General features: G+C 46.0%; 1 protein-coding gene across 1 annotated transcript; it reads left to right on the forward strand.

The window, feature by feature from the left end:
- The first annotated feature begins 1,017 nt into the window (after positions 1-1,017).
- Positions 1,018-56,740, forward strand: LRRC63 (leucine rich repeat containing 63). The gene is made up of 9 exons (XM_065399081.1): positions 1,018-1,105; positions 7,662-8,414; positions 16,670-16,807; positions 17,647-17,807; positions 20,470-20,568; positions 34,670-34,806; positions 51,900-51,983; positions 55,452-55,691; positions 56,575-56,740. Exons 1-9 carry the CDS (start codon positions 1,018-1,020, stop codon positions 56,738-56,740), a joined length of 1,866 nt encoding a protein of 621 aa, XP_065255153.1.
- Positions 56,741-144,179: the final 87,439 nt, after the last annotated feature.

The raw sequence follows: 144,179 nt of genomic DNA on the forward strand, positions 1-144,179 counted from the left end.
GTGCTCATAGGAGGGGGCAGAGTTGGGGCAGGGACTTTGGGGAAAGGGTTGGAATGGGGGTGGGGAAGGGGCGGAGTTGGGTGGGGCCGGGGGCGGGGAAGGGGTGGAGTTGGGGCTGGGCTGGGGGCAGGACCGGGGCCCCGTGGAGTGTCCTCTTTTTTAAATGTTTGAATATGGTAACCCTACTAAAGAGTGAGTTTATAAATTACAAACAAAAAAATAAAATCATCCTCACCAATATGTTGCATCTCCAAAAATCTACAGGATAGACACATTTCTTAGGACAGAGGCTATCTCTGTTTTCATGTACTGTACACCACCACATACATATTTTATAATAGCAATTTACGGTGCCCTTAAAACAGATTAAAATTAAACTTTTATAAATTAAAATCCATGGTCTTGAAAACATGCTGAAGCAGATGAGAAGCCAATTTGAAGCATGGAACACAAGTATAATATGCTTATGCCCAGCTGCTTCACTAAATCAGAAGAATTAACTGTTACCCACAGCATTAAGAAATACCAATTTAAAATTGAATTTTTATTATTAACTATACATCTGTTTATCCATGTTTAGAAATGCTGCTTTTTGTGAACTTTCAAAAAGTTTCATGCAGCGAAAATTAGGTTTCCTTTTTTTCACCCTTTGCTTCTTAGAGACAGAACCAACCACTGCCTCACTTTTATAACAACGGTGTCATACGTCATTCTCTAATATGAGTATTCCAAACCTAAATTAACAGAACAGCTAGATTATTTTTTAATAATGTCACCTTTTAGCTTCCAAAAACACTGCTGATAATTAGCAAATTGTCAAATTAGTTACTAAGTAAACAGAGTACCATTTTCATCCATTTATACTGGTGTTTTCTAACAGCGACTATATCTGGGCAGACATTTACAAGTCAATACATAAATCCAGAGATGATTTTTCTTTTGTTTGCCTTATATCTAGAATTTTCAAACTTTTGAATCCTCCTCAGTTGTCCAGCAAGAATAATTATTAGGCTGAAAATGCTTGAGCAATCAAAACTACTTCGTAGGCCTCTGCCTCCAAAGCTGCTACCTGAACTGCCTATGCCAAGGGAGAACACCTATAAACGTAAGCAGTACTAATAACAGATAGTCTTCACAATGCATAGTTCCAAGATTTACATATTCTTTGCAGACAATATTGAAAGAATGTGTATTAATCAATTTAAGCATTCATTTAAACACTATATTGTTGCTATCATTATTCAGCAAATAATAAATCAAACCGGAATAATTCCTCAATGAGACTGCACTGTGACAACAAAGATTGGAGCTGGAGGTGTAATGCTGTGTGAATATGACTGGAAGATGATCGTTGCATGTGTTCACAACCCAAAGGAACGCCAGCACTTGATAAAATTTGAGATTGCTATCCTGGCTTTTGAATGAGAGTGTGGGATTAAGTATGAAGAAGACCCATACAGTCTCTTGTCCCACTGAACTGACTTCAAGATGCAGCTGTACAAAAAGTTTACTAACTACTTAACTTGCAGAATAGAGTATTGATTAATTAGCACCCCGTGCAGCAGCATAAAGAGAACAAGAGAAGATCGCATCGGGGCCCTACCTTAGGCCTCAATTCAGGAAGGTACTAAGCACATGCTTACCTCCATTTCTATTAAGGAAAGAACTTAAAAGCATGTTCTTATGTCCCATTGACTTCAGTGAGACTTAAATTACCCACTTAAAATTAAGCGTGGGCTCAAATGCCCTTCCTGAATATGGGTGCTTCCCGGAATCAGGGCTTTAAATTGGTAGCCATTTTAAGATAAAGTTAAAGAGATAGTAGCTCAGATTCCTTTTTCTTTCAACTGCTTTTCACTGCTCAGGCAGTGCGGAACAGTCAGAAAGCTGCCCCTGAGTATTCCAATTTGTTGGGAAGTTGCCACATGCCAGGTGGCATAAAGCCAATGTAGCTGGCTCTATGCCACTTGCTTCAGGCGTCCCATGACACAGACAATGGGGAGGGTTTAAAAGAACTGGAGCAGGCAGGACCAGAGCATGCTGTGTTTCAGCTGTCCTTTATGAAATGGGCTCTTGGGGGCATTAAATGCGGGTGCAAGTTAGAGCAGTTCCTAGGCTGCTCCAATTTGTGCTGAAGCTTGTTTGGCCCTATAGTCACCATTAGCATCAGGGTGGGGAATGGAAACTGCTCCAGTGCTGTTGTGGATTTAACTAAAAACACTTGCTGATGGTTTCATACATTCAACATATCATAAGTTCATACATTAACTGAAATGACCCAAAACTACAGTTAGTGCTGAGATAACTTGTTAAAAAATCTTTAATCTGTGACAAAATAAATGCTTGGTTTCACATGGTCTCCCCTCTAATCCCAGAACAAACCAATGTTATTAAAAATAAATTTATAATTAGAATTCAGGATATATAAGGCTCTTTCTTGCATGCATTGAAGTTAATGGCAAAACTCTGGGATCAGGAATAGACCACAAGTATCCATTATCAGACACCAGGCTATAACTAATTTCCCTAACACCATGATGAAGGCTTATGTTATGATCCAACCAAGGCCTGTCACTATGAGGGTCAGTTACCAAATGACAAAGAAAAAGGTGTAGCAAGAGATAAAGAAGGTGCTGAGAGAGATTAGAGAGGATGGAGTCAGGAACAAAGGTAAAGATACAGGGAGGTACAATTGTGATTCAGATTAACGCCATTTGCAGATGGTCCCATCCCTCCTGGTGTACAGCTGCATAAGTAAGCACTTGCATATATACATGTAGGGTCATGTTGCCTTTGAAGACAATGGGGAGTTCTGCTTAAAAACTGATATAACTGATGATACAATACAGTTCAGAAATGTCTGTACATTTCGCATGCTATATGTGACCTAGAAGATGCAAAAATGCGCTTCGCCATTTATTTAGCAATAGCTAGTAACTAGGGCTGTCAAGCGATTTAAAAAACTTAATTGCGATTAATCGCACGATTAAAAAAATTAATCGTGATTAATCGCACTATTAAACAATAATAGAATACCATTTAAATATTTTTGGATGTTTTCTACATTTCCAAATATATTGATTTCAGTTACAACACAGAATACAAAGTGTACAGTGCTCACTTTATATTTATTTTTTATTACAAATATTTGCACTGTAAAAAACAAAATAAATAGTATATTTCAACTCATCTAATACAAATACTGTAGTAAGAGGAGGCCCTGAGATATATAAACCTTGGTATCAGAGGCCCGGTGTGAGGCCTAAGGCCTGAACTAAAGTAATGGTCAGGGCTTTGCTAACATAAAGCAAAGTTAAGCTGTGAGCCAGAGGCAAGCCCTGCTCACAGAAGCTGGCAGGGAAAGGGCTGATGCTGCAAAAAGAGACATACCTAAAAGGTACTGAACACCAGATATCAGAACACATACTATACTGGAACATTCCACAGATAACATGGAACAGGCCGACCCATCCCAATGACAGGGGCAAAAGGGTAAAATGATGGATAGAGTTGTTTCGATCGAACCAACATGTACAAGGTGAGAGGTGGCACCTTACTACGTAGAGGGGTTGTACCTTGCTGCGTAGAGGGGTTGCACCTCAATACGTCAGGAGTGATGTGTAACTTGTGTATACCTGTGTATAAAAATGTATCCCTGGGGTGGTGTCTGGGTCCGGCCGAGGGGGCAGTGGAAAGTCCCACCACTGAGCTGAGTCCATTGCCGAGCGGCACTTTCTAGCAGTATGCCCGGTAGACTAAGTAATCTACGGGGAACTGAAATTGTGTCAGGGTCGCAATAAACCTGGCCGAGGTGCCTTTGTACCTTACTAGACTTTGTGGTTATTGGGGGTTCTCGTCGGGTTTGCTGTGTCAGCTATCTGCAGAGCTGGGACCGCACACAGAGGGAACACACGCACGCAGCCGAGTGATATCAACACAGGAGAAAGCAGAGCACCACACCGGTAGCATCTGACAACAAATACCATAGTGCAATCTCTTTATCATGAAAGTTGAACTTACAAATGTAGACTTATGTACAAAAAAGAATTTATTCAAAAATAAAACAATGTAAAACTTTAGAATCTACAAGTCCACTCAGTCCTACTTCAGCCAATCGCTCAGACAAACAAGTTTGGTTACAATTTGCAGGAGATAATGCTGCCCACATCATGTTTACAATGTCACCTGAAAGTGAGAACAGGCATTCGCATGGCACTGTTGTAGCCAGCATCGCAAGATATTTATGTGCCAGACCCACTAAAGATTCATATGTCCCTCAATGCTTCAACCACCATTCCAGAGGACATGCTTCCATGCTAATGATGGGTTCTGCTCGATAACGATCCAAAGCAGAGAGGACCTATGCATGATCATTTTCATCATCTGAGTCAGATGCCACCAGCAGAAGGTTGATTTTCTTTTTTGGTGGTTCGGGTTCTGTAGTTTCCGCATCAGAGTATTGTTCTTTTAAGACATCTGAAAGCATTCTCCACACCTCATCCCTCTCAGATTTTGGAATGCACTTCAGATTCTTAAACCTTGGGTCGAGTGCTGTATCTATCTTTAGAAATCTCACATTGGTACCTTCTTTGCGTTTTGTCAAATCTGCTGTGAAAGTGTTCTTAAAACGAACATATGCTGGGTCATCATCTGAGACTGCTATAACATGAAATATATGGCAGAATGCAGGTCAAACAGAACAGGAGACATACAATTCTCCCCCAAGGAGTTCAGTCACAAATTTAATTGACACATTATTTTTTTAACAAGCGTCATCAGCATGGAAGCTTGTCCTCTGGAATGGTGGCCGAAGCATGAAGGGGCATATGAATGTTTAGCATATCTGGCACGTAAATACCTTGCAACGCCGGCTACAAAGGTGCCATGAGAATGCCTGCCTGTTCTCACTTTCAGGTGACAATGTAAATAAGAAGCAGGCAGCAGTATCTCCCGTAAATGTAAACAAACTTGTTTGTCTTAGCAATTGGCTGAACAAGAAGTAGGACTGAGTGGACTTGTAGGCTCTACAGTTTTACAGTTTTGGTTTTGAGTACAGTTATGTAACAAAAAAAAACATTTGTAAGTTACACTTTCACGATAAAGAGAGTGCACTTCAGTAGTTGTCTGAGGTGAACTGAAAAATACTATTTCTTTTGTTTATCATTTTTACAGTGCAAATATTTGTAATCAAAAATAATAAGATAAAGTGAGAACTGTACACTTTGTATTCTGTGTTGTAATAGAAATCAATATATTTGAAAATGTAGAAAAACATCCAAAATATTTAATATATTTCAATTGGTATGCTATTGTTTAACAATGTGATTAATCTTTTTAATCACAGCTAATTTTAATCGCGTGAGTTAACTGCGATTAATCGACAGCCCTACTAGTAACTAATAATTAAATACTAACTTTAAAGATAGAGTTAACAGCCAATAACAATTAATAGTAGGAATATTTTATGTAACTAATAGTTCAAAGAAAGAGCTGAAAACTCCACTGCTTGAGACTTTTTAAAAACTAGGTCCTGATCCTACAACTGAGTCTTGCAGAAGGGCTCTTACTCCTGAACAGTCCCATTGACTTCAGTCAAACTTGTGCTCCCACAAGAGTCTGCTGTGCAGATTCTGATATAGGATCAGTACTTTACACTGGACAATATGTTAAAATAAACTAGCACTCTAAAAGAACAATCCTGCCTTGGCAGGGACATGGAAAAGATGTCCTACTAGGTCTTTTCTGTCTCTAACTGCTGCGACACTATGACCTATGTAAAACTACTTAAATAGATAAAACTATTAAATCTGAACATAATCAATAAGTAAACTAAAGGAAAAAGTTCTGAAAACAATTTTTTCATAGTATTTGATATGCATAACTAATTTGAAGTTTCTTAACATTAATATTATGATATTGTTTTATTAATATAGTGTCACTTGTAGTGTGTTTGTTATCATACTAATTCCAGTTATCATTTATTATTTCACTAATTGATAAAGAATACTCATAACATTATAATGGTATGGTAAAAAATAAGTAAGAAGGGAAATCTCAGTGAGTGAAGTAAGAAGCTGCAGTTCTTGTTCTCTTGATATTATTAAGTCCATTAGCGGATTAGTTAAAGTTGTTGGTGAAATTTTCCATCTATGTCTGTACAACACATTTCCAGTCTGGCACCATCCAAAATGTATCTAAATATTTCTGGCTCAATACCAGAGCTCTGCTCCACTGATTTAAAACTATTTAAAAATGATAAACCTTTTATCCAGAGACAATGTTCTGTTGCAATGGCTTTTTTCTATTATAACATATGATTAGTGATGAATGCTATTTAGAACGTATAGATTTATACAGTACCCTGACAAGAATCAAAGTGCTGCACAATAAAGTACATTCAAGGATCACTTCACGCACCACAAAATGCAGCCATTACATTTGATGGATGTTTATAAAGTGGAGTGACCATTGATCAGAATCCAGCTTTTCAGTAATGGTAATATGATCACCTTGGAGAACACACTAGTTCTGTGTTTCATCAAGTATGAGACCAGTTCACTCCTTAAGAATAAGATGAACCTATTCCCAGGAAGGTGGGGCACTAATCCAGACAATACACAGGGAATCCTATGTGACTGCTCTTCTAGCTGGTGGCCTGGAAAAAAGGCTGCAGCTCCTCTGCAGCCCTTCTGTGGAGATTTTTGGCACTGGACCCTATATTCACCATTTAAGTGTCTTCTCACAGGCTTATCATGCTGATCTCATCTGCATCATCCTAGTTGAAGCCGGCACAGAGCCCACATCACGGTGTTTAGGGGATGTGGAAGCCCCCTGAATGGTTGCTTCTGCCTGAGCCTCCACTCCCCACTATCATGGGGCCTAGATGGTATAGAGAGCCTTATGTGGGTCCTTCATAATGGGATGGATGTTAGTCCAAGTGACCATTATTAGAAACTAAATATGTCAGTTTATGACTGGCTAATAGTTTGAAATTATTTGTTGGTAAATTAACAAATCAGCCATTTGGTAATTTAACCAGTGGATATTAATTTAATTTGCTTCTTCTTGTTCAAGGTGGTATATATTGTTCTTTGGAGCAACAAGGTTCATAAAGAATTAAATTGTGGCTCTCAGTCACAGCCCCATGGTAGGGTTCTGTGGAGGAACACTGCCCCAGAGAGAGTCCCTGCAAGCTTCTTGCAGCAAGGACTGCCTTTTTGTTATGTGTGTCCAGTGCCTCACACAGTGGGACCCTAATCTTTGATTCAGCACTCTCAGAACTATCACAATAATCAAGTTTTATGTGCAGTAGAACCTCAGTAATTAGTTTTTCACTAATCTGTGTGGCTCATCGTAAGCATTCTAAATATAGATGTCTAACACTTACTCACATGTTTACAAAATTACTACAGATCATTCGGTGTTGTTTACGTTGTTTAAAATTAAATTATACTTGTCAAATAAATGTACAAAGTAAAACATTGTGTGATGCAGTAGGGTTGATTTTTTTAAATTATTATTTTTGTGTGTTTACTCAGTTTAGGGGAAATTCTCTCTGAAGCATCCAGTTTGAGTCAATCACAATATTTTCTTGGAAAAGGTGTGAAATGTATGCCTAGTTATAAATGTATCCTCACTTTTCTTTCTTTTGTGTTCTCCAGACAGGATTCCTGGAAAAGACCGACCTGGAGTGATAAGAAGCACAAATGAGGAAGACAGTAATATTTTTTCCAGTAGTTATTTCAGTGGTCAAACACAAGTCCATCCCAAAGATACACACGTCCTTCTTGATCAAAATCTAAAAAAGGAGTTGACTCTTACTGCTCCTTATTTTTGTACACCTGCTGGCTGCCCATCGCAGAAAGATGGTAGATCCTCTGACATGGAGGTTCTAGCTCCCCCCGAGGAGAGTGACTCTGTTTATTGGTCTTTACCAAACATTGCTGCTGCAGCAAGCACAACTGACAAGGATAGAATTACTCTTTCTGGCTATTATTCAAGCAGTCGAACATCAGTCCAACTCAAAGTCCAAAATCTTTTTCCTGATCAAATTCTTAAAAAAGATATTATTATAGCTCCAACTCCCAGTGGTCCCTCCAGCTTCCCATTACACAAACGTCATAAATCCTTTCGCATGCAGCTTCTTGGTTTACCGAAGGATGAGCCTGCTTATTTTACTTTACCAGAGTTTACCTTTGGGAGCTTAGCTGCAGTGTCCTCTTCTCACCCATCACCTGTGATGGCAACCTTTAGAAAGCCAGTTGTTTCTCGCTGTAACTATCAAAAACTCAGTACCCAGTTGACCAGTAAAGTGAGAAAGAGCATACAGACTGAAGTTAACACAATGGTATTGTCCAATAATGAGGAGTTCCCAGTAATTTCACGAAGAAAGCCTGAGAGACAGAGTATCATAGGTACTGTATTTTACATTGTCAAGTGTTCTAATTCACTTTTGTCTGTGCATGATTTTTACTGAAAGCATTTCCAAAATAGGCCTCCTTTACAGGAAAAAAACTTTGCCATTTGTCTGTTTGTGAGAATTTTACATCATCATTTAAGAACTAGAAAGTGCAAAATTGTAGCTAGTAATAACTAAACTAACTTTATTTTTAAAAACGTTAACAACAGGTAACAATTTATACTAAGAATATCTTAAAATACTTAATAATATAAGGAAAGTGTTTAAAGCCCTGTTGCTTGAGACTTTGAAAACTGGCCCCTAATCCTGCAACAGGATCCATGAAAGATGGTCCTAACACCTGCACAGAGTCCTTCTAGGCCCAGTTCATTGTAGCCCTGCATCTTGTGTAGTCATTTAAATGAGTGTAAAATGCTAATATTCTGGTTTACTATCATTTTGCAATCATTTGTACTAGTGTAAGGCCCAGATTTTTAAAGGTATTTAGGTGTTGCTGAGTTCAGTGTTGCATTCCCTAATTGATATAGGAGCCTTAATCTTATTTTCAGAAGTGATTTAGGCACTGAAGAGCCTAAATCCCATTGCCAGTAAGTAGGATTTTGGCTCTTAAGTGAGAATAAGATTTAGGCTCCTGAGTACAGCAGCATCTAAATACCTTTAAGAATCTAGGTCTAAATGACTACATAAGGTGCAGGACAACAGTGAATTGGGCCCACTGGCTTCAGTAGGACTCTGATGGTATTTCTGGATAAAGAATGGATTGGGCTTTCTAACCATAGTGGTTTTTGCTTATGTGCACAGGGTTGAACAGGTTGACAAATCAAGGCAACAATATGGGGTCATTCCTGCAAAGGCTTGTTGCCATGCAAGTAGTCTTTATTCATGTAGATGGCCCCATTGACTACACACGGGAGAGTAATGGTTTGCAGGATCAGGCCCCATGTTACCAGGGATCTTGGGTTGTTATGGCTTTCCTCCAAGTCTAAAGCACTAAGCAGAGATCTTTGATTAGGAGAAGATGAGTGTATCCCCCACAATCAACTTCCTTTGCTCCCAGGAGAGACACGCACTAGAGAACCATATTTCTTCCAATTTTCTACCTCTAAGTAAATAATGTTTGATAAAATTATGGTGCAGCAGGGCCTGTGCTACAGTTAAGATTGTGTTACAGCATAACTTTTAACCTTTTATATATATATAAATATATATATATATATATATATAAAATATGTCATTGAATAGGCAAAAACCAAAACATAGAATATAAACTTTGAGCATTGTTTGAATTTTTCATGATGGTGTGATGAAAAATGAATTGATAGAGAATAATAATAAAATTACCCTTTCTTATGATTCCTTCTTCCACTGCCTCCCTGGATTGCCTCACTCTTCTTTGCATCCCTTTTGCAAAAACTCTGCAACTCTCTGGGACCTATCTTTTGTCCAGATTGTTAATCCTCACGTGCTGATTCCTAGAATATCAGTTATACATCGGTATTGTTCATCTATATTTTATACCTCTTCAGCTGTAACAGAAAATGTGTGCCAAAGCAAACCCACTGAATTTTAATTCAACGATAAATAACATGCCAAGAGATAGGGCTTACTGTGAAATCACTGGTGGCCTAAAAGCCAGGTTTATGGCATACACAATCCCAAATTTAGTCACTGTGCTATGACCTTTTAGAGCAACTAACCTAGTTTTGGTTAGCCTATCTTTCACCACTGTAAACTGCACTCCTCTCCCAGAGCCAGGGATAGAATCAACTAGTGATTCCCACTCACCAATTTTATATTAACTACTAAATAGGTGGGTAACTCACTGTGAAAGTGTGTCTAGTCTCCTTTGATGCCTGGTCTAGAAAGGGGTGAGCAATTATTCCTGTAGCTAAATTAGTAGTGATTCACAAAGGGGAAGTAAGCAAGCCTTAACTGTCACTAAATGTAATTTTTGTTTGCTAATGAAAATGTAAGAATCTGACCTGATTCTAGGACTGGTCAGACAGTCCAGTTCTGTTATTTCTCTGTGCTAATTTACAGGCTTGGCTTTTTATGACCTGAAATATTGTAAACATTTTTAATGTATTTTTTCTGGAGAAGGGTGATGAGTAGAAAAAAGTTGAGTAGGCAATATTCACTCATTATTTTCTTAAAATATTTCTTAGAGAGACACTTATTTCAAGGGTTGCATGGAACGTTAAAATGAATACACACTATAACCAGATAGTTATGGCATTTTGTTGTTAAATTGATTGCACAATCTATAGTTCAGAACTGTCAATATTAATATATATCTCCGCCCTCATCCTGAACAAATAGGCACTCAACTCTCACTGTAAATACAACACACCAGCCGACACACGTGCATATTTCAATTCTGTTATTTTTACATTAAAATTGATTCCAAATTTGGGCCCATCACCAACCAGATAAATCACCCATTTATATAACATTTCCTGAATGTTACATAAAAACATAGTTTGCAGCCACCATTTGCAATCTTACCCTCTATCTCTTTTACACACCCCAGTACAAAACTATGTATAGAATTCTGTAAAATGGAACATGAAACCACACCAACTCTATATTTAATCATATGAACACAACCATTCATGTGGTTGTGGTGTTGAGGCTGCACATTGGTTGTTCAAAATGGGTGGAGATAAGTGAATTGTGGTTGGTGGAAGGGCGGGAGCTGAGGTTGAGAAAGGGAACTGATGAGTGGAGTGCAGATGGGCTGTTGATGACATAGATGCATATTTCCTTTCTTCTTATGGTTTGCATTGGCTGGAAATACAGTGCATCAGTCTTAACTCTAAGGCCTGGTCTACACTAGGCGTTTATGTCGAATTTAGCGCCGTTAAATCGAATTAACCCTGCACCCGTCCACACCACGAGGCTATTTAGATCGACATAGAGGGCTCTTAAATTCGACTTCTGTACTCCTCCCCAACGAGGGGAGTAGCGCTAAATTCGACATGGCCATATCGAATTAGGCTTGGTGTGGATGGAAATCGACGGTAATAGCTCCGGGAGCTATCCCACAGTGCACCACTCTGTTGACGCTCTGGACAGCAGTCCGAGCTCGGATGCTCTGACCAGCCACACAGGAAAAGCCCCGGGAAAATTTGAATTCCTTTTCCTGTCTGGGCAGTTTGAATCTCATTTCCTGTTTGGACAGCGTGGCGAGCTCAGCAGCACTGGCAACGATGCAGAGCTCTCCAGCAGAGATGGCCGTGCAATCCCAGAATAGAAAGAGGGCCCCAGCATGAACTGATCGGGAAGTCTTGGATCGGATCGCTGTGTGGGGCGAGGAGTCCGTGCTTTCCGAGCTGCGCTCCAAAAGACGGAATGCAAAGATCTATGAGAAGATCTCTAAAGCCATGGCAGAGAGAGGATACAGCCGGGATGCAACGCAGTGCCGCGTGAAAATCAAGGAGCTGAGACAAGGCTACCAGAAGACCAAAGAGGCAAACGGATGCTCCGGATCCCAGCCCCACACATCCCGTTTATACGAGGCACTGCATTCCATCCTTGGTGCGGCCGCCACCACTACCCCACCACTGACCGTGGACTCTGAGGATGGGATATTGTCCACGGCCAGTTCCTCGGACATGTTTGCGGACGGGGAAGATGAGGAAGGAGATGAGGAGGACGAGGCAGTCGACAGCGCTTACCAAGCTGATTTCCCCGACAGCCAGGAGCTCTTCATCACCCTTACAGAGATCCCCTACCAACCCTCCCCAGCATTTAACCCGGACACAGATTCAGGGGAAGGATCAAGCGGTAAGTGCTTTAAACATATAAACCTTTATTTTTTACTAAACTTGAATATTAAGACTAAGAACAATCTGTGATTCATGATTTCTTCCCCCTGGGCGCTTAAGTAATCAGTAACAACTATTTAAAAAAAATCAAACAGTGTCCGGTTGTGCATGATTGTGCTGCCCAAGCTGCTCCACTCTTTAGTCCCTGCTACTGCAGCTATATGAAAATCCGGTCTATATGTCCGGGGATAGAGCAATAGTCCTCCACGGACATCTCCACAAAGCTCTCCTGCAGGTAATGGGATAGCCTGTTCATCAGGTTCCTGGGGAGAGCGGCTTTACTTGGTCCTCCGAAGTACGAGACGTTCCCGCGCCAGGAGACAAGCAGGTACTCTGGTATCATTGCCTTGCATAGCATGGCGGCATAGGGCCCCGGTCTCTGCAGGCTTTCTCGAAGCATCCGTTGGATCTCGGTGTCCGGGATCCTCATGAGAGTAATGTCGCTCATGATGACCTGCTTTGAATTAGGTAGGGGACTGTTAGTATTGGGACTGCTTGCAACAAGTTCCTTTACAGAACTGTGACCGCTGGTTTACAGCCACGCGGTGGGGGCGGGAGAGGGGCAGCATACAGGGATCTTTCCCTGGCACATCCGTGAGGGGGTGGGACAGGGCCAGAGTTCCTGCTTGGCCGATTGCTGGCAGCACAGACTGGCAGTGCTTTCAATGTGAAAGGAGGCCAGTGGTACTCCTAAAGTTTTAAGCAGCCACAAGTCTACGGCTTACCATGTTTGCCTGCTACAGAGAGTACCATGTCCTGCCCCGCTTCCCAGATCGGCAGTGCAAAAGCCCAGGCACTGAAGGCGAGGTTCGAAAATTCGACCTTGTCCTGAGTGCGCATGTGATAGGTGTGGTTCATGGTCTTGTTCACAGAGAAAGACTATGTTCTTGATTCACAACTACATTTATCTTTCGGAGGAATTCACTGCCTTTTCCTCATTCCCACAGCCCCATCTGCAACTGTCTCCCAACCCAGCCTGGCATCACACTCCCAGAGGCTAGCGCACATTAGGCGGAGGAAGAAGAAGACGCGAGAGGACATGTTCTCAGAACTAATGGGCTGCTCCCGAGCCCAGGCAGCACAGCAGAACCAGTGGAGGGAGAATTTGTCCCAAATGCACCGGACACACATGGAACGTGAGGAGAGGTGGCGGCAGGAAGACCAGCAGGCGACTCAAACGCTGCTTGGACTTCTGAGGGAGCAAACGGACACGCTCCGGCGCCTTGTTGATGTTCTGCAGGAACGGAGGCAGGAGGACAGAGCCCCACTGCAATCTATCAGTAACCGCCCTCCCCCGCCACCAAGTCCCATACCCCCCTCGCCCAAAGTCCAAAGAAGGAGGGGCGACAGAGTCCGTGAAAACTCTCACTCCACCCCTGCAGACTGCTCAAGCACCAGAAGGCTGTCATTCCCCAAAATTTGAAAAGTCCTTTCCTGGCCGCCTCACCCAAGCCCCCGTCCAAGTTTCACCCCCCAGTTTCATGTGTGGTTGTTAATAAAAAATAGGTTTCTGTTCATTACTGTTTCAGTCAGGCTCTTTTGAGGGAGAGTCTGTCTGAAGGGGGGGAAGGGGCTTGGTAATTGGACAGGACAGTCACCTTTAGCAGGCTACAGAGGCGGGGGCAGGTCCAGCAGCAGGGCACATACACAGTGCAGTGACTAGTTACCCTGGTCAGTCTGGGAGGTGGTTTTCATGTTCTGTGGGGGGCGGGGGGGGGGGTTAGTTGCTCTGTGACTTTGTGGCGGGGGAGGGCAGTTACAGATCTTATGCAGCAGTCCTTGTCCTGGATCACAGAGCCACGCAGCAGGGGATCTGTAACCCTCCTCCCCCTGCCATAAAGTCACATAGCCCCCACATACACACAGTCCCACTCAGGAGGGCTGGCAGGCTCCGTTGAAACAACCAGTCCGCCACTGTGAATCCTGTCATTCCTGGAGTTTAGAAGGATCATTTGCATCAGTACACTACACCCGCTCCCCACCACAGTCTGCGTCCCCGGTTTCAAAGATTCCCGCGAAAACAGTACTAAAGACAACGGTGTTCAATAACAAAAGTAAAACTGATTTTATTTTTTTGGAAGGGGGTGGAGGGGGTCTGTAACTGGAGAGGATAGTCATCCTTAACTGGGTAAAGAAACGGGGGCAGGTTCAGTTTCTCTGTACAGAAACTTAAAAGTCACTGGTTACCCTGCTCACTGTGGAACCTGGCTTTCAAAGCCTCCCGGATGCACAGCGCGTCCCGCTGGGCTCTTCTAATCGCCCGGCTGTCTGGCTGGGCGTAATCAGATGCCAGGCTATTTGCCTCAACCTCCCACCCCGCCATAAAGGTCTCCCCCTTGCTCTCACACAGATTGTGGAGCACACAGCAAGCAGCTATAACAATGGGGATATTGGTTTCGCTGAGATCACAGCGAGTGAGTAAGCTTCTCCATCTCCCCTTGAGACGTCCAAAAGCACACTCCACCACCATTCTGCACTTGCTCAGCTGGTAGTTGAACAGTTCTTTTTCAGTGTCCAGGGTCCCAGTGTAGGGCTTCATGAGCCAGGGCATTAGCGGGTAGGCTGGGTCCCCAAGGATCACTGTAGGCATCTCCACATCCCCAAGAGTTATTTTGTGGTCCGGGAAGTAAATACCTTCCTGTAGCCGTCTAAACAGACCAGAGTTCCTGAAGACGCGAGCATCATGAACCTTGCCCGGCCATCCAACGTTGATGTTGGTAAAACGTCCCCTGTGGTCCACCAGTGCTTGCAGCACCATTGAAAAGTAGCCCTTTCGGTTGATGTACTGGCTGGCCTGGTGGTCCGGTCCCAGGATAGGGATGTGAGTTCCATCTATAGCCCCACCGCAGTTTGGGAATCCCATCGCGGCGAAGCCATCTATGATGACCTCCACGTTTCCCAGGGTCACTACCTTTGAGAGCAGTACCTTGACGATTGCGTTGGCTACTTGCATCACAACAACCCCCACGGTAGATTTGCCCACGCCAAACTGGTTCGCGACAGACCGGTAGCTGTCCGGCGTTGCAAGCTTCCAGAGGGCTATGGCCACTCGCTTCTGGACAGTCAGGGATGCTCGCATCCGGGTGTCATTGCGCTTCAGGCCAGGGGACAGCAACTCACAAAGTTCCATGAAAGTCCCCTTCCGCATGCGAAAGTTTCGCAGCCACTGGGATTCGTCCCAGACCTGCAGCACTATGCGGTCCCACCAGTCCGTGCTTGTTTCCCGTGCCCAGAATCGCCGTTCCACAACATCCACATGACCCATTGTCACCGTGATGTCCTCGGAGCTGGGTCCCGTGCTTTGTGAGAGGTCTGTGCCTCTCAGAGTTCAGGCCCTCACCGCGGTGCCGTAGCCTCCTCGCCTGGTTTATCTGCATCTGCCTCTGGGAAAGGTGGATGATAACCTGCGAGGCGTTGACAAGTGCCACAACTGCAGCGATGGTCGCAGCGGGATCCATGCTCGCAGTGCTGTGGCGTCCGCGCTGTCACTGACCCGAAAAGTGCATGAACTGATTTCCCGCCGGCGCTTTCAGGGAGGGAGGGAGGGCGGTAGTGACAGACGGATGACGACAATTACCCAAAAGCACCCTCGACCCTTTTTTTTTTACCCAGAAGGCATTGGCGGCTCGACCCAGAATTCCAATGGGCAGCAGGGACTGCGGGAACTGTGGGATAGCTGCCCACAGTGCACCGCTTCCAATGTCGACGCTTTCCCCGTTAGTGTGGACTCACAAAGTCGAATTACTGTCCTTAGTGTGGACACACAAGTTCGACTTTGCAATATCGATTCCACATATTCGATTTAAGTGAAATCGAAATACCCTCGTAGTGTAGACATACCCTAAGATTAGCCTACAGTGCATTTTAGTGGGAATATAGGCAGGGCCGGCTCCAGGCATCAGCTTGCCAAGCAGGTGCTTGGGGCGGCCACTCCAGAGAGGGGCGGCACGTCCAGCTATTCGGCAGCAATTCGGCGGACGGTCCCTCACTCCTGCTTGGAGCGAAGGACCTTCCGCCGAATTGCCGCCGCAGATCGCAATCGCGGATTTTTTTTTTTTTTTTGCGCTGCTTGGGGCGGCAAAAACCCTGGAGCCATCCCTGAATATAGGTTTGGGGTTTTTTTTAAATGACTGCTAGGAATACTAGCGAAATAGTGCATCAGGAATTGCAGATAGCTGTCCTATGACACATGCAAGCTTCTCTATGATAAGAAATTCCGTTCCCTAGTGGTCATTTACACTATGTCCCTTTATGCTGCTCTGGTAATGTAAAGGGGCCTTAAAAGTAAACACTGACTTGCTGGTCCGTTTATGCTGCCAGAGCTGTGTAAATGGTGCTTTGTGTAAATGAGAAATGGGGTAATCTGACTAAGTTAATACATTTCTCACATACCTCTTCTACCACCACTCCCAACTTTTTTCAGAAATGGCTTTGGAGGAGAAAATGAGAAAATCTAACTCATTGGAACAGATTTTAGAAGAAGGTGATGAAGGAAAAGGATCTTTTATGGACAATATAAAGCTGTACACTCATGGACAGAGCAAAAAAGAGTCTTATTCAGGTAGGGGCAAGATATATACATTACGTGTATGAAATAAACTATGTACAGCACTGTAGTGGCAGTTTTGTAATGGCAATATAAAAGATGAAGAGCAGTCCTACTATCAACTCCCAATACTGCATGCCATTTTTAAGGGGAGAATGAAATGGACATTATAATAATAAATAATAGAAATGTACAATTACAATAAAACCAAGACAGGAAGGAAATTCAGAGACAAAGCTTTTCACTCTGTTGGGCTTTTGGATTGTAAGGTCTTAAACTACTGAGTGAGGAATCCATTTGGGCGGTTAACAGTAAGAGTGGTAGAAAGCTTTTGTAACCAAACCTGAAATTCATCCCAAGGCTAAGCTTGTGCCATGGTTTGAGCTTCCCAGAATTAAAACCCTCAGAATCAATTGCCACTTCTGAAAATGTAGGCTTTAATGGTTTATCTAAACAGAATCAAAATCTTCAATCTCTTTAACATCATCTGTTGTGGGTTGAAGCTACAGATGGACCTGAACAAAATGCTCCCAAACTTTAGGAAAGTTCTGCTCCAAATCCAAAGTCACTGCTCAGGCCCTTTTATCAATAGCTGAAACCCATTCTGCTGCTCACCCTTCAAAAAAAAAAAGTTGAATAAATTTGAATGCTTTTAAAGGGTCAAATTCTGGAGTCTTTACCCAGGCATTGCTAAGATACTGATTTGTATCAGGGAATTTTGCCTGAGTAAGGCCTGACAGTGCATGGAAGGATTTGGCTATAAATTTGGGATCTACATAATGAAGCTTTAGTTCTTTATTTCCTAATCTCGATGTTTATTTCCGTATTTGACTACATATATTTTTTACTTGCAGAACCTGATCGTACCCTTGATGATGATACTATAAAGGGTATCCAGGGATTTGGGTACCAGAATTTGTTAAATGAGCAGGATGAACAAGAACAACTGATGGCCAGGGCCAGAATGGCAGTTTTATATTGCATAATGCATAGCAGAACTGAACTTAATCTTAAGGTATACCTTTTAAAAATTACAACTGCACCCACTCTCCATATCGCTATTCTTAATGGTCAACTGCTGCTTTAATTAGAAACACCGTTTCCCTGGGATTCATAACTTGGCTTTCTTAACTTAATCCACCTAGAACCTGGTATTAAAATTCTCAGTATATGGCCACTTTTTAAAAATTAAAAATGGCTACAATCATTTAAGATTTGTTTAGTAATTTTAGAGCAGTCTTAAGCTTGGTTGTTCTAGATTCGCCTTTTTAATTCTCTTGCCTCACCTTGGCCTCCCTCTATTATCTATTTCCTCCCCTTTTTCACCCTCACTCTTCTTCCGTTATGTTGTGTGTCTCTCCTCATTTTCACATAAATCACCTCATGATTTATGTGACATCTGCTGGCTCCCAGCACCTCCTGCAGTAGTGGACTGAGTTTGAACACACTGCTGCTTCTTCTCCTCCTGTAGTGCCATCAGATTGCTTCAGCACCATGCAAGTAGGAGTGGCAAGATCCTGAAGGTGGGAAAAGGTGCCCAACCCTCTTTCTAGAAGGCCAGAGACATCACAGTCTAAAGTTTCTAGAACCTTGCCTGGCATCAATTCGGCCCTGTTATGTACTTGCTGTTTTTAATTATTTCTGTTTCCATGTAATGTATGGATCTGTTGAGTCAAAGCATTGACAATTGATCTGTCAGTATAATAATGCTTAATATTTATTCAACTATTTATTATTGCTCCCAGTTTGTATTCAGTCTGTAGTATCTGCTAGGTAGGTATGGTTTACTATGTAACTTTCATAGAAATGACTCATGAATTCTAGCTTACAAGGAAATAGTTACTGCACATAAATAGATGTAAGGTTGTAGAGAAAAGTATATTAATGTATTGAGATTATAATATATGATGTAATTAAATACTGTATCAAACTATTTATACCAAGGGTGTAGACAAAGATTGTGCATGCAACCGTAACTTAATTTCCTGATTTGAGTCAAAATCATTAATTCATATTTTTTTACCATAGATTTTTGTATGGGGTTCCCTAGCTTTGAAAGAAAGGGCTTTTAAAAAATGAAAAGAAGAAGCTTCACTTTCTAGGACTCTGGAGCTCTGAGTTGCAAACATCATGTGTACATCCCAGAACCTATTTAGCTAGACAGACCCAGAGTACTCATTCCATGCACCTTAGGAAGATCACAGGAAAGAGCCCAGTATATTTTGTACAAAGAGGGCATAATAAGAGATAAAAGTAGGAACTAGGCCATGCAGAGCATAGAAAGTGGGAACAAGTAGCTTAAATTTGATGCAAGAGGGAAGGGGAGATCAATGAAGTGGGAGCTGAGAGGCAAGGCAGACAGAGTTTTGAGTTGCCAATGTGGCCCTCAGCTAGGCAAATCTTTTGATGCTCCCTGTATAATGATTTGATACTGTCTCATAGGACCTTTTTATAAACAAACTAGGGAAATACAACCTAGACGGAGCTGTTATAAGGTAGGTGCATAACTGGCTGGAAAACCATTCCCAGAGAGTAGTTAGTGGATCAGAGTCAAGCTGGAAGGGCATATCAAGTGGGGACTCACAGGGATTGGTACTGGGTCTGGCTCTGTTCAGCATCTTCATCAGTGATTTAGAAAGTGTCATAAAGAGTATACTTATAAAGTTTGAAGACGATACCAAGCTGGGAGGGTTGGTTGCAAGTGCATTGGAAGATAGGATTAAAATTCAAAATGATCTGGACAAACTGGAGAAATGGCCTGAAGTAAATAGGGTGAAATTCAATGAGGACAAATGCAAAGTACTCCACTTACGGAGGAACAATCAGTTGTACACACACAAAATGGGAAATGACTGCATAGAAAGGAGAACTATGGAAAGGGATCTGGGGTTTAGAGTCACAAGCTAAATATGAGTCAACAGTGTAAAACTGTTGCAAAAAAGCAAACATAATTCTGGGATATATTAGCCGGAATATTGTAAGCAAGACACGCTGATAAGGCATCAGCTGGAGTATTGTGTCCAGTTCTGGGCATCACATTTCAGGAGAGATGTGGACAAATTAGAGGAAGTGCAGAGGAGAGCAACAATAATGAGTAAAGTTCTAGAAAAATGATCTATGCAGAAAGATTGAAAAAAATGGGGTTTGTTTAGTCTGGAGAAGAGAAGGCTGAGAGGGGACATGATAACAGTTTTCAAGTACATAAAAGGTTACTAGAAGGAGGAGATAGAAAAATTGTTCTTGTTAACCTCTCAAGATAGGACAAGAAGCAATGGGCTTAAATTGCAGTAAGGGAGGTTTAGGTTGGACATTAGGAAAAACTTCCTAACTGTCAGGATAGTTAAACACTGGAATAAATTGCCTAGGGAGGTTGTGGAATCTCCGTCATTGAAGGTTTTTAAGAACAGGTTAGACAAACACCTGTCAGGAATAGTCTAGTCCTGCCTTGAGTACAGGAAATTGGACTAGATAACCTAAAGTCCCTTCCAGTCCTACACTTCTATGATTCTATGTATCTATCAATGGAGTCATGTTGCTGATTTGTCTATTTTTTTAATGATAAATCTTTTAAATTAAGTCCTGGTGGAGCCTGTTCTTAGCTCGTTTTTTTCCCTCTTGATAAAAAAAGTTGATTTTTATTTAGTTAATATATCTTTTCTACTGCTTATGTCTTCTAGGCCTATTTCCTGACTCTCCTTCCAGACTTTACACCTTTAGTCGACACTTTGGTGTATCTTAACCTGTCATTCAATGACTTACACTTCTTTCCCAGGGAGGTATGTACCAGTTATTTTCCTTATTGTTATTGAGAGTAAAACTGTAAGACAGCCTGAATTTTTACAGTTTAATATTAAACTAAACATAAAAAAATGTAACTTTCAAACAACAATGATTTAATAAGAGATGCAAATTGCATAGCTCAGATATTGGAAAAACATCATTCCTTTACTTTTCTGGTTATTATTTATGGGATAGTAAGAATCAATGTGAGCCTGGAAAGATTCCAACAAGATTTAGAAATATCTCTGCATCTGTGTCTGAAGATCTCATTCCGATCTTGCTTTATACTAGTGTCACTCAGTTGACTTCAATGGGAAGTTATTCCTGTTTTAAACTTATCCTCATTTATAGGGCACCAATCTATGGCTTGATACTAATGTTACACACAAAAAATACTCTGAAAGAACCTTAATTCAGTTGCAAAGTTAGGAAATTCCAGAATTAAAGTTGCCTGTGCAATCTTAATTCAACTCCCTTGTGCATATGCTATGATCCAGTCCTCAATTACATGATCACATACTACTTTTTCCCCAGAATCTATGCCTCGTTCAGTGCACAAGATGGACAGTACTCAACTAATAAGCAGCTAGTCAATATTTTTTTCTCCTCATTGTTCAGTGTGTGGCTGTAGGCTTTACTTACTGCACATTATTCAAATCCTACTCTGAAGTCAGAAGTATTACATTTCTCAGGGGCTTTGTATAACACTCAGAACTATAGCATCTGAGTGTTTCACAAGCATTGGTGACTTGATTTTTCACCACACTTCTGTGAGATGAGTGGGTATTTATTATCCCTCTTCTGCAGATGGAGAGCTGAGGCACAAAGAGATTAAAGTCAAAACTATCCACTAATTTTGGGAGCCCAGTTTGTGATCCTGGGACCTGATTTGTCAGAGTACTTACCATTATATAGCACAGTATATGTATGTTTAGGGCCCTACCAAATTCAGGGTCCATTTTGGTCAATTTCATGGTCATAGGATTTTAAAAATCGTAAATTTCATGATTTCAGCTATTTAAATCAGAAATGTCATGGTATTGTTATTGTAGGGATTCCGACCCAAGAAGGAGTTGTGGGGAGGTCACAAGGTTATTGTAGGAGGGGTTGCGGTACTGCTACCCTTACTTCTGCACTGCTGCTGGCGGTGGTGCTGCCTTCAGAGCTGGGCAGCTGGAGAGCGGTGGATGCTGGTTGGGACCCCATCTCTGAAGGCAAAGCCGCCTCCAGCAGCAGCATAGAAGTAAGGATGGCATGGTATGGTATTGCCACCTTTACTTCTGTGCTGCTGCCTGCACAGCTGGGCCCTCAGTCAGCAGCCGCCACTCTCCAGCTGCCCAGCTCTGAAAGCAGCAGCGCAGAAGTAAGGGTGGCATGGTATGGTTTTGCCACCCTTACTTCTGTGCTGCTGCTGGCGGGGAGCTACCTTCAGAAATGGGCACCTGGCCAACAGTCGCCACTCTCTGGTCACCCAGCTCTGAAGGCAGCACAAAAGTAAGGGTGGTAATACCGTGACCCCCCCTATAACTCCCTTTTGGGTCAGGACCCCCAGTTTGTTAAATGCTGGTCTCCCCCCCCCCCAGTGAAATCAGTATAGTGTAGGGTAAAAGCACACAAAAGACCAGATTTCACGGGGGGGGGTCCAGATTTCATGCTCTGTGATGCATTTTTCATGGCCATGAATTTGGTAGGGCCCTATGTATGTTCAAAGCACAGCTTCCATTGACTTCAGTTGCAGCTGTGAGTGCTCAGCACTTCTGCACATAAAGCCCCAGGGTCTCACTCTGGGCACCCATAAAATGAGGAACACACAATTAGTGACCACCTGGTAAAAGTTTGGTTTAAGTGATTTGCCCAGTATCACATAGGAACTCTATGGCAGAGGTAGGAGTAGAATCAAATTCTCCAGGGCAGCATTCAGTTTCCTTAACCACTTCCACTCTACTCTGTGCTGATAAGGCCTCAGCTGGAGTATTGTGTCCAGTTCTGGGTGCCATGTTTCAGGAAAGATGTGGACAAATTGGAGAAAGTCCAGAGAAGAGCAACAATAATGATTAAAGTTCTAAAAAATATGATCTATGAGGAAAGATTGAAAAATGGGGTTTGTTTAGTCTGGAGAAAAGAAGACTGAGTGGGGGCATGATAACTGTTTTCAAGTACATAAAATATGGTTATAAGGAGGAGGGAGAAAAATTGTTCTTCTTCGAGTGCTTGCTCATATCGATTCCAATTAGGTATGCGCGCGCCGCGTGCACGATCGTCAGAGAATTTTCTACCCTAGCAACACCCGGTGGGTCGGCTGTGGATCCCCCTGGAGTGGCGCCTTCATGGCGCTGGATATATACTCCAGCCGACCCAGCGCCCCCTCAGTTCCTTCTTACCGCCCGTGACGGTCGTTGGAACTGTGGAGCATAGCTGTTCTCCACTCTCCCTAGCTTTACTCGTTAGTTCTTGTAGATAGTTGTTGGTTATATTCTTTAGATTAGTAGTTTGTTGTTATTAGTTTGTAGAGTTGTTGTAAATAGTTAGCGGGGGTTAAGGGGGCTATTATCCCCCCTTTTCCCCCCAGCGCGCAGCTGGGCTCATGCCCAAGGCTCCTGGCTTTAAGCCGTGCGCGACCTGTGCTAAGCCTATGCCAACGGGAGACCCTCACGACTCTTGTCTGAAGTGTTTAGGGGAGTCTCACCAGACAGACAAGTGTAAGATCTGCAAGGCTTTCAGGCCCAGGACCAAAAAGGAGCGGGACTTTAGACTTAAACAGCTCCTTATGGAGGCGGCACTTAGCCCAGATCCTCCTTCGGCGCGCCAAGTTCCGGCACCGAGCGCCTCGGTGCGCAGCGCCCCAGCGGCACCCTCCGGTACTGCACCGCGAGCAGACGCGGATAAGGCCCCACGGCACCGTCCTCCTTCGGCACCGCGTCCGCCGCAAGCCCCTCGGCGCCGTTCCCTGTCTCCGGGACATAAAAGACCCCGCAAGACCCAGGACGCTGCCGTCCAGCAAGCACCGGCTCCCCCCGCACCGGTGGTAGAGCCGCGTCCGGCTTCGGAGCGCCATAAGGTACAGGCATCGTCAACACCGTTGACTCCGGCACCGGGTGTAGGGCCGTTGAGTCCGGTGCGGACTGGCTCACCGCCTCGTCCGGTGGTTGAGCCTTGTCTCCCTTCTACACCGGAGACCTTTGCAACGGCGAAAGACCTCATCGCCCTCACGGAGCTGGCTCCGTCTCAGCCTGCGGCACCGCATCCCCTTCGCACGGTGCAATCCAGGGGCAAGCCTGCCCTGATACGCCCGCCATCTCCGAGCGTGGACTCGCGGCACCGCTCCCGGTCTCGGAGCAGGTCTCGACGCCGCTCGCAGTCCCGGCACCGATCTTCATCTCGGCGCCGGTCGTACTCGCGGCCCAGATCTTCCTCCCGGCACCGGTCTACTTCTCGGCACCGACCTGAGCATCAGTACCGGTCAGAGTCCAGACGCAAATCCCGGCACCGGTATGAGCGCCGCTCCCGTTCGCGAGGCCGCTCCCGGCACCGAGTCTACAGACGGTCTTCGTCTTCGCGATCCAGATCTGGATAACGGTAACGGCATGGCCATCGGCACCGTTCTCGATCCCGGTACCGCTCACCGGCACCGCGCAGAGACCGCTCCCCTGTGGACCGGCACTGCTCGGCACCGTACCAGGACGAGCCCCTGCAACCAGGCTCGGCACTGCCCTGGCCCTCAAGATTGGCGTCTCGCTCATCAGAAGGAGCTTCCCGATCAGCATACCCTGCTCAGGGTCAGGCGGCAGACGACTTGGGTCATTGGCAGGAGGGGGCAGAGGACCCTAGACAGGACCCTGCACATTGGTCTTTCTGGACCCCATGGGCGTATCACCAAGCTCAAGGGGCTCCACCAGCGGTCTCTTGCTCGGCACACTCTGAGCCCAGGGTTCCTGAGGCCACCATCTCCCGTCCTCCCCCAGGGGGCATGGAGGCTCCAGTGCCGACTCCCACGCAGGCCCCAGGCCCCAGTGCAGGGGATCCTGCACATCAGGGACCCTTGGAGCTGGACCCTCATATTGATCCTTTACCCCCTGAGGTGTCCTCCTCATCCTCCCCAGATGAGGCGGTGGCAGGTACAACATCCTCAGGCCCACCTCCAATAGACCTCCGTGCCCACCAAGACTTGTTGCGTAGGGTGGCACGGAACATGGACCTACAGGCTGAGGAGATTGTGGAGGTGGAGGACCCGGTGGTGAGCATCCTGTCAGCTGATGCCCCAACCAGGGTAGTGTTGCCCATCATTTGTACGATCCAGGCTAACGCTAATGCCATATGGCAAACCCCGGCCTCCATCCCTCCCACTGCCAGAGGTATAGAGAGGAAGTACTTTGTCCCCTCTAAAGACCATGAGTACCTCTATACACACCCTCCGCCGTGTTCACTGGTAGTCTCCTCAGTGAACGCAAGAGAGCGTCATGGTCAGCAGGCTGCAGCGCCCAAATCGAAGGACGCCAAACGCTTCGATTTGTTTGGACGCAAGGTTTACTCAGCGGGGGGTCTGCAGCTCAGAGCCGCGAACCAACAGGCGCTCTTGAGTCGGTGCAGTTACAACTCATGGAATTCCATGGGTAAATTTAAAGTGTTGGTCCCCCAGGACTCGAGGGAAGAGTTCGGGGCCCTTGTGGAGGAAGGTAAAAAGGTGGCTAGGACCTCCTTACAGGCCTCCCTGGACATAGCGGACTCTGCCGCCAGGACACTAGCGTCTGGGATAGCCATGAGACGCGTCTCCTGGCTCCAGGTTTCGGGGTTACCGCCAGAACTGCAGCAGACCCTGCAAGATCTGCCGTTCGAGGGCCAGGGGTTGTTCTCGGACAAGACGGACTCTCGGTTGCAGAGCCTCAAGGACTCCAGAACCATCATGCGCTCCCTGGGGATGCATGTCCCAGGACCCCAGCGCAGGCCCTTTAGGCCCCAGCCACAAAGGTTCTACCCTCCTCCTCCTCGTCCGAGACAGGACTTCCCCAGAAGGCGGGGACGAGGTGGTAGACGGAGGTCGACCGGCCCCCAACCCGGTCAGAACCAAGGCCCTCCTAGACCACCTTCAGGACCTAGGCAAAATTTTTGAAGGTGCGCTCGAGGACGGCGTGCCAGCCACTACCCAGGATCCATTTCCTTTCTTTCGAGATCGCCTCTCCCATTTCCACCGTGCTTGGTCCCTTATAACCTCGGACCGTTGGGTCCTTCGCACGGTGGAGAGGGGATACGCTCTCCAGTTTTCTTGGTTCCCCCCCACACCCCTCCTCCCCGTCCCTCTTCAGGGACCCTTCTCATGAGCATCTCCTTACACAGGAGGTTTTTGGGCTCCTCTCTATGGGGGCCATAGAGCAGGTTCCCCCAGAGTTAAGGGGCAGGGGGTTTTACTCCCGCTACTTCCTGATCCCCAAAGCAAAAGGGGTTCTGCGACCCATTTTAGACTTAAGCAGACTCAACAAATTCATAGTAAAGTTGAAGTTCCGCATGGTCTCCTTGGGGACCATCATCCCTTCCCTAGATCCTGGAGACTGGTACGCCGCCCTCGACTTGAAGGACGCATATTTTCATATAGCAATCTACCCGCCACACAGGCGCTTCCTTCGATTTGTATTAAACAATGTGCACTACCAATTTGCCGTCCTTCCCTTCGGCTTGTCCGCGGCTCCGAGAGTGTTCACCAAATGTATGGCTGTCGTGGCAGCATACCTTCGTCGACAAAGGATACAGGTGTCCCCGTATCTAGATGACTGGCTGGTGCGCGGCCGCACCAGGGAGCAAGTTCAAGCGCACATCCAGATAATACTACAAACATTCCACGAGTTAGGCATTCTACTCAACAAAGAAAAGTCCACTCTGGAGCCAACCCAGAGAATAGAGTTTATCGGGGCAGTCTTAGACTCCAGACTTGCCCGAGCTCTTCTGCCAGACACTCGGTTTTACACCATCACAAACATCATCCAAGGGCTCCAGGTCTTTCCGATCACCACAATAAGGACGTGCCTCGGCCTGTTGGGACACATGGCCTCTTGCACTTACGTAACCAGGCATGCCAGACTTCGGCTTCGCCCACTTCAGGCTTGGGTATCGTCGGTGTACCGTCCTTATCGGGACAACCTGAACATGGTGGTCACGGTTCCGAACTCGGTCTTGACCTCTCTCACCTGGTGGCTGGATCACAAGGCGGTTTGCGCAGGAGTGCCGTTTCACGCCCCACAACCCTCCCTGCACCTGGTCACAGACGCTTCATCTCTAGGTTGGGGCGCTCACCTCGGGGAGCACCATACCCAGGGCCTGTGGACCGCATCCCAACTAGCTCTGCACATCAATGTTCGAGAGCTGATGGCGGTGCGCCTAGCCTGTCAGGCATTTCTCGGTCTCCTACATGGCCGTTGCGTGTCAGTCCTCACAGACAACACCACGGCCATATTATACATCAACAAGCAAGGAGGAGCCCGGTCGTCTCTCTTATGCCAAGAGGCCATTCGCCTGTGGGAGTTCTGCATTGCCCACTCAATACATCTCATGGCATCATTCCTCCCTGGAGTCCAGAACATTCTAGCGGACCGTCTCACCAGATCCTTCCAGACGCACGAGTGGTCAATTCGCCCAGATATCATCCACTCCATCTTTCAGAGGTGGGGATTTCCCCAGGTCAACCTGTTCGCCTCACGAGCCAACAGGAAATACCACGTGTTCTGCTCCCTCCAAGGGCGATCTCCGGGCTCCCTGTCGGACGCTTTCCTCCTATCGTGGAGAGACCAGCTGTTCTACGCTTTCCCTCCATTCCCACTGGTCCACGGGGTGCTGCTCAAGCTACGCAGAGACAAGGCACGTATGATTCTAGTCGCTCCAGCTTGGCCAAGACAACACTGGTACACCACGCTTCTGGAGCTATCGGTACAAACTCCGATCACGCTTCCCTTATGCCCAGACTTGATCTCTCAGGACCACGGCCGACTCTGTCACCCCGACCTGCAATCGCTCCACCTTACAGCGTGGATGCTCCATGGCTGAATCGGACGGAGCTACGATGTTCACATCCCGTGCAACAGATTCTGCTGGGAAGTAGAAAGCCCTCTACACGGACCACTTACTTAGCCAAGTGGAAACGTTTCTCCTGTTGGTGCGAGCAGCGGGCCACGCCCCCCTTGCAGGCATCTATTCCTCTTATACTTGAATATCTCCTATCCCTAAAACAGCAGGGCTTGGCGATATCTTCAGTCAGGGTTCACCTGGCCGCTATATCGGCGTTCCACCCAGGAGAACACGCTTCCTCGGTCTTCTCTAACCCGATGGTCGTCAGATTCCTCAAGGGCTTAGACCGGCTATACCCACACCAATGCCAACCTATTCCGGCTTGGGATCTTAACCTGGTTCTCTCCAAGCTCACAGGGCCCCCGTTCAAGCCATTGGCTACCTGCTCACTCCTTTACCTATCTTGGAAGACAGCCTTCCTTGTAGCCATCACTTCAGCAAGGTGTGTTTCTGAAATCAGGGCGCTCACGTCTGAGCCTCCATACACAGTCTTCCATAAAGACAAGGTGCAGCTTCGCCCCCACCCTGCCTTTCTTCCCAAGGTGGTATCAGCTTTTCATGTGAACCAAGATATATTTCTCCCGGTCTTCCATCCTAAGCCACACGCCACCCGTCAAGACCAGCGTATGCACTCCTTGGATGTACGCAGGGCCCTTGCTTTCTATATTGAGCGTATGAAACCGTTTAGGAAGACGACGCAACTCTTCGTTGCAGTGGCCGACCGGATGAAAGTCTTACCGGTCTCCTCGCAACGCCTCTCCTCTTGGATCACGTCCTGCATTCATGCTTGCTACGACCTGGCTGGTGCCCCAACGCCACGCCTCACCGCCCACTCCACGAGGGCCCAAGCCTCCTCAACTGCCTTCCTGGCTCACGTCCCGATCCTGGACATTTGTAGAGCGGCGGTTTGGTCATCGGTCCACACCTTCGCCGCTCACTATGCACTTGTACAGCAGTCCAGAGACGATGCTGCATTCGGATCAGCGGTTTTGCACGCAGCGATGTCTCACTCTGACCCCACCGCCGAGGTAAGGCTTGGTAGTCACCTAATTGGAATCGATATGAGCAAGCACTCGAAGAAGAAAAAATGGTTACTCACCTTTGTAACTGTTGTTCTTCGAGATGTCTTGCTCATATCCATTCCAAACCCGCCCCCCTTCCCCACTGTCGGAGTAGCCGGCAAGAAGGAACTGAGGGGGCGCTGGGTCGGCTGGGGTATATATCCAGTGCCATGAAGGCGCCACTCCAGGGGGCTCCACAGCCGACCCACGGGGTGTTGCTAGGGTAGAAAATTCTCCAACGATCGTGCACGCGGCGCGCGCACACCTAATTGGAATGGATATGAGCAACACATCTCGAAGAACAACAGTTACAAAGGTGAGTAACCCTTTTTTCTTGTTAACCTCTCAGGATAGGCTTAAATTGCAGAAAGGGAGATTTAGTTTGGACATTAGGAAAAGCTTTCTAACTGTCAGGGTAATTAAGCACTGGAACAAATTGCTTAGGGAGGTTGTGGAAGCTTCATCATTGGAGGTTTTAAGAACAGGTTGTACAAACACCTGTCAGGAATGGTCTAGTTATTACATAGTCCTTCCCTGAGTGCAGGGGATTGGATTGGATGACCTCTCGAGGTCCCTTCCCATCCTACACTGCTATGATTCTATGAGACAATCATTCCCCTTCCTACAATCCCCTGTCTCATTCACCACACACCTTCCAACTGCAATAAATGAAGCAGGGTGCCTGCAGACAACAGCCTCCTGTATTACACAACCTGTAATTAGACTGTATCATAATACATACATATAAAGGCCAAATTAAGGTTGCCCTGGCAACCTTAATTTTGGCATTTCCAAATTTTGAGTGTTTGACTTTGCAAGCCTAATAATGTTTGCTTAACATAGTTTTTGTGTAATTTCCTAGGTTTTTGAAAAAGCAAACTGAAAAACATTGTACTGAGGCCCACATGGGTCATCAGCAGGGTTGGAATCTTTGGATCCATCACAAAGACCTCTGCCATTTGAACTAACAGAGTAACTGATAGATGATAACATACTACTGCTGTGGAGCAGTACTCGAGGGGGCCAGCACACTTTGCCACTGGGTTACACCAATACTTATTCACAGGAGAGGAATGGTGAGACTCTGGAGTATTTGTTTCTATTCCAGACTGGTCTGTCCCTTTCCCCCAAGCGTGATCTGTAGTACCTCATCTCTCCCACTAGCAGGGCCAGCTCCAGGGTTTTGACCGCCCCAAGCAGCCAAAAAAAAAAAAAAAAAAAGCCGTGACCGCGATCTGGATCTGCGGCAGCAATTCGGCGGGAGGTCCTTCGCTCCGAGCAGGAGTGAGGGACCGTCCACCGAATTGCCGCCGAACAGCTGGACGTGCCACCCCTCTCCGAAGTGGCCGCCCCAAGCACCTGCTTGATAAGCTGGTGCCTGGAGCCGGCCCTGCCCACTGGTCCTTGTCCCAGTCCTGCCTCTTCCCCACCCCTGGCTTCTCATCTTAGTCTCAGGCTACATCTACACTACGGGGGGGGGGGGGGGGGGTCGATTTACGATACGCAAATTCAGCTACGCGAATAGCGTAGCTGAATTTGACGTATCGCAGCCGACTTACCCCGCTGTGAGGACGGTGGCAAAATCGACCTCCGCGGCTTCCCGTCGACGGCTCTTACTCCCACCTTCGCTGGTGGAGTAAGAGCGTCGATTCGGGGATCGATTGTCGCGTCCTGACGGGACGCGATAAATCGATCCCCGAGAGGTCGATTTCTACCCGCCGATTCAGGCAGGTAGTGTAGACCAGGCCTCATTCTCCTTATCTAGCCACTCCCAGTCTCTACTTCTCAGGCTTTTCATCTAGTCTCAGAATCCTTGTCCAGCAAGCCCTACCTCACCCCTCGGGGCTCCCTGTTCTAGTCTCCTTGCCCAGACATTTCCAGTCCACCCCAGATCTTCATCTAAGCTGTCTCTCTCCCCCAGACTGGCCTCCAGTCTCGTCTCATCATCCACATTCCCCATCCCCACTGGCTCTCAGTCCAGTTCCAATTTCTCTCCCCAGGCTCCTTGTCCAATCTCAGTGTTGTTATTCACTCCCCCTCCCCACACACACACACAGCAGGTTCTTATCTTAGTCTCTTTACCTAGTCAGTCCCGCATTCCGCACAGCTCCTCATGCAATCTCTGTCTCTCCCATCTCCCACCTACTGAGCTTAAACTCAAAAAGGAAGCTTTACAAGAAGTGGAAATTTGGACAGATGATACGGGAGGAGTATAAAAATATTGCTAGAGCATGCAGGTGTGTAATCAGGAAGGCCAAGGCACAATTGGAGTTGCAGCTAGCAAGGGATGTGAAGGGTAACAAGAAGGGTTTCTACAGATATGTTAGCAACAAGAAGAAGGTCAGGGAAAGTTTGGGACGCTTACTGAATGGGGGAGGCAACATAGTGACAGATGATGTGGGAAAAGCTGAAATACTCAATGCTTTCCCCCCCTCAGTCTTCACAGGCAAGGGCAGCTCCCAGACTGCTGCACTGGGCAACACAGCATGGGGAGTAGGTGAGCAGCCCTTAGTGGTGAAAGAACAGGTTAAGGACTATTTAGAAAAGCGGGACATGCACAAGTCCATGGGTCGAGATCTAATGCATCCAAGGGTGCTGAGGGAGTTGGCTGATGTGATGGCAGAGCCATTGGCCATTATCTTTGAAAATTCGTGGCGATCGGGAGAGGTCCGGGATGATTGGAAAAAGGCAAATATAGTGCCTATATTTTTAAAAGGGAAAAAAGAGAACCCGGGGAACTACAGACCAGTCAGCTTCACTTCAGTCCCCGGCAAAATCATGGAGCAGGTCCTCAAGGAATCCATTTTGAAGCACTTGGAGGAGAGGAAGGTGATCAGGAACAGTCAACATGGATTCGCCAAGGGCAAGTCATGCCTGACCAACCTGATTGCCCTCTATGATGAGATAACTGGCTCTGTGGATATGGGGAAAGCAGTGGATGTGATATATCTTGACTTTAGCAAAGCTTTTGATACGGTCTCCCGCAGATGGCACTAAACTGGGAGGAGTGGTAGATACGCTGGAGGGTAGGGATAGGATACAGAGGGACCTAGACAAATTAGAGGATTGGGCCAAAAGAAACCTGATGAGGTTCAACAAGGACAAGTGCAGAGTCCTGCACTTAGGACGGAAGAATCCTATTCACTGTTACAGACTAGGGACTGAATGGCTAGGCAGCAGTTCTGCAGAAAAGGACCTAGGGGTTACAGTGGACGAGAAGCTGGATATGAGTCAACAGTGTGCCCTTGTTGCCAAGAAGGCCAGAGGCGTCGCGAGCGCCCTTCGTACCCTCCGACCGGAGGGGGCCCCGCAAGGAAGGGGGCCCCTAAAAGTGGCAAAATAAATACCGCATTCCAGTTTCTGCATTGTAAGGGGCCCCGCCAGGACATATGTTCGTAGGGGGCCACCGTTCGTAGGGGGCCACGTTCTTTGTTGCTACGGCCCTGAAGAAGGCTAACGGCATTTTGGGCTATATAAGTAGGGGCATTGCCAGCAGATCGAGGGACGTGATCATTCCCCTCTATTCGACATTGGTGAGGCCTCATCTGGAGTACTGTGTCCAGTTTTGGACCCCACACTACAAGAAGGATGTGGAAAAATTGGAAAGAGTCCAGCGGAGGGCAGCAAAAATGATTAGGGGGCTGGAGCACATGACTTATGAGGAGAGGCTGAGGGAACTGGGATTGTTTAGTCTGCAGAAGAGAAGAATGAGGGGAGATTTGATAGCTGCTTTCAACTACCTGAAATGGGGTTCCAAAGAGGATGGATCTAGACGGTTCTCAGTGGTACCAGATGACAGAACAAGGAGTAATGGTCTCAAGTTGCAGTGGGGGAGGTTTAGGTTGGATATTAGGAAAAACTTTTTCACTAGGAGAGTGGTGAAGCACTGGAATGGGTTGTCTAGGGAGGTGGTGGAATCTCCTTCCTTAGAGGTTTTGAAGGTCAGGCTTGACAAAGCCCTAGCTGGGATGATTTAGTTGGGAATTGGTCCTGCTTTGAGCAGGGGGTTGGACTAGATGACCTCCTGAGGTCTCTTCCAACCCTAATATTCTATGATTCCATGATTCTATTCTATGATACTGGTTCCCCATTCCCATTGTCCCCTCCTGTCTCCTAGTCTCCTTCCAACCAGTCTCAGATTCTGTACCCAGCCAGTCCCCAAACTCCCTCCTGACTCCCAGTCTCTGACTCCTCCATACTGCATGGGCCAAGCGGGGGGGGGGGGTGTGTCATTAGCTCACCCGTGTTCTCAATCTCTCAATTAATGTGCTTGGACCCAGATATGGTATGGGCTGCAGCAGCCCATAGCTGCCATCATTGGGAAAGTCCTGCTCTGACCTGTCTGTGCATACTTAGTGCAGACAGAATCTTTAGGGAAATTAGCTGCCAAAATCTAAAGAAGTCTCTACTGATCATATGTGAACTGTGATTTTTCAAAGGCTTATAACTTGGCCAAATTTGGGCTGATTTTCATAGGGACAGCAAAAGTCACACCCGTGACACAAACAGTAGCGTAGCTATGGGGGATTCAGGGGAAGCAGCCGCTTCCCCTCAGTACATTTTTCAAAAGTGGCGCCTGCCGGGCCGCCGCTGGGGTCCTGCAGGCAAGTGGGGGGGCAGCATGGTCGGACTCCGGAGGAGCCATTGGGGGGGGCGGCGGGCGCGGCCAGAGGAGCGAAGGGGCCGGGCTCCTCAGCCATCCCGCCCCACGCTCAGCACGGCCCCAACATCGCCGCCGCGGCCGCCTCCTGCGGCGGCTCAGGGCTCGGCGGCCGAGCGCTCTGCAGCTGGCGGGCAGATCCCCTCTCCCTGGCAGCTTCCTGCTTCCGGGCTGAGGGAAGCAGGAAGCTGCCGGGGAGAGGGGATCTGCCCGCCAGCTGCGGAGCGCTCGGCCGCCGAGCCCTGAGCCGCCGCAGGAGGCGGCCGCGCTGAGCGTGGGGCACGATGGCTGAGGAGCCCAGCAGCTTTGCTCCTCCGGCCGCGCCCGCCACCCTCCCAAATGGCTCCTCCGGAGTCCGGCAGTGCTGCCCCCCCCCTTGCCTGCAGGAGCCCAGCAGCGGCCCGGCAGGCTCCGCTTTTGAAAAAAATGCTGGGCTGCCTGGGCGAGGGAACCAGGAAGCTGCCGGGGAGAAGGGATCTGCCCGCCAGCTGCTGCCCGCCCCACTGCTCCGCTCCCCCCAACCCCCGGGAGAAGCGAGCAGCGCCCGCCCACCACCCCTTCCCCTGTGCCCTGCCCCCCCCTCCACCGAGCCCCTCCGAGGGGGGGCGCAGCATGGCCGCAGCGTGGCCGGAGGAGCCAAGGGGGGGGCGCGGAGCGGCCGGAGGAGGAGCCAAGGAGGGGCGTGGCCAGAGGAGGAGCCAAGGGGGGGGCGCCTTTTTTATGGTTGCTCCCCCTGCACTGAGAAGCTGGCTACGCCACTGGACACAAAGGCCACCCCTCTGCCACATTTTAAATCCCAAAGTATGGGAGTGCTAGAACTTTAAAAAAAGATTTTAATCAGATTTTTAACATAGTCAAAATAATGTATTTTTCCCTAGACTCATTCTTCAAAATGGCTGACTGTTTTGGCTGAAATTTTCCAAAAAGATTCATCCTGTGGCAGACATCCAGCATGGAAAATTTCAGCCAAAACAGTTAGTTTGGTTAAGTTATAAGCAACTGAAAACATGTTTTTGTAATGGAAAGTGTAGGGCAACCTTAATAGTAGACGTGCTACCAGCCCAACCTATAATACGATAGGAGTATAAGTGAGATCAGGATCAGGCCCAGAAACCACATGATAAGGTACTTTAACTAAAATAACATTACTAATTAGCTACTGCTATACATTATATACAAGATTCATACAATATTAGGACAGTTTCTTTGTTTCTAGTTCTTACAGTGTCACTTACTAATGTTAGAAATGTAGAAACTCTTGCCATAACAGGAATCAGACTGTCTTTGTGGTAATAACTTTTTTTCCATTACCTCTTCCCCCCTAAGGTATATAATATTAAAAACTTAGAAGTACTGAAGCTCCGAAACAACCCCATCAAAGAGATCCCTGATGATGTCCACAAACTCAAGACACTTAGGATCCTTAACATGTCCTTCAATTTACTATCTGTCCTTCCCACTGGGTAAGGTGTTTACTATTAATTAATAGATTAGATTGCACTATTTCTATGCTCAAACAAGGATTCAGGTTTTTGTGTGACCTACATTATATTCATTCATTAATTCATTTCCATACTGGCTTTGTAAATTACACCTACAAAAAAGGCTTTCTAGGAATGTATATATAGTAGGGCTGTCAAGCGATTTAAAAAATTAATCACGATTAATCGCACTGTTAAACAACAATAGAATACCATTTATTTTAAATATTTTTGGATGTTTACTACATTTTCAAATATATTAATTTCAATTACAACACAGAATACAAAGTGTACAGTGCTCACTTTATATTTATTTTTGATTACAAATATTTGCACTGTAAAAAAAATACTGTATTTTTCAATTCACCTCATACACGTACTGTAGTGCAACCTCTTTATCATGAAAGTTGAACTTACAAATGTAAAATTATGTACAAAAAAACCTGCATTCAAAAATAAAACAATGTAAAACTATAGAGCCTACAAGTCCACTCAGTCCTACTTCTCGGTCAGCCAATCACTCAGACAGACAAGCTTGGTTACAAATTACAGGAGACAATGCTGCCCGCTTCTTCTTTAAAATGTCACCTGAAAGTGAGAACAAGCGTTCGCATGGCACGGTTGTAGCTGGCAGTGCAAGATATTTACGTGCCAGATGTGCTAAAGAGTCATATGTTCCTTCATGCTTCAACCACCATTCCAGAGGACATGCGTCCATGCTGATGATGGGTTCTGCTCAATAATGACCCAAAGCAGTGCGGACCAACGCATGTTCATTTTTCTCATCTGGTCAGATGCCACCAGCAGAAGGTTGATTTTCTTTTTTGGTGGTTTGGGTTCTGTATTTTCCGCATCAGAGTGGTGCTCTTTTAAGACTTCTAAAACCATGTGCCACACCTCGTCCCTCTCAGATTTTGGAAGGCATTTCAGATTCTTAAACCTGGGGTCGAGTGCTGTAGTTATTTTTAGAAATCTCACATTGGTACCTTCTTTGCGTTTTGTCAAATCTGCTGTGAAAGTGTTCTTAAAACGAACATGTGCTGGTCATCATCCGAGACTGCTATAACATGAAATATATGGCAGAATGCGGGTAAAACAGAGCAGGAGGCATACAATTCTTCCCCCAAGGAGTACAGTCACAAATTTAATTGACGCATTATTTTTGTAACGATCATCATCAGCATGGAAGCATGTCCTCTGGAATGGTGGCCGAAGCATGAAGGGGCATACGAATGTTTAGCATATCTGGCATATAAATACCTTGCAATGCTGGCTACAAAAGTGCCATGTGAACACCTGTTCTCACTTTCAGGTGACATTGTAAATAAGAAGCAGGCAGCAGTATCTGCCGTCAATGTAAACAAACTTGTTTGTCTTAGCAATTGGTAGAATAAGAAGTAGGACTGAGTGGACTTGTAGCCTTTAAAGTTTTACACTGTTTTGTTTTTGAGTGCAGTTATGTAACCAAAAAAAAATCTGCATTTGTAAGTTATACTTTCATGATAAAGAGATTGCACTACAGTACTTGTATGAGGTGAATTAAAAAATTCTATTTCTTTTGTTTATCATTTTTACAGTGCATATATTCGTAATCAAAAATAATAATATAAAGTGAGCACTGTGCACTTTGTATTCTGTGTTGTAATTGAAATCAATATTTAAAATGTGGAAAAACATCCCAAAATATTTAATAAATTTCAATTGGTATTCTATTGTTATAAATGCAATTAATCGTGATCAATTTTTTTAATCACGATTAATTTTTTTGAGTTAATCACGTGAGTTAACTGCGATTAATTGACAGCCCTAATATATAGCTACAGATATGCATAAGCAAATATTCATCAACATCAGTAGTAGTACACACAGGCCCTATCTGTGATCAGAGCCACATTGTACTAGGAGCTTTGTATACACATAGTTACTGTTTAGGCAGCTCCTATCTGAAAAAGCCGCTAATCTAAATAGGTACAACAGGAGGGAGAGGGGAAGTGTTGTTATGCCCAATTTAAAAATGGAGAAGAAAGGCACAGAGAGACGAAGGGACTTGCCCAAGCAGATTGTGTAGAGCCAGGAATTGAACCCAAATCTTAAGTATCCCACTCCACATACCTTAATCACAGGATCATCCTTCCATCTAATGGTTTAAATTGAAAGTTTGTTTACTAAAAGTGAGCTAAGGTTGATATATACTAGTAGCCGAAAGCTCACTCTATTGCATGGGTGTAATTTGTAAAGTCATTTGTAAAAGCACTGAAAACAATGGAAAACTTAAAAATTGGATAATAACAGACAGAATCCCAGTGATGATTGAACCATTGGTATTCTAAACCTAAAGAACTCTCAACCCTGCTTGTAGCCGTTTCCATCACTCACACTGACTCAACAGATATTCTAGGCTTCAGAGTGATGTTTGGGGTTATTGTGTGTGCTGATTGTATTGCCTTGTGTTGATTTGCATGTGGGATGTGTTGTGCAGGGGGAGTTGTGTGGTTAGTGAATGAGGGGGGTGTACTGTGGTGAGGGGCTCTGTGTGTTTGGGGTTATTGTGTGTGCTGGTTGTGTTGTTTGGATAGTTGTGTTGATTTGTGCCTAGGAGGTTTTTGCCTGGAGATTTGTGTGGATTTGTGCAAGTGGCAAATAAAGGGTGTGGCACTCTGTACCTCAAAATAGCACCCTGGAACCCCCATATTCACCACTGTGATATGATTATAATGTTTTGTCCAATGCATGGCTTGTGAGGGATCATTTAAAAAATCTTGATCTGTTGAACATTAATATCCTGTTGAATTGTGTGTTCTATCATTGTATGTGAAGTTATGAAGTATTGCTATATGTTTGTTACTGAAATACGTGGTAAGTGGGAAACGCCCACAGCTAGCCTTTCAGTGATAACAAAGGAGCAACTAACAGTGGCCAGACAGGCATTGATGGCCCATTAAGGAGAATCTACCCTCCCAAGTGGCCCTCCCAGAGACTCCTCAGAGGGCACATACACAATGGGGTCCACCTAACCCCCACGTCACAGCAAGAATCTTTCTAGCACCTGGAGAGAAAGTATAAACAAGGGTTGATGACATCACCACTTGGCCTCTCTCCTCCCCCACCTACTCTGAAGGCAACAAGAAATTTGGAAGACAAAAACTTTGAACTGTGGAGATTGGTCCCAGGGTAAGAAGGAAATTCAGTCTGTGTAATAAGAACTGTAAACTGCTGGAACATCTAGAGGGGCAAGAAACTGCTTGATTCAAATCTTGCTTTGTCTGTAGAATTTAGGCTGAAATTTTATTTATATTTCTTATATAACCAACTTTGATCTCTGTGCCTACCTCTTATAATTACTCAAAATCTAGCCTTCTGTAGTTAATAAATCTCTTTTATATTTTATCTAAAACAGTGTGTTTTGGGTTGAAGTGCTTGGGGAATCTGCTTAGATTACAAAGATTGGTGCATGTTCACTTTCCTTTGACGAAGTGGCAAACTAATTAATGAGCTTGCACTGTCTAGGGAGTCTTGAGCAGTGTAAGCTGGCACATTACTGGAGTGCAAGGCTTGGGGCTGGGGACATTTGCTGGTGTCTCTTTATACAGTTCATGAGTGGCTTAGAGAGCATTCATACAGCTCAGCTGGGTGTGTGTAGCTACATATTGATGGGTGAGTGATCATAGCATCTGGAGAGATTTATTGCTTGTCACTAGCATAGCATTGTGAGAGACAGCCCAGGCTGGAGAATGTAATGGGACTCAGTGGTCTCACAGTCTAGGGCCTTGGCTACACTCGCGGATTCACAGCGCTGCCACGGCAGCGCTGTGAAGCGCGAGTGTAGTCGCGCCGCCAGCGCTGCGAGAGCTCTCTCGCAGCGCTGCAAGTACTCCACCTCTCCGAGGGGAATAGCTTGCAGCGCTGCGAGGGAGCGTGCAGCGCTGCAGGCGCTGATTACACTGGCGCTTTACAGCGCTGCACTCGCTGCGCTCAGGGGGGGTGTTTTTTCACACCCCTGAGCGCAGCAAGTGCAGCGCTGTGAATTGCCAGTGTAGCCAAGGCCTAGGTTGTATGCTGGGGACATGTCATAGTGGTGCAGCGAGCAGACTGAAATGCACAGCTTGTTGTTCTGAGTGAGATTTGCACTTCATACACTGGTGCCGAGATTTTAGGTGGGTTGGCTGAATACAGTAAAAAAAAGTTACACTTCTGTTATTTTCTGTTTGCTTATTTTGGGAAAGGGAAATAGGAGCAGAAAGGCATAAAAATGGATGAGAGTGATGCAGTTGCAAAGTTAGAGCTGTACAGACTGCAGGTAGCAGAAGGAGGGTACGTCTTCACTTACATCCGGGTCCGGATGTAAGCAATCGATTTTCTGAGTTCGATTTATCGCGTCTGGTTAAGACGCGATAAATCGATCCCGGATCGATCCCGGAAGTGCCCCGGATCGATCCCGGAAGTGCTCGCCTTCGACGCTGGTACTCCAGCTCGGCGAGCGGAGTACGCAGCATCGACGGGGGAGCCTTCCTGCCGCGTCTGGACCGCGGTAACGTCGGACTAAGGTACTTCGAATTCAGCTACGTTATTAACGTAGCTGAATTTGCGTACCTTAGTCCGAAGTGGGGGGGTTAGTGTAGACCAGCCCAAAGAGAGAGACTGTGAGCATCAGTTGAGAATGAAAATATCCCCATTGACATGCTTATTGGGAATGATTTTTTCCATGGAGCTCTGCAAGAAGGAATATTATGCTGGGACCCCAGAGGAAAAGGGTAAAGTCCCAGGAATTGCTGAAGGAAAGGGAGAAAGTCTCTTTGATTCCTCTGCAGCAAAGTGAAGCAGCATGCTTCCAGGTGTGGGTGGAGTTGAGACTGTCTCTTGCACTGCAGTTGAAGGCAGCACCTCATCAGGAAGGGAGGGGGGTGGAGTGCCTGTCACTGACAGAACTGTTCCAGCTGTTAGCTGCAAGCCCTTTGCAGCTGAACAAAGGCAGGATCCCGCTGTAGTGAGCATAGTAGTGCTCACTACTGTAGTGTGTCCTAGAGGGAGGCCCAGAGAAGGGAAATAAGGAAAAGATTTCTGTAGGAAATAAGCAACTTCGTAAGCATAGTGTGTCAATGCACAATGCAGTGCACCATAGCTAGGTGTCCCAGGGTGCAACCCACCACCATCCTGTGCACTGTCTTTGGGGAAGTTTTGGCAATGCGTGGTGAGGGAAAAAATGAGTCATGGGGGTAACAGGTAGCAAGGGGTCAACTTTCCAGTGTGCAACTTTCTCCATCCCATAATGTCATGCATAGCCCATAATTTTCACAGCTTTTTAAAAAATCCCATGAATCTGCACAGCCCTCCTCACTGTCCACCATCTCTGACAGAAGCATGGAACCTGCACAGCTCTGCACTATTGTTGTAAGTGTTGCAATCACAGAACACACGCCGAGACTCCAGTATTTGCAGAGCCGCAAGAAGAACGGAATCAGCAGGGAACATCACAATTTTATGGAGGACAGATTGCTGTGGGACATAGCAAGAATCAGTTCAAGTATTTTGGTGACATTCATGGAGCAGTTGCAGATGGCGGAGCACTGCTTCTGGGCCCGAGAAACAAGCACTGACTGGTGGGATCGCATCGTAATTCAGGCTGATGGTGAGCAGTGGCTGCAGAACTTTCGGATGTACCAAGCCACGTTTCTGGATCTGTGTGCTGAGCTTGCTCCAGCCCTCCAGCGCAGGGACACCACAATGAGTGCTGCACTGAGAGCGAAGAAGCAAGTGGCGGTCTCAAACACCAGATTGCTACCAGTCAGTGGGTAATCATTTTGGAGTTAGAAAATCGACTGTCGGGGCAATTGTCATGCAAGTGTGCAGGGCCATTAATTACCTCCTGCTATGCAGGATTGTGACTCTCAGCAATGTGCAGGACATAGTGGATGGATTTACAGCAACGGGGTTCCTGAACTGCGGTGGGGCAATAGACATGTATCCTATTTTGGCACCAGACCACCTTGCCACTCAACTGAAAGGACTACTTTTTTCTGGTTATGCAAGTATTGGTGGATTACTGGGGAAGTTTCACCAACATCAATGTTGGCTGGTCAGGAAAGAGTATGATTCTCATATCTTTAAGAACATAGGATTGTTCATAAAGCTACAAGCAGGGACTTTCTTTTAGCACCAGCTGATTACCATTAGCAATATTGAAACGCCAATAGTGATCCTGGGCGACCCAGCCTATGCCTTGCTCCTCTGGACATGAAACCATACACCGGCCACCTCGACAGCACCAAGGAAAGATTCAGCTACTGACTCAGCAAGTGCAAAATGACAGTTGAATATGTTTTCGGTAGATTGAATGGATGCTGGCAGTGCTTACTCACAAGATTGGATTTCAGTGAAAAAAATATCCTAGTGGTTACAGCTGCCTGCTGTGTCCTGCATAATCTCTGTGAAGCAAAGGTGGGAAAGTTGTCATTGGGGTGGAGGGCAGAGGTAGAGCAGCTGTCTGCTGAGTTTGAACAGTCAAGCACAAGGGTGATTACAAGAGCTCAGCATGGAGCTATATGGCTCAGGGTGGCTTTGAAAGAGCACTTTAACTGTGAGCCATAGTCATGCACTGTGATGTACTGTAGTCTGCCTGGCTCTGCAGTGTGGGGGCCTGTTAGGAAATGTGTGGTGCTTGCTGTACATTTATTGACACTTCTGCTTCGGAGTGCTTGTGCATGGCACCACTCACAGCACCAAACATGGTGAGCATGGCCCACCACAGGTGAGGGAAATGAGACAGGAATTGCTCAGTTGTATAAAACCATGAGTATATGGCAATGGCACTGAATAATGGCATCATTGTCCACAGGTGGTAGTGATTTTAGCAGATATCTCACTCCTGAGAGTAACAAAGGCACAGAGAGCACAGCTGCTGCTGACTGCCCAAAGCTGCTCAGGCCCATATGGTGCTGGCCTGTTAACATGGGCTGGCACCACTGCAGTAATCACCGACTGGCATGGGAAAACATCCTACCTCAGAGGAAGAAATAAGGAGGGGATTGCAGAGTACCTCCATGAAAGTTTCATCAAGATCTCTCTGGAGGATTCAAGGGACACCCCTGTGTACATAAACAAACTGCTTCACATGGTCCACCCTGCCTAACTGTACAGGGAAATGAAAAGCACATAAACAACTCTACTTCTCTTTGTAGTATGAGTAAATTTAATGACACGTCGATAGCTGTGTCCTGTTAAGTTGGGGGCTTCATTAGTACATCACCGTAATGGGAAATACATTTACACATTTATCCAAGGTTCCTTCCCCTGCATTGGGCTTACCCTGCTCAACTGCCAGGATTCACTGGTCTGCAAGCAAATCTCAAACAGGCTCTGGATTGCGGCATAGCTGCACCCCACAGCTACATATCTCTCTTTCTCCTCTTCCTCGCTGTTCACGCCAGGGACCTCTGACGGGCTCCTCAAAGGTATCCAAGGTTGTCTGTGAGTGATGGGGTGTCCACCAAGTATGGCATGCAGGTCTTTATAAAAGCGGCAGGTCTGAGGCTTGGCACTGGATCAACTGTTGGCCTCCCTGGCCTTATGGTATTCCTGCCACACTTTGCTTTCATGCAGCACTGCTGCTGATCCCTGCCATACCACTTCTCCTGCATCCCCTGTGCAATCTGCTCGTAGGTGTCCACATTTTTATGGCTAGTCTGTAGCTGCGCCTGCACAGCCTCTTCTCCCCACAGGCCCAGGAGATCCAATACCTCCTGTCTACTCCAAGCCAGAGCATCTCTGGGCGTGTAGCTGGCATGGTCAGCTAGGCAGTTGCATACAACAATGGAGAGCTGGAAGGTGTGCTTACCAAGCTGGACAATCATGAAAAGGTATTTCAAAAACTCCCAGGACTTTAGAGGGGCGGGAGGCCTTCAGGTCTCCAGACCCCTGGGCAATAGAGTTCACAATTGTGACCAGAGTGGTCAGTGTCAGGCATTATGGGACAGCTGCAGGAGGACTGATAGGGTCGACATAAGTAATGCAGTGTCTACGCTTGTGGTTCCTCAACCCCAGTACGTTACCATGGCTCACCGCTGCTTGGGTAAGTGGTGTTACTGCATCTCTGTAATGGGGCACTTACATTCGGTGGGAGACAAATTTAAGTGTAGGTCGATGCAAGGCAAGGTTGACCTAACTTTGTAGGGTAGATCAGACCACAACCAGGTGACAATCCTGAAATTTTATTATATATCTACATATAACCTCTTTTCTCTTGGCACTGCCTCTTTAAGTGTTCTGTAGATCTTCCTTCTTTGGTATTGTCCTTGTTAGTTATGGATATATCATAAAGAATTCTGTAACTCAACTACTACTCTTCTGGCAAATTTATTTATTGGGTTTAATTGAGAAGACAGTGCACAGAAAGTGAAAGAAAGACACACAACTAATTTCCACTCATCAACAATCGTCAAAAATAATGCTCTTCTCTACTCCTGAAATGATTGCCTTGTAAACCATTTAACATTAAGTTCCCTAAAACACAGCTTACAGGTGGCTGGGAAAGGAAAGAACATTTGATATCTTGCAAAACAAATGATTCATTACAATATGGGAAGAACTGCTGTAGAAGTGAAACCAAGCAACCTAATTGCCTAACAAGAAGCTGGAAAATTTTAATAATATATTAACTGGATGCAAAGTAGTGGTGTGCATTCATTGAAATTGGCAGGATGCATTGTTATATTTATGCCATGTAAAGATATGTAAAAAGCCGTGGATCTTCGGTGTAAGGAAGGCTCATTGTATAATTCCAACCCTCTGTACTCCTAACTCTCTTTTCCTGCCTCCCACCTCAGTACTTTTATTCCTTTTCCTTCACCCATGCTTTCCTCAACTCATCCACTCCACCATCCTTGGGCCGTTTCCCAGAAGATAGTCGATAAAACAAACTTCAGATCATGGCTTTCCCAACCTTTCCCTGATCGCTTTGCTTTTTAATTGTAGGTACCCCTTTTCCTCTACCCTTCATCTTTCATATCTAGTTTGTAAGCTCTAGCTCTTACTGTGTAGTTGCACAGTGCCTGACCTTGACTGAGTCTTCAGTGCTATTTTAGTATTCGTGTCACGCTGGCGGGAGTGGCTCCTGACCAAAAGTGGCACCTCAGGGCAGACTGTTAAAAAGCAGGGCAGACGCCCCAAACTGGTTGTTCTATAATTACATTTCACCAACCCAGTAACAAGTGTGAACTCCTAAAGCACTATAACAGTCTTACCATGGAGTCAAAGACGGTCGCCTTGAGCATTCCAATCTAGCTTGCCACGCAGGCAAGCTGGACTATGTGACAGATGGTCACTTTACACCAAAAATCACAACAATATTCAGGTTACTTCCAGTCTCAAAGGACCAGTCTCTTACCCCAGGTCAGTTGTACTCCGATCTCAAATCAAGGCAATAGCCAATTGTGTAATAAAACAAAGTTTTATTAACTAAAAAAAAAGAGTTATTTACAAGGTTAAAGCAAGAAACATACAGACACAAATGAGTTACAGTCTTGGATTTAAAAAGGTAATATAAGCTTCTATAATAAGCAGCTCTATATGTGCTTTAGGACTGACCCATGCCAAGCAGCATGGGGATCGCTTGCTTATGTTTAGGAATCCTTGCCTCTCAGAGTCCAGATGTATAAAGATCCAGTTTCTCCTTGTCAGGGATTTTTATCCCCTTCTCCCCAGAGTCCACACTGACGGAACAAGTGTCGGCTCCTGATTCCTCTTCATCTGAGTGGGGAGGTGTCATGTTATTGATTTGAACTGGGACCATATAGAACATGGTTGCAACCAAAGTCCTGTAGTGGCACCAAATCTTGTATAAAGGGGGTCAAATGAGGTGTCTAAGACAAGGTTATGGTTTGCTGGTTATGATTATGTTGTCTATATGTGTGTATCAGTTTTGTAGTTGAAGTTATAAATATTGGCTCTATACTGTCTGTATTTCAAACTTAAGCTATGCTTCTGGGAGACATCCCAGACAAGTTGGTGTTAGCTCTGCCTAGCCTGCTTGATGGCCCATTAAGGACCATCAGCTATACAATTGACCCATTGAGAGAAGGCAGATACGCCTTGTAACTCAGCAAAGTATGCAGGAACTTGCCCATGTGACTCCAGACTCCATTTAGCTGTAATTTTCCACAGTAAGAACAAAAAGGTGTTCTTACACCTGGAAAAGACTATAAAAGGCTGATGCCTCATCTCCATCTTGTCTTCAATCCTGCTTCTTACCTCTGGAGGGACTTTGCTACAAACTGAAGCTCTGAACAAAGGACTGAATGACCCATCCCAGCAGGGGATGTATTCCAGAGACTTGATTTAAACCTGCAGTTTATTTCATCACTGCTACAAGCCTGAACCAAGAACTTTGCCATTACTGTATGTAATTGATTCCATTTAACCAATTCTAACTCTCATCTCTAACTTTTTCCTTTTATGAATAAACCTTTAGATTTTAGATTCTAAAGGATTGGCAACAACGTGATTTGTGGGTAAGTTCTGATTTGTATATTGACCTGGGTCTGGGGCTTGGTCCTTCGGGATCGAGAGAACCTTTTTTCTTTTATTGGGGTATTGGTTTTCATAACCATTTGTCCCCATAACGAGTGGCACTGGTGGTGATACTGGGAAACTGGAGTGTCTAAGGCAATTGCTTGTGTGACTTGTGGTTAGCCAGTGGGGTAAGACCAAAGTCTTCTTTGTCTGGCTGGTTTGGTTTGCCTTAGAGGTGGAAAAACCCCAGCCTTGGGCTGTGACTGCCCTGTTTTAGCAATTTGTCCTGAATTGGCACTCTCAGTTGGGTCCCGCCAGAACCAGCATCGTTACAGGAGGGCAATCAACAGTCTTTGTCCTTTTGATGTCTTACAATGGCTCATTTGGTTTCAAAGGCTCTCTTGTCTGAAGGACTAGCACTTTACATTAATTAATACTTATTTTCCTGTTTGAGGCCAGTTCTACACTACAGACCTACGTCCATATAACTGCACTACTCAGGAATGTGAAAAATCCACACCCCTGAGTGACATATTATATTGACCTTAACCCCTGTGTAGAGAGCACTATGTCAACTGGAGAGCTTAGCGGGGAGATGTATTAACTATGCCAACGGGAGAGCTCTCTTCCATCAGTGTAGGGGAGTCTTCATTTAAGTGCTACAGCGGCATAGTTGCATCGGTGCAGCTACACCAATGCAGTGTAGACCTGCCCTGAGTTACACAATAGCAGATGTTTACAATGCAAACACTCAATATAACTTTATACCATGGGCTACAGAGGTTATAAGTGAGATCAATACACGTGTTATGCTTATAAGAAGCACACGGAATCTTTTTCAAGGGGATAAGGCAATACGCTGTGTTTATTGAGAATACAATTTAAACATCAAAATCAGCATATGCTTACACACACACACACACACACACACACACACACACACACGGTTCTGCAGCTGGATCTTATAGTTACCAGTCCTTTGTCAAGTATCAGAGGGGTAGCCGTGTTAGTCTGGATCTGTAAAAAGCAAGAGAGTCCTGTGGCACCTTTGTGTTGCTCGGTCAGTTCCAGAGGCCAGCTGAAATTGCACACAAGGGAGGGGAGCTGGGTCTCTGTCGAACGCGTCCGAAGCTCCGATGTTGATGCAGAATGAACCCAAAGTCCCATGGCAATACACTCTTCTTTTATAGTAATAAGTTCCCATACAAGTCTGTGGACTTTGCTGTGGCACACCGGAGCTGTTAATCACGAGATATTCAAGGTTGCTCTTAATCAGCATTATTTTGAGTTGTTACCAGGAGGATCCGCAGCTGTTTCTTATCTGACTGAACTGCTTAGCTTGTCCTTGGGGTGTATGCCTTTGCTTTAGGGTCGTCAATCTGCCATCAGAGTGATTCTGATAATAAAGTTGGTGCCTCTCAACTCCTTCACTCCCCTCTCAACCATCCAGCCCATTAGTACTGGCGCCTCCTGTCTCTTCTCTGTTAATCAGTATGCCATACATTCTTCACTCACACACAAAACAGTAAATGATTTCAAAGGCAAGAATTATAGCCATAAAACTTCTATCCTTCTAAAAACAATCATTGACATAATCAGCAAAGAATAAACTCAGAACAATTTATTCTTACTAATTCAAGGCTGCAATTTCTTCTTACTAATTCAAAGCTAGCAAAATGGAGTACAAAGCAAAATAAGCAAAATGGAGTACAATTTACGCAAGACAATTTTTACCCATTAGGCTTTTGGCCTACATTGTCCCCCCTTTTGACCCATTAATATCAATATATTAAATGGGTCACATCTCGTGTAATTGCTTTAAGGCAACATATTGCAAAGCAATTTGGGCTTGTGGTTTTAATCTGAGGTACATTCTTTTCATCCAACAGCACATAATGCACATTATGACAAATATTGTTCCAATTACTACAAAGAAAACAATTATGAGATGAATCATAATATTTAAAACTGATGTCCATGAGGGGGACCAGCCTCTAAAAATGCCATACCAATGGTGCACCATCATTTGTTGAGCTTGTGTGGATACTTTCAGAATTTCAGTTCCTTGGTGCAAAATAGCCAGACTTCGTGTTAGTACTTTTGTCCGGGTTGCTGCAGTTAATTGACTAATCTGCTTATTCCCTGCTAGCCATTGGTATGAGGTGGTCCAATTAACCCCCAAAGAAAAATTAAAACTCAGGGCATATTAATGGTATCTACTAGGTTAACATCCTTATTTTTATGAACTGGAAAATAGTAAGTCATGGTGGGAGTTCGCAATATTGTCACATTGCACATACATTGTTGTACAGGTGGCCTTTGAGTATACTTTTCCTGCCACACAATTTTTTCCAGTCCAATAATACAAACATAATTTCCCCCATCATAGTATACTTTGGTGGTGCTATTATCCAATTCATCCCAGTAGCATGTTGCTAAATTTTTGATTTGCACGGAGCAATGCTCCTCTAAAATTGGCAAGGTGGGGCATATCCACTGTCAAGTAGTCCATTTTTTTACACCCATGGGGCAATCATTGATTTCTTCTTTATTATTTAAATACATTCCTGCCAATCGTGGGGCCCAAATATGCCTTCCCTGTAGGGTTGGGAGTGCTAAGAAAGATTATAGGGTGTTCAGGTATCTGGCAGGGTGAATCCGCATCACATGGATAGCGATGTGTCCAGTTAGGGTGTTTGTGTATACGTCTGAGTCCATAAGCTTATACCATTCTGAAATATAAGGGAGGAGAAGATTATTTCTATGTCTGCTGAGAAGGAGAGTTAAGGCAGACATATCCTTGGCTTGAATCCAATCCATCTCTCTTTCTGTTAAAACAATGGCTAACAGCTGTTGCTCAGAACACCATAAGGCTATAGCTATTTTATCAGCTATGTCTCGCATAGTGGCATAGTATGCCCAAAATGTATGATTGATGTGGTCCCAAGTGTGCCACTGTAGATTTAACGTATCCACCCCTGTCTGTACCAACTCAGTGATTTGGTGTTCTTGCCTTTTTGCTATTCTGTGGTGTAAAGCTTCTACCGCACAGGCCTTTGTTTTTAATGCTTCCAGATCCACTGAATTTAATATTCCTTTTCCAGCTCCTCTGCCTCCCAGTATAGTACTGGCTAGAGCTCTCGTCCCTTGAAGGGGAGAATGTTTTTGTTTCAAGGAGCCATACCAAGCGTTGAATAAGAGGGTGCTGTATGGTGCACATTCGGGCCGTGTGATGGTTACATTATCCTTTGTCCAATTAACTGTGATGTGTAGCATTGTTATCCTGGGTGCCATGTATGCCTTAATTGGTGGTTATTTCTTAAGTAAATGTGGGTAGGGTCTTTCCATGATTGGAAGGCCATTTAATAGTAGCACTGTTATGTTGCCCACAAAAATAGTTTTGTTCACCCACACTGTAATCGTGCATGCCTCTAATGGTCCTGGTGTGAATGGTAGAAAGGTGTGTGAACCAGGTTCACAAAAAGGATTCAAATCCATAATCGGCTCCGTAGGGGTTATCACCTCAATCACGCAGTCATGGTCCTCATTGGTTATATTAACTCAGGCTTGCAATGTAATTTGTGTGAAGGTCCCATACAGGGTATTGTTATGTATGGGTATTTCCTGAACCCTGTTTCACTCTGTCCAATTAAACTATTGTAGCCCCCGATGTACATATGTTATCCCTGAACCCCAAAAGCTTATGAATATCCCCCAAAATAACAACATCTTACCCTTAGCAGGTTTCTGGCAGGACTCCCTTAGGATCAGGTAGTGTGCGAGGGAATCTCTATCGGGAGGAATTCACGTGATTATTGGCAGGTATACTTCTAGTCCATATTAAATATAATATGTAATATAATATAAAATATATAAAATATTAAATATAATTGTGTAATAATTAAACACAAACAAATTAGGAAAACAATTTTATCTGTGACACATGAACCCACTTAAGTTTGCCGTCTTTTTCAATATGGTACACTAGTGGGCCAAGATGGTCAACTACGGAATAGGGACCTGTCCACTTAGAATCCAGGGCATGATCCTTTTTCCCTAGTTTTAAATACATTACCTGGTCACCAGCTTCCCATAGCTCAGAGTCGGTGACTTTTTGCTTGTACAATTTTGTATTAATTTGTTCAATGGCTTGATTCACCCTATATTGTAAGATAGTTTTGTCTTCTTGCAATTGTTTAAGCCACTGAAAGTAGTCATGCTGGGTTGCTGTAGGGTGTTCTTCAGAATCTCTAGTGAGGCATTCAGGATTAATCATTAACCGCATCGGTTGCCAATTTGGTACAGCTGGATTTTTGTCTTCAGCCTGTCACTGCTGCAGATGGCAGCCAGGATCAAGGGCAGCTTTTCAGGCCAGTTTTTACCGGTGTGGTCTACTACTTTTCGCAGTGCCTCTTTATGGTGTGATTCATTCTTTCCACCTGTCCTGAGGATTGGGGTCAGTACGGGATATGAAACTTTTGTTTAATTCCCATAGCATGCATCATCATGGTAAAAATTTCCCCCACAAATGCACCCCCATTGTCTGCATCTATAACCTTGGGGGGTCCATACCTACATACCACTTCTGTAGCCTTGGTAATTTTATTTTGTGCTTAAATTTTATGTTCATCATTTATTTTCCTAATATAGTAATCTCTTTAAAAAAAAAAAAAACACAATACACAACAATGCTAGCAACAAGGCAAGACAAACAACACAAAACATATTTTTTGTCGCGACAGTAGATCCACAGTAGATCCATGGTATTCTGAGTTGCTTCACAGCTGGTACCATTTTTTTCGCACATGCAGCATCCTACACTATTCATAAGGTCTAAACACCAAACACATTCTTACAACTCTAATATTTATCTTAACAATAGTAACACCCAGGTAAGTCAGACTGGTTTCCAGCTATGTATTTGTTAGTGTTCAGTGAGGGCCTGGCCCTTCGCATGAGCTGGTATCTGGTCTGCCAGCATCACAGCTAGTAACAAATAGTACTGGAGGATAATATTTTCACAATTTCTAGAGGTCTCTAATGGAGCCACTGCTTGGGCTTATTCTACTCCTTGCATTGGCCTGTCAAATGCACACAGGCCATGGTTACACAGGAAAACCCAATGCCACAGTCCTCAGCCTAATACACCTATCAGGTCTGTCTCTGTGTGACTCTTTGAACCTCTTGCCAGCAGTGACAGTACAGTTGGCTGATTGTCTTGCTGCTATTGTGTACCATTTGCTGGCTTCGCTCAAGTGACTCCTCTGAGGATTTGCAGAATAAAGTATAGGAGTTGAAGGAGTTGAATACGCTTTGGGACTCTTAACCTACCAGTACTTCAGCCTCTCTCTCTCGCTCTCTCTGGGTGGGGATTTTGGCTCACAAACACACACACACCAAGGAGGGAGGCGAGGAGGAATCCTGTTCGGAATAAATTCATAATGCAGCTATTTCACTCATAATATTGCTTTATATTGTCAGCACATTAGCTTCTGTGCATGGAGTTATTTCCAATTTTGGGGTGACACCACATCTTAGTGGAATGTTTTCTGTTTTCTGCTCATTTTTGACCACCATGAGCCTAAGAAATGGATGGTTTTGAAAGGACTTGTTCCCTTCCAGACACCTGTCTGACCAATGGGAGTAAATCAGTCTTTTTAAACTTTCAACAGTTAACACTGATAGCAGCTGCCCCATCACAGATTTTATAGGTAGTGTGATAGACCCAGGCCAGTTGGGTACAGCAGAATAGCAGAAGGCAGATATACTGGCCACTGGATTAACAGTTTTCTGTTCCCTGATTGACCAGAGCAGGCGCTGCTCCAGGCTAATGAGAACACCTGACTCCAATTAACCTGCAAAGAGTCAGGTTATTAGTTAATAGTGAGGCTATTAAGCTTATGTGACCACCTGACTCTAATTAAGGCCCCGCTGATACTCTAAAAAGGGCTCACTCCAGTCAGGCAGAGGAGAGCCAGGGGAGAGGAAGTGCGGCTGAAGGGCTGGTTAATGAAGATACCCTCCAGTTATTGATAAGGGAGCCCTAAGGTAAGGGTGAAGAAGGGAGAAGCAGGAGAGCTGTGGGGAAGTGGCCCAAGGAAATGTAGCAACTCTGGCAGTGAAAGGTTGGCTGCCAACAGCTGCTACCATTAGGGTCCCTGGGCCGGAACCTGGAGTAGAGGGCGGGCCCGGGTTCCCCCCAACCCACCACTACAGGAACACCTCCTGGGAGGGGAAGTCAGCCCCCTGTCAGGACAGGAAGCTAAACTGTTGTCCCTAGGGCTTGTTTTAGAACAGAGACTGTGGGAGTTCTCTCACCAACCTCCTTGCTGGCTTATGATGAAAAGGGCTCAGTAGACTGTAACCCTGGCTCTAGAGAGAGAAGGGCTATGTGGAGGGTCACAGAGAGCCACTGAGGCTAGCATATACCGCCTAGAAGCGCAGGACCCACGGGGACAAGGTCAGAGCTCTGCCACAGTAGATATAAATAAGATATACACAATATATCAGTTAACATAGATCAATGTATTTAACTAGTTCTTCTGTAATGTACTGTGTTTTCTCTTTTTCAGGCTGTTTTTATTACCATATCTTAGTTATCTGGATGTTTCCTTCAATGATATTAGCGTTATCCCTCATGAAATCAGGAATCTCAGGTATTGATACATAATATACACTGGAACCAGACCTATGTGTAAAAATATTGTGAGCCTATTAGGAAGTTGATTGTTATTAGTAAATCTGGAGTAACGCCACTGATGTCCATGGATTTACTCTGGATTTGCACCAATATAACAGAGATCACAATCTGGCCCACTGCCCTGTGACAGGGGTCTGATTTTTACAATTAAATGTGTGTCCAGTTGCTTAAATATCATGATTATGCTTGTAAATCAGGTAACTTCACACAAATTATGATCATTGTGCCCATATGCATGGGCACTTGCCTAATTTGCATGCATGAGCCCTGTAATTGTATGCACCCAAATCATGTAAACCACATTGTCATTCCCAGAATGTGCAAGTGAAGGTGTGATTGCAGTGCGGGTAGGCATACCTGCGCTAGCTTTAATCCGGCTAGCATGGGTAACAATTGTAGTGACCATGTGGGCGCAGGGGTTTTACATGGGCACCAGAGTACATACCCGGGATCCCCTTGTACGCTGATTGCTAGCCCGTGCTCCCACTTCTTCACTACTATTATTACACATTAGCTAGGTTAAAGCTAGCACAGGTACGTCTGCCGTGCCACAATTACACCTTCACTTGCAGTGTAGACATACCCTCAGTGTGTTTGTGTGTGATAGGCAGGGGAGGTTAATACTTTGGCTTCATGGGAATGATACAATAGAAACTTTATGACAGACGGAAAAGGTTTTTCTGAAAAAAACATACAGAATTCAGATACCTTTTAGAATTAAGGTTAACACCTTTGGGCTATATTGTATTAAAAGCAATTGTATATGTGTTATTGTGGCATTGTATGTACCTTCTCTAGGAGGGACAGGGATGCTAATATACTTCTTCCATTATAAACCCTTTGAAGCCACCCTCTGGAGAGATTCACATATACCAGTTCAGAGTGGATTCTCCAGGGACCAACAGACAAAGAAAGGGTTTTTGGATAAACAGCCTGGTTTTAAACTGGCTCATGGCCTTCTTCCTCATCCAGCAAACGGACAGGGCCCATGTTCCAGGGAGGGCCCCAGTCCTTTAGGGCAGTGGCTCTCAACCTTTTCAGACTACAGTACCACTTTCAGGAGTTTGATTTGTCTTGTGCACCCCCAGATTTCACCTCACTTCAAAATTATTTGCTTATAAAATAGACATAAAAATACAAAACTGTCACAGCCCACTATTACTGAAAAATTGCTGACTTTCTCATTTTTACCATATAATTATAAAATAAATCAATTGGAATATAAATATTGCACTTTTCAGCATATAGTATATAGAGCAGTATAAACAAGTCACTGTCTATGAAATTTAGTTTGTACTGACTTAGCTTGTGTTTTTATGTAGCCTGTTGTAAAACTAAGCAAATATCAAGATGAGTTGATGTACCCCGTGGAATACCACTGCATACCCCCAGCAGGGCCAGTGCAAGGATGTTTCGCGCCCTAGGCGAAACTTCCACCTTGTGCCCTCCCCGAGCCCTGCGGCAGCTCCCTGCCCTGAGGCGCCCCCTCCTGCAGCAGCTCCCCACCCCCCTCTGCCCTGAGGCGCCCCCCCGTGGCAGCTCCCCACCCCCCCGGCCCAGGGAGCCGTGCGGCAGCTCCCCACCCTAGCTCACCTCTGCTCCGCCCCCTCCCCGAGCCCTGCGGCAGCTCTCCACACACCCCTCCGCCCTGATGCACCCCGTCCCCGTGGCAGCTCCCCCCCTCCCGGGGAGCCATGCGGCAGCTCCACACTCCAGCTCACCTCTGTTCCGCCCCCTCCCCGAGCCGTGCGGCAGCTCCCCACCCCTCTGCCCTGAGGCACCTCCCGTGCGGCAGCTCCCCATCCCCCCTCCACCCTGAGGCAGCTCCCCCCCCCCCGCCCGGGGAGCACTGCAGCAGCTCCCCACCCCAGCTCATCTCTGCTCCACCCCTTCCCCGAGCCCTGCGGCAGCTCCCCAACTCCCCCTCCGCCCTGAGACGCCCCTCCCCTGTGGCAGCTCCCCCCCCGCCCGGGGAGCCGTGCGGCAGCTCCCCACCCCAGGTCACTTCTGCTCCGCCTCCTCCCCAAGCACGCCGTCGCTGCTCCACTTCTCCCACCTCCCAGGCTTGCGGCGCCAATCAGCTGTTCGGCGCCGCAAGCCTGGGAGGGAGAGAAACAGAGCGGGGCGGCGTGCTCAGGGGAGGAGGCAGAGCAGAGGTGAGCTGGGGCGGGGAGTTCCCCTGTGTGCCGCCCCCCCTTACTTGCTGCAGGTGGCCCTCCCCACACCCCTTTGCCCCAGCTCCCTCCGCCTAAATGCCACCGACGACCGGGGCAGCCGAAGATCCGGCCGCCGCTGAAGAAAATGCCACCCCCCAAATGCTAGCACCCTAGGCAACCCCCTAGATCGCCTAATAGGTTGCACTGGCCCTGACCCCCAGGGGTATATGTCTCCCTGGTTGAGAACCACTGCTCTAGGGAAGGGTTGGAAGGGCAGGGCCCACTGAGGCCCCATATGACTGTTGGCATGTTCTGAGCTGAAGCTGTGATTAATTTGTTTCTAAAAGGCAACCCTTAATGTGGGGTGTTGAAGGACTGCTCCTTCCAGAGCCCATGTTAGGTCTGGGGTGAGGATTGGTCCGTTTATTAGTATGTGTGTAGATTCTTTTATTGTTTTAATGTTTTTTCTGTAATGATTTGTACCTTAAGAATAAAGTAGGTTTGCATAGGAAGTGCTGTATGAGACCTTTTAAGTGCAACAATTACACCTGTTAACCATCCCTAAAGAGAAAGCACGTAGGTGCCATTGGGCAACTTGTCTGTGCTGGGAGTAACACAGTGAAGGCAGGGAATTGTGCAGCCTGGAGATACTCCAGTCAGAAGGGAGAGAGATATGGGTCTCTGCCCAGAACAACTAATGACTGGGAGAGCTGGTAACTTGAGAACGGTTCCCCTTGCTGGACTGTAGAGGGGGAATACAGGTGCAGTTGCCCTAAACTGTGACACTATGCAAGAGGAATTTTTTCCCACAAAAGGTCAATCTGTCTCTGTTTTTGGTTAGAAAGTTTGTGGGTATATTGGCAGCTGTCTATATGAGCAGAAGGAGGGCAGATATTGACGTATACTTACATGTTAATAAGCAAGTGTGTGAAGTTAAGAACATACACACTTACCATTAAGTTTTTGAGAAATCTGATGATGGCCTGTGTGTGTTTGGAGACCTGTCTTAAGCATTCAGTTGGATACACACATAATTCCTTATTTCCAGTTGCACTAGTTGTTTAAATTGTACTTCGGAAAATAATTCTCTTTGTGCACATCATTGCATCAGCACTTAAAATGTATTTTTTTTTAAAAACTTAGCCTTCTATACATACAGATACATGTGCCATCTTGGTGCAGTAACTCAGCAAGTGGGAAGTAGGATATGTATACAATTATAGCTGAGATGAATTGTGTACATAATTTGGTGGTCTTTAAAATTGCAGGGCACTGGAATGTCTGAATGTTGAAGGAAATCAGCTTTGTGCTTTGCCTTGTGAAGTTTTGAAACTTCCCCTGAAACTCCTTTACACAGAAAATAATTTAATGCATCCCTTCTTATGGAAAGAAAACAGCCAGAACCAACCACAGAGACTTACTGATCTGGCTGCCCTTTGCTTCTCCAGAAACAACATGTGGCAAAGATATACTGAGATCTCAAAGGACATTCAAGAAATATTAAACAAGTAAGTGACAGAAATCTCCAGCTGCCACTCTGGCTTCCATGGGAGTTTTGGTTACACAAGAACCGTACCAATGGCCCCTAATCACTTATTCTGGCAATGTCAGAACGACACCAGCTTTAGTCCTGGTAATGTGTACTTTCTCCATCATGAAACCATCTCTGTAGATCTCCACTGTAGGAGCTGTATGCCATGCATTGTGAGCCACAGAATAGGCTAAGAGAAGTTATTGACATCTTCACATTAAACTAAAATAATGCTGATCAATAATATTGCTGTTACTTATTGGTCAATATATAACAAGTCCCATGCAGGTATACTAAGCTATGTATCTGAATGCGTACCAGACCTATGTATTTTTGATAATACATGGAACTGTACATTTAATCAAGTTCATCAAACATCATGTGCAAATGATTGCGTTGATCCATTTAACTAGCTTAGGGTTCTGTACTGCCACCTATCACTATAGTATATTCCAGCCAGAAATGTTTGCTGCAGCCTCATGTTGAGGCTGTGCACTGAACCAGTCTGTTCAAGAGAGCTGTGAGCTTCAGAACAACCTAAGTTGAAAGAAATACCAGCTCCATTTCTGGGAGTGGCAGCGCTATCTCCACCCAGGCACTGCATCTCTCTATCTTCATTTTGTCTGCCTCAGACTTCCACTTCTCCTCCTTCCCCCACTGGAGCCATACAAGAATGAGAGCAGCCTACACCACAATGTAGTTCAGGAAATGCAGGAACTTTCCATAACCATCAGTCTCAGAATCAATCTGAGGCCAGCTAGATCCCTTAATTTCTAGTTGAGGATGCAGAAAGTGAACTGGAATGTACTGTGTGTATATAGTCGTGCAATGTTTCTAACTCATTTTTCTCTCCATCTTAGCTGTAGAGTCTGTGACTGCTGCAAAGGACCCTTGTATGGTCAAGGACTTCGTCTCATTCGATCTTGCAGGAACATATTTAGATTCCGCAGACTTCCTTTTCTCTTTAATGCCTGTTCACCATCCTGTTACAGCAGCTTCATGTCTCAGACTGACTCTTTGACTTGAATGCTTTATGGAAATTGATCTGGGTTGCAGCAGAGAAACCGATGATATAATGCAGTTAAGAAATATGAGGTCTTGTAGGTCATGTTGTACAAGAAAATAGCTTGTGATACTGGAATGTTTAGGATCACTTTCTCTGTGCAATTATCATATACTCCTTAAGCTGCTTTCTGGCCTAAATGTTCTATTTTTATTTGGAAAGGAGTCTTTGTTTAGGTTTGTTTGGGATCACTCACTAGCCTTCTCATGTGCTGTGTAGACAGACCCATAGTTCCCAGAGGAGTAGTGTGGATGTAACCTGGTTTTGATTTGAATAGAACATGATTAAAGTATGCTAGTAAAACTGCTTTTTTCCACTGGTATAAAAAGTGCTTTAAAGTGCTACACTATCTGCCACATACAAGACACTAAGTTGGCTATTAGTAATTGTTAAATGCACAATTACAAAAAGGTGCCTCTTGAACATGTCTGCAACCCAGACTTAATATACTGTTGGTAATCCAGATGCAGAGTCTGTATGTGGGCCAAAATTCTCAAAAACAACTAATTTTTGGATACCCAACTGGAGACAACTCAAGGAGGCCTGATATTTCAGAAAGTGCTGAGCACTCAGTCCGAAAATCAGACCTTATTAAATTGTCTCAGGTTGGCATCCAAAATCACTAGTTGCTTTTGGAAATCTTGGCCGTAGTGCATATTTTATTACAAATAGCTTTGATAAAGGAAATTCACACTAAAGTGAAGTTTGCTAAATAGTGTTCTCATTTATTTGAACACGAGAGACTCCAATAGTCTAATGTCTGGCTGATTACATGTATGTATATGTTTGTATAGTCCTTAATTTTTTTAATGTGAAAATCTAAGATAGGAGATTGCCAAAGGAACCCTGTAATTTGTATTTAAAGGATTTTTGGGCTGTGTCTGCTTTTAATAACATTGTATATAATGTGACATGTCAAATACAAAACATTGGTTGGTGGAAAATTAATAAAAAAATTAAACTTGAGGGCAGGAGAAAAATTTGCTCTGCAAATTTCAAAAGATTGTTTGTCAGATTTCTTAATTAGGAAGTCTGAATTTCTTCACCCTCAGTCGCCAGTTTTGATTTGATGGGCTTGCTGTCCTCAAAATGACTAGTAGCAGCAGCAACCAATAGGAGCACACGGTTTTGGTGGCATCTGTGGAGAGATCTTTTATGGCTGATGTCTTTCCCCAAAATCTCCTCTATTTCAGGGAATAGTCCTCATCCCATTCAGCAGGTACTAATGGCATATCTAGTTTAACACAAATGCTCATAGTTCAGCATTTTGCTTGTTTGAAGTTGTAATGGTGTGTTTATCCCACACAGGCCATGAAGGGGTTAATGTGGGCCTGAGAGACCAATTTTAACCCACATGGTTGCAACTGGAGGGTGAGCCAGACATAATTAGAGAAGAAGCCAAACTGGGTTGTGGTTATTAGAAAGAGAGGGAACCCACAGTAGAAGAATGCTGTGGGGGGAGAAAAAGTAAGTCTTCAGTCACTCTCTGGGATTAGAGAGACCAGGACAGTTGAGGAGTAAGCCCTGGGATCCTTGCCTGTGTGTAGAGAAGGCTGGTATATGGCCAGGAGAGACAGGGAGCAGCCACTGGGGTGGAGCTGGTTCTAGAGGTATGCCCTGAAAGAAAGCAACATCTGGACTTCTAAGGAGGGAGTCCTGGGAGTCAGTCAGGGAATACAGCAGGGGAACTGAAAGAGGGATGAAAGGTCAAGCCCAAGGAAGGCAGAAGTGGGGTTAAATTTTAATTGTGGGTTTGGGATTTTGTTGGGGGATTCCAGGTGAGGGCCCTGAAAGTAGGAATAACCTAGAGAGGTTGTAGGGGAGAAGGCATGAGTGAGGTAAGGGAGGAAGAAGTCTAAGGTCTGGTCTGCACTACAGACCTATGTTGGTATAACTACATCACTCAGGGGTGTGAAAAATTCACACCCCTGAGCGACATAGTGTTGTCAACACAGGAGATTAGGTTGGTATAACTATGTTGGTGGGAGAACTTCTCCCATCAATGTAGCTACCGCCTCTCAAGGAGGTGGATTAACTACACCCACAAGAGAGTTCTCTCCTGTCAACTTACAGCATCTTCATTAAAGTGTTACAGCAGCGCAAGTTGGCCAATGCAGCCTTTTAAGTGCAGATGTGCCCTAAGGAGGTGACAGCAAGAAGTCTGGGGCCGTGAACTTTGCCAGTCTGACCTATGGTCCCTGGACTGGAGCCCAGTGGAGTAGGAGGGCTGGGTTTCCCTACCAGCCACTGGTAAAGTGGTGTGAAGCTCTGAGAAAGGACCCAGGATGATGGAGAGCCCTGAAAGAAAGGTGGGAGGACTACAGGTTTCTGAGGACTGAAGAATTTTTATCAGCATATTTGAACTTTAATTTGTTGGACTTTATTACCCCAAAAGGGCTGAGACTAAACTGACCTGTACACGTGGGAAAATTCTGCACAAAATATTCTGCAAAATTCTGCATATTTTATTTGTCAAAATAACACACTATAATCATGCCACTTTCAATTATTTTGGTAATTTATTTCAAAATACTTGTTGACAAGTATGTCTGTAACAATACAAACAACAAAAAAGATTCAGGAAATGTTTTCTGACAAATAGATTCCTTACTAGGCATATTAATACAGAACTTTGAGTAATAATTCATTTAAACTACGATACAGAAACGTATTTCCAGCACCCCTCAGAAGCAGTGCAAAGGCTTGGGGGAGTCAGGGGTAATGGAGGAGCTGAGGGAGAGGGAAGTAAGTGCTGGGAAGGAGCCTGGGAATGAAACTGGAGGCTTGTTTTGTGCGGGTGGGAGAAGTATACAAGGTTTTTTTTGGGGGGGGGGGGGGGATTGTCAGGGAGTTGGGAGCCTCCCCCATGCAGCCCCTGGATGACTGCTAACTGCTCCCGTTCAGTCAGGCACATCTGCTCCTGTGCCCATGTGTCCCTGCACCCCCACCTCAGCCACCCTTCCTCCCCGTGTGTCCTTGCACCCCCCCACTAAGCTTCCCCTTCTCCCCATATGACTCTGCACCCCCACTCAGCCAATCCCCACCCCCATGTGGCCCTGCCCCTATGCCCCCCATCGCCATGTGTCTCTGCACCCCCAGTCCCATTCAGTCCCCCAGTCTATGTGACCCACCCCAGCAGCCCTGTGTGCCCCGCTCTGTCTGTCCCTCCCCCCCCCCCCATATCATATGCCTCCTCATCTGGCCCCGCGGGCAGGGCGCTGTGAGAAACACAGCCTCTCCTCCTCCCTATTGGCTGCTGGCTGCTACAGTGAGCCAGCTGCTCTCTGTTCTGGTGCCACAGCAGCCCCTGGTGGGTGAAAGTTGTAACTGCAGCTCCTCTCAAGCAGAATGTATTTTCTGCAGAAAAAAATAAATCTGTGGGGGACATGAAGTCTGTGTGTGTGCAGTGGCGCAGAATTCCCCCAGGAGTAAACATGGCCAAAGGGACAAGTGATGGGAAGAGAGCTCAACACAGGGCTGAAGCAGCTGTCAGCAGGGGGCACCAGATGGGGAAAAGCCTGTTACACCACACCCAGCCACAAGGGGGCACACCAACAGTGAGAGAGTGCTTCAGCAAAAGGCTTCCTCTCCCACTATATCCCCAGATATGTTTTCAGCCTTGCTTATTAGAGCAATGTAAACAACTCAGCAAAGCGGGCTTGATCCTTAGTTGCAGATGATCAGTGAACTTTGTTAATGTCAATGGAACTATGAGCATTTACAACAGCTAAAGATATGGCCCAGGTTTTTTTTTCAGAGGTGGCAAACTATCTGCCACACCCTTAAACTAGGCTCCTAAAAGATGTGGTGAACCAAAAGGAACATTTTCAAATGTCAACTGACTTTGGGTGCTCCTGTTTCTGGTTGCCCAATTTAACACTCCTAAATCCTGACTTTCAGAGGTGTGGGGTAACTACTTTTGCCACTGGTTTCATTTGGACTTGGGAATGTTTTATACTGCTGAAAAAGAGGCCACGGAGGACAGGCTAGACAACAGTTCCATTTTGCAACACATGTTGAGGCTTTGACATTTTTTTTATTCTGATACAGAACAAAAACAAGCACTCTTGAAATCTTTCAAGAGAGACTGACCAATGCACCCCAGAACAGCCTGGAGGTTAGAGCACTCAGACTCAGGTAGAGAACATAAGAACATAAGAACGGCCGTACCGGGTCAGACCAAAGGTCCATCTAGCCCAGTATCCTGTCTACCGACAGTGGCCAATGCCAGGTGCCTCAGAGGGAGTGGACCTAACAGGAAATGATCAAGTGATCTCTCTCCTGCCATCCATCTCCATCCTCTGACAAACAGAGGCTAAGGACACCATTCCTTACCCATCCTGGCTAATAGCCATTAATGGACTTAACTACCATGAATTTATCCAGTTCTCTTTTAAACGCTGTTATAGTCCTAGCCTTCACAACCTCCTCAGGTAAGGAGTTCCACAAGTTGACTGTGCGCGCCGTGAAGAAGAGCTTCCTTGTATTTGTTTTAAACTTGCTGCCTATTAATTTCATTTGGTGACCCCTAATTCTTGTATTATGGGAATAAGTAAATAACTTTTCCTTATCCACTTTCTCCACATCACTCATGATTTTATATACCTCTATCATATCCCCCCTTAGTCTCCTCTTTTCCAAGCTGAAAAGACCTAGCCTCTTTAATCTCGCCTCATATGGGACCCGTTCCAAACCCCTAATCATTTTAGTTGCCCTTTTCTGAACCTTTTCTAGTGCCAGTATATCTTTTTTGAGATGAGAAGACCACATCTGTACGCAGTATTCGAGATGTGGGCGTACCATCGATTTATATAAGGGCAATAATATATTCTCAGTCTTATTCTCTATCCCCTTTTTAATGATCCCTAACATCCTGTTTGCTTTTTTGACCGCCTCTGCACACTGCGCGGACATCTTCAGAGAACTATCCACGATGACTCCAAGATCTTTTTCCTGACTTGTTGTAGCTAAATTAGCCCCCATCATATTGTATGTATAGTTGGGGTTATTTTTTCCAATGTGCATTACTTTACATTTATCCACATTAAATTTCATTTGCCATTTTGTTGCCCAATCACTGAGATCTTTTTGAAGTTTGTCACAGTCTGCTTTGGTCTTAACTATCTTGAGCAGTTTAGTATCATCTGCAACTTTGCCACCTCACTGTTTACCAGATCATTTATAAATAAGTTGAATAGGATTGGTCCAAGGACTGACCCTTGTGGAACACCACTAGTTACCCCTCTCCATTCTGAGAATTTTCCATTAATTCCTACCCTTTGTTCCCAGTCTTTTAACCAGTTCTCAATCCATGAAAGGCCCTTCCCTTTTATCCCATGACAGCTTAATTTACATAAGAGCCTTTGGTGAGGGACCTTGTCAAAGGCTTTCTGGAAATCTAAGTACACTATGTCCACTGGATCCCCCTTGTCCACATGTTTGCTGACCCCTTCAAAGAACTCTAATAGATTAGTAAGACACGATTTCCCTTTACAGAAACCATATTGACTATTGCTCAACAGTTTATGTTTTTCTATGTATCTGACAATTTTATTCTTAACTATTGTTTCGACTAATTTGCCCGGTACCAACGTTAGACTTACCGGTCTGTAATTGCCGGGATCACCTCTAGAGCCCTTTTTAAATATTGGCGTTACATTAGCTAACTTCCAGTCATTGGGTACAGAAGCCGATTTAAAGGACAGGTTACAAACCTTAGTTAATAGTTCCGCAACTTCACATTTGAGTTCTTTCAGAACTCTTGGGTGAATGCCATCTGGTCCCGGTGACTTGTTAATGTTAATTTTATCAATTAATTCCAAAACCTTCTCTAGTGACACTTCAATCTGTGACAGTTCCTCAGATTTGTCACCTACAAAAGCCGGCTCAGGTTTGGGAATCTCCCTAACATCCTCAGCTGTGAAGACTGAAGCAAAGAATCCATTTAGTTTCTCTGCAATGACTTTATCGTCTTTAAGTGCTCCTTTTGTATCTCGATCATCAAGGGGCCCCACTGGTTGTTTAGCAGGCTTCCTGCTTCTGATGTACTTAAAAAACATTTTGTTATTACCTTTGGAGTTTTTGGCTAGCCATTCTTCAAACTCCTCTTTGGCTTATTACATTTTTACACTTAATTAGGCAGTGTTTGTGTTCCTTTCTATTTACCTCACTAAGAGCTTGAACCTGGGTCTGCCCCATTCCAACCAGGTGTGTGCCTTACCCACCCAGCTAGTGACTGTTCTGGGGAAGTGGCTTTCTTGTTTTGACCAGAAATTCTATTTTGGACCTGAGACCATATTGTCGAAACAGATACGTTTCTGAAAACCATTTCAGCTTTGACAAAATGATATTTTTCTATGGGGAAAAAAATGTTGTCAGTTAACTTTCCACCAGTTCTCATACCCCAAACCTAATGAACCTAATATTGATACCTCTTTTTTTGAAAAGTTTGGACCACATAACTCAGTGGTGGATTTAGAGTTAGTGGGGCCCTGTGCACAGCTTCATTTTCAGCCCCCGCCCCTCCCCCCCACCGGGAACCCAGCCAAGCAAAAGAACATTCTCTCTTATCTCCCGCCCCTGTTTTTCATTCTTTTTTTCTTCATCCTCCTCCTATATTTTAAGTAATGGGAAGTAAATGAAAATAAAGTGAGGTACCTTGATTGGGGCAGGGGGTTGTGGTGTGGTGTGGTGGGGGGCATGGGGGACGGGCTTTGGGAAGAAGTTTGGGTGCGGGATCTGGGCTGGGGCAGGGAGTTGGGGTAGGGGAGGGGGAGGGGTGCGGGCTCTGAGAGGAAGTTTGGATGTGGGGGCGGGCTCTGGGCTGGGGCAGAGGTGTGGGAGGAGGGGGGAGGGCCCCGGCAGGAGTTTGGGTGTGGGCTCTGGCAGGAAGTTTGGATGTGGGGTGCAGGCTCTGGGCTGGGGCAGGGTGTTGGGGTGTTGGAGGGGGTTAGGGGGGCAGTGCTTACCTCAGGCAGTGCAGCTCCCAAAGCGACCAGTGCACACACCCCTCCAGCAGCGGCTCCTAGGCGGGGGAGAACGGGGGTCTCCGTGAGCCACTGCCCGCAGGCGCCGCCCCTGCAGCTCCTATTGGCCGCAGTTCCTGGCCAATGGGAGCTGTGGAATCGGCGCAGCGGCAGCACACACACACACACACACACACGCACGCACACACGCTGGCCGCTTCCGGGAGTGAAGCGGCACTGAGGGAGGGAGGCAGAGCGGGCAGGGAGCCACCTTAGCCCTGCTGCTGGCACATCTCTGTGCGCCCCTTGGGGGGAGGGGGCAGTGGGTCTCCGTGCTCTGCCCAGGACAGGGGCAGCGCACGAAGCCACCTCCCCCACTGCCAGGGGTGTGCAGAGACGTGCCAGCAGCCAGCTGCTTCCAGGAGTGGCATGGGGCCACCAGCCACAGCATGCAGGCAGTCTGCCTGCCTGAGCCCTGTTGCGTCGCCGGCCAGGACTCGGGGGCAGGTTGCCAGATATTTGTGCTGCATTTTGGGGGCCCCTAAGTTAAATCAATCAAATCAATTCAATGGGAATTAGGCATGTACATTTAAGGATCTGGGCCTTCATCTTTAACTTGGCCTGCTGACTTGTGTGCAGCGCAGCTTACAGACTGCACTGTGTCCACTAAGATTAACTCGAATTAGTTAACTCAGTTTATGAGCACACCTTTTTCCTAGTGAAGAGACAGTCTTGGGGACCCAGAGATCTGGGCAGGGGGAAGACTTGGGAGGGACCTGGGGAAATTCCAGTGCAGAACCAGTTGTGGACATGGGAACAGAGGGGAAACAAAGTGGGAATTGATGGGTCTGACAAGGAAAATGTATGGATTTTACAAGGAGGAGGAATAAGGAACTGAAGGATTCGAGGGTGGAGCCTTTATGCAAATGAAAGAATACATTCTTCAGATATGCAAAACAGGACATAGCATTATTTGCATAAAACTCTCAGGGTAGAAAACGGAGTGCCCTGTTTACTGCAGGAGATGTTATTTTTGTGGTCCTAAATTGGGGAACGTCAGCACTGATTACAATGGGGGAGGGATAATCTCCAGAAAAGGCTTTTTTTCTCTCTTTTCTTTTTGTTTAAAGTATTAGTACTATCACCCTTAGCAAATGTAGCCTGTACTGGTACAGCCAGGCGCCTCACATTTTTCTGCGAACTCTGCTCAGGAAACCACAGCAGCACAGGAAAGCAATGTGCAGTTTCGTACATGTAGCAGGAACTGCTTCAGTATGCTAAGAAGTGCAAACTTTGAAATGAAATGGCTCACCCAGCAGAGGACTTGCATGTTACAGCCACATTTCTAGTCACTTAGCAAGGGTGTTGCTGTATTTTGACACCATCGCTGCATATCTCTGGGTCACTTCATCATTACTGTAGAAATGTGTTGCAACATGGCCACACTTTAGCTGTTGGTAAACCACAGAATGAGCTCATTACATGAGGAAGGGCAGAGCATCCCAAGCATCTGTGCTTTGTCTAATGAAGATTGGCCTGAGATAACACCATTGCAAATGATGATGTTTTGTGACTGTGCAGCAAAAAAACTATATTAAGATGGTGTTCTCACACTAGCTTTGCCAAACTACACTGATTTCAAGAGATTTACTCCTGATTTACATCAGTGTGAGAGGACCTGTGTGATCACAAGAAGTGGCGTGTAAATAAATTTTAATGGCACATGAGAATCTTGAATTCAAGTGAGATTATGACATCACAATAGTGAAGAGAAAAAAGCTCAGTGATTGAGGAGGGAGATTTAACTGTTTAAAGCTCTTGGGGCCTGATCTTCTAGTCCTATCATGCTACACATATTGCAGGATCAAAGCTGGGGAGCAAAAGTCAGTTTAAACCACCTCTATTGTCCCCCGTCCAATGGCCAACTTGACCAGCATCAAGGTTTAGAGCAGCCTGAAGCTTCTCTTACGTATGCCTGGCTGCCTATGGTCACAAGGGATACAAGGGTGGATGAAGAAATGTCTTTTAATGGACCTACATCAGTTGGTGGAAGAGATAAGTTTTTGTGCTACACAGCACTCTTCTTCAGGTCTCTCTCGTATCCTGGGACCAATACAGCTACCACACCACTGCAAACAACTATGGTTATAAGCAACAGAGGGTCCTGTGGCACCTTTAAGACTAAGGTATTAGTCTTAAAGGTGCCACAGGACCCTCTGTTGCTTTTTACAGATTCAGACTAACACGGCTACCCCTCTGATATATTGTTATAAGGGCTTTTTCTGACAATTGAAGATCATTAAGGCACTCATGTTCCCATTTCTTCCAAAGGCCAAACATTTGATATCAGATGCCCTGGAGATTTTTCCAGTATTGTTTTTCTTTATTTTTAGGACCAGCGAAAAGGCTTGCCCTGGGGAATTCAGCAATAGATTCTAGGCTAATGGAATTCCAAATGAGAGGCTGCATTGCTCAGCATTTCTGTAGCATACGCATAAAAGCCAGCTTCTAGTCACATCTGCCAGGTTCCAAGGGGCAGAAAACCGAGTGCTTGCATTACTTAGCCTGGTGGTAATGGATAGTGTTAAAGCTGAACAAGAGCTCTATGTGAGCTCTATGTAAGTGCCAAAGCATCTTTCACCAACAGAAGTTGGTCCAATGAAAGCTATTACCTCACTCATCTTGTCTCGCTAGTATCCTGGGCCCAACATGGCTACATTAACACTGTGAAAAGCTTGGTGTCTGTTATGCATGAATAAACTTTAAAAAAATAGTCTAAGGATGGACAAAGATAAAGAAAATTGGAGAGTGTGAAGTGTTCTCAGGGCTTGTGTGGAGAATCCAGCTGTTCTTTCTGCAGAAGCTAGGACCAAGCTCAGACCAGTGCCACTTGGGCTTTACTCACCCACTTACATACATCTACTTCCGACCACTCACCGTGAAAAGGGGGAGGGGGGGTGAGAGGAGAAAGGAAGGACCTGTTCCTAAGCCTTTAATGTAGAACAATCTTTACTTGTGTACCAGCATCCCCTACTGGTATGTTTTATTCTGAAGTTTTAACCACCTCTGATATTTTTTTGTATAGAACAATGTAAAAAAAGGTCTTAAGCTGTATTGTTTGCTATCATTCTCTTCTTAAAAAACAAGGTAGCAGGAGCAACTCACATCATTTTTCTGACAAGGTGAGGTGACAAATGTAATCAAAACATACAGACTAAAACAAAGCTGGTGCATCTCAGCTGAATAAACACTGACACCTGTTCACATCACACTACTTTTTCTAACCGCCTCTGCTAAATCGTTCAGGTCTGATTCTCCCCTCATTTATACGTAGAGCCCTACAAATTCACAGCCATAAAAAATGCATCATGGACCATGAAATCTATTCTCCTACCGGGAAATCTGGTCTTTTGTGTGCTTTTACCCCATACTATACAGACTTCAGCGGGGAGACCAGCGTTTCTCAAATTGGGGGTCCTGACCCAAAAGGGAGTTGCAGGGGGGTTGCAAGGCTATTCTAGGTGGGTAATGGTATTGACCCCTTACTTCTGTGTTGCCTTCAGAGCTGGACAGCTGGAGAGCAGTGGTTGTTGGCCAAGTCCCCAGCTCTGAAGGCAGTGCCGCTGCCAGCAGCAGTGCAGAAGTAAGGGTAGCAGTACCGCCACCCCCCTACAATAACCTTGCAACCCGCCCCCCCAAAAAACCCTCTTTTTTGGGTCAGGACCCCTACAATTACAACACTTGTGAAGTTTCAGATTTAAATAGCTGAAATCATGAAATTTACTATTTTAAAAATCCTATGACCATGAAATTGACCAAAATGGACCGTGAATTTGGTAGGGTATGTATACATGTGTACTTCTAGAGAAACTCCATTCAAATCAATAGGTAACAGAGGTGTCAAACTGGTGAGAAAGGAAAATCAGGCTCAAACTTGACCATGCCATGCTAATAAGGCAACAATGACCAATCTGTTAAATTACTTTGCCAGATTAATTTATTTCAATATTAACTGTATTGTCCCTACTTCAGGAATTTATGCATAGAGCTTCTGGTTTTTTTTATTTTTAACTGATAAACACAGACTTAAAAAAACCAATACCAAAAAAATTTGAAATTGGTGTTTATCCAATGAACACTGGAAATGGTTACTTGTATCTAAGGGCTTCTCACCACAGAACAGTAATGCAGACTACTGGAGTGTGATTGGCTAAAGTGTGCTAATGTGTTGTGCATTAACTAGTCCGTGTAGACCCTGCTGGTGCACACTAAAGGTTCCCTAGTGTGCTTTAACGCAGTGCTGTTTGAAACGTACTATGTTAAAGCGCACTAGGGGACATTACAAAGAGATTACTCATGACAACATATACTACTGTAATGAGTAAAGTACATAAAACTCAAAAATTGGTAAAAAAAAATAAACCCTGAAAAATGAAATGAATAAACCCTAAAAAAGCAGGAGCCATACTGATACAGCAGTTTTGGTACATGACGATACATTTCATTTTTACATAGGTCATTATGGATAGACGATACGAGAGCTAAGGGCACAGCCAGCTTGCATTATATGGCTCTATTTTAGCTTCCCTATAATTCCGGATTTTAAAATTCTCCCATTTACCCTGAAGGCAAAGGAAAACGGTTCAGTAAAAGCTGAAGAAACCTCGTTAGCTAAAACTCATTAAGAATATTACCCTGATTTGACACTTTTCTAATGTTTCGTTGCCCTCTCTAGCTCAAAAATGGCTTGCTATTGACCCTTCAAACTTACAACTCAGTTTCCTCACAGTGGTTCTATTTGAAGAAAACAGGATCTGATCAAGCGAATAATTACATTTAATAGAGAGATTTTCGTGTGTGATTAGTTTTGGGCCCAACCCTGATCCTTTTGACAGTGAGCAATGAAAGGTTTTTGCCATCGACTTCAGCTGGAGCAGGAGCGGGCACTGTACATGAATGGGTATGTTGTTGCAACAGGCCTGGCATTCTGGGAATTGTAATCCAATAGGGGATCATGTGACCACAGGCTGTAAGCATGGCCTGCTGCAGCCATAGGGCAGGGCCCAGGACTATATAAGAGGCCCTAGCTTTTTACTGGGTGAGACCAGGCATGAGGCAGGTGTTTGCGAGGGGCTTGAATGCTGTGGAGGAAGAGCTCAATAGGGATCCAGCGTTTGAACTAAGATTAGCATATTGAGATGGAGCCAAGAATGGAGTCTGGGAGAGGTTTGGTGGAACACAATTGGGAAGAGGTCAGGGAAAAGGCCCCAAATACAGACAAACAGGTGGAAATAGGAAGTGACCCTGGAGACTAGGAAATGAGGCAGTTTGGACATATAGGGGCCCAAGGTCAAAGGAGAGAGGGAGGGCCCGGGTGCCCTTATGCCGCCACCTAAAAGCAGTGGTGAAATCCCATGACCAAAGAGTGACAAAATGTGGGGACACCCTGTTACCTAGGAACAAAGAGACTGTGTAAATCATTGTGGCCCTATGAGGGGAAAGAACTTAGCCTGGGCAGGGCAGAAGGACTGTGAATACCTCTGTCACCAATGGGGAAGGACGGTTTTGTTGCTTTCTGTTTGAACTTTGCTTTGGTTGCACATTTGCACTGGAAGGGGCAGACTCCAGCCAAAGTCCCTTACCAGTCTGAGGAGGATGGTCTGCAGTGGGGAAACCGAAGCAGTTCTGAGCATGAGGAGGGACTCCATGAGAAGGCCCTTCCACACACATATGAACATATGCGGTCCCAATCCCCATCCCCATCCCTAATGGTTGAGTGTAGTTTAGAAAAAACTTAAGGTTCCTTCATAGGATGCAAGGAGGGGGAATTGTACTGTGGAGGCACTTGAAATCCCCGCCTTCTTTTTTACACACAGAGGTGGAGATCTGTGCCATGTGGAGAACTGGTGGGGAGGGGAGAAGGGAGGGAAAATCTGGGCCATAGATAATAGCTAATAGATTTACCTCCCTTAAATAGAACAAGCCTATGTTTTGGGACCAGGTGCTGTCTGTTTGCTTGTGCCGGGAGACTGCAGCTCTACACCTAATACAGGTACACTTTGACACTGGCTTGCAAAGCTGCCCCAGCATACAAAAGAAGCATGTCCAAAGGGCAGCAGGAGTCTTATATTCACTTCTTCTGCTTTTAAGTGCATGGTCTCTTTTCCCTGATGCTATAGTCTTGACTTGGCAACATTAATTCTGAAATGAAATGTTGTAGGTTTGGATTGTATCTGGACTTTTGACAGCTAACTACTTCCCTGCAGTAGAGGCTCCTCTCCAACATGTATTTCTTTCATTTGTTAGCAGATTTTATATCATTTATCTTCCAGGCAAAAAAAATTGAGACAGTGATTACTTGGTACATCCTATAACTCAGGGGTCGGCAACCTTTGGCACATGGCTCGCCAAGGTAAGCACCCTGGCGGGCCGGGACGGTTTGTTTACCTGCCGCGTCCGCAGGTTCAGCCGATCGCGGCTCCCACTGGAGCGGTTCACTGCTCCAGGCCAATGGGGGCTGCGGGAAGCAGCGCGGGCCGAGGGATGTGCTGGCCGCGGCTTCTCGCAGCCCCCATTGGCCTGGAGCGGCGAACTGCGGCCAGTGGGAGCCGCGATCCGCTGAACCTGCAGACGCAGCAGGTAAACAAACCGGCCCGGCCCAGCCCGCCAGGGTGCTTACCCTGGATAGCCGCATGCCAAAGGTTGCCGACCCCTGCTATAACTCATCCCAGAAGTTAAGACCTCTTCTGTCGGAGAGTGATCATTTGCTGTAGGCCTCTACAAACGTGCAGACAGAGCAGACTGTAACTCAGTGCAGTTACAAGCACATGTATATTGGGCAAGCAAGCTGCTGGGGAAAAAAAAAACAGGAAAAGTTACAACACCTCTATGCTTAATGCCTAATAATACTACACATTTGCTCCAGCCGGCTTACAAAAGTGTCAACAAAATTGCTCCAGCTATTAAACTTTCTCTCGCTCATCAGATGCAAGCCTTCTTTCTGTCCTCACTCACAACCTCGCTACTCTTAGTGTGACAGTCTGTTCCTCAGCAGTTATTGCTATCTGGAACAGCCTACACGTGTCCCAGCCTAACTCGCCATACTTGCGTATGGTAAGGACTTGGCTTTAATTCAGCCATGCTTAGCCAGCGACTAGTGTAGCTGCATCAGTGCAAATCCCTCTTGTCAGGGCTGGCCTTACCATGAGGCGAACTGAGGCGGCCGCCTCAGGTGCCAGACTGTGGGGGGGCACCCCTAGGACCCAGAGTGTAGAAAATTGTGTCTGCTGCTGGTGCATATGTATTCTCTCTGGAGGAAGGAGGGCACAAGAGACATAACAGGCAGGCAGGAGAAAAGGTGAGAGGGAATAACAGAAAGCACCAGGAGCTGCAGGGAGAGAGAGGAGGAGGAGCCTCTTATATACCTCTCTAGCACCCCCAAGAGCCTGGTCTGATTAACACCAGCTTCTCAGGGAGCTTCCTATTTCCTGCTGCTTCCCTAAACCCACTTGAGGAGAACAGGCAGTCAACTGAATTAGTAGGAGCCAGTTAGGCCCTTAAAACGCTGATATCTTCCCTCACTCAGGCCCTGCTACCAGCCTGCTTATTTGTCCCCTTCAATTGAGTGTTGAGAGCCACTATAGCTGGCACAGAACAGCAGTCATGAGTGAAAGAAGAAAATGCCCCTCTGGGGCAGCATTCAGAAAAAGAAAGAAAGCAAAGGAAGCATTTCTGTCTAAGCAGGAAGGAGCTCCCCTGAGATACATAGACACAAATGTTCACGGTGAGCCTTCCGGTCCCAGTGAGGATGTGAGTGGTGAGGAGATCCCTGATCTTCCAGTTAGTCAGAGTGCAGGTGACCTGGCAGCTATTGCAGCATCCATATCTCCATCTCAAATGGATGTAACCTGCACATTCCTGAAGAAAAGTGTAGATCAGAGAAGAGTGTGGTGGAGGTGCAAGAAACAGCTGCTGCTGAGTTTACTTCCTTAAGTCTAGATAATCCAGGATTGTGGACCCATTTGAACAGTAGCCTGAGGGACATCCTTGTACTGCATGGGCCACAGCAAGTGAAAAACTTCATGTTCCCCAAGAACAATGAAAATAGAAGTTTCCATCCAACACATTACTGGCGTGAAATCCCCAATGGTGACAAAGTGGAGAGGCCATGGCTTATGTACTCAAAAACCCAGAATGCTGCATACTGTTTTTGTTACAAACTCTTCCAGTCTAATGTTCCAGCCACATTGGGTTCTACAGGAACAAAGGACTGGAAAAATCTGGCTAGAAATCTGGCATGCCATGAGAAGGCAGCAAATCACCAGAGAGCATTCCAGAGGTGGAAAGAGCTTGAGATGAGACTAAGGTTAAAGGCCACCATAGATGATCAGCATCAAGACAAGATTGCATCAGAGTCTGAAAAGGCTCGTTGCCATTGTGAGACTGCTTGCTACCCAAAACCTAGTACTGCATGGCACTTCAGATCAGCTGTATGTGCCAAACAATGGAAACGTCCTTAAAATTGTGGCACTGATGGCTGAGTTTGATGCTGTACTCCAGGAGCATCTAAGAAGAGTCACTACCAAAGAAATGTACACACACCACTACCTTGGAAAAACAATTCAAAATGAGATCATACAGTTACTGGCAACAAAAGTCAAACAGAAGATGGTGGCAGATCTGAAGTCAGCAAGATATTACTCTGTTATTCTGGACTGCACACCTGGCATCAGCCATACGGAACAAATTACTTTAATGGTGTGTTTTGTAACAACAACAGAACCTAGTGAAATTGTCCCTGCAACGGTGACTGTCAGAGAGCATTTTCTAGAATTTATTGATATTGATGATACTACAGGAGCTGGTATGACAAATGTGCTTCTTAAAAAGCTGGAAGATACGGGAATTGCGATTGCTGACATGAGAGGTCAGGGCTAATGGTGCCAACATGAGAGGAAAGAACAGAGGCGTGCAGACACGGATCCGAGAGTTAAACCCTCGAGCTTTTTTTGTCCCATGCAGTTCTTATTCATTGAACTCGGTGGTCAGTGATGCAGCATCAGCTTCTAGTGAGGCTGCTGAATTTTTTAATGTAATTCAAAGCATCTATGTATTTTTCTCTGCATCAACTCATCGATGGCAAATTTTGAAGCAACATCTGGGAACATCCTCTCTGACACTGAAACCACTGAGTGCCACACGATGGGAAAGTTGAGTGGAGGTGATAAAGCCTATCAAACACCAAATTGAGAAGATAGATGATGCCATAGTTGCCATTATGGAGGATAATACTAGGGAACTGTTCGTGGGAGAACAGTGGCAGAGGGAAATGGAATCACCAGAAACATACATAACTTCAAATTTCTGTGTGGCTTAGTGTGGCATGACATACTGCTTGAAATAAATGTTGTAATCAAGAGACTCCAAGGTGCTTGATATATCTGGAGCAATGGAACAACTGGACAAAGCAAAGTCATACCTACAGTCTTACCGGTCAGATGAGGGATTTCAAAGCATTCTGAAGAGTGCACAGAAGTTAGCAGAGGAACTTCACTCAAGCTATTTTCCCACCCATTCAAGAATACAAGAGTCACCAAAGAAGAAGACATTTTGATTACAAGGCATGGGATAATCCCATAAGAGACCCCAAACAATTCAAAGTTGAATTCTTTAACCATGTGCTAGATTGCGCAATACAGTCAGTTGAAGAAAATTTCATGCAGCTCAAGGAACACAGCAGTATATTTGGGATGTTGTATGATATTCCAAAACTCCTCACTATACCTGAAGACCTACACCAGCAATGCAGGGCACTAGAGTTGACACATTATGACATGCGCAATATTGATGCGAGTGATTTAGGTGATGAACTGAAAGCCATTTCAAGATACATTTCAGCAGGATCAACTCCAAAGGCTGTTCTGGAATATATGTGCACAAATAAGATGACCAATATCTTTTCAAATGCTTCTGTTGCTCTGCGCCTACTTCTAACACTTCCTGTAACAATTGCCAGTGGAGAACACAGCTTCTCCAAGCAGAAGTTAATAAAAACACATCTACACACCACAATGACACAGGAGAGGCTGGTCGGCCTTGCAACCATCTCAATAGAGCATGAGCTGGCCCAGACTGTGGACCTTCAGCAGGAAGCAGTTCAAATCTTTGCAACCAAGAAGGCACAGAAAGCACCACTTTGATTATTCAAACAGATAAAAATGCCAGTGTTTACTATGCAGACAAGAAAAGTTACATTTGCTGTTCAGGCATTTGACAGTTAAGTGTTACTTAAAATTTTTGAACAAGGCATTTTAAGTTGTTAGTTCTCCTTTACTGGGGTAGGTAGCAGAGCAGTACCATGAGAGGAGTAGAACAGGAAGAAGGCAGAATTGAGACCTTTCAAAGTTTTGGCCCAAGCGAGAGGGTATGGGGGCATCATTTGAGCTCCCTGCCTCAGGTGCCAAAATGTTGTGGGCTGGCCCTCCCTCTTGTAGACAAGGAAAGTTGGAGTTTGCCCCGGTGAAGTTTATCCTGCTGCACTACTGCAGATCCCCCCAATTTCAAATCACAGCTTTCTTTGTATGCACTTGGGGTTTGCACTGCCACAGCTATATAGGTTGCTGACAACTGATGGCTGTATCCAGCGCAAATCTCCAGTGTAGGCAAGGCCTACACTTCTTTGTACATCGCAACTGAAAGACATTCTCTCCTTTGCCTATTCCTCTTAATTGCTCTCCCTTCTTCTATTATTTGGCTTTGACTGGGTGCTTCATTATTATTTGTTAAGGACCAATAATGTACCTGGTTCTGAACAGGACACAAATATAAGTGATGATACAATGTTTTGTTTTCTGTGATTTATATAAGTGCCAGATCTTCAGAATTTGTGCACTTCATTCGTAGGTGCGTTTGCTGAACTTGTACAGATGCATTTGCTTGCAAAAATGGACAGTTAGATGCTTCAGTGGCTATTTACATGTGCAAACCCCCAATTTGCATGTGCAGTAAGGTAACAATGCACAAATAAATTATGTAACTTCACACGTTTTAGAAAAGCTCCTTAAAAGCCACATTTGGTGTGCTGCCTTCTAGAATGCAAGTTCACAAAACATCTGAGTGCAATTTGTCTGAAAGAGGATATAAAAATGATGTGATAAAAGCTGGACAAAACTTTACCAGAGTAACCAAATGCCTAGGAAGTTGTTTCCCCAGCTGTTTGTATGTGCTGCCACTCTAACTGAGAAGCAAAAGAGCACACAACAACTATTACATTTGGCTGTGGGGAAAATATTTTATCTCAGCTTGCTGCTTTCCTCTTGTTCCTACTTCACCTGGCTCAAGCAGAAGCTGTGGGAAAGGCCCCCTCTGTAAATCAAAGGGTATTTTGCACAACATCTCTTGTGATTCAGGAAGTGAGAAGGTTTGTCACTAACAGACTAATATTATTACTAATCTGAGGGCAGATGTTTGAAACTAATGGCAGTAGATGAACATGATCAGCACAAGTGGAAAGCAAGTTTTGCTGCCACCTGCTGTTGAAGTAGGACTGTGACATGTTCATGGGTAAAATGCACTCCTCCTTTCAAGGATACTGCAGTGATTGGGCTTTTTCTGGTACAGTGGTTGTACCACTTTAAAGCTGCTTTCGGGGCCATAAACAGAACATATAAAAGTTCTTGAAATTTGCTGATCAGACAAATAGCATCCTGAGGGCAGCCATGCCCCACCTGTCTCTAAACTTGTCCTGCAAGGACGGTGCTGAGGACACTTGCAGACTCACAGGACCAGGCCTTCTAATTCCACAGCTAAGGCCGTTATTCAGCATCTTTAGACGCATATATCTCCATATAGCATAGCCTGTGGTGGATTAGCCACTGGGCCAACGGGGCCTGTGCCCAGGGGCCCTGACCAATTGGGGGTCCTGGAAAAATGGGTGCCCCCGTTCCCCAACCCCGCTCGATGGCAGGAGTGCTGGGCAGGGCAGGGGAAGTCCCTGTGCCCTGATCCCACACCCTGGCAGAAGCGTGGGATGGTGGGGGAAGCCCCAGAATCCCAACCCAGGCTGCGGTCCCAGGACTGGAGGAGCTCTCGCCCCGTGCTGTGGCCTCAGGGCTGGGGGAGCTCTCACTCCTCACTGCAGCCAGGGCCATAGCTGGAGGGGGGACAGAACTTCTCCAGTCTGGGGAGCTGCAGAAAGGAACAAACACATTGCGGGGCCGCACTGGGGGGATGGAATGGGGCAGACCATGGCTGGAACAGAGTGGGGCCGCAGGGGAAGAGGCAGAAGGGGGTGAGGCCATGGGCAGGGCCGCAGGTGGAAGGGGCAGAACAGGGGTGGAACTGCCAATGGAAGGGGTGGGGAAAGGCCCCCCACTTGCTCTGGCCCAGGGCAGCCATATTTAAAGAGAAAATGCCTCAAAAAGGCAGCATTACACTAAACCAGTGTTTCCCAAACTTGGAAAGCCCCTGGTGGGTCAGGCCAGTTTGTTTACCTGCCGCGTCCGCAGGTCCGGCTGATCGCGGCTCCCACTGGCCGCGGTTTGCTGCTCCAGGCCAATGGGAGCTTCTGGAAGTGGCGCGGGCCGAGGGACAATAGTCTTAACTATCTTGGGAAGCTTTCCTTGGCTTTTCTCTTGTCTGCCTTTTAAATACAAATGAACATTTATGAGCGAGCTGGATGCTCCTCTGGCTAATACTCTGCACTCAAGTCTAGCTCCTGCAGAGGCAGTGCACTTCTGGAGTGAGGCGGGTTCTCACGTCACTCTTGTGCCAGCTCTCTACTTAATCTAACAGTTGCACAAATGGACATCAAAGCGTTCAACTCCTGGTTAAAGGAAGGTTGCTACAATTCAGGAGGTTGATGAAGTGGCAAAATCCATGGGCTCAGCCAGAGACTATCCCACCAAAAACCCCATTTTCCTTCAATTATCCCACCTTCTGCAGTGAATTGCTCCTGGCATTTCGCTTAACCATGATTCTCCTTCCCCTCCTGTTCTAAATGGTTGTGCAGTGCAGCTGTGCATTGTTGTTGCATTTCAGCCTAGAGGTAGCTACATTATAATAGTGAAGTGATTCCTATTTAAACTATTAAAGCAGATGGGGTCTGTCAGTAAAAACAAGCTACATCAATACAAGGTTACTCCTTGTTAAAGGGGGTCAGAAATAGAACATTAACGGTATAGCCCTTTGAATTTTAGAACTGAGTGGTTGGCAGGAGGAACAATTAAAATCCCCGGAACCAAACCAACACCTGTGGACTTGGTTGCAGATGGATGCAAATACTGAACTATATCCTTACATGAACCCAAAATCTCACAAGCTGGAACAGCCACTCTTATTTTGGGCCAAAATCTCATTAGAACAGCTCCAAGATTTCAGTGCCATTAAAGCCCAAACCCTGGCCCAGATTCAGCTTCAAAGTCCAAACCCGAGCCTAAACCAAACTGGGATTTGAGCACCACCTTCTGAGTAGGGTGACCAGATGTCCTGATTTTATAGGGACAGTCCCGATTTTGGGTTTTTTTCTTATATAGACTCCTATTACCTCCCACCCCCGTCCCGATTTTTCACACTTGCTGTCTGGTCACCCTACTTCTGAGTCAGTGTGTTACTAATAAAAGAAGACACATGCCGAATTCAAAACCACACTTTCAAGCACATTCACCCTGTAAAAGGGGAAGACTATGAGTTAACCAAACAGACATTGGTTCTGAAAGAGGAAGCTGTGCAGTTACTTCTGCTTTTCTGCATCTCTATGACTGCTAGCAACGTGCTTACGTCTTGCTCTTTGGAAACGTTACTAAATATGCAAATTATTAAGAGACTAAAGTTAAGCGTTGTGTTGGCCCTGAAGCAGCATGTTCCACTCACTCTTTAATAAAGTTCTCTGTTGTGCCCTCGTTACGCTGGGCTCAGAACCGACACTGATTTTCACGGGATTCTCTGGCCTGCATAAACTTGCCATAGTTCCTAAGAGACCACTGTGAGCTAAGAATTGCTCTGGCTGTTCCCCCACCCCTGCCATGCCCCTTCCCACCTCTGCCCCACAGCCTGCACTGGGGCTTCAGAGAGGGCAGTGAAAGCCAACTCTGTTGGCACACACCCAGGCTGGGGAAATCCCCAACATGACATTGACTTTAGCGGTGGTTTCCGTAGCAGGGACACCAGCGGCCGTACCGGACAGTGTCTGCGCGGGTGGGCGAGGACTCCACAATGCTGCGGCTGCCGGTCGAGGCCTTCTCTGCCGTCTTCGAGAAGTACCCCGAGAGCCTGGTGCGGGTGGTGCAGGTGAGTGCGGCCTCGGCCCCCATCCCATGTGCTGATGTCCTCCCCTCCCCTGCATTGTGCCGCACGCTTAGACTCTCCCCTTCCCTTCCAGATCATCGTGGTGCGTCTGCAGCGAGTCACCTTCCTGGCCCTGCACAATTACCTGAGGCTGACTAATGAACTCTTCAGCCACGGGAGTGATGGGCCCGGCCCTGGAGCTCCTCCCACGGGAGTGGTGGGTCCTGCTCCCTGCACCAGAACCTTCGTCCTTCCCATCCCCGGTCCCTCCTGCCCATGGCAGTTTGGGCCAGACTTGGGCCAGTGTCCAAACCCTGGTCCCACTAGCGGGGCTGGAGGCCGGCACCTGGCTGGGGAGGGGACAGAAAGAGCTAGAACCCCCCGAGCAAAGCCCCTGTGTCTGCAAGGGGGGGATCCCTGTGCAGCAGGGATGGAGCAGGGCCTGGCAGGGTGCCCCCTGCTGGCAGCAAGTCACAGTGAGACGCCTTAACTCCCGGCCTGGCGGCTCTGGAGAGGTGGAGAATCCTGCACCCAAGCAGCCCCTCTCCCGGCACAGCCCTGCTCTGCCCTCAGACTTGGCTGCTGGAGCAGCGTTCCCTGCCTTGCTGGGTGGAGCACCTGGCTCAGGGTGGAGCCAAGGCCTGTGGGAACAGCCGGGTCCATCCTCTGATGCCAGAGGAACCAGCCCAGCGTTCAGATGGGTCACTGGGCCAGCGCTGTGACCCCCTGCGCCCCAGCTGCCAAGGAGCCAGCAGCCCGAGAGCAAGCTTTGCGGGGCCATCGTGTGGCGGCAGCACCTGGCGCTCTGGGCTCAGCTGGGCTCTGCGCTCTCCTTGTCTACAGTGGCACATCTGACCCCTCCCACGTTACGCAGCTCCGTGGACACGGGTCTCCCTCACACAAGCCATGCGGCTGCTGGCGTGGAGCATGTTCCCTCCTGGGCCATCAGCCAAGTGAGGGGAGCCAAGCCGTCCCTGTGCCCGTCCCCGTCCCTGTGCCCGTCCCCGTCCCTCTGCCTAAGCTCTGCTCTGGGGTGGGGGCAGGACTCACTGGGGGAGGTGTTGCCCCCTGCGTGATGGGGGAGGTCAGACGAGATGCTCTGAATGGCCCCTATTGGCCTTGAGTGGTGGGTGTGGCTGGTCCCCAGGCTGGCACTGCCCAGCCTGGCCTGGTGCTGATGCCAGCTGTGTCATGGAGGAGATGCAGCCACTGCGGCTCTTCCCCCAGCCCAGCCATGCCTCGCGCACCAGCCCTGTCAGACACAGCAAGCGCGTCGCAAGCGCGTCATCAGTGTCTCCTCCATCGACGACCATAAAGAGAGCTCTGGGAGGCAGCCAGATGCCAGCGCCAAGGACCTGGGTAAGGGTTGCCCTGGCTCAGGGAGGGGAATGCAGCAGCTGTGCTCCCCCTCAGAGCAACTGAGCTGGGCATGGACCGGACAGGGGTGAAAGAAGTCAAGGATGCAGAAGGGCTCAGTACGGGGTGCTGTGCTGCAGGGAGCGGGGTGGAGGCCCGGGCACTCCCCTTGCACGGAACTGGTCCACACCTTCCATATGCCATGACAGCTGTGGAGTGGCTCTCGTCACCAATCCTGCCCCTGGAGGTGGCCTGGCTACAGGGTCCGACCCAGGGCAGGGGAGGCTCTGGACTCCGTGTGCTCGCTGTGCCAGTGTAACGGGATGTGAGTGTCACCCTCACAGCTGATCAGCTCAAGCTGGGGTCCCTGGAGCCCTCTGCAGTGCCACTGCTGAGCCGCTGCATCTCCATGCCAGTTGATATCTCAGGTAAGTGGAACTCTCCCAGGATGGGACCAGGTTAATTTATAAGGGGGGATTGCACTGATAGGCTTGCTGTGTGAAAGGGGTCACCAATACGACCTTCAGGGCTAACCCAAGCTAAGCAGGTAGCAGGTGCTCTGAGCTGGTGCTGCTGTTGTTTCTTGGCAGCTGGGGCCTGATCCCCACTGCCCTGCAGCAGCCCCAGTGTGGAGTGGGCAGGACATGCTGCCTGCCCGGGTGGGGGCACCTCACCCACTCTGCACCGGTGCTGATGGCTGCATGAGGAGCAGGGTCATGGGGCTGCCAAGCTGCCTGGAGTGGCTCACGAACGTGTGTGCCAATGTCAGGGCAGACTGTACAAACCAGGGCACGAACCCCAAACAGGCTCTGTGCTCTGTAAAGATTTCACCAAGTAACAAGCGTGAACTCCTAAAGCACTATAACAGCCTTACCATGGAGTCACAGACAGTCCTTGGCTGCACCTGGGTCTAGCTTGCCACCCAGGCAAGCCGGCCTTTGTGATAAATGGGCCCTTACACCAAGAATCACAGCAGTATTCAGGTTACTCCCTCACCCAATGGACTAGTCACTTACCCCCGGTCAATTGTACCTCAGATCTCAAACCACAGACAATGCTTGTAGCCAATCCTGTGATACTAACTAAAGATTTATTAAGTAGGGAAAAGAACTGAGAGTTATTCACTAGGTGAAAGCAGGTAACAGACGCACACAAGTGAGGTATAGTCAGGTTCCAAAAGGCAGTAGAAGCTGCTGTAATGTGCAAGTTCTATACCAGGGTTCTCAAACTGGGGGCCGTGAACCCTCAAGGGGTTGCAAGCTTATTACCTGGGGGGTTGTAAGCTGTCAGCCTCCACCACAAACCCCGCTTCGCCTCCAGCATTTATAATAGTTTTAAATATAAAAAATGTTTTTAATTTATAAGGGGGGTGCACTGATAGGCTTGCTGTGTGAAAGGGGTCACCAATACAAACGTTTGAGAACTGCTGCTCTATGCGACCTTTAGGGCTAACCCAAGCTAAGCTGCTTGTGGATCCCTTGCTTATGCTTAGAAATCTTGCCTTCCCTGAATGCCAATCCCCGGCAGTGATACAGATCTTTCTGGTCAGGCCTTATTTCCTTCCCCCAGAGCTCACACAGATGGAACGAGTGTAGGTCGGTGCTTGGCTCCCCTTCATGGGTGTGTCTGGGGGCGGGGTGTGTGTGGGATCAAGGAAGTTGAGTTACACAATAAGAGGTTTACAATGCAAACGCTTGATGTAACTACACCATAGGCTCCAGTGATGTGATAAGTGAGATCAGCATCCTACAAGCATTTCAGTATTTCTAAACACCAAACACATTCTCATCAACTTCACATCTATTCTAACAGTGTGAACACAATGGTGAGCCAGCCTGGTTCCCGGCTCTGCGTTTGTCAGTGCTCAGTGAGGCCTGGGGGCCTTGGCATGAGCTGGCACCTGGTCTGCCACCGTCACAGGGCCTTGCTGCTTCCTCAGCCTCTCACGCTGAGTCCCTCCTTGTGGAGGTCAATGGCACTGTGGCCATAGGTGCTGACTTCTGCTGGTGCTGGTGGGTGCTGCCCACCTCTGCGCCCGACCCCGCACTGACTCCACCCCTGCCCTGCCCCCTCCCGCCCATGCCCTGCCCCCATTCAAACCCCTTCCCCAAAGTCCCCACCCCAACTCCGCCCCTCCCTGCCCCTATTCCAACCCCTTCCCCAAATCCCCTGCCAAGCCCCGCCTCCTCCCCTGAGCGCTCCGTGTTCCCGCTCCTCCCCCTTCCTCCTGCAGCTTGTTATGCCGTGAAACAGCTGTTTTGCGGCGGCAAAGTGCTGGGAGGTAGGTGGAGGAGCAGGGACCTGGCGCACTCAAGGGAGGAGGCGGAGGCAGAGGTGTAGGTGAGTTGGGGCGGGGGGTGGGGAGTGAAGCTTGGCAGCGCCCTCGCCAGAGGTTCCCTGTGTGCTCCCCCCCCCCCCGGGCTACATGCCTATTGGGCAGGTGGGATGGCAGCCCCCCCCCCCGCCGTTTGTTCCCCCCCCGGGTGCTGGGCCTCAGGCCTAGGAAACATTAAACCCCCGCACAGCTGGAATGGGGAGGGGTTGGTTTCCATGGAGCTGGGGGAATTTATGCTGGGCTGTGGCTCTGCCAAGGTTAGTGGGGTGCTCCAGAGAGTTCAGGCTCAGCCGGAGCTGTAGGCTGTCCCCCCGGTCTCCTGGCCGCCTATCTGTGGGTGCGCACCTTGGGGGCAGGCCTGCCCCTCACCCTGGTGCTGGGGCTGACGTTCCTCTCTATCCTCCGCACCCACCCCCCAACAGGACGTCAGCCTTCACTTCGTGCTGTGGGGCTGCCTACACGTCTACCAGCGCATGATTGACAAGGCGGAGGATGTGTGCCTCTTTCTGCCGCAGCCTGGAGAGATGGTGGGCCACCTGGCTGTGCTGACCGGGGAGCCCCTCATCTTCACCATCAAGGCCAAGCGTGACTGCACCTTCCTCAAGATCTCCACGTCGGACTTCTACGAGTTGGTGTCCCCCTTCCCCTCCACATCCTGTGGGCAGGCTCTACCCACCTCCCACCCCACTTCCATCTAGGTTGGTGGCCTGGGTCAGATTGGGGCAGTGCTCCCTAGAGGGGAAAGGCACCGTGTCCCATTCCCCAACCCCATAAACCAGCCAGTCCCCTGCCCAGGGCTGGATTGGAGCAGCCTCCCCCTAGAGGGGAGAGGCCCCATGTCCCAGTCCTCCAATTGTGCACCTGTTGCATGGGCCTGGATTCTCCTGCCCTGGGCTGTGATCTGTCCTGGTGCCATGTTTTCTTGGCTGGCTCTGTTCCAGAGGAGGTGGGTGACTCAGGGAGGGGGCGGCTGCAGTCAGCAGCGCACTGGCAGCAACGGGGCCACCTGTGCACTGACGAGCTGCCCGCTCTCTCCCCAGGATTGTGCGGGAACAGCCCAGTGTGGTGCTGAGTGTTGCCCATACTGTGGCCGCCCGCATGTCCCCATTCGTGCGCCAGATGGACTTTGCCATCGACTGGATGGCAGTGGAGGCTGCACGGGCCTTGTACAGGAGAGTGGAGGCCTGTGCTGGGGGGGGTGCTTGGAGACCCTGGCTGGGGAACCCCAGCTTCTCCGCCTAGCCCAGGGCACAGCTGGGACCAACTCTCCCTGCTGTGTTTAACCCCTTCCATGCCAGGGTAATGGGCACCCCGTTACTCTCAGCCTCGTCCATGCCCTTCCTGCAGCAAAAATGACTCAGGCATCCCAGCGCTCTGGGCGGGCGCTGTCCAGGCCAGCAGCTGTGATGTTTCCACAGGGGCCAGGCAAGACCTGACCAGCTGCCTCTGACCCCTCCATGGGACTCAGGTTTTCACCTGGGCTGACCTGACTTCAACCCCTTCCTGGCTGCAGGTGTTGGATTGAGAGCAGCCCGGGTGCTCTGGGGATGGGGGCGTCCCAGCCCAGGGTGGATGCCAGCTGGGGCTGTCAGACTCGCCGCTCATTGCATGTGCTCTCCCAGCCTAGGTGGTAGGGGGCGCTCTCCCTGGGGGAGACACTGGCTCAGCTGGCTGGCTCATTGCATGCACTCTCCCAGCCAATGTGGTAGGGGGCGCTCTAGTTCTAGGGCTGGAGGAACCCAGCCCTGGGGAACCTAGGTCCTGCAGGGTAGCTCCATTGGCAGGGGACTTGCAGAAGGAAGTAGAGCTCCATATGAACACACAAGTGACACAAGCAGCACATTGATAGAATTACAGACCCCCCTCCCCCAGAAGAGTAACCCTAATCAATGAGCCTACCCAAAGTGACAGGCACATCTGGTAACAGCATGCAAAAAGCCTTTTTCCTTCCTCAGGAAAGTTGGATCCCATGTTGGTTAATGCTGCTGGGAGATTGCTTTAGGTGAAAAAAATGCTGTAATAATTGATTTTAGCCTGTTAAGGTAAAATTTAGACTCTAAGAAGCATGTTATGATTTTCATTTTATATGTAACCAGTTCGGTTTCCATTATCCTGACTCAGTACCTCTTAAATCTAAATCTTTGATAATAAATTTAGGATTGTTCCACTATACATATATCTCATTGCTGCGAGGTTATAAACAATCTGATCTTGAGCTGTACCAATCAAGCTGTTTGGATTCTGTTCCCTGGTAATTTCTGTGAGTGTCCTGTGACAGTAACCCGATGCTACTGGGGGACACTTTCAGAGGGGCTTGGGGGCTGCGGTGCAACTACTGTTACCGTGCAAGGCAGAGCAAGGGCTGGCAGAGCCCTGTGGAGATTGGTAGGATGGCTAACAGACCGGTGATGTTATGCTTGACTAGATATCAGCTCCCTGAGAAAATCTTCCTCTAGCCAGATGGGTAACAAGGTGACTCAGAGCCTGGGCACCCCAAGAAAGCTGCACACATACCCCTGTAACCTGCTTTCCCTCCTCCAGGGGCCTCTTTATCTTAGCCAACCCTCAAATATGCTCAAATCGTGTTCAAATATGTTAAGGACTGTTACAAAGAGGACCCTAATCAACTGTTCTCCATGTGCACTGGAAATAGGAGAAGTAGGAATCAGCTTAATCTGCAGCAAGGGAGATTTAGGTTAGATATTAGGAAGAACTTTCTCACTATAAAGATAGATAAGCTCTGGAATAGGCCTCAAAGGGAGGTTGTGGAATCCCCATCATTGGAGGTTTTTAAGAACCCATTAGACAAGAGCTGTCAGGGACGGTCTAAGTATAGTGCCGGACGGGATGATCTTTCTAGGACCCTTCCAGCCGTACATTTCTAGGATTCTCTGAACTGTGGAGTTTAACTGGTGAGCCCCACAGCGAACTGACCCTGCAGCGTTCACCCAGGTCTAGTCCAATGTGAATTATTAACAAAATGAGCTGGTCCCTGATACGGAGAAGTCACAAGACCAGTGAGCACAGCAGGACATACCCTATCAGAGATACCCAATGACAGTCGTTCCCTTGTAGTGCAGTGGGGGAAGCTAGGGAATCCAATGGTTCCTCTCGGATAAAGTCTTGCAGTACACAAACAGGGACTTGGCTTAGAAAAGCAGAGATGCCTTCCCTCGCCCACTATTGCAGGCACCTATCCTAAGCCTGTAAGTAAACAGATGCGGTTCACAGATAGCCTTCTGACCCAGAAATAGACTAGACAGCAGAGAGGATAACTCACCAGAACACAGTCCATTCCACTTACAACCCAGAATTCATCAGCAACACTGAATTCCCAGAAAAACAAAGATGAGAATATGATTAAGAACCAGACCCCAGATCACTAACTACAGGGATTAGATCTAACTTTGTTGGTGTCATGGACTCACAGATCGTGCCCACTCGTGGCCCTGTGCGGTCCGTGGGGGGGCACCCCTTTCAGTGAGACAGCCCTTCTCGGGGGTCCACTCTCTCTCGGGGTTAGGCCCCTCCACCTCCTGGAGCCGCACCTCTCTGAGCCTTAACAAGTCTGTCTCTTGCCGTGGGCCCCCTCAGGGAGTCCACTCGCTCTGGACCCCCCGGGGCCTCCCTCCCCCTGAAGGGGACGATGCAACCCTGTTCTCTAGACCGGAGTGACTCTCAGCCAGCGTAAAACAGGAAGGTTTATTGAGCATTGAACACAACACAGGAAACACTCAGGGCCTCAGGCCTGACCTCCCTCAGCCCAGTACATCCCAGTCTCCTTGCATCCAGGTGGGCTCTACCTGCCCCTCCTCTCCAGCCCAGAGCCCCCCCTGCTTCCCAGCTGCATCTGAGATCACCGGCCCCAAGCCCCCCTCTGTCCATTGTCTTCTTTCCAGGTAAACAGGGTCGTCTGGGTCTCCTTTCTCTCTGCCCTCCTCTGGCTGGAACCGGCTGGTTGGGTCATGGGGTCCTCTCTTCACAGCCCATTGTCCTCCCACTGGCTAGAACCGGCTGTGACTCCTGAGCTGGGTCTCTGGGTCATCAGGTCAGCGGTCGCTGGGGTGTCCATCCTCCAGGCCATCGGCTGGGGTCCCAAGTTCCCTCTCTGGTCCTCTGTAACAACAAACTCCCTCTCCCCTCACCTCGTTAAACCAGTAACACCCAGGGGCACTGAGTCCCACTCCCTCTGCATGCAAACCATTGGAAAACCCACAAAAATATAAGAAAATCCCCCATTTCATCACAGTGGAGATCCTGGAAGAGTGGTTAGAAACCCCAGAGAGGCACTGAACTGAGGTCTTCTTCCATCTCTGCAGAGAAAGGGTAAGGGAGGAAGCCCCCACATCATGGTTACAGTGGACATGCAGGAAGCCCCAATTTCTCTAAAAGAAGAAATCAGGCCTCTGAGCAATTGAAACAGATACTTCAAACAGTTTAGTAGGAAATGTGTGCACAGTAAATCCAAAATCTGGGGCTGGGTTATTTACAGATGACCTTCTTTGTGAGATACTTGGCCAGCACCTGAAAAAGAAATGTGAAGAGTCATGAGTATTTGTCCAGTGCCCCTTAATACACATAAACAGAGTGGAGAATACTAGGGAATACCAATCTGATAACATGGACCGGGAATAAGCTGCTGGATACGGTATAGAAAGCAATCACCAAAACAGGAAACACTACAAGATTAGGGGAACCCATATTACTTAATATAGTCACTTTTGAATGAGTGGAATGTGTCAATTCAGCAGGGATCTCTATTGATTTCCTTCCAATATTCAACTGTTACAGGAACATTGTCTCCCCATTGAGAGCTATAAGCAATAACATCCCAGACTCCCTCTGCCTTTCGCCCTCCTTTGCTAACTGCTGCCTGGTGAATCCCCACAGGGCCTGAACCCAGGGGGACAGTAAACTGGAGAATGAGGTGGTGATGGAGACTAGAAACCTGACCATTCAGTGACCTTTTTCTATGAGGTGGAGGATCATAGTAGCTAACTTTGGAGGATGAGTTCTATCTGCTGAGCGCCTTCTCTGAAGGGCAGAGCATTCTTATCTCCCAATAACATCAGTGGGAGTTTGAAAACACTCAGCAACTCATAGGATTGGGCAATACAAATACAAAGGCCTTGGGTGGCTAAAGTTAAGCACTAAAATCTGCAGTTAGATGCCTAAATACTCATTATAGCCACCTGCAGCCGTGCTGATTAAATCTCTATCAGCATTGTGGTGTTTAAAATAGATACTTGAAAAACAAGGGGACTGATGTTTATAGGCATATTTGTCCTTTGGTTGACATCAGACAACTTTATGCCAGGTGAGTGAATTTTCCAAACCTGGATACCTAAACTTTGACTCCTAACAATCACATGTAGGTGCATAAATAGGGGTGAGATTAGTGGTAAAGTCACCTTTTTGCTGCCCTATGTTGCAGTGGAGCAGGACAAAGTAGCCATAAAGCTGCCCTAAGAGGCAGCTAGGAATTCCCCAGCATGTGCAAATCCCTAACACAGAGAACTAGCATATATAGTGTACTGCCAGTGTAGCTGGCTATATGTCACCAACTCCTAGCTTCCCACCCAAGTATATGGGGTGTGAGCTGGAAACAGAAGATGGCACACATGGTGTGCGTTGTGCTACAGCAATCTCCAGTGCAGCAATGGCTGTTTCAAGACAGCATAATTTAGAACAACCCAGAGTCTAGAGCTCAGGTGTATTTGAGGATCTGGACTGGTACTTGGCTCTTACTATAGTAATGACCCCTGAGCAAGCAGCATAATGTACACGCTTATCACTGAGCTTGTCCAGAGGTTGCACGGCCATCAGAATGACTAGATGTCCTGATGTGTAATAAAAATGCTTTGAGTAATAAAAATCAACCCAGGCTACTTTACAGGGCCTCATCCTTCTCTCACTTACAGCATCTGAGCAGTAGTACAACGGCTAATACTGCCCAGTATAATAGTTGCCTCTCTCTTCTTCCAATTTTGGGTAGCGGGAGCGAGTAGTATAAGGGCCCTACTGTCAATCAAACATTAACCCCACACCTTGACCCAATAAGCCCTGCCCACCGGTCATTGGAAGTCCCACCCCATGGGGTATTACTTCCAGGGTCAAGGCGGACACATGACCGGAAGCAAGGTGTGTCATGTGACCCCTCTAAGAACTCCTCCCACTGCCCTCTACCAATCAGAAGGGGTTTCAGCCGCTGGGGACCACCCCAAGAGATTTGACCAACTGGGGGGAATTCTGGGGTGGGGTGACCCATCCGGAAGTGTTTCATGTGACCCCTCTAAGAACTCCTCCCACCACCCTTTACCAATTGCGATGGGTTTTGGCTGCAGAGGACCGCCCCAAGAGGAGATTTGGCCAAAATAGGCCAAGTTCTTGGATGGGGTGAACCGCCCAGAAGAGGGTCATGTGACCCCTCTAAGGACTCCTCCCAACACCCTCTGCCAATCAGAGTACAGAACCATCACCCCATAAGTCCCAGTACCGGGCAGAGGAGGCAATCTCTTACCAAGAAGACATGTTTTAGAAATTGTGGAAAGGCTGAGAGGAAACATGGACTCCTCTACCACCCCCGTGAGAACTTCAGACTTTGTTTTAGCTCTGAGGACCTTTGGACTTGTGTGGAGAAAGCGCTACAGCAGTGACAGTTCCGAAGAGGATGAGGGAGAAGCCGAGGGGATTCCGTTGGCCCAGCCATTGATGGATATGCCAGAAGCCGAACCCGAAGCCCAACTGCTCATGAGACACCCCGATGAGCATGGTGGCCTCTCGTCATCCATCACCCTGGAGGAGGTGGGGAGTCACCGGTGGACAAGGTGAATGGAAAAGATGTCGCTCAGGTAAATGAATGATTAAGAAGTGACGGTCGATGATGGGGTGTAATGGGGTTAGGAACCTGGGGTTGTGTAAATCTAAAAACAAGCAGTGGGAACTTACACTTGTTTCTTGTCTGAAAATCTCTCGACAGCGCCTTTCTAGAGGACCGGAGGCCCTGGTCAGCATTGCATCAAGCAGCGAAGATGAACTCCGAGGATGATGGCTATGAGGAGTTTAGGAGGAGGCTTGGGATAGAACTCACTGAGCCAGTGCCACGTCGTGAGCGTAAAAAAGTTATGCGGACTATTGTACGCGTTGCTGTTTATGCCATTCTTAATCACTGTCTTAGGGAAAAGCTTTTTGAAGATTGTGAGGGCTGTGTCATAGATGCGCCAGCCCAATGGCACCATGACCGTGTGACTTGGACTTCAATGAATGTAAACTGCAAGCTCCGGGGCCTGTGTGCTGAGCTGTGTTTGGAAAGCTTATTGAACACTATTATTGCCATAGGTTATGCTATGCAATGTCTGTGCCTAACCCAAGAACAGTTAGCGCAAGGGGTGACCTTGATAAATGCTGTGCGATTCAGTGGAGACCCTGGCCACATTTTAAAGAAAATGCCCAAACTGGAAGATGCCTGCTTACAGCGTTATATTGACCGTCTGGTCCGCGCAAAAAGTGACAGAGCCCTGCTTAAGAAAAAGACTATTTGTAAGAAATCTAAAAGGATTAAGTTAGAGAATGGTGAGGGGACAAACAGGCAATATAAAACTTGGTAGCTGTAAATTAAAAAAAATCTATTGAAAAGGGCTTTGTGACTATCTGTGTTTCTGTTAGAAGGTCTCTGGTCCTTAAGTGAGCTAAAAGTTTTGATGGAACATCTTGGTTTGTTTTCAAGGAGCTGTATGTCTTTTCAATTAAAAAAAAAAGGTTTGTGAGAACCTAGCTCTTGTTTCTTTGTGTAAAAGAGACCCATTTACAGCAAAAAGCTGAAATGTATGTTGTGGAGTACAATAGAGTTGACTCATCCTGTTGAACTGAATGGTTTTAACCACACCCCCACTGAATAGCGAAGGTAATTATGATTACATACCCATGTTGCCATAGGGATAAATTTGATTGGTGTGCACCCATAGTAAGGGAGGTGGGTGGGCAAGTTCTGATTAATATGAAATGAAATAAAACCTCAGGAATTCGCAGATGCTATTGGACAGTTTAAATAGAACCCCTGGAGTTGGTAGAGCGATATTAGACAGTTAAAATGTCCCAGAAGTTGGCAGTACTCTATTGGACAGTTTAAATATGACCCCAGGAGTTGTTTGAATGCTATGGGTCACTCTTTCTAGCAATTCAATGCCATTAAATGTTTAAAATAATATATTTACCAAAAATAACAAAACAAAAAACCACAACCCACACACAAGCGTCTAACTCAAAACTGAAATGTTTCAAGGGTTCACAAACCTTCACCATGCTTTAGAACAAGCATTTGCTCTAAAGACAATCAAGCATTTAAAAGCTCTGGGTGCTTATTATGGTTGTGATACAACCATTTTATTTCAAACCCCCACCCCAAACTTTAAGCATGAAAGAAACATGTTTAAAAAAACAAGCCCCAAAGACATGTATTGATATCTGCAAAGGGTCCCCACTTGGGAATGGGGCAGTTACACTAAGGATTGGGGATTTACTGCTTAATACTGTAAGAAGGCCCTACAGAAAAATGTATTTGAACTAAAAGGAAAAAAATGTAGCCAAAAGCAGCTCAGTTGTGCAGACAGCTTAATTCCCCCACCCTAGATCACAAAAGGGAATGTTAGGGAAGGGGCCTAAAGTCCTTAAGTATCTATTATTTCAGGGCTTGTCTTCACTACCCGCCGATCCGGCGGGTAGCAATCGGTCTATCGGGGATCGACTTACCGCGTCTAGTGAAGACTCGATAAAATCGATCCCTGATGGCTCTACCGTCGACTCCGGAAATCCACCGCGGCAAGAGGCGGTAGCGGAGTCGACGGCGGCGCGGCAGCGGTCGACTTGCTGCCGTCCTCACAGCCAGGTAAGTCGACCTAAAATACGCCACTTCAGCTACGCTATTCACGTAGCTGAAGTTGCGTATCTTAGGTCGACCCCCCGCTGTAGTGTAGACCTAGCCTCAGAGTTGTAGCAATCAGATCAACCTGATAGCTACTATTTTGAAGTCTGTTTGAAAGAAAGGGTTAGGATGGCATAAAAACCTCAGGTATTTTGGAGACTGTCTTTTTCAACAGAAACTCTCTTGAATGGCTGCTGGACTGCAAGAGGAGGTATGCTCCCTGTTTTTAACTCTGAAAATATATATTATATAATATCACTCGTTGGCCATATTGTCTTAGTAAATAATGATGCCTATGTTTATTGCAGTGTGATCTGTTTAGCATGGAACCAGTAACTTTAAATTGCATTTCATCACCAGGCCAAGGTAAAAACCATTTTAACTGTAGTTTTGCTTAATAACTTCAGGTATTACACAGGTTGTATAGGGATTTGGGGGTAATACTAACAAACATTTTTGCTTGTTCTTTAATCCAAAGGCCCAAACACACATGGGGGAAAACAGAACAAGTATGTGCCTGCAACACTTTATCCTGTAGTAGAAGGTAACTTTCTGCCATTGGCTTTTAAATGCATGTGGATTTATTGAACAGTATTTTGTTGCAAACTGTGTTTTTAACTGTGTGTGCGCGTGTGTGTGTGTAAAACATAGGTGGGCTTTTTTAAGTATATGGCTGCAAACTGATGGTAATGGTGTGTTTCAAACTAAGAGGGTGGTTTTTTTTTCTGTGCAAAATGGTTTTAAACTGGATTTTAAAAGTTGATTTTAAAAGCAGTTTGGTTTTTATTTTGCAAAATGAGGTGTATTAAAAAAAATGTGGGTTTGTTGTCTTTTGTTTTAAAGTGGTAGAAATAAACTCAAAACTCCTGTTTGTTGTACAGCCTGAAATGGATTGTTTTGTTTTAAAGCTATGACTTTTTAAATAGAAAAACACCCAGATAAATATTTTATTCTTAAGTTTACAAGACAGTTTCATGTGATTTATAATAATAATATTGTCTGCTCCACAGTACAGTCAAAACATGAGAGACCCTTAGACCAGAGGGTAAACAAGCTTAAAAGAAAAAGAAAAGAGACAGCTGAAAAGGAAATGTCACCAGTATCAGTGACTGATGGATGGATGAAGCCCAGTAAATATATTGTGTTTATTAGTTTGGTTAATTTATGAGGTTTTGTATTTTAAGTAAATGCATAGGTGTGGGTGAGAAAGATGGTAAAGTTAAGTTTTGTAATATGTTCCTTCCCCCCTAATCAGGCATGTGCAGCTCTCCTGACAATGCTATAGTCAGAGCTACAGGGACACCTCCACCAGAACTGCCAAAGAACCAGAAATCTGCTTTGAGACCTTTAACAAGGCAAAACAGCACAAGAGTGCAGATGAAGCATCAGGGCAGTCCAAACCTCATATGCGTCAAACCCAAGGACAAAACAAAAGACTCTGGTAAAAACCAACCATGCAAACACAACTCCAGTTCCTCAGTGACCACCACTACACCAAGCCCTGAGAAAACTGAGCGAAAACGCCCACATTCACAAACCTGCAGCACGCGCTCTAGGGGTTGTGAACGTGCACAAAAACACACACATTCACAAACCCGGAGCATGCGCTCTAGGGGTTGTGAATAAAAAAACAAGGACTGACAAACCATTCCCCCAACACCATAAGCTCCTCACAGCTCCCCCATAGTCTAGTATTTGGGAAAAGTATGATGCTTCATTCAGAAAACTGATGGACGCAGTATCCTTGGGGGTTCTATAAAAACGGTATTCTAAAAGCATTTGGGAAAAATATGACGCTTCGTTCAGAATACTGGTGAACGCTGTATCTTCAGGGGGCCTAAAAGGAAGGAGGGCTGGAAACCACATCAAAAATGCAAAAGCTTTGGCGGGTGACTTTTTTTGAAAAATACTTCAATTTTTCCAAAGGGTGGCTCTGAGCAGACGTGACTAGTCATGGAAAGGGGCCTGGGTAAAAGGGGCACCCTCAAGGCTACACATCAGCTCGGGTGTAAACAAAAGGGGGGACAGCGCTGGGTGGACAAACAAATGGCTGCCAAAAAGTTCCAGGCCAGGATCGCTGTAAAAATGTTAAAAAGGGCTAAAGAGGTAAAGAGGGGGAAAAAACAAAAAGAGATGCCCCCTACTGGAGGCTCTCAAACTGGCTTGTGTGAAAACGGGGAGGTGGAATCAGACTCTCACGCAGAGTCTGGTTTAGAAAATTCCCCAGAGGGCTCTCTAGATGGGTCCCCATCTACTCCCGATGACCCTCACGGAGGCACCTCGGAGTCTAACTCTCAAATAGCATCTGATGTAGAAAGCTGCCACTGATGGTCCCGTAGAGGAACCCCCAAGTAACCCTGAAAATGCAGAGGTGTATATGGAGAGAGTGAGATGTTGGCAACATGAATTACCTAGATTTGGGGGGGGGGTCGGTGTATTGTGCGGAATTTCGTTTTGTCAACCTTGAGCGAATAAATTCAGCTCAGCAGGTTGTTGAAGCCATACACAGGGGAATACAGTTAGTGCTCGATGACGTTAATGGTAGGGTAGGCCCTGATGATTATGTTCAGCTATGTTTAGAGAGCCGTAATTTAACTAACCCTTTGTTTTTGGTCTGAAGAACTAGAGATGAGCTTTCTGCTGAGGATTTCTTAAATCAGACCTCAAAGCTGCTACAGAGCAATAGAGAGTTGCATGTTGATGGGACATTGGGCCTCGTTGTGACCGTTGTAAAAACCAGAGGTGGGGGCATTCGTAGAGTATCCTCAGTAGTCAAATCATCCATAAAAAGAGACAATGTTCAGTAGACCTGACTTACACGGGTACCAATCTGTGTTTTGCAGGTGGGCTCTTGGCCGTCATGTCCAACCGTAAACCTAGGGACGTGGAATTGTTAGCGGGGGCGAGAAAGTTGCGTGAGAAACTGGGGTGGTCAGATCAAAAAAAGATTATGCTCAGTGACGTAGCAACGTTTGAGCAGCATTTAGGAGTCAACATACAGGTGGAGCTGTATGCGGCGAAAGGTGGATGGGGCTTTTTTAAAACGGGGGCCCAGTGTACCCCAAGACTTATTTCATCCTGTTGCATGATGAGCATTACTATGGGGTTCTGGATGTGAAAAAGTTGTTCGGAGCGAAAAATTATTGTGAGTTTTGCCACACGGTGTTCAGTCACGACCACTCTTGCAGGTATCGTTGCCGCCTCTGCCTGAGCGTAATATACTCAGACAGCGTGGGCATGCAGCTGAGGTGTCCTAGCTGTAGACTATATTGTCAGTCCAAAGAGTGTTTAGACAGTCAAATCAACTGTGCATCAAAAAAACTAGTCAAATGCCTGTCTAAAACTTTGTGTGATAAGTGTCAGTCTTACGTGGACAAGCGGCACAGGTGTAAAGGGAGGCGCTGTAAGCAGTGTCAGGCTTTGATCGCTGGTGATGTAGAAGTCACCTCTGTTTTATGGACAGCCTTAGAAAGCCTGAATCCTCAGAAAAGTATATTTTTTATGATTTTGAATAGACGGAGACTGGGTTGCACACTCCCAATTACATTTTCACTATGTCCCTAAAGCCGGAAAAGTCCTGGGAATTTAAGGACGATGAGTGTCTTTCTATGGTTGTTAAGACCTTTATTGGCAAAGAGTTCCAGGACTACACATTCCTAGCGCACAATTCCAAAGGTTACGATGCGTACTTCATCGTTAGACAGTTACTGAAGGAAAAGATGTGCCTAGAACTGATCACTCAGGGTAGTAAACTAATGTGTGTGGAAGTTAAGGCCCTGGGCATTCGTTTTATAGACTCTCTTTAAACTTCTTGCTCATGAAGCTTAGCAAGCTCCCACAGGCGATGGGGTTTGAAGGGTGCAAAGGGTATTTTCCACATTTTTTTAAACACTTGAGAAAATCAAAATTAAGTGGGGCCTATGCCCGGTGTGGAGCACTATGGTGTAGAAAGCATGATGCCCAGGGAAAAAGCAGAGTTTCTCGACTGATATTGGGACCACAGGTATGAGACGTTTGACTTGCAGCAAGAGCTCGCATACAACTGTCAGCAGGATGTCAAAATTTTGAGACAGGCTTGTATCCTATACAGAAAAGAGATTATGAAAATGACAGAGAAGGGAGATATAGTAGAGACAGAACCTGGTACATTCACTGAGATAAAACTGTGTATAGATCCATTCCGGTACATAACACTGGCATGTGTCTGCATGGCTATGTACAGGTTTATGTTTTTGGAGCCTAACATGGTAGCTCTTCTCCCTCCAGATAACTATCACAGGCAGAAAAATTGATATTCGACCCCAGCTATTCAGTGGCTGTTGTATACCTCTCACAAAGAAAATATACATATACGGCATGCTTTACAGGGTGGGGAACTACAGGTAGGCCCCTACTTTTTAGACGGCTATGCCAATGTTGACGGGGTACACACAGCCTTTGAGTTCAACAGTTGTTTTTTTCCATGGTTGTGTCACTGTCATTGTGAAAAAGCACAAAACCCTATGATGGGGACAACTTTTGAGTTTCTTTATTACAAGATGCAGCTCAAGACCGACTGTCTGAAACGACTTGGTTTTGTAGTGAGGATTCTTTAGGAGCACGAGTGGCAGATGAAAGAAACAGACAGGAAGCTTGCAGGTTTCTTAAACCGAGCCCAGTTGCCCTAGCCTCTCGTGCCTAGGGATGCTCTTTTTGGGGGGAGGACAAACGCTATCCGCCTATATTACAAACCTAACCCCAGGGAAGAAATCCACTATTATGATTTTACCAGCCTGTACCCTTTCGTAAGCAAAACCAAAGAATACCCTATCGGACACCCCAATATAGTATATGACAAATTGGGACCTCTTGCAAATTATTTTGGAATTGCAAAAGTTAAAGTGTACCCCCCACGAGGCTTCTTTTTCCCATTGTTACCTGTCAGAGTAGGTGGCAAGCTTATGTTCCCGCTATGCTGAACCTGTGTGGAAACCAAGCAGCGGGAGACGTGCACCCCTACTGACAAGGAGAGGGCCATCCTGGGGACTTGGTGCACGGTGGAATTGAACGTGGCCATAGCGAAGGGGTACGCGGTGGCTAAAATATATGAAAACTGGCATTTTAATGAAAAATCTGATGAACTCTTTTCAGAGTACATAAAATTACACCTCCACCAGAAACAAGAGGCTTCAGGGTATCCCAGCTGGTGCACAGAGAAAGAAAAACAAAATAAGTACATTAACGATTTCTACCAGAAAGAAGGCGTGCATTTATGCCAACATGAGATCAGGTTTAACACCGCTAAACGCCAAATCGCTAAACTGTTTTAAAATTCGCTGTGGGGTAAATTCGACCAAAGAACAAACCTACCCAACATCAGCATCGTGAGAGACCCTGACCAACTCTTTCAGTACCTGTTTCCCCCCAACTACGAGGTTTCATCCTGCGAGTTTATCGACGATGAAACAGCGTGCGTGTCTTGGAAACACACAAAAGACCGGTACTCTATCTCTGGAAATACCAATGTTTTCATAGCCTGTTTCACCACTGCTTACGCCCGCTTAGAACTATGCAGCCTGCTAGACAGGTTGCAAGAGCGGTGCCTGTACCACGACACTGACTCGGTGATATCTGTGAAAAGGGAGGGTGACTGGAATCCCCCTCTGTGGGATTATTTAGGGGACCTCACAAGCAAGGTCCTGCCAGATCAACACCAAGTTTGTGTTGGCAGGCCCGAAAACATACAGGTATAAGCTGTCGGGAAGAAAGGCCTGCATGAAAGTCAAAGGTATTACCCTGAACATAGCAAACTGTGAAAAGACCAACTTTGACAGTTTGAAAGATCTAGTCCTGGACTATTGCACGAGCCTGCAAGAAAACACCTCAAAAAAGATAGAGGTGCAGCAGCCCTCTATCGTAAAGAACAAAAAATCAGTGGCAAATAGAGACAAAAACCCTTAAGAAAACACAGAAAGTCGTTTACAACAAGAGGGTCCTAGGAGAAGGGTTTAAAACCTTGCCCTACGGCTTTTAAAATAGATATGAGGTGGAAACACCTCTTTTCTGCAATTCTCGTGGGGCCTAGCAACTGTGGGAAAAGTTACTTTATAAAAAATGTGTTGGATAATGCCAAACAAACATTGTCTGTTATGCCTGAGAATATTGGATAACATGGCTATCAAAATCATTGCAAGATACGCATGTCTGGGCTTGTTGAAACATGTTTTGAGCAAGGCTAGGCATGCCCAAGAATTTAAATTTAGTTTTTACAAAATTCATCACCATCCGGTCATTTTGCACTAAAGTCATTAGAACAGAATTTTAAAATCCAGTCAAAAGATAAACCCTTGCTACGATGATGTAAGAAAAACATGCAGTGATAGCCGCAGGGGTCTTGTAATTGTCTATTGTGAAACACAATGTCTGTGGCATTTTTGTTTAAAAATTTCATAATGCTTTTAGGAAACAACACACTGTTTGGGGGGTGCCCGTATGAGTCAAAAAACTCTCCACGGTTACGCTCCGCCAGATACAAGGTGAGCCAGTGTTCACCAGGTTGGTTGTGTGGATGCGTGTTGACCACCAAAGCTAGGGGTCTCTGAGACAGCTTGCCGCCAGGGAGCCAATCGCAAAGGAACACATCTAAGAAATTCTTTTTCGTGTAAGGGTCCGTTGATAAGACATGTGAGAGCTGCATGGTGTCCATGTTCACATATAGTCAAACAGAACGTTTCTCCTCTGATTTATCTCTATGACATTGTCAAAAACCCCATACACGATCATATTGACGGTGACGGTTAAAGCCTTCCCAAAACGTATTTCTGCTCTCAGGTTCCCGGTTTTAATCAGGGAATACTGATCGGCGCATTCCTGGTCGGGAGACGGGTCAAAGGCAAACAAGGTGTAACCCTGTGCAAACTCCTCACGGTCGATTAACAGAGAACGACCTTTCATGTGTTTACCAGCTGTCTGTACCAGATTCATGTATTCTCTCATGCAGCGTCCTGCCTCGAAGTCTGGTTGCAGAGGCTTGGTTGGTATCTGTTCACCATCTACATACAAGGCCACAAAATTAATATCATAATGTTTAAAATGAAAGGGAGTTGTAGTGTAACTTCTGCTAAAGGCATCATTATCCACAAACCCTAGGACAAGCATTTTGGGTTACTGTCCCCAAAACAGGTTCTCCTGGTTACTGACCCCGCTGCTCGCGGGGTTGCTAAACACTTTCATTCCCACACGGTCCACGGGATATTTAGCATTAGGGGTAAGCAGGGCCTCTGCATGCCCCAGACGAACGCTCGGGGCCACCCGTACTTTTTTCACAAAAAGGGATGCTGATACAATACGCAATTTAAAGCCTTTGCCTGCACTGCCCATTAAACAGAAGGCGTCTTTACTGCGCGTCAGTTTAATTTTCACATCCACTCCATTCAAGAAAAGTTTTTCTTGAAAAAACAGGTCACTGCATAGATGACCCAGCAGCTCTACCGTCCTGCTCTGGGCCGTCAGCTTTGCAAGCCTCACAAACCCTAGATTCCCGCTATCCAACTCTGTTTCTTCGTGTTGTCCGGTAGCACCTTTGTAAAACAGGCCAGCAGAAAATTGCGTGTCAAGGGTGTCGTCGCTGTAATTGAGCACCGATTCTATAAAGGCTCTGTAAGGGTAACAGTTGTTGCTTTGGCTTACAAGTGTGACATCCAGCTGACTGAAAACAGAGGCCACGGGGTAATTCACCAGGCCCACTTCGGCGTCCATGGCGAGTTCAGTTCCGTCTCCTTTTACAATCTTGCAACATAGATGCAGCAGCATGTTGTTTAAATCCATATAATCGATGCCATTCCCTGTTATAAAAACATCAATGGGGGCAGACTCAGAAACAGCCGATAGAGGCGGCACCTCAATGTAGATGCTTTTCTCAATGCTGGTCTGCGTAGGGGCTATTTGAAACAAGTCAAGTTCAGATTTGGTGCACTCTTCAAACCCGCAGTGAACAAAAGCCATGTTGATTAAAATATCTCTCTTTTACCAGGCGGAGAGCGTCTTCTCTTTCTCCCAGGCTTCCTCTTGGACTTTCGCTTATGGCTGGCCCTGCGCATCAAAGCCCTTCTTTTAAAGGGTATTGGGGGACCAGTGCGTTGCAGGTATGATACATTTCTCTTTCTCTTCCTCCTTTTAATGTACATCAGCCCCGATCCTTCCTGTGAAGCTGTATTCGAGCCAGTTTGTGTAAAGTGTAAGCATCCTGGTCTGAAAGCCAAGCTGTTACCTGTCTTCTAGTTAAAGTTTTACTATGCTTTTTGGCCACTTGAAAAAGATGATTCACCGCGCCAAGCTCCCAACTTCCCTGGGGGTGTAATATATTTTCTTTAACAGAGCCATAGGTGAAGACATGACTGTTCCCGGTACCATCTTTTACTAACACAAGTATGGAGGGGGACACATTCATATGGGCACATTTAAATAAGTTTTATTAATTGCCTGGTTTAACACAACCTTTTACAGCCGCCTGTAAAAATGGATGCCATGACCCCTACAATGAGGGAGTCTGATCTGGTTCATTCTTCTATTTTGTCCTTTTCTGGATTTTCCTCTTGAGATCTGTGTCTCAGACAGGAGCAAAAACAGCTGATGCATGATATATTTACTCCCACAGGGCTACCGATGTGTAAGTTCTCAAAGGCCTCTAGAAAGGCATCGTCGAGCTGTTGAGAGATTTTCAGACAAAAAACAGTGTAAGCACCCCACTGCTTGTTTTTAGATTTATGCAATGCTAGGTCGATTCCTAACCCCTTTACACCCCCATGATCAACCGTCGCTTCTTAATCATTCATTTACCTGAGCGACGTCTTTCCCATTCACCTTGTCCGCTGGTGACTCCCCCAAGCCATGATCCTCTTCCAACTTTAGGGGGGTGGACAATGAGAGGCCGTCACACTCATTGGTTTGGGTTTCGGGGTCGGGTTCCAAGGTATCTATCAACGGTGGAGTCAAAGGGCCCTCCTTGGAACTGTCACTGCTGTAGCACTTTCTCCATACAAGTCCAAAGGTCCTCGGGGCTAAAACAAAGTCTGAAGTTCTCACGGGGGTGGTAGAGGAGTCCATGTTTCCTCTCAGCCTTTCCACAATTTCTAAAACATGTCTTCTTGGTAAGAGATTGCCTCCTCTGCCCGGTACTGGGACTTATGGGGTGATGGTTCTGTACTCTGATTGGCAGAGGGTGTTGGGAGGAGTCCTTAGAGGGGTCACATGACCCTCTTCTGGGCGGTTCACCCCATCCAAGAACTTGGCCTATTTTGGCCAAATCTCCTCTTGGGGCGGTCCTCTGCAGCCAAAACCCATCGCAATTGGTAAAGGGTGGTGGGAGGAGTTCTTAGAGGGGTCACATGAAACACTTCCGGATGGGTCACCCCACCCCAGAATTCCCCCCAGTTGGTCAAATCTCTTGGGGTGGTCCCCAGTGGCTGAAACCCCTTCTGATTGGTAGAGGGCAGTGGGAGGAGTTCTTAGAGGGGCCACATGACACATCTTGCTTCTGGTTATGTGTCCGCCTTGACCCCGGAAGTAATACCCCATGGGTGTGGGACTTCTGGTGACCGGTGGGCAAGGGGTGGGGGTTAACGTTTGATTAACAGTAGGGCCCTTATACTACTGGAGCGCCTTCTTCTGTTTATCTCCGTTCCACTTCATTCCCCAATCACTCGGCCAGAAGAGATGTCACTTATGATCTCAGTTGCCACCAGCTGGACAGTGGGACTTGGGTCTTTCTGTAGGACCTGGAGAGCTGAAATTACAGAGGACAACACGTTAGTGAACAGACTGTCAAATCACAGCTAAGTGTGATCACAGAACCTTGAACTACCTGAGCAGAATGATCACATGGAAAAATGTGAGACTGGGCTCAGTCCTTCTATTGGGATGGAAAATACACGAGAGATGAATATGCCTCACTTTTCATATAGTCACCTCTGCCTGAAATAGCTGGAGACTTATTACCTCTGAATACCACACTACAGCAGCTCTCCAATACAAACAAAGCTTTAGGTTCTTCCACTTGGTCCCTTCCATGCTCCCAACTGGGGGAAGACCCTAACTCTACCAGAAAGTCATCCACTCTGCTGTAAATGGAAGAAGGCCCATTGTTTCAATAGCTTCCACTTTTAAGTTTATTTTCCATCTCTATTCAGGAGACACTGCCTGAGCTCAAATAAACCTGGAATTTAACAGAAGCCAGGTCCAAGCTGGTTTATGCATGATACAGGGCACGTACTGGAAGAAAAATTGCTGGTGGGAAATTTGAGGTAGCAGAAAGTGGTTACAACTTCTTCTCACCTGGGGAGTCCACAGAGAGCCAATAAAGCCCAAAGAGTGGATAGCACTGGCTGTGGAGGGGGCATTGCCAGGACAACCAGGAGATGTACTGACTCATATCACACCTTCTGCAGCTTCCTCCTTTAGGGAAAATTAAAGCGGACTTTCTACTGGGCAAGAGTGAATTTGTCCTTTGCTGTGTGGCTGATGCACTTTGCACCAGTGGTATCGGTTACTGCTGCTTGCCAGCTAAATTCCTTTAGAACTCACTAATGAACAGGACTTCAGCTGTATTTATTACTTACACATCAGCAGATATTCCATGTCCAGCCATTTCATACGCTGCCTGTCTGTGTGTTCCAGGATGATGCCTAAATACACAATGTAAAATAAATAACAACAATAATAATAAAACCTTCCCTTGTTGAGTGCAAAGTGATATTAGCAGCCCCTAGACAGGTCTTTGGCGTCTCCTACTGTGGGCCTAAGGGTGAGCTGTGGGCAAGGGGATGCTAGAGCAGTTTAGAGTCCACACTGAAGAGAATGAGAGAGACATTTTTTAAAAAGAATGTTTCCATAAAACCCATTTGCTTGAAACAGTCTGTGTTCCTCTTGCCACTGCTGTCAGTTATTGGAGACATACTAAGATAGTGTCTTGGTCTAGTGGTCTGTGCAAAGGACTGGGGCCAGGAATAAGTGAGTTCTAAGCAGGGATCTCACAAGGTGACTGATAGGTGAGATGTAGGCCACAAGGCCTGCCTGTCTCACATGGGTGTGCTAGGGTGAAGAGGGCACAGGGCCAAAGAGGAGGAACCTAATGCTTCCTTGACAAGGTGGTGTGGCCAGGAACCTGAAACAGCAGGTGCTATGGGGAGTTGGGCTGCATGCCTCCCAATGATGAAGTAGCAGTGAGGAGCACTGAACAACTCTGTGGGTAGGTCTGCACTTTGATCTAGGGGTATCACTCCCAGTTCAATGGGACATGCCCACACTGGCTCTGACAGCGATAGCATGCTAACATTAGAATGTAGCTAAGGCAGCACGAGCAGTGGGAGGAGCTAGCCACCTTGAGAATAGACTTTGGGGTTTGGATGGGATCATACTTGGGGTGGTTAAACCTCCTGCTGCTCCTGCCATCGCAACTACTCTCTATTTTTAGCACGCAGGACTAGTGCGGGTACGTCTCATCAAGCTGGGAATTATACACCCAGCTCAAAGTGTAACCCTGCCCTACGTGACAATGTCCCTGCCTCTACTACTAAATGACTGCACTGTGCTTTCCCTGCAATGATCCCGAAGCACTTGATAGCAACTAATCCAGCACACTGGAGAGGTAGGGATATTAACATCTCCATCTATGGATGGGAAGCTGAGGCACAGAGAGATTAATGGCAGCTCAGCGCTGCACAGTGGGATTGTTTCTGACTCCCTCAATGGAATTACCAAAAGGGACACTGGGCATCATCTCTCACCAGCTAAGTTGGCTGCAACTGCCCGGATCTCTTCCCAGCTGCTATAGAAGTACGTGATGGTGATTTGGTACAATTTCTCCAGCAGCTCTGCATTGTTTTTGGCCTAGAGGAAATCAGGGACACATGAGCTCTCTCTGGCTAGAAGTGCCCTTTGACTGCCAGCACATGCTTTTACGAACCACAGGTAAATAAGATAGAGAACAGGTGGCTGGGTAGAAGTGGGAACAATGGGAATCTGTGGCAGATTTACATTTCCCATCACCCTCAGTCATATATCCCACTCTTACAGTTATTTACATTATCCATCACACATCCCCCCCACCACCTCTACACCACCACTCCAGTCAATAATCTCAGACAGTTCAACAGCTCACTCACAAGGTATCTGCAAATGTCCACCTGGAGCTGTTCAGGCTTCAGCTCGGCTGTGCCACTAAGGTGCTCATTAATTGCACTTTGGAGTCTCTTCAGTCCCAAAAATGGGAAACAGAGGTGAAACGTAGCTCTGCATTCCTGAAAAAGAGTGTCACACCATTGAATTGTTCCCTACCGAGTGCTATGTTCATTCAAAGGGAACTCATCTGCGTGATTGCTCATCTGTTCCAGGTTCAAAAAAAGGGATTCATCTGGATGTAATTGGCAGAAAACATGCAGGAATGACTAATAGACGGGAGAGCTTCAACTGAAACCTGGAGATAGCATCAATGTCTTTTGAGAACAGATATACCGATGAAAGCTGCTGCACCAGGCATAGCTGTGGTCTCTCTGTTCTGGGGAGGCAGGAGCCTGGGGTGCAGAGACAGACAGGAACAGAGACCTGTCGGGGTCAGACCCATGACCTCTCCTGGATTCTGGTGAGGCAGCCATGGACCAACCTGGCTGGAACTGACTCAGCAGGAGGGCAATGAACTGAGGGGAGAATTTGGGCCTCCACAGCAGGCAGGAATAGCAGAGCTCCCCTGGCATTGGGAGGAAGATTCCTTTTGCTTAGTAAATAAGTCACTGTCGGTCTTACCATTGAAACCTCAGGGTTTGGGTCTTGCAGGTGCAGCAGAAGTGTGACCCAGCTCTTTTTAACCTGGTCGGCGAAATAGGTCTTCCATTTTCTCTTTGTCAGCCGGGCCAGGATGCCAAATAGGACAAAGGCCATTGAGCGAAGAGCATCATCCTCCTACAGCCAAGAAAGCCCCGCAAGTTAGTAACTAAGAGACAATCACATCATGCACTTTGCACAGCCATCTCTTCTACGCTAAAGTAGAGTGATTCCAACTACAGCTAGTCGGAAAAACGGTAATTAACCAATTTTTTGTTCGAATTTGCTGATTCATCAAAATATTTTAGAGACAGTTCAGTTTTGATGAAATTCCTCCGGAAGCCAGGTAGGGGTCCTTAGAAACTTGCCTGGTGTCTTTCCAGTGCACCCATCCAGCTCTGTAGCAGCCAATCTAGCAGGCTGATTGGGATTGTGGGCTTCCAGGCCCTCAGCTTCTGGGACCCTGGGAGTCCTGGCTCTCAAATTTGCAACTCCCTGGCACCTCTAGCTCCCAGAGTTTCCTGAGAGCAGACTGCCCTGGGCCAACGCTTCCAATAGAGCTAGGTTGAGAATAGTAATTCTGTTTCACAAAGAGTTTTGAACTTTGGGGAGAGGGGTTCCCACAAATAGGAACAAAACCCAAATTTGAAATCTCTAAATTCTGTGCAAAACAGAATGATCATTCCAACCCTCTCACATAAAAATGGTATAGAACAGGCCCAACACTCTCTATTGTACTCTGTAACCCCCATTTCATGGTTATCTAGCTACCTAATCTAGTATTCAGACTTTCTTTGAGGTTCTCAGTGGCAATAAAGAAGAATAGAAGGGTGAGACTGTGGGAGCAGGGATGTCATCCCCATCCTCCTAATGTTCTCCTCCTCCGTAAAACACCTCTCTTCCCTGGGGCCTAAAATCTCTTCACTCCGACATGAGCAATGCCCAGGGAGTCCACATCACGCATTGTAAATGGAGTCTAATCAAGATCGGTTGAACTGGGGTTGGAGAGATCTGTTCACATACATCGTCAAAGTAAGTCCGGATCTGTTGGGTGAGGTCTTTGAAGGAAGAACCTATGTCCTTCTCTTTCAGCTCCTTCAGGACTTTGGCCAGTGCTTTCATGCTCTCGCCAATGACTTCCGAACTGAAAATGTCATGTAAGGCCCCAATCAGTATGTCCAGAAGAAACTTCTTGTACTTTTTCACCTGTACAAACATATGACATTAAAGAACACTTATCACTGATCACACTTCTAATAAGTTTTCTTTAGCAGTTATGAAGCTGTGGGAATTTCATCAACCCCGTCTCCCCCCCAGAGACCTATAGCTATATTTCAGACCAGGTGCTAGCTACAATGAGCCCAACTTGGTGCCATAATACACCTGTGTAATCCTATTATTAGATTCCTAGTTACTTAGATTCCAAGGCCAAAAGGGACCATTGTGATTATCCGGTCTGACCTCCTGCATAACATACAACTTCCCCGAAATAGTCTCTGTTTGAACTAGAGTGTATCTTTTAGAAAAACATCCAATCTTGATTTTAAAATTGCTAGTGACAGAGAATCCACCACCACCTTTGGAAAATTGTTCCAATGGTTAATTAAAATTACCATTAAAAATGTATGCCTTATTTCCAGTCTGAATTAGCCTAGCTTCATTTTTCCCCATTGAATCTTGTTATACCTTTGTTTGCTAATGTGAAGAACCCATTATCAAAATTTATTCCCCATGTGAGTAGTTATAGACTGTCCTCAAGTCACTCCTTAACCTTCTCTTTGTAAAGCTAAATAGATTGAGCTCCTGGAGTCTATCACTAAAGGTATATTTTCCAATCCTTTGATAATTCTTGCGACTCTTCTCTGAATCCTCTCTAATTTATCAGCATCCTTCTTGAATTGCGGATACCTGATCTGGACACAGTATTCCAGCAGTGCTCACATGAGTGCCATATTCAGAGGGAAAATAACTTCTTTACTCTTCTTCAAGATTCCTCTGTTTATACCTCCAAGGATCATTTCAGCCCTTTTGGCCACAACTTCATATTGGGAGCTTATGTTCAACTGATTATCTGCCATGACTCAAGTTTTTTTCAGCATCATTGCTTCCTGGGATAGAGTCTCTCATCCTGTAAGTATGGCCTGCATTTTTTGTTCCCAGATGTATACATTTACATATGGTCATATTAAAGTGCACATGGTTGACTTATGCCCAGCTTACCAAAGGATCCAGCTTGCTCTATATTTACTGCAAAGAGGTTACTAGGGTATATGAGAGAGCAGAATTTGGCCTAGTGCATTTTGTGCAGCCTCTGTAAACTCTGAACAACTCTCTCTCTTGGTTTCTCTAGTTATGCTGCATTCTATTCAGTAATCTCTCTTACCTTCTCAGGTGCCCCATAGACTAAATTTCCCAGGCCTCTCACAGCCATCTGGCGGACAATGCTGTTCCTATCATGTGACCTTTCTTCCAAGATGCTCAAGACAGACTTAAGGAACTTCTTCTCCCTGAGCATGGAATCACTCATTAGCTGAAATAAAATCAACATGTCCATTAGCCCCAATATGATCATTAAGATTGGCAATATAATTTGAGCAGACATGGAATACACTAAAAACAACAAGGAGTCCTCCTACAGCCACAGTCTTGTGGATACAGACTAATATGGCTACCCCTCTGATACTTGGCACATAAGACACTGTAACTTTATTATTACACACAAATGAGAAATGTCTTAAAACATGGAGCTTTCCTTTTGGGCACTATAATAGGGATCCACTCACCTCTTGAGAGCCTCCTAGTGGCTGGGTCTGGTACCACAGTCCTTTTCTCACCCCTGGCGCACCCTGCCAGCCGACCTCAGTGAGTCTTCTGTGTCTCAGGCCTCTGGCTGCGTCCCAAAGTCCAAATGAACCCCTTCTGGGGTAGTCAAGAACAATCCCATTGCCCTCACTAGGGTCTCCAGCCCCAACTCTGGGTTCTTGAAATTCTGCCCTTTGTTCAAGCTCTCCATAAGCATTGTCCCCTCCGTGGGGCTTATGCCACTGTAGATGGTAGGGGAACCAGGGCCTGCCCATAACTCTGGGTTCCAAACCATGGACCCTGGAAACAGTAGCTAGGCACTGCTTGATTTCAGTTCATTTTTGCTTCTTCCTACCGGCCACTTTTAGCTTCACCCTCACCTCCGGGTTAAAGTTCTTAGGGACCCTCTTCCTGCAAATCCAGCTTAAGCAAATGCTGCCAGAATCAAACTCTGGCTATCCCCTGAATTGCTGTGGCCAGAGAGCAGCACCCTTTCTTGCCCTCCAGGTCCTGCCAGGAACTGACCTGCTAAGGCCCTGCAGCTCCTTTTAGCTGAGCCTGATGGGCTCTGATTGGTTGCTTTCATGAGTCCTCTCTAGTCAGACCCAGATTTGTGGCTGTTTTCCTGGGGCAGGGTGTAGTAGAACCACGGGGCCTCTTGTAAGGGGCCTCAAAGCCCAGGTACAGCCCATCACAGGCACAGATCGATTGTTTTTCTTAGAACCAGATGAGCCCCTAAGATAGTTGCTTAGCATAAGTGGGAAATATGATGCCGATGTTAGAGGAAGGCTGTGGAAAGGGCGGATGGTCCAGCTGTTATCACACTAGCCCAGGACTTAGGAGACCCAGGTTCAATTTCCTGCTCCCTCAAAGACCTTGGGCAAGTCACTTAGCCCTTCTGTGGATCAGCTCCCTGCCTGTAAAATAGGAATCATTGTGCTTCCCTACCTCCCAGGAGTGTCGTGGGGATACAGACATTAAAGAGTTTTGAGGTACTCAGATACTACAGTAATGAGAACCTAAGATAGATGTGAATGTATTTGTATGTTGCTTGTTTTATAGTATTAGGACACTAGGTTCATTCAGAAGATCTGCTGAGCTAAACCAAAATCAGGAGCTGTTGGTTAGTATCAGCACTAGGACTTGGCAGAAGAGGTCCAGGAATTCAAACTCTGTCTGTATCTCTCTCAGCCAGCACCAGTGGTTGTGTAGCTAGCATAGGCAATGACAGCAATAAAAATATCAGAGAGAGAATGACTCAGAAAGGTGTAATTAAATTCCTTGTGAAGTTTCCATATAAAGGAGGACCCATTCTACTATCTAAAATGACAATTACTCCTATGAACTGAACTGTACAACTCCCGAAAGAAAGGCAAACATGAGACAACAGTCTAATGGTGAAACTGCTCTTCAGAACCCTGTGTCTTACCTGGGCAAGGAAAGCTGTGCTGGTGACTCGGAGGTTTTCTGTTGGGGAATTCACCCAGGGGAGGAGGCTCTGTAAGATCTCAGGTGTTATTAGTCCAGATCTTAGCAGAACACTGGAAGACAAAATAAACCGCTTATGGGGTAGATTGCACACTTGAAAAACTCAGCTGCTCTGAGCATACAGCACTGATACCTATGAATAGGAGCTATGTGTTTCCACCCTGGGCACCCCCCACAAAGCTATAAACTGGAGGTTCCCTCTCAGCCACTCTATTTGCTACTGATTCCCAAGGATAAAATCATGCCTCCTAGATCTCTTACCTCACCAGCAGACACACTCCCTCATGGTGAGTCTTGGGGTTTTCAAGCAGACTCCATGTTCTCTGCTCCCTGAGCGCTCTCCCCAGTCTCTCATTCCCGGCTTTGAAAAGCACAGCCTCTAATGCTTGGATAGAAAACCTGGGGAAAGAGAGGCACAGAACTGCAGCAATCAGTAGGAAGGTGCAGCCTGAACAGAGCGAGGAAGCCCCGGTTACTTGTCAGGTCTGCTGTTCATCGACAGTTCATCCATTGGCAATATCCTGGACACCAGTGTCCCTGGAAGGACTTGATGCCGGGAGGTAAGTTTCATCTCATACATCTCATATGACTAGTTTTGCTAGGGACAAAATTTTGCAGTCATTTTTCCCTTTCTGCAAGGAGTATGGGCACTAGCAGAGTACAATGATATGGAAAAGATACATGATCAGGACCCAAATACTGGGGGCATAGAGTGTGGTGATCACTAATGGACATTTATGATGTGACAGAGAGTTAAGGGTTTGCACTTGAATCAGCACTCTGGTCACTATTAGTACTAATTTGGTTCCTCACAGAAGGCCTAATTGGACAGAGGTGTGCCTGATTACGAGGTCAGATTGGGGCTAGTGAGTCAAGGAACCAATCATTCCATTAACAGGGAAACTGTATAAAAGGACATGGGCAGGAGCTCTTTGAGGGGAACAGACAGAGAAACAAACTTGGGTGACCAGATGTCCCGATATTTGGGGCTTTATCTTATACGGGTACCTGTTACCCCCCACCCCCTGTCCTGATTTTTCACACTTGCTGTCTGGTCACGCTAGGAGAAACAGAAAGACAAAAAGCTAGGAGAGCCTGACAAAGTGAGGTCTCTGAGTGGAAACACCTTAGCCCCCACTTTTGGAGAAGAGTTTAGAAAGTTGAGATACAATATAAAGGTGCTATGTATTGGTAGGGGGATTAAATAGACTATATGTTGGTGCTTACAAGCAAGAAAGTCTCAACGCGGTCTGTGTTTGTGGAAGATGTGGGGGTGCAACACCCCTCTCTGTCACAGCTGGGGGCTCATCAGGGATTTCCCTGTTATCTATGCAAATGGAGAGCCTGTTGGAGAAGCCGGTGTAGAGGTTTTGGCAGTCCGGGTGATGGAGGGAACACTGAAATGGATGGTGAAGCAGCAAAGAGAAGTGTAGAACAGGGGTTCTCAACCTTTCTGTTTCTGAGCCTCCCCCCACCCTCAACATGCTACAAATACTCCATGGCCCAGTTCCAGGCCTCTGCCCTGCCAGGCATCAGAGTTTGGGGCTCCTGGCTCTGGTTTTTAACCTCATGGGGTGCAGAGGCTCGGGGCTTTAGTGCAGGTGCTGGGCCTCAGGGCTCCAGCGTGGCTGGGCTCAGAGCTTCAGCTTTCTGCCCTAAGCCCCAGCTAATCTAATGCCAGCCCTGCTTAGCGGACTCCCTAAAACCGGCCTGGTTGAGAACTGCTGGTGTAGAAGACCCTACAGACCTTCCAACAATCCCACCATGCAGAAAAACAGCCTTTGCTTGCCTGGTAGGTTTAACAGCAAAAGAGCCTTCAGGAATTTATAGGTCTGGCAACAACTCCTCCAAAGTTTGGCCAGTCCTGTGACAGGAAATGGAAACCAGGCACAGGAGATCAGACTCTGTAAAATGGGACCTGCGAACAACCCTGATGTGTTTTTGGTTACTCTTAAAGGAGCAGCAGTGAGACCTCATAGGGACAGAACAATGTGGGGCCTTCAACTGACACCCTATTTAACCGGGGAAGCACATATGTGGGTCTTAGTGATTAGCAGGCAAGAGATTATGACATGATTAAGGCAGCCATGCTGGACTAGGGGGGGCCTGTCCACAGAAAAGTACTGCCAGAAATGGAGAGTTGAAAGATGGATTGAAGGATTATGCTTCTGTGCATTTGGACAGAAATTAAAAGATTGGGCCGCTCATTGGTAAGGCCAGATACTCAAACTGTGGGGGAGATCATGGACTGCATGATTCTGGAAGTTTCTTCAGAGTCTCCCTGAGCATACCCGAGCATGGGTTACGTGGCGCCAGCCAGTTAATCTGGACCCCACAGTTAAAGTTACAGAGGAATTTGCAGAGGCGGACATTCCCAGAGTGAGTCAGTGGTTTAAGGGACTAGATTTGAGAAGGACCAGAGTGCCTCCAGCTGGGAAGGGCAGCAAGAAGAAGAGGGAGGCGCCTCAAGGAACTGTAGTGGGAGCTTGTCCCACAGCGTGCTACCGACATAGACGTGAAGGACATCTAAAAAGAGACTGTCCTAAAATGGACTGTGGGTTTGCACAGTTTTGTGGCTGGGATAAGACTCCCAGGCAGGGAAGAAAAAAGAAAGTACCTACCATATCGGTATGGGTAGGGAGGAGCCACCAAAGGGACTAATGGACACAGCTTCATCCTGTTTGTTAATTGGGCAGGAGTTAGTGAAACCCCACTGGATACTTCCCAGAGGTAGGATCAAAACTGAATATGTACATGGGGACAATAAATTCTTCCCAATGGCAGAGGTGACTCTGGAAATCAAGGGGAAGTTTAGGCAGAAACATGTAGGGGTAGTGGATGGATTGCCCCACTGCCTTCTACTGGGCATGGACTGGCATCCCTTTCTAACAGGGACACCAAGGCATGTATGGAGGCTCAGGAGGGTGGAAACAAAACCTGAAGGGCCAGGTAAAGAGGAAATATATGTAAAGGGGCTGGAGGAACCTAGACACGAAAGTACAAGCCACAGAGAAGGTGAGGATGCAGAAGTCCCCTGAGAGACAAGAGGGAGGAGAAAGAAAACAAAAGGTCAAGAGTAAAGGTGACTTAAGATCATCCATTGGGGTCAATCAGTCATCAGAGCCCTTACCACCAGGATCTCAGGAGCGGGCATCCCGAGAACACTTTGGAGGGACTCAGCGCAGTCTGTGTTCATGGAAGAGGCCGGGGCACAGCACACCACCCCTCACATATAGGTACCTAAAATAGGCCTGCACATGGGCCAACAGCAGGAGCAGAACACTTGTGTCTGCAGCGCCAGCAATCACATAGCTAGGTACCCATCCATGTGAACAAATTCAAGTTTTGTGGACAAAGCTTAGGCACCCACGTTTGAAAACCTGACTCACTGTGGCCACTACATAAGACCAGCCTTACTGGGTCAGTCCAATGGTCCATCTAGTCCAGTATACTGTCTTCCAACAGTGGTCAATGCCAGCTTCTTCGGAAGGAATGAACAGAACAGGGCAATCATGAAGTGATCCAATCCCTGTTGTCCAGTCTCAGTTTCTGGCGGTCAGGCCTAGGGACACCCAGAGCTTGGGGTTGTATCCCTGACCATCTTGCCTAATAGCCATTGATGGACCAGTCCTCCATGAACTTATCTAATTCTTTTTTAACCCAGTTATACTTTTGGCCTTCACAACATCCCTTGGCAATGAGTTCCACAGGTTGACTGTGTGTTGTGTGAAGTAGTACTTATGTTTATTTTATAGCCACTGCCCATCCGTGAACAGAGTTTAGATCCTGGTTTCCTAGGAAAATTCAGAGACATTATAAAACCCTGAAGTCTGTAATTTGAGCACCTTGTTGGCACAGAATAAACACAACAATAATAGAAACTAATAATGTTGTGAGATTGGTGGGAAATGTACATTAATGGGCTATCAGAGCTGAAGTCAACTGATGACTCAGGAATCTCTTAGTGTTAACTGGCGAGGGGCACAGAGTGGGTGCCGAGTGGTCTGGTATGTACATTCTAGTTCACTAAAAGATTGCCATATGAGTCTCAAATAAAAGCCCATGTCACCAATATCATTGTGAAACACATGTACAGATGCGGTGTAAAGAGTCATGTATATGCATTGAAAATTACATTCTTATGATCTGTGTCTAGGGACTAGTCACCAGGAAAGGTGAAAAAATGGTTTTCTTTCAGGGAAGAAATGTTTATCCATCTGTTTCTTTATCTGTAAATTAAGCATGTAGGGTTCACATTCAGTTCAGAAGGACTGTGAGAACTTCAAAGAAAGAAAAGTAACAGGAAGTAGACAGGGGGTGGGGACCCAATTTTGGGGTACACATCAAAGGTGTGCTCTAGTATATTTGGGGGACAAAGAAGACACCCTGGCATCTTTCACTTAGGAAGTAGATGGACAGTGATATGGACAGCGGGGTTGCTATCAGGCGTGGTTGAGAACTTTGGGTGAGAAACATCTTTAGACAGGAGGTTAAGCTGTTGGTTAAGTTTAGTCTCTAAGAGCATGTTATGATTTCATTTTACATGTAACCATTTTTTGCTCGCATTCTTACTCACTATCACTGGAATCTCTGTTCTTTGATCATCTCTGTTCTTGTTTGCACTATAAATATATCTAAGTGCTGTGTGTTTTGCCGTATAGTATAAGTAATAAAGTATAGAGTCTAAAGTATAAGTAATAAACTGGTGTGTACTGTTCCATTGGGAACAGCAGGCCTGGTAATTCTGTGGGTGTTCAGTGGATAAAGGTCTGGACACTATATGGAACGGTCAGAAGACTCGGGGGTTGGTGTGTGCCTATCACTAACTTGTACAAAGAGTCTGAGGAGGCCTGGATGGCAGTGTTTGTTTTGCCAGAGCCTGGTCGTTTCAGGGAACTGACCCACAGCAGGCACAGACAAGATTTCCTCACTGTAAGGGCAGGTGATGGTAAGGTGCCTCGTAACCCTGGGAACTCCTGGGGAGTGTCACACAACTCTATTGGAATTCTCTTTGTTTCTCTCCCTTCCTTCTAATTACCGGCAAGGGTCGCCCTCCGTATGTTGTAGGTCTTCTTGGAATAGCATCCCGCTGCTTATCCTGGGCAAAGGCATCTCTTGTCCTAGGGTTCGGCTGACCTGCTGCAGGAGAACAGGAAACAACTCTGGGAGCAGCTCCTGCACAGCTTTGCTCGACTGCAGTGCTGACACCACCTCAGAGATGGCACATGTTGCCTGAAAGGAGAGAATGGTAAAAAATGAGAGCTCTTCCCAACACCATCACACCCTCTCTCCCCTTCTGAGATCTGCTGTACGAAATTCTCACTTCTGCCAGTAACTTGAATGACTGCGAGCAACTCGCTTAACTCGTGGCTCAGTTTCCCACATCTGTACAAATGTGTATGACCTACCAAGGCATGTTGTGAGTCCTAAGGAATATTTGCAAAGCACTGTGAGAAACCTGGTTCAAAGACTTGCTAATTGCCAGATGTTATTAAGTAAATCAGCCACGTACTCTAAAACTGCCGTATTTGTTCCACAGACAGCAGAGCTGGACTCAGGGAAACAGTACATCAGAGGAGAAGTGCCCACACAGCAATATTATACCACACTTCTAGCTTTGCATCAGCAGGATTGTCACAGGGCAGAGGAAAGCCTGAAAGACATGTCTGTCTTTACTTACTGAGAGAGGTTCAGCAGCTGCCAAATCCCTGTCGATTTCAGTCTCTGAGGTGATGCGGCCTTCTTGTCTTGTTGGAGTCTTTATCTTGTTTATCAGGATCTTTAGGACTTGAGTGGCAAGCAAGGGGTCTCCCCCCAGAGATCTCCACAGCTCAGTGATGTCACTGCAATTTAACAGAAGTTACATGTGACCCCTGGACACTTTTGTGGCTCAGACTGAATACGTCATATTTAAGTAAAGACCAAATTTTCTCCTTGCCAATGATGAGAAAGTTAGAAGTACTGTCCTCCTTTAATGCTCCTCGTGTTTAAATATTGAGTTTCCAGTTACAGAACTAGGTTAAGTGACCTAGTCTTACTGCAGCCTCACCATTAATACTAGACTTCAGAAGGACAGGACACAGAGCGCCAACCTCAGTTCCTGCTTTCCCATTTTCCAGTAAATATGGAATCATGAACATGTGGCTACAAAGATCTAGGGTTTGGAAGGCAAGTTGATGAAGGAAAAGCCACATTCCTACTAACTGGTGTGATATAGCACAGCCAGAGGACAGCAGGAGAGTGATAGATGGGAGATATGTAAGCCCCAGGATGATGAGAGCCTTAGTCCCTGTAGAGGGAAGAGAGGCTGCTACAGATTAATTAGAGCACCTGAAACCAATTAAGCCAATTAGAGCACCTAAAGCCAGTCACCTGATAAACCCCCCCCCCCTGCTTCAGTCAGACAGTTGGAGGAGTTGAAGCAGAGTGGTTTCGTGTTGGAGCAGAGAGCAGTTTGGAGGAAGCAGTTTGGAGAAGTGCTGTGGCGGGCCAGAAGACCAAGACCCTAGGTAAAGGGAAACCCGGCTTGTGCAGAGCAGAGGGACTCTACAGACACAAGGGGTTGGGAGAAACTTGGCCCAAGCGGAGAGAGGGCAGGAAGCCCCACAAGCTGAAGGGCCGGAGAGGGAAGTAGCCCAGGAGAAGGAATCGCTAGTTCAAGTGGTTCACTGCTATCCCTAGAGCCCCTGGGCTGGGACCTGGAGTAGAGGGTGGGCCCAGGTCCCTCCCTCTCCACTCCCCTTTTCTGGGACACTAATGGGACAGTTGATACCCCAGTTCAGGGGTGAGAAACGGTGCCCTGCACCCCCACAAGAGGAGAAAGTGCGGGACGCAACATAATAGTGCCGGCAATTTGCCACACTGGACTTACAACTATGAGACCAAATATTCGTGGCCATCCTATGTCCCCTTCACAAAGGGTGTCCCTATCCTCTGTTTGCCAGAAGCTGGGACTGGGCAACAGGGGACGGATCACTTGACAATTACCTGTTCTGTTCATTCCCTCTGGAGCATGTGGCACTGGCCACTGTCGGAAGACAGAATACTGGGCTAGATGGACCTTTGGTCTGATCCAGTATGGCCGTTCTTATGGTCTTAGATTCCAGCACTGATAACTGATAACTCAGTTAGGGATCTTTAAATGAAATGATGGATCTGCTTCCAGTCCAGTTTTAAGTACCCAGGACAGCAACTCTATTCTCGCAGCCACACCCTCACTGATACCAAGCAGAGGTCTGATGATAATATTGGCTCTATTCTTTGTAATCAGCCAGGGATTTGGACTTGAAGCTGTCATGCTACCAGGAAACCAACAGCCACTGCTAATTTCCAGAGTGAGGTCAATTCAGGTGTCTAGAGAGGTAGATGTTTTCAACAATACACTCCAGTTATACCAGTAAAGATAGGTCTTTAGGATATCAAAGCAGCTATTAATTAATGGAAACAGAATGACACTTAGTTTCTCTCCGCACCCCACCTTAACATGCTCTTGGACCTTCCTGCAGAAAGACCCAGGCTATTAACCTTTAGGAATTATCCCAAACTGTCTGCTGCTTAAATAAAGCCCTACATCTCCCGGTAAAGCTGTGGGATCCATGTTTCACCAAGATGAATGCAATAGGTAGCGGTATATACCTGTCCATCGGCAGATGTTCGCCGAGGAGGCTGGAGATCACTGTCTCTAGGTCACGGTGAGCTAAAATGGACACCGCCTCCACCAGGAACTGCCTCAAGCTGCCCTCCTGGATAGTAGACATGTGGCTATATATTATAACCAGGATATCTGGCACCTGGAAGGAACAAAACCAGAAAGAAATGTCCCTTTTTCTTTCTCTCCATTCATTCTACAGAATCAAAACCTTTATTTAGCCATTTAGCCAGTTGCTGCTTTTTTAGAAATTCTTCACTTCAAGAAACAAATGTTCAAATATGTCTGCATAAATTTAACCCACAAAAATTGCCCACACTTGGCTGTAAAAACTAACACTGACACACACATATACATACCAGGTAATTTAATGTGGTGGTGCCCAGCTATGCATTAAATAAACCAGTTCGCATGCACAAAAGAAGGCTTTGCTTGCCCACATTTTGCAGGTGTGATTTAAGCAGCCAAATCTGACCATTTGCCTCAAAGAATGTGGAGTTCATAAACAACCACAAGCACAAAATATGCAAGTGCTTTAAACACAGTGTGCAAATGCCTGGGACTATGAACAGGTGATGACCTCTCGTATTCACTCCTAACCCTTCACATCTTCAAAACACTGTGCAAACATGGCAGTTCTGCTGCGAGGGTTCCCTGTCCTGAGACCTTTCACCAGCCTTGTTAGAAGATTTGTGGAGTGCTCCTTTCATCTAGCCCTAACACACTGGGCTCCAGAATAAGGCATATAAATAGTGGATCCCAAAGACACTATAGTTTTCTCCCTCCCTCCCCCCTTCTATTCTTAAAGGGTACATCTACACAGCAAAAAAATCCCACAGCAGTGTAAAAGTGTAGCTGTTCCTGCTCGGGCTGGAGCCCAGGCTCTGAAACCTGGCAAGAGGGTGGGTCTCAGAGCCCAGGCTCCAGATTGACTGGGGATGACTACAGTGCTATTTTTATCCAGGTAGCCCTTAGCCATAGGCCTCCTAAGAACTGGATGATTCCAAGTGCCAGTCATTCTGTCTTGTTGTATTTTCCCCAGAGTCTCTTTTTTCAAGCCTTTCTTGGCTGAATACTGTGGCAACAAGCTAGACAAATAAATAACCAACCATCTTCCTTTTCCCTTGGATTATCTCTGTCTACTGCGATTGATTCTGCCATTGCCTATCTTAGGGTAGGAACAGAGATGGAATCGACTCTATGTCCGAGGGGGAGAAACAGCAAGATTTTTGTTCATTACACATAAGGGGAAAGAGCTAAAAGCCTAGAGTTTAGGCAGAAAACCTCTCCAGTTTCCCGTTTTACCTTGTCCAGCATGGCATCTCCACACTCCTTCAGGATGATCTTCATCCACAGTCCAGCTGCCGTGGCACAGGTGGGGCTGGCAGACAACATACCACCCAATGTGGCCTTAATAAAGTCTGTGGCCTGTTCTGCAGGAAAGTACTCACTAACAACCTGGGAACAAATCAAAAACAGGAGAGACTGCAATGATGTCTGGCTTTTTAAAAATGGAGGCCTAATATCTCTATGAAAAGATATATGCATCAACAAATTGTTAATTAGCCTCATGTCTAGTGAGCCATTTGTGATTACAATTCTCTCTACAGTCTATATACGACATTTTTGTATTCTACACTAATGATATCAGGTTAGAGGCAAAGCCTCTGTTGCACAGTTAGCACAACATTGTACTGGATATGCAGGAGGTAAGTTTCCAGTTTGTATTCTCTTATATACACTGCATCTTTTTACAACTTATAAAATGAAGTAAAGAGAGGCATGCACACAAATATAGGCTAAGGCAAACCCACAAAGTGACAGAATGAAGACTGGGTGGTTTCTCAGCTTGATGTTCCACTAACACAGTTTTTTCTCATGGATGGCTCGATAGGTACATGTGTGCGCAGCTGCGTGCGTATTTTCATGTGCGTGCAACATTCTGTGGAATCTGGTTTTTACATGGCATTCATAGCACACATCTATGAAAAGCATCTTGCTGGTTACTAGCAATGAATGCCCCGCTCCCACAGCTCACTCCAAGTACGGAAAGGCATCATAAAAGCTTAAATGTAAAATGAATAGTGCCCCGTCACTAGAACATCTGCACAAGCTTTTTGAGTCAGTTACCCTGGCCATTTTGGAAGATGCCTGAAACAGAGCCTCAGGGTCTGGAGCTGTTAGTGCTTCACGAAGACATTTCAGCTCCTCCGCCGCTGACCCCAGGTTCATGGACTGGCCTGAAGTGGAGAAAAGGAGAAAAAGTACTGTAACGATTCATGAAATTGAACCTCTATTGCATGGATATTCGTACAGAAGGATCCATGTGCTATGCTGTTATCAGCATAGTGTAAAATCTTGGCCCCATCAAAGGCCATGGCAAAACTCCTGTTGACTGTAATGGAGTCGGGATTACACCCTAAATTTATTGTGAATGATACAGGATTGAACAAGCACTGTATTCAGCTTGGAGCAGCTTTCTGGGTGTGTCTGGTTTCAGTAGCCTCTCTGCTCTCAGTATTTAAATCTAATCTCATATTCAAGTACAAGTCATGCAGATAGATCTCAGGTTCCAATGTAGAGGTGAATCCCTCCACCAAACTCTCATTGTAAAAGAGATGGGTCTGGACAAAAACTTCGGCAGGAAACCCAGGCTCATCAGTCACTTCTAAACAATGCTGGGATTTCTATCTTGTACATGCAAAGATTGGAGTCCCTTCTTCTGTTTCTGAATCACCAACACTGTTTTTTAGGACTGATTAATAATAATTGGAAATAAGGTGACCAGATGTCCCGATTTTATAGGGATAGTCCCGATTTGGGGGGTCTTTTTCTTATATAGACTCCTATTACCCCCCACCCCCTGTCCTGAGTTTTCACATTTGCTGTTTGGTCACCCTAACCCTACATCTAACCATTAGGTGAAAAGAATATCCTACTCTTTCACAGAGGGGAAAATGGCCTACACTTACTCCAGTAGCTTTGAATGCTCATGACAGAGGGCTGCTGGAAGAACTTTTTGTTTAAAGAATTATTCCAGGAAACCCCTCCAATACAGCCAGTGGCAGGGTAAAGAGAATGAAAATGTTTAGTACCAAGGGCTTGTCTACATGGAGATAGTCAAGAAAGCTAATCCAAATTAATTTTCAAACTGCATTAGTTAAACTTCATTAAACACCTATGGGGACACACTTATTTAGAATTAAAGGGGCCTTATTTCAGGTTAGTTTAATTCATGTAATTCACTAAAATTAATAAGGGCCATTTTAATTCAGAATCAGAGCATCCACACATGTGTTTAATGCCACTTTAAATTTACACCTTTAGTTCATTTGGTGTAGACAAGCCCTAAGGAATTTAGCAGTTATCTACCTGTATGCAGACCATTTATTATTTGTACAGTTCCCAAAAGTGTGCTAGGCTCTTTACACATCATAATCTTCTCTTCTAATCAGGTATTTACAAGATGCCCACCATTCTGTTATCTAAGTGCTAACAGACAGGACAGAAAGAACTAGACAGGCAGAAAAATGGACATTACAACAGTGAAAGAAGGTGAAGAGTTACTTATACCTGCTAATGGTGAAGAATTACTTATACCTGCTAATGGTCTCCTCACCTTGTATACAGAGAAGGCAGCTGATACAGTCAACCACCCACTGACGGGACGTGGCCAGTGAATCACAGCTGTATGGTGCTATTAGTCCAATCAGAGATCCAAACCGATTAAAAGTTTCCTGAGTCTAATTACAAAAGAATGAAGAATGAACATTCGCCAGCTGTACTAGACTTCACTTGCCATCCTTATTGTTGATACCAGTCAGCTCTTTGTTTTTGGGGAACCAGGGCACAGTATCTAGCCTGTGTGACTCATGAAGGACACCCCTCACCCCGTCTCTGTTTGAACCAAAACCGATCGGAGAAAAGGCTTGCAGAGAACAATGAAGGGCATGGGGAGACACACCTAGACCCCCCCTGACAAGGGTGACAAGATTAAGACGTCTCCATTTTTGCATACAGAATGTAGAACAGAGACAACTCCCCTAGTCTCATCTGCATGAAAGATGGGATAGGGATTTGCATAAAGAATGAGGAACGGGGAACCGCACTGAACTCTGGGACCAGAAAAGCAGGGATGCACTGCATCATGGGAATCCCTGCTCCAGATGCTAATGAACTTACACCTGCACACACCCAGCTCAGCAATTATCAGAGCAATTCTAGTAATAAATCTTTGACTGATATCCCAAAACACTGTAGCAGCCTAGTTGCCTTGTGAGCTCCCTGTAAGAAAACAACACCCAGAGCCAAGAGTGATCAGCTCCTATTGTCTAGCCCAGGGGTCGGCAACCTTTCAGAAGTGGTGTGCCGAGTCTTCATTTATTCACTCTCATTTAAGGTTTCACGTGCCAGTAATACATTTTAACGTTTTTAGAAGGTCTCTTTCTATAAGTCTATAACATATAACTAAACTATTGTTGTATGTAAAGTAAATAAGGTTTTTAAAATGTTTAAGAAGCTTCATTTATAATTAAATTAAAATGTAGAGCCCCCCGGACCGGTGGCCAGGACCCGGGCAGTGTGAGTGCCATTGAAAAATCAGCTCGCGTGCCGCCTTTGGCACGTGTGCCATAGGTTCCCTACCCCTGGCCTAGCCTAAAGAAAATCCTTGAGCCATCAGTTTACCCATAAACAAATCTAGTGTTCTCCCTTGAGCCATTGTATTTTCTCTACAAACCCCCCGACCTATGTCCAAGTAAGGGTTCTGATGTATAGACCCAAACTCTGCATCAGTTCCATTGGGATTCCATCTCCTGACTGATCGTGCTGGGGGCTCTGCCTGTCTCCAGCACTCAGGACCCTGAGCTACCACCATCACCTAGGAACCCCGACCAGTTCAAGCCTCATGGAGTGGGGGAGATCCCTCTCTCTCTCTGTTTTCTTTTCTACCTCAGGTATTAACCTTTAAAATGTAACTGTTATGTTTGTTTAGCCCTCCTTGTGTAGTTATCACTATTATTCAATAAATAACTTTTATGGTTCAGCTGGTTGCTTCTCTCTCTCTCTCTCTCTCTATTTTACTCTTTTGTGTTTTTAGCTTCCCCCATTTACTCTGCAGCAACGCTTCTTGCACCTAAGCTAAAGATCCCTGTAGTGCCCAAAAATACGGTGGGGTTTGCTCCTCAAGTGTGTTACTCCCAGTACAATTGTAATGTGAAAGTGTGATAGGGACGTGTTAAACTTGGGGCACATAAGGGAGGGGCAGCTGAAAGTGCTGTTCAACCCAGCCTATTGAGACCAGGGGCACATAAGGGTACCAGCTTGAAAGTGCTGCTTAACCCAGCCCACTGAATACAGGGACATATGAGGGGATCAGCTGGGGAGTGCTGATTGACTTGCTCTGCTAGTGTGTGTGTGTGCGCATCTTCATCTAGTTCTAGTTATTAGCCCTGGGGAACCTAGGTCCTGCAGGATAGCTCCATTGGGAGCTCCATTGGGAGGGGACTTGTAGAAAGAAGGAGTAGAGCTCCATATGAACACACAAGTGACATAAGCAGCATATTAACAGAATTACAGAAAACTCCCCCTCCCCCAGAAGAGTAACCCTAATCAATGAGCCTACCCAAAGTGACAGGCACATCTGATAACATTGTGCCTCTGATTCCTGTACTGAACTGGGTAATGCACATTGGAAAACATAATCCCAATTGTACATACAAACGGATGGGGTCTAAATTAGCTGTTATCACTCAAGAAAGAGACCTCAGAGTCATTGTGTACAGTTCTCTGAAAGCATCTGCTCAGCATGCAGTCAAAAACCATAACAACATGTTAGGAACCATTAGGAAAGGGATCGATAATAAGACAGTAAATATCATTATGCCACTATATAAATCTACAGTACCCCCACACCTTGAATACTGCGTGCAGTTTTGGTCATCTCATCTCAAAAAAGATATGTTAGATTTGGAAGAAATACAGAGAAGAGCAACAAAAATTATTAGGCATATGGGACAACTTCTCGTACAAGGAGAGATTAAAAAGACAGGGACTTTTCAGCTTGGAAAAGAGACGACTACGAGGGAATATGATAGAGAACTATAAAATCATGACTGGTGTAGAGAAAGTCAATAAGGAAGTGTTATTTAGCCCTTCACATTACACAGGAACAAGGGGTCACCCAATGAAATTAATAGGCAGCAGGTTTAAAACAAACAAAAGGAAGCATTTCTTCACACAGTGCAGTCAACCTGTGGAACTCATTGCCAGGGAGATGTTGTGAAGGCCAAAAGTATAACTGGGTTCAAAAAAGAATTAGATGAGTTCACAGAAGATAGGTCCATCAATGGCTATTAGCTAACATGGTCAGGGATGCAACCCCATGATCTGTGTGTCTCTAAACCTCTGACTGCCAGAAGCTGGGGCTGGGACTGTCCAACAGGGGATGGTTCACTTGACAATTGCCTCGTTCTGTTCATTCCCTCTTAAGCATCTGGCACCCACCACTGTCAGAAGACAGGATACTGGGCTAGATGAACCATTCTTCTGGGGGATCCAGGATAGCCTCTCTTATGTTTTATGTTCTTAGCTGATTAAATAGAAATTCAGCTTTAGCATCCTGGGAGCATAAGAACCAAGAATGCATTTGTGACACTGGCAGACCAGTCAACCTGTGTATGACCCATAATAACTTAACAAGAGGCGCTTCTACTGTATCAAGACAGTTCACTTGCATGTGAATTTCTAAGAGATGTATTAGTCTAGCAATCATCAACTCATTCAAAAATGAACAATAGAGGCTAAGTGTATTTGTCTGTGTTTATCTATACCCGGTTAGAAGTTTCACAATGTAACCAAATTAGCTTGTAGATGCTAATTCCCTTTCATGTCTTAATTGCCTTAATTATGTATGCAAGGTGTTCAGTTAACCTTAAAATCAAAGATGTAAGACACTCCAGGAAACCAATCATTTCTACATTATCTTCAGCTTAACTATCTGTGTTATAATGGAAGAATGGCTAATTACCTTATGTGAAGGAATGTAACTAGTTTACTGTGTTAATAGAATGATAATAGAAGATTATCTTCAAAGCAAAGTACAACAGGTGATCTGCATTGGGGGAAGGTCCTTCTGTGACAATTTCTGTGAGGTAGGCTTGTCAGCCTGCTAGAATAGCTATAAAAGAGAAGGCTCGGGCCTGAGCCTATCATCTCTAGTCTGCTTAAACTTTGAACAGGGAAAGTATAAGCCATAGGACAGAGTTTTTCCAAATAATCATTTGGAATAACCTGGAAAGTGCATGGAAAAACTAACAGACTTTACATCTAAGCTGCCTTTGGATTCTGATCTGTTGGGATGATTCCAGAGAGACTTTTACAAACCAGCAGTTTATTCCATCACTGTTGTGATCTTGAACTATGAACATTGAAAGTCACTTGTATGGATATTGATCATTTAACCATTTGTAACTCTCTTCTTTCTTTTAACAATAAATCTTAGATTTAGTTATTAAGGACTGGCTGACAGCATGATATTTAGGAAAGACCTGAGATTCATATTGACCTGGGGATAAGCATCTGGTCCTTTATGATCAGTGAACCTCACATATGGTGAGCCAAGTTTTCAGTAACCCCTCACTATATTAGACATAGAATATCAGGGTTGGAAGGGACCTGAGGAGGTCATCTAGTCTAACCCTGTGCTCAAAGCAGGATCAATCCCCAGAGAGATTTTTACCCCACTTCCCTAAATGGCCTCCTTAAGGATTGAACTCACAACGCTGGGTTTAGCAGGCTACTGCTCAAACCACTGAGCTATCCCTCCCCCTTCTTCCAAGACATGGATGTTTAGATGGGAGCCAAGGTCTGGACTGCCAAAAGGGGACTGTGTTTGGCATCTTGTTAACTAGGGTGGGAGCTCTTCTGTTGTTGACTTGGTGAATCTAATTATAGAATAAGCCATCAGTTTGGGGGATTGTCTGCCCTCTACTTCTTGCAGTCTGCCCGGAGTGTGGTCACAGCATTGTTGTGTAAACCTCTCTTCTGGAAGCAGGGGGATCTTAGTCACCTTGAGATCCCAGCTGCTGCCCTGGAAGAGTTTTTCATGCATTTGCGTTGAGTGTCAGATCTGATATAAGCAGGGAAGTCAGCTCAAGGAAGAGTAAGAGGCTATACTCACTGTGCTATTAACTGCCTCTTGATAGGCAGTCAGCAGCTGGGTGCTGGCCTGCAAGGCCCTTTCTCTCTCCCACTCCTTCCCTGAACTGAACCATGTCCTTAGTAGCTGTTGGTAGAGCAGGGGAATGGACAGAGTTAGTACCAGAAAATCCCTCCCAAAAGTTCCTCTTAAACAGGTTTAATTGTCACTAAAATCCCTCTCCAAAGCATCTGACCTCGGTGTAGCAAAGGAATTACATGTCTAATGGAAGAGCCCCTTAGATATACAAGTCCCAGGGACCAGATTCACCTCTGGTGATTGAAGCCAAAGGAGTTACATGAGAGATGAATCTGGGCCCGTGTATGTGATGTCTGCTGTAGACTGTCTGATGGGAGCTGTCTAGCACATTGCATGCTGGTTGATGTCTGCTGCTGTGGTCTGTTTCCTGGGCAACTTCTCCCACGTCGAGTGGCAAAATGACAGAGAGGAGCATTTCTTTATATTAATTTGAATAAGAGCAGAGAAGTCCCCCCCACCTTTTATAACTTCATTTTTATACTGAAGGTGCATCAAACTCCCCACCCCTCAGCTCTTCAAGATATTCTGTTCATGTCTGAGGAACAGGAAGTCTCCTCTGAATGAGTTTCCATACATAGGGCTTAACTCAATATTAATGAATTCCTCTTAGAAGAAGTGATCAGTTTCAACTGGTTCTCTTGGATCTGGCTACTGCAGTGGTGATTTTCTTGCCGGTCCAAGTAGTGTCAACTCCATTGTAAGAACTCGATCCCAATCCAGCCCTGGCATAAAATGGCATAGCTTCCATGGATTTCAATGGGGCACATGCCCACTTATCACAAGGAAGAATGTAGTGCTTTCTCCCTAAAATTCACTCCGTTGTGGAAAATTCCTCCACAACTGAAGCTTGACCCCCTAAATCTCTGACTCTTCCCTGCTGTAACACAGGAAACAATCTCCACCGCGGTTCAATGGTCTACTCACTTCAAACATTTCCTGGAACCAGTCTGCGGTTGGTTCTTTCTCCAGCAAAGGCTTCATTAGCTTGCCAAGGGCTTCCAAGGACCTCACGTACAGTGACTGAAACCAGAAGAGAAGGAGTGAGGCTCAGCACAGATCATTTGTGTGTGTGGGCCGGGGAAAGCTAACCATAACCTTGCCAGGGAGGCCATGTGTGACTGCCATTACCCAGTGCCTGCTGGGCAGAAATACAGTGGATGGTGCCAGAGGAGAATTGTTGTCACGTACCTGTATATGCAGAGCATCCTTTGCTGTCTCGCCTTCCTCTTTCATCTTCTCCAAGGGAGGAAGGGGAAATAAACTTTTGAAACACTCATCAAGGAGCTCACGGTTTTCCTCCAAGGTCAAAGATGGTTTGAGTTTGCTGGCAGAAGAAAGACAGAAAAGTCATGCATTAGACTCAGTACCACCTCCAAGTAAAAGAGTGGGTCCAATGGCTAGAGAGTGCCCCAGTCTAGAACCCCAAATGCAAACAACCCTTCACTTTGCAGCTGAGCACCTCTTTGCACCTCTATTAAGTATTGGCTCATCTAGAAGTAAAGCTAAAGCTTCAAGTCCCCTTTTTAGAGAAACCCACAAGCTTCCTTCCCCCTGCCAGCTAGCCAGACACCTCCCTCCCCATCTGAACTCTCCTCCATTGTACTGCATGCCCCACAACCTCCAGTCTTGTGTCTTTCAAGCACAAACCTCTAAATGGACACATTCGAACCCTCAAGAACGAAAGTTCTGCTGGTGAGCAGCATGTGAGCCAAACCCTGCAGGCATCAGACTGCTCCCAACCTGACACTCATGAATTAACAAATAAGAAGTCATCACAGTGCCAGGAAATATGGCAGAAAATAGCCTACCTCAGATGTCCAATGGCAAGAATTGCCTTGTAGCGAACTGGAGATGCCAGGGAATCCAGTGGTTCCTTTTTAATGAAGTCCTGAAATGCATTAATAGGGACATAAAAAATGGGAAATGGATTTGAAAGGCAGAGAGGTCTTCCTCTCACACCCTGAAATAGGGCTATATGCCAGACCTGTAATAAACAGACACCGTTCTCAGCAGGCTCTCTGCCTCTGAAATGGACCGTAGGGCCATCTGCAGGCTATACGGAGGACAAAAAGATAACTCACCAGACACAAGCCATTCCTTCCAGTTACAGCCCACAATATGTCAGTGTCTCTGCCGAGCTCAGAGTGGACCCAGCATTCGGGGTGCCATGCAGGTAGCTCATGAGACTGCAGTAGTACAGTCACAGCCAATGGATAAAATAACATCTCCCTGGAAAACCAGTCTTACTGCATTACAACAAACTCCTTTGTACTTCAGTCCTCAAAGCTCCTAATCACTCACCAGCATGTAGCCAAGGAGCTCCTGTTTGTAAGAGAATTCGAACTCCTGGGAGTCTCTGGTCTCCAAGATGGCACAGCTAATCTCCGTGACATTCTGGATGAGGGTTAATTTTAGGTACATGTCCTACATAATCCAGAAGGAGAAACAAGAGGATGTGGATGAGAAACTGAGAGAAGAACCAGAGTCCAGAAGATAAAGATCAGGAATTAAATCTAGCCTCAGGAGAGGAGAGAGGTGTCTGCAGACCCCAGAAGGCAGAGGACCCCGGCTCTGCACCCACCTCAGAAGAAAAGAAAACCCAGGTTCATCAAATAAATCCAGGTCCACTTACACCAGAGCAGCCAGGACTCCTGCTTGATGTAGCAAGGAAATCAAGCTCTGTGCAATTTAAACAAGCAACTTGTGTATAGAAAATGCAAGACCTGAGAGCAGATTATTTAGAATTTACCTTGTTCGTAACAGTGATGCCCAGCACCTGAAAAACGAAATGCAAAACAGCTATTAGCAATGTATGTCCAACATAACACACATCCTCAAAATGTCCTGGCTGGTGAATATGGAGCAGAGAGAAATCACTATTGTTAAATCTTCCAAAACGCAGGAAATGTATCCAGAGGGGGTGTTTTGCAGCGGTCAATATCAGGGGCCACACTACATAATATTTGCATTTGTGAACTACTAGAAGATATCAGTTTGGTTCAACTGTTTTTGACAATGCCTAAATGAGAGTCTCAGTCAGACAGGGCAGAATTGAATGGCAAAGTGACGTGGAGAGGTTGCACGGAGATGAGAGTCAGTGCCAGCAGTCAGACACCTAGGGAACAGAAATAAGGAGCACACAGACAAACAAGAAGACAGATAAGAGGTAAGGGAAGTAGTGTGTCCAAGAAACAGAGTGACAGCAAATCAACTAAATACAAGCTAGCACTAGTCTCTCTTGGGTAGCGAAAGATAGCGCTAGATACACATACATATTAGGGGAGTTAGAGTGTTATTCTGAATAGCCTGAGTCTGACTGCATCTGAATTACTGTGTAGCTGTGGTCTACAGAATTTCAGAAGAATATAGAGAAACTAGAGAAAATACAAAGAAGAGCAACAAAAATGATACAACATGTGACAGCTCACGTTCCATCCATTACAGTTTTAAATTTGAGTTATGTGACAAATTATTGCTCAAAGGAGAGTTTTAGAAAATACAAGCCCTCTCTCTATAAACTCAGAGGCAATGCTATAACTTCAGGGTAATGCCCCTAACACTTATCATACAAAAGCTCTTACCTGACAACTGGCTCTGTAATGGTGAAGGATGTTCCCTGTGATGTCTGCCTCTACTCGGGAGAGAAGCTGGTCTTTTGGAGCATGAACAGCCACGTTGCTGTATGTCAGCATCAGGGTGCTGCGAGTCTTGCCTCTTTTTCCACGGTGGTAGTCCTAGACAATCGGAAACGTCACTAGAGACAAGTTCTTGTGTTTTGCCTTGGAATTCTGATCTGCTGCTGACCGAGGAATTGCTCACAGCAGCAATGGCAGTTTGCACTTGCAAAGCTCTTTTCAGCCAAAGATCTCAAACCACTTGCAAACAGTATTTAAGCAATATAGTAACTGTGTGAGGTAGGGAGTTATTAGTATCTCCATCATTCCCACGGGTCACTCTGACACAGAGAGCCTAAAATGCTGAACCTACAGCAGTGAAGTACACGGGAGCTTAGTCGTTGAGACTGGTGGGTACAAGATCAGGCGCTAAATGTCTTGCCTAAGGCTGCACAGTGAGTAAATGCAGAGCCAGCAATGGAAGCCCAGAGGCCTAGTCTCTTTCTCTATCCTTTAGATCAGTGGTTTTCAACCAGGGGTACTTGTGTACCCCTGAGGGTCTGCAGAGGTCTTCCAGGGGTATATCAACTCATCTAGATATTTGCCTAGTTTTAGAATCATAGAATATCGGGGTTGGAAGGGACCTCAGGACATCATCTAGTCCAACCCCCTGCTCAAAGCAGGACCAATTCCCAACTAAATCATTCCAGCCAGGGCTTTGTCAAGCCTGACCTTAAAAACCGCTAAGGAAGGAGATTCCACCACCTCCGTAGGGAACCCATTCCAATGCTTCACCACCCTCCTAGTGAAAAAGTTTTTCCTAATATCCAACCTAAACCTCCCCCACTGCAACTTGAGACCATTACTCCTTGTTCTGTCATCAGGTACCACTGAGAACAGTCTAGATCCATCCTCTTTGGAACCCCCTTTCAGGTAGTTGAAAGCAGCTATCAAATCCCCCCTCATTCTTCTCTTCTGCAGACTAAACAATCCCAGTTCTCTCAGCCTCTCCTCATAAGTCTTGTGCTCCAGCCCCCTAATCATTTTTGTTGCCCTCCGCTGGACTCTTTCCAATTTTTCACATCCTTCTTGTAATGTGGGGCCCAAAACTGGACACAGTACTCCAGATGAGGCCTCACCAATGTCCAATAGAGGGGAACGATCACGTCCCTCGATCTGCTGGAAATGCCCCTACTTATACAGCCCAAAATGCCATTAGCCTTCTTGGCAACAAGGGCACATTGTTGACTCATATCCAGCTTCTCATCCACTGTAACCCCTAGGTCCTTTTCTGCAGAACTGCTTCCTAGCCATTCGGTCCCTAGTCTGTAACAGTGAATGGGATTCTTCCGTCCTAAGTGCAGGACTCTGCACTTGTCCTTGTTGAACCTCATCAGGTTTCTTTTGGCCCAATCCTCTAATTTGTCTAGGTCCCTCTGTATCCTATCCCTACCCTCCAGTGTATCTACCATCATTTTACAACAGACTGCCTGCAGTTAAGCAGAGAGGAGCACAATCTGGAGCTGGGGTTCTCTCAAGTGATTTTTATCATCTGATGTCTCATGGCTTGAGCGCCCCTCCCATGCACAATGTGTGGGAACTACATCAGTTGCTTACATGGAAAAGACATCAGACGATAAAAATCATTTGAGAGAACCCCAGCTCCAGATTGTGCTCCTCTCTGCTTAACTGCAGGCATCACGCAAAACGCATACATTGGGGGACAATGCTAGCTGACCAGAGCAGACACTACCGCAGGGTTGCTGCCCCTGCTTTAGAGGGAGAGAAAGTTTGAGAGAAGCCCCTGGCTCCTTTACCTTCAGGCGGCCGATGAACCCAGAAATCTTAACCTTGCTCATTGCAGCCCCAAACTCCTGAAGTGCGTTCAAGGTGAGGTCCAAGTGGCTCTCAGCAGACAATGCGAGGATGGAAATGACTCCCTGTCACCCAAGAAAAATACTGGTTAGGATCTAACCAGGTGCCTGATAGACCCCACGAGTCCATTCCTTTCACCTGAAGTGGTGTAAAGTGCCAATCAGGCCTGAGACACATGGGCAGCGGGGGCTGAGTGAAATAGCAATGAAGAGGATATGAAGCAAAATGGCATCTGTCCCAGGCCAACTCAGAGCTGAGCCTCACAGGGAGCATTCAGGGATTACTTGGTAAAGTGGGGAGAGGGACAGAGTCCTCACCTCTCTCTCAGGGTCTTCCATATAATTTGTTGTCGTCAGAAATGTATTAATCTGTGTTTTAACATGGACCAGGTCCTGACAAACTGCTAAGGACGTTCCTAGCGCCTTATACAGGAAACTCTGAAAGAAAGAGACCAGCCCTGAGATATCAGTAACACAACGTGCCTGTCAGTACAGACCCAGCTCAGCAACACTCAGGAAGGAACAAGATAGCCAAGTCCAAGCATCCATACTGCAGAAACATCCCATCATCTAGCCCAGCCAGAGAACCAACAATGCAGTACAGACAAGCAGCCTGTCCAAGCAAATATTGGAAGGGCGGGCGGGGGCAAGAGAGCAGGGAACAAGTAAAAACAAATTTTATATGCAGAATAAAATATAAAGTAATGAAGCCTTGAGAGAAGCCTTATGCTGCCCCCCAATCAGAATTTCAAGGGAAATTAACTAGAAACTAAGCCTTAACAGATAACAAACCTTCTCTTTGGAGGGGCTGGCATAGCCGGCCATTTGCTGGCTCAACTCAAGGCTTATCTGGCTGCTCCAGGCACTGTCGCCTATCATCTCCAGAGATGTTCTTAGGAACTGAGTGTAAAACAAGAGTTAAAGCAGATGGTTAATTGCAAGAATTTGGGGGTTGTTGTGGGGTTTGTTTGTTTGTTTGTTTGTTTGGTGTTTTTTTTCTTCCTTGTTCTCTGTTGTAAACTTTCCAATATTCAGGTGTCATGGGAAGATTATTTCCCGATTGAGAACTATAAACATCAACAACCCAGACTTCCTCTGCCTGTTGTTCTTTAACCTTTGCCTGATGATTCCTCTCAGTCTCCAAACCCAGATAGACAGTGAATTGGAGAATGAGATGGAGCCAAGAACTCTGACCATTGAGGAGTGATTTTATAGTGGATGGAGAATAGGTCTAATAAATTTTGAACAAAGGGCCCTGGACTATGAAGGACCAGGAACCTTCTCTGAAGTGTTATGGACCCTTTATGCCACCTCCCGAGGGTCCCCAGGATTGTGAGGTACCTCACTACCACCTGCCCTTAGCAGGAGGAAGCCTTCTCTGTGCCTGCCAGGTGTCAGCTCCTGACTCTGCCAACCACAGGAAACACAAGCACACCCTTCTCACCCCATCCAGCTCCACTGTCCTTCTACAGATAAGCAATTGGTACACTCCAACCGCCGAGCCCTCTGTGCAGCCCCAGAATGTCCAGCCCCTGTTCCATTGGACACTCACAGAATTCATAGGTTTGCTACACACCACGTCACCGGTGTCACCTCAGCATCACCGCTCCATTTAACACACTTAGATACGTTTAGAGTGAAAACAACTACACTTCACTTAGATACGTTTATAGTGAAAACAAGTAGAGTTTAATTCACAAAGATCAGAGATTTGAGAAGCAGCAAGTAAAATTAATGTAAACAAATGGTTACATAAAAATAAAATCATAACATACTTCTAGAGCTTAAACTTAGATAACCAAACATTCCCCTGTCTCACAAAGGATAGCTCCCCCAAATCTCTCTCCCAGCATGAAACACCCAAACCAAATGTGATCCTCCATTCATAAGACAAGCCAGCTGGCAGTTCGTCCAATAGGTGAAGGATACCTGGTACAGGATACCTCTGGACCTCTAGATATAGTTCCAAGCATCCATTGTCTTCACTTGTAAACAGGGTACCCCCTATTGTTTGTTTGTTTTTCTTGTATCGAATCTCCTCTGGAGACTTTGCAATCACTTGATTAGAATGTTGCTCTATTGATTAGCATCCACTGTGAAGAATTACTCATCTACATACAGCCATTCAGGCAGATAAGCATCTCCTGCCTGAAAGAAACTTATTGATCACTTTCTGGTGACCAGCCCCAACTCACAGACCTTAAAAGCATAACTTTCAGTATACAACCATAACGCCTTATATATTATCCATCCAGTCACTGTGCAATGATTATGATGATCCGTGTGGCACAGGTATCCAGTAAAGGCTTTACATGACACCCTTTGATTATATGGAGATCAGATCTAGGGAATCCTGGTAATCCTATGCACTCCTGTGGCCTCTGCCACTGGGTACCCAAAGGACCTGGGGTCACACCCTCAACTCCCATTGAAGTCAGCAAGAGGTTAGTAACTCTCAGCACTTTGCTGTTTCAGGCCCGAATTTTGAACAGCAGCCAGAAAATATCAGAAACCTCACAAGAGAACCTAATCTTCTTTGATTTTTTAGCCCAAAGAATTTCAAATGAGGCTGGATCTGGAATGGGAAATTCTAGAGTGTAATCCAACCCCAAATGGAACTCCAAACCTTCTGGGGCTTATTTGTCACTAGGTCCTTTCCTTTCATTTTCAGCGCTCGCCATAAAAATGTTCCTTGTCTGGATTTACACGAGGCTGTAAAGAGCTCTTTCTGACCAGAAAGGCTTCTCCATGAGATACAGTCACCAAACCTTCTCTTGTCTCTTTTCCTTTTTGGGTTTCTCAGAGCAAATTTTCTTTTGAGTGGCAAATAGAAAAAAAGAATCCTTTAAATGTCCCCCAGTGATGCATTAGCACCATTAGCATGCTGGTTTTCTGGTTAAGTTTTGTGTTGTTCCCAGTGGTAATACAGAGTTATTTATAACTAGAGCTGGTTGAACAATAGTAAGTCCATTTCACAAAACAAGTGGGATTTTTTTGTTTCCTTGATTTTTCAACACACAAATGAAAAGTGAAAAAACAAAAAATATTTTGCTTTTCAAAATCAAAAATGACCATTATTCAATTCTTTGTTTTCCCTCTTTCCTTCCCTTTATCCCTCGTCCCCATGCCTGTTTTCCCCTCTTCCACTTTGTGACTGAAAAAGCCGGAGGGGGGAGGAGACAAACAGGAAAGCAACTGGGAAAAAAAAACCCAAATCAACTTCAGTTTCAAAAAACTAAACATTTTCTATTTGGGTTGGGGTTGCTTTGTTTTGTGTAAAAAAAAAAAAAAAAAAAAAAAACTGAAAAATTTGAAAATGTCCCATGAAAATAAAAAAGGCCATTTTTCAATGAACAAAAGTTGCAAATGAAATGGTTTGACCAGCTCTGCTTATAATGAATAATTTATCATTATTCTTTCCCCAGCTGATACATTTGGAGGGTGGAGGGAGGGCTGTGACAATACAGCTGAAAGTCATCTTGTACCTGAAGCAGCATGTGCTCCCACCGTTCATGGTCCAGGGAATTCTCTGTGTTTCCTATAAAGCAGGAGGCAAAACAATAACGTCACCTAGGTTAGCAAGAAGAGTCGTCCCAGGTATCTCCTTTGCAATCAGTCCTTCTAAAACTCCTGGTCTGCCAAGCTGTAACATACCTGGGCTTTCAAGGCTAAATGGGACCTACGCCAACGTTCTTTGTTGGACCAACAGAAAGTATCATGTTATGTACCCTGCTGGCATTTTTATTCAGGGTCAGTCAACCCACCAGGAGTGAGATGCTGAGCACTCCCAATTCCTGTTGACTTTAATGGGAGCTGAGGGTGCTTAGCACATCACAAAACTGTTCAGCACATCAGAAGACTGGGTTTAATGTGAATACAAACTTTTCCTGCATAATAAGAGATTCTGGACTTGGTCCTAACTTGATGTAAATCAGTGTAGCTTCACTGAAGTCAATGGAATTATACTGATTTACATCATCTGAGAATCTGGCCCTGTTTCTGAATGTCCAGCTCTAACCTACCCTTCTTTAATGTCGGCACAATGTAGTACTGGGGACTCTGTACAGCAACAACAACTAGGGAAGATACAGCTCATTTCTTAAATCTTTTTTTGAATATCAAACCCACTTGATCATTTTGGGGTCTGATGTTCCTCAGAAAGATATCGGGTTTGTGCTCCACATAGGGTCTGTCATACTCCACAGAGACTGTACTGGCACAGCTACGTCATTGGAGCTCTGCTGGCATAACCCCATAGTGTAGACAAAGCCGACACCAGGGGTCGGCAACCTTTCAGAAGTGGTGTGCCGAGTCTTCATTTATTCACTCGGATTTAAGGATTCGCATGCCAGTAATACATTTTAACGTTTTAAGAAGGTCTCTTTCTATAAGTCTATAATATATAACTATTGTTGTATGTAAAGTAAATAAGGTTTTTAAAATGTTTAAGAAGCTTCATTTAAAATTAAATTAAAATGCAGAGCCCCCTGGACCAGTGGCCAGGACCCAGGCAGTGTGAGTGCCACTGAAAATCAGCTCGCGTGCCGCCTTTGGCACGCGTGCCATAGGTTGCCTACCCTTGGCCTACACTGACTGAAGGGTTTTTTCCACAGAGGTCAATAGATTCATACCACTGTAAAATTGGTGAAAGACATTTTTAGGCCCATAATACCTAGATTCTACAAAGGGCACCCACTTGGCCAACCTAGCTTTTATGTCTCGGGTTTCCTTACAGAAAGAAAAACTCTGGGTTTTTTAATTGAATCACCCTTGAAAGTAAACATGGGGTTTAATTTTCAGAAAAATTCAGTTTCCAAAATCAGACTATATATGTAACTCCAAAATATTTCACTAACCTCCAGCTTCATGTGTATTCACCTTCCCAACTAATAACCTAGCAAAGGTGTGGGGGGAACTGCTGTAAAATTTCCATTCAGCTGAAACCTTCCTGGCCTGATTCTGCCCTGATTGAATTGGCCTCAGTGGTTAAACTCTGGATTTACCCCAGTGGTTCACAGTTATCCAGGTGAAGGAAAAGTGAGGGCCTAGAAGCCCAATTTCAATTCCCCACTGTTCCCATGTACTGCAGCAGGAATGGCACAACACATGTCAATACGAAGCTGCATTTTGTGGCTTCCCTTCTATTCTCCATGGACCGCACTCCTACTAACTAGCACTTTACCTTCAATGTACTGCAGCAGAGGTGGGATATTTAGTACCCACATCTCACCCACTGCTTCATGGATATTGTGGTGCAGGGCCTCAAGTAATTGCAAGGCAGCACATCCATGTCCTTCTCTTTCATAAGGGGATGAGGCTACTACCTGTCAATGAGAGAGAAAGGACAGGCTAAGTTTTGTCAGCACAATACCAGTTTGTTCCTGAAGGAGGGAATAGTTCAGACTCTCTCATTGTGGAGACCATACAATAGAGTTGTTGCTTCTACTGCAGTGTCGTCCTGAAGAAGAAAGCATTCTAGCTAGTATGAGGATGCAGAACAGTGTGTCTCAGGAGAGGGCGCAGAGAGGGAGATCCAATCATACACATTCCTCAGCCTGTCTATAAGCATCTAGCTATAAAACTGATTTTTATAGTTAACTGTCCCACTTCACATTTCTCATGGTCTACTCACCAGGAGTCGTGCCAGCAGCCCCTGGGGTGTAGGGAGTTTCACTAGGGAAAGAAACAGACTATCATTAATTATGCCAGGTTTTGCAGAGAGTCCTGCTGATACAACAAGGAGTCTGGTGGCACCTTAAAGACTAACCGATTTATTTGGGCATAAGCTTTTGTGGGTAAAAACCTCACTTCTTCGGATGCATAGAGTGAAAGTTACAGATGCAGGCATTATATACTGACACATGGAGAGCAGGGAGTTACTTCGCAAGTGGAGAACCAGTGTTGACAGGGCCAATTCAATCAGGGTGGATGTAGTCCACTCCCAATAATAGATGAGGAGGTGTCAATTCCAGCCAGCTGGCTGGCTCATTACAGAAGCAGCTTTTCCTCTCCTGGAATTGACACCTCCTCATCTATTATTGGGAGTGGACTACATCCACCCTGATTGAATTGGCCCTGTCAACACTGGTTCTCCACTTGCGAAGAAACTCCCTTCTCTCCATGTGTCAGTATATAATGCCTGCATCTGTAACTTTCACTCTATGCATCTGAAGAAGTGAGGTTTTTTTACCCACGAAAGCTTATGCCCAAATAAATCGGTTAGTCTTTAAGGTGCCACCAGACTCCTTGTTGTTTTTGTAGATACAGACTAACACGGCTACCCCCTGATACTTGAGTCCTGCTGATGTTATTCACCTATCCATTTCCAACGTGCCCACCAATGTTGAATACAGCTGATAATAATTTGCATTTCCATAGTGCTTTCAGTCTGAGCATCTCAAAATGCTTTACAAACATGAATGAATTCCGCCTCACAGCACCTCTATGAGGTTGGCATTAATTACTCCTTCATTTCACAAGTGGGGAAGCTGAGAGAGAAAGATCAAGTGATTTCCCCCAAGATCACATCAGAATTTTGGTGGCAAGCTGCGAACAGAACCCCCGTTTCCTAGCTCCCTCCCATGGCCATGTTGTAATCACAAGACCATCCCTCATTCATTTTAGCCTCCTGATTGCAGACGAGAGAACTGGAGCAGACTGAACCTGTTCATTTCATAGTGTGCCTGGAGAGAATAAATGAAAGAGTTTCTGTTATAAACCTGGTCCACTGTAGTCGAGGCAAGCAGCTTCTTCTCCTTCCTGCTGCTTTTTCTCAACCAGTTCCCTAAGGCATCTGCAGAGAGGCTTCAAAGTACCAGTGTACTGAGCTGGCACCACATACTCCAGCAGCCTTGGCCATAACACCTGCAGAGAAGAGCGAGACTGTTCAGTACATAGCTATTTCCATTCCCCCACCTCCAGTATCCTGCTGTCTGAATCCCTCCCTGTCATGTAGCTTCTCCTTTTATTCCTCACTGACCCTTCCCTAACCTATCACCTCATCTCTCTCTCCCCATCATCTCACTCTACCTGTCCGGTGCCCCCGCACTCTGTCTTTTAAATACACTGCCTTGTTTGGTGAATCCTCTTTCCCTGCATTAGAGCATTATGGAGCTATTTAGATAGCACCATAAACTCACCCAGAACTTTACAGACCTATGTAAGGCACAGCCCCAGCCCCAATATCTGTTCAAATCCAGGATCACCAAATCTAAATTTCAGAAGGGGGGGTTCAGACAGTGGAAAGAATTAAGAGAAGATCTCTGCAACATGATTCCTTCCAGTTAAGTTGCTTTATATCTTTTCTCTAATGTGAACCACTTACTCCATGATGAAGGGGTCACACCATCCCTGACATGAATTTGACATGCTGTTCCTCCATTATGCTGACTGTGCAAAAAGCTTCCTTGTGGAGAGGTACAAGGAACGTAAGGAAGAACGTCCCTATTTCAAGAAGCAGTAGCAACAGGGCACTTACTTGGGTCATTCCACTGACTGAGGTGTCCAGACATTGCAGGATGTCAATGCACAGGGTTTGGATAGTGCTTTCTTCCTCAATAGCCTGGGTGAGAAGTGTTGTATCCTGCTGTGAGATAGCGATATAGAACTTATGAGCTAGTAGTAAGAAACTGGCTATAGAATCAGTGTCCTTCTCTTACGAAGCCATCTTGAACATTGACCTATGCCTGCTTTTATATTGCACTGGAAGTGCACAAACGTCTGAAGGAAAGAGAATAATAGAAACTCCTAACTGGTGGGTCAGATCCCAGGCTTAGGAAAACCCTAAAGCGAAGGGAATGATTCACTGAACACAAAAGAGTTTCCCCAACAGTGTTAAATTTTTTTAAATTTGAAAAACTGTTTCATCTTTTTATCTCGGAGGAAAAACATTCAGACTCCGCCCAGTGGAAATAAATATGCAGAACCAGGGGGATCCACTCTGTTTGTTCTGATGCCCCAACCAGCTTGGTCATTCTGTGTGTAGTGAGTGTCATAGAATCATAGAATATCAGGGTTGGAAGGAACCTCAGGAGGTCATCTAGTCCAACCCCCTGCTCAAAGCAGGACCAATTCCCAACTAAATCATCCCAGCCAGGGCTTTGTCAAGCCGGGCCTTATAAACCTCCAAGGAAGGAGATTCCACCACCTCCCTAGGTAAAGCATTCCAGTGCTTCACCACCCTCCTAGTGAAATAGTGTGATTCTATCAACAACTTACTGTAAAGTTGAACTGTTTATGTTAATACATATCATGGATCCAGTCATGGAGCACAAAGTGTCTGGAGCCCCTGGCTGTGTCCATGGATAGAAATACGGATTGAAGATATTTTTAAACTAGTACATGTAGAGTAGAGTATGTAGTGAGGGAAATACGCAGCAAGCTTTTCCAGGCTCCTGACAGTCTGGGATGCAGCCTGCATAACCTCGGTGTTTTGCTGATAGTTTATGTATGCTTCAACAGCCACAGAATTGGGCATCATTATGTTCTCTGGAGAGTCTATTTAAAACAAAAAGATGTACTTCCTTGTACAAGAACATTTCACTGAAAAATGGTGTTTTCAGAATTTTCAATGTCTCATCAGAGGTTTGAGTAACCTAGATAACTCTGTTAGATGTAAATACCCAGTGTGAGATTCTGATCTCTGTTACACTAGTATAAATCCAGAGTAATGCCACTAAAGTCAGTGGAGTTACCTTGACTTTACACCAATATAACTGATCAGATTCTGGCTCTAATCATTCATGTCCTTGAGTCAAAACTCCCACAGAAGGCAAGGGGAGCAATCAGCATGCAAGTATGGTAGGACCAAGTCCTAAGTGTTAAGAACTCTCCTTACCAGTTTGCTGGTGGACACACTGAACTCGCGGAAAACATATGCTACCATATCCCATTCTGCACAATTCTCCACACTTCCTGAACTGAGCAGCTTCCTGATGAAATGAAGAACTGCCTTCCTCACCTGCAAGAGTAGAGATTACACACAAGAGTTATTGTTATCCCTTCTGCCTGAAATAGGAGATAGGATATGAGACTCCTTATGCTTTTGAGTTTATCTCCTTAGATTATAAACGTGGATACATTTAACACTGGCAGGAGAATGATATGCCTTCTCTAGTCTGCAGTCTCTCCTCTGGATCTGAATGAAAGCTCCACCCAGATATCCATTCATCCTATAGCATTGAAAAAAATTGAAATATTTCACTGCTCCACACACAATCTTACCTTAGCATTCTGATCACTGAACGTGGATTTCACTGCCTTCACAATCAGAAACTTTTTAACTCTTGTCTCGGGCACTGAAAGATAAGGAGAGGTGTACAGTACTTCTTTGTTCCACTCACTCACTTTCCACATTGGAATTAATCCTGGATTTCAAAGGGCCCTATTTAAGAATAGTACCGAGCTTCTCTCATCTACAGAATCAGTGGGAAAAACATAGGACCAGACTCTGGTCTCAGTTACACCAGTGTAAATCTAAAGTAATTCCATTTCTATAAAGAGTGCCATCATACTACCATGATGGAAATATTATAAAAGCGTTAGATAGACGGAGGTCACTGAAGTTAATCTGTGTTTACACCAGTATAACAGAACTCAGAATCTAATCTATAGTGTATAATACTGACGAATATCGAGTCAGGAGTCCTATTTGATTTTTATCTGATTATTGTTAACATGCATTAGCCCCAAGTTAACTTCTGTATTTGAAGTTGAAAAATATCGTGGGCTACATTCAGCACTTAGTTGAACCTGTTGATTTCTGGGTGGCCATAGGTGGGTAACTTAGGGCAGCATTTGGTCCCTTAGTGGAGATCCAAACCACTGGTGACTGTGTGTTATAGAGACTCTGTGCCCCATTTGCAGAGGTGATGAGTCTGTTACAGCCCTGCCGTGCCTACAAAGCCTTGGTTCTTTAGCTCAATCTATAGTAGCTCATGCTTTTAGCTCTGGATCAGGGCCGGCTTTAGGCCGATTCCCCCGATTCTCCTGAATCAGGCCCCGTGCCTAAGAGAGCCCCGCACCCCATGCCTAACAGGGCCCCGTGCCCAGTGGCCTTTTTAATTTTTATTCACCCAGCGGCGCTCCGGGTCTTTGGCGGCACTTCGGCAGCGGGTCCTTCACTCCCTCCGGCTCTTCGGCGGCACGTGAAGGAGCCGCCGCCGAAGTGCCGCTGAAGACCCGGAGCAAGTGAAGGACCCGCCGCCGAAGTGCTGCCGAAGACCCGGAGTGAGTGAAGGACCCGCCGCCGAAGACTCGGAGCGCCACCTGGTGAATACAAGCCCCACGAATCGGGCCCAGCACTTCCTAAAGCCGGCCCTGCTCTGGATGTCCCCAACTCAACCCTCAGCATGTCGGCCAAGAGGGCAGCTGGCACAGTTGCTCCTCTGTTACTTACAGTTGGCACCAACAATAGTACTGAGCAGATTCAAAGAGGCCACACGAACAGCCTCATTCTCAATCTCCAGCTGCGAGTGCAAAAATGCTATCAGATCATCAGGAGAAGAACGGGCTGCAAGGGAACAAATCACGTCTTCACTGACAACAGAACTCTTATTCTTACCATACCTGACAAAGGAAGTTACAAGGAAACCACTGTGTAACTCAGAGTATCTTCCCCTTACCTAGCAGAACTACACAATTGAACAGCTCTGCATGATTTTCCGTGCTGAGCGGCTTAGCTTGAGAACAGATCTGTGGGAAGAAGGGAAATGGTCAAAGAAAAACTAATCAGAAGCAATTGAAAAGAAAACGTTCAATTAATTTCTAAGCTTCCACTTCCTACGTGTCCAAATAGAGGTCTGAACCCCAGGTAGATGGTACTGAATGCACAGCAAGAATCAAACACAATGACCAATACATTAGATAAGAGAAGCTAAAGGGTTTTGAGCAGCAGAGCTGATCTAATCAAGACACAGCCACAGTTTTTACTATACAACTCTGACTCCCCCTGATAATAGGCTTATGGTGAAATTGCTTTACAAACTGAGCTGGATATTAGCTAAGAAAATGAGACCGCTACCTGCTTACTCCTGAGCCTGCAGAAATCAGTAAGGCATGAGGAGGTCCCCAGGCTCTGCACTATCATTCGATAGATTTTGATTGTTAATATGCTTCAGATCTGCTGTGCCTAAGCTCAAGGGATCCAAGCAAAACCACCCCTCACCTGGTTGTGCAGAGCACTGCAGATGGCTTGAAACTTCTCTTTAGGTAGAGGGATCTCATATTCACAAGAGACCTCCAAGAGCTGGCTCAGACTCTGCAACAGAGGGTGAAAGTCAGATGGTGGGCACACACAGGAGCAATATGTAGTGACTGAAGCAGCTTCAGGGGATTCGTAGATTCCAAGGCTGGAACGGATTATTGCCATTGTCTAGTCTGACCTCCGGTACAACACAGGCCATAGACCTTGCCCAGAATAATTCCCAGAGCAGAGCTTTTAGAAAAACATCCCAATCTCAATTTAAAAACTGTCAGTGAGGGAGAATCCGCCTCGGCCCTTGGTAAATGGTTCTAATGGTTAATTATCTCACCATTAAAAATGTACGCCATATTTCCAGTCTGAATGTGTCTAGCTTCAGTTTCTAGCCATTGGATCAAGTTACACCTTTCTCTGCTAGACTGAAGAGCCCATTATAAAACATGAGTCCCTCGTGTAAGATATTATAGACTGTAATTAAGTCACCCTGTTACAGGACAGGTCCACCCCGTCAGGTTGGTACCAGGTTGTGGAGGAATTGAAGTAGATCTGGGGTGGCCCCACTGGCCTAGTCTCCCTAGTCACCGCAGCAGTCCTGGCTCCTAGGGCAGCATAGCCTAATGGTCGGGATCAGTGCAGCAGCCCTTCGGTGAGGGTCCACGGCCCAACAGCACGAGTCACTAGAGCTGCCCTTCTAGGTATGGCAGTGCGGCCTAGTGGCCAAAGTCAATAGAACCACCTCTCGCGGTAGGGCAGTGCAGCCTAGTGGCCAGAGACAATGGAACCGCCCTTGGCAGCAGGGCAATGCGGCCTAGTGGCCAGAGTCAATAGAACCACCTTTTGCGGCAGGGAAGTGTTGCCTAGGCCAGCCCTTCTCTACTGGCTCCTACCTATTCCACAGGTCCCAGCCCAGGGCCCTGTCTTGCCGGTATCTGCCTCCAACTCAGCGGGGATCCTTCCCAAACATGCCGAGTCAAAGCCCGGTACCTCAACTGGATCAGTGCTTAGTCCACCTAGGCTACTTCCCACCCGTTCTTCCGCAGCTGGTAGTCTCCGGGATTCTGTGGTCTCTCCTCCATCTCTGGCACTGGGTGGCTGGGGGTCGGTTGCAGCCACAGTCTGGCTGGCCTCTGAATCCTGGAGCTCTGGCAGTCTCTCTGCGGGAGCCTGCAATGCACCTCTGCTCCCTTCGGCAGTCATCTCAGCCTGAGCGGAGCGGCTCTTTCATATCCTGGTTCCAGCTGAAGCATGCCCAGCAGAGATGGGGGGGCATGGCCTCCTCGGCCCACAAAGTATGATTAACCCCTGCTGAACCAATGCAGGGTAGGTAAACCCCATCACACACCCTTTTACTGTCTGTTTGTTAAACTAAATAAATTTAGTTCCTTGATTCTACCACTATAAGGCATGTTTTCTAATCCTTTAATCACTGTGGCTCTTCTGTCAATATCCTCTCCAATTTATCAACACCCTTTTTGAATTGTGGGCACTAGAACTGGACACAGTATTCCAACAGTAGTCACACAAGTGCCAGATTTAGAGGTAAAATAACCACTGTACTCCTACTTGAGATTCCCCTTTTTATGCATCCCAGCTTTAGCTTTTTTGGCCACAGCATGAGTTCGTGTTCAGCTGATTATTCATCATGACCCCCAAAATCTTTTTCAGAGTCACTGCTTCCCAGAACAGCATCCGCCATCATGTTATGTATGGCCTAAATTCTTTGTGCCTAGATGCATACATTTACATTCAGCCGTATTTAAATGCACCTGTTTGCACCCAGTTTACCAAGTGATCTAGATCACTCTGAATCAGTGAGCTGTCCTCTCCATTATTTACCACTTCCCAATTTTTATCTCATCTGCCAACTTTATCAGTGATGAGTTTATGTCCTCTGCCAGGTTATTGATAAAAAAGATGAAAATCTAATTCCTTCCTGCATCTAAACACTTTTCTCCTTTGCTGCTTGAAGCTTCCAGAATGTCTCTGATGCCATCTACATATTTGACTATGTTTAAGCAGTTGTGTAGTGCCCTGATGCTATCAAACAAGTCCATGATGCATTGGTTCCCTCCAAATCATGGGTATTTCAACCCCAAAAGTGACCACATACTCTGTACCAGAAAGCTTCAACCAACAGAGATGGTGAGTAAATATCACCACCAAGAAGTTATAGCTGGTCTCATGACTTCATTTACAACTGTGTAGCCCCACTGAAGACAGAATATGGCCCATTACTTCTTGCTCATGTGGTACTGAGGTAGATGAAATAGAGAGACAAGGGGAGTGAGACAATATCTTTAATTAGATTATCTCACCCACCTTCTCACTCTAATATCTTGGGACCAACATGGCTACAACAGCACTGCATAGAACGGTAGATGAAATAGACAGGCAATGCTTTTATATCGATCTAGTTATATAAGCCAAAGCAATCACCCTCAAGCCTCCTTAGTATTAATTTTCAACCACTGACAGTTGGTTTGGTACTGACCAGAGACAACATATGGCAGCCCCTGCTCTGAGGAGCTTATGATCTAAAAGAGAGACACAGAGTTGACAGGATGTACTGGGAAATCACAAGGAGGGAGTATCTTGTTGGGGAGTGGGGCAGGTGTTTTGTTTATCATCTCCTTATCATCCTCCCCAGGAAACAGAGGATGCTTTTCATAAGAGGCATTTACCTACAAATCTTGTTGCCTGGGTCACCATGTGCATAAACCCAGAACTCGTGTGGATATTTATTATCTAACAAGTCACTGTCTAGACCAGGAAACCCCACTGGCAGCAAATTCCTCATGCAGTTCATACATGCACACGCATAGACAGTTACCTTAATGAGTGGTACCTCACCTTGGTGACGTGAAAAACATCAATGTCCTCCTTATATTGCTCAAGGAGCCATGGGATCAGTTCAAATACCCGATCGTGATGCTCCTCTTTGTGTAGCAGGAGGCTCATCATGGGACCAAGGGCTTTGATGATGGCCTGCTTGAGCTGCATAGATGAGATACAGAATTTATGTTCCTAAGAATTCATTCAATATCATCCAATGGGCACACCTTTTCTATTTCTAATGAGTGCAACTTCCCTTGTTCCACTGTAGGAACGGCCCTATCTCAATATTTCCTGATAAAGAACCGGGATTCGTAGGGTTGGTTTCAGGATTATATTCTAATGCACCTCACAACTATACCAGGTAAAATATTCCCCAGATTAGTATGCATTCTCAGCCAACTCAAAACTGCTGTAATTCCACTGGGGCTGAATGGATTTATACCAGGAATTAATTTAGCCCACTATCCCGTGTTCATCTGCACATTAGGTGCATAAAACTAGAAGCTATGTACACTGTGTACAGACAGAATTTCCATGATGTGGTGACATTATAAATATATGGGTTTTAGATGTTTTACATGACACTCTGTTCCATCCAAAAGGACCTACCATTAAATGCCATCATCACAGAGAGTGATAGATACATAGAATTTAACATTACAATTTCTGCTAAAGGTTTAGAAAGCCAGCAATTCTCACCTGCAGCTCCTCACATTTCAGCCAGTTGCTGGTCACATAACAATAGAATGGAAGAATTCTATCGAAGAATCGCAATGTACCCATGCTGGGGAATGTGTTCTTACCCCAGGTAGTCAAAAATAGATTGATTGCCCTTGACCATTTTTCCAGAACTGCATGGAAGGAGAGAAGACAGGCAATGTGAAAAGGACATATTAGTAACGAGGAGAAGTTGCTTTATCAGTGAACTCACCCAGGCCTAAAGTTTATTACAATTCCATGGCAGCTACTGCTTAGTTCAGGACTACACGCTGAAATCCCACATCAATTTTGAGCTATTTCTCTTCCCCCCATTCCATGTCTTGTTTCTGAA

Source organism: Emys orbicularis, chromosome 1 (assembly GCF_028017835.1).
Source record: "Emys orbicularis isolate rEmyOrb1 chromosome 1, rEmyOrb1.hap1, whole genome shotgun sequence".
Lineage (NCBI taxonomy): Eukaryota > Metazoa > Chordata > Testudines > Emydidae > Emys > Emys orbicularis.

Bases quoted from the DNA above. Each gene is read 5' to 3' on its own strand.
- LRRC63 (XM_065399081.1), top strand. From the start codon at position 1,018: ATGCTTGAGCAATCAAAACTACTTCGTAGGCCTCTGCCTCCAAAGCTG. The intron at 8,415-16,669 runs GTACTGTATTTT...AACTTTTTTCAG, and splicing joins TGAGAGACAGAGTATCATAG to AAATGGCTTTGGAGGAGAAA. The intron at 17,808-20,469 runs GTATACCTTTTA...TATGTCTTCTAG, and splicing joins GAACTGAACTTAATCTTAAG to GCCTATTTCCTGACTCTCCT.